The sequence below is a fragment of the Rhinolophus ferrumequinum genome, chromosome 2 (genome assembly GCF_004115265.2).
Source record: "Rhinolophus ferrumequinum isolate MPI-CBG mRhiFer1 chromosome 2, mRhiFer1_v1.p, whole genome shotgun sequence".
Lineage (NCBI taxonomy): Eukaryota > Metazoa > Chordata > Mammalia > Chiroptera > Rhinolophidae > Rhinolophus > Rhinolophus ferrumequinum.
Genome location: NC_046285.1, coordinates 21,902,370 through 22,046,548, shown reverse-complemented (window position 1 = coordinate 22,046,548; position 144,179 = coordinate 21,902,370). Strand labels below are relative to the sequence as shown.

Below are 144,179 nucleotides of genomic sequence, written 5' to 3'. Positions count from 1 at the left end.
CAGGCTTGAAAGGCCACAATCTAGAAACTAGTAATAAAGGAAAAGAACTAAAAGTGCTTACTGTAATCATGGTAAGAACTGAATCTGTGCAGAGCAAAGTACATTGCAAATTATGGAAAATATTTCTCATAATTGCAAAATAGGAAAATATTTTTCCCATTTTATATCTGTAATGATACTTAAAATTAATATTGATCCTGGTGAATGGTGTTTGTGTGTGTGTGTGTGTGTGCGTGCACAAGTAAGTGTATGTAAAGAATAATTAGATATCCTTATCACTTGATCTCATATTTGCTCCTGATCTCTGCTCAAATGTCAACTTAGCTTGGAGAACTTTCCTGGCTCTCTATCTAAAATAGTTTCTCCATTGCTCTCTTTCCCCTGACTTTGCTTTACTTTTCTTCATATCCTTTAGCACTACCTGGAGTATAAATATATTTGTTTTAATACCTTTATATTAGCACTTTTTGTTAATAATTATTGAAGCCATATAACTTCATAAAATTAAGTCAGAAAACAATTAGTTCATTTATTTTAAAACTGAATCAACTAGCAGTTATTTCTAGATTTGAAGTGGATTAACAGACCAAGCATGAGTATACAATATTTTGAAATGATTTTGTTATTTGACACAATAATTAAGAGCTGTCAGCCATAGACGCTTGTCTTGAGCATTTTAGTAATGTTTATTTCAGTTTTCTTAATTTTATAGATTCATTCTTTCAGTCACTGAAAAAATTACATACTGTGTATTTATTATGTACTAGGTTCTGCTCTAGAGCTGAAAAGAAGACCGTCGTGAGCAGATTTATGCCACTGAGTTTCCCAGTGTCTTAGTTATCAGTCTTTCCAGGTCCCATGGAAGCAGGGACAAAAGAGGAGGCATTAAATTAAGGTGAATGAGCTGTAAGCTGTTTATGGTTAGATCCCATATGCCCTCCCATAAGAGCAGTAGGATAAAAGTTTATAGTTTCTGGAGAAGTAAACACAAAATCTCCGTATAGGAAGATACCATGTATAATTCCAAATACGGGATGAAGGTGGTAAGAGTCTGCACCAAAAAGAAACTAGTAAAATTAACAAAAAACACCCTGGAGGTTCAAACCTTCAGTTCTTTTCTTTACCTTGGATTCAAGAATTCTGTTAGCCAGGCTGCTACTTGCTCAGTGCTAATCATGGGAAAATGTCCTTGGACAATCTGACAAGGCCCAGAGGAAAAGGTTAAGAATAATGCCGGAGGGGCTTGATGCAGGCTGATCTCTCTACTGAACCCACACTGGCAAAGTCCCACCCACACTCTCAGAAATATCATTCAGTTCTAATCTCCTACTATTAAATATGAGCAGTCAGCTAAGGGTTACCAGACATCTGAGGAAAATAAGTTTACTTATAAAATAAAGACCAAAATAGCAGGAAACAAAATCAATATACCAAAATCTATTGTGTTCCTATATACTAGCAATGAGATATCAGAAAAAGAAATGAAGAAAACAATTCCACTTGCAATTTCAACAAAAAGGATAAAATACTTAGGAATAAATGTAATGAAAGTGAAAGACCTACTGTGTTTCCCCGAAAATAAGACTTAGCCAGACTATTAGCTCTAATGCTTCTTTTGGATAAAAAAATTAATATAAGGTTCAGTCTTATATTATATTATATTATATTAATTATATTATATTATAAAGACCCGGTCTTATATTATAGTAAAATAAGACTAGGTCTTATATTAATTTATTAATTTTTTCTCCAAAAGATGTATTAGACCTGATGGTCCAGGTGATTTTTATTTTTGGGGAAATGCAGTATATAAACTGAAAACTACAAGACATTATTAAAAGAAATTGAAGAAGACACAAAGAAATAGAAAGATATTCCACGTTCATGGATTGGAAGAAGCAATATAGTTAAAATGGCCATATTATCAACAACAGTATACAGAATTAATGCAATCTCCATCAAAATCCCAATGACATTTTTCAAAGAAATAGAAAAAAAAAATCATTAAATTTGTACAGAGCCACAAAAAACCCTGAATTGCCAAAGCAATCCTAAGCAAAAAGAAGAAAGCTGGAGGCATCACACCCCTGACTTCAAATTGTATGACAAAGCTACAATAATCAAAACAGAATGGCATTGGCAGTAAAATAGACACACAGACCAATGGAACAGAATTGAGAGCCCGGAAATAAACTCTCATGTATATGGGAAACTAAATTTCAACAAAGGAGGCAAAATCATACAAAGGAGAAAGGAAAGCCTCTAGTCAATAATGTTGCAACAACTATGTATAGTGCCAGGTGGGTACTAGAGGGGATCACTGCATAAATTATATAAATGTCTAACCACTATGCTATACAGCTGAATGTCAAATGTAACTGAAAAAAATAAATAAATAAATTTAAATGAAAGTGGGGTAAAGGAAAGCCTCTTCAATAAATGGTGTTGGTAAAACTGGAAAGCCAAATGCAAATGAATGAAACTGCACTGCTGTTTGACACTATACACAAAAATTAACTCAAAATGGATTGAAGACTTAAATATAAGAAATGGAATGTAAAATAATAGAAGAAAGCATAGGTACTAAACTTACAGACCTTGGTCTCAGAAAGGCTTTTGTGAACTTGACCCCGAAGGCAAGGGAAATAAAAGCAAAATAAATGAACAGGACTACATCAAACTAAAAAGCTTCTGCACAGCAAAAACTTTTTAGTTATGGGACTCCTGTTTGGCTATACTTCAGATGGTTCTGCAGGTTGATTGTTCTATAATATAGTGGTAATTTTAACGTGTTCAGGGATAGACACAGGTACAGTGTTTATTTACTCCATCATCTTGGATCTCTTGTACTTCTCTGCCCAATTTTTAATTGGAGTTTTTTGTTGTTGAAATGTATGAGTTCTTTATATATTTTGGATATTAGTCCCTTATCTGAAGTATTATTTGCAAATATCTTCTTCCATTCATCTGACTCGCGTACCACATTAGGTATTATCAGTGGCTGAACCTTAAGGGAGCTGGCAGGTGGCAGCAGGCCTCTCGGTGTCCTGGCTTTTTGTAGAGCTACCTCAGGCCTGGTAAAGGTGGCAGCCACCCTCAGTTCACAATGTAGCCTCTCCTACATGCCTACAGGTCCAGCACAGGCAGTGAACTTCCATGGATAACTTCGTAGTTACTACCAGGTATCCCCCAGCCCGTCACTGGCAGTAGCCGACCTGAGCTTGCACCAGAGCCCCTCCCAAGAAGTCCCAGAACCCACATACTTGAAAGTTGGCTTCAGAATATAGCAGAGCACCACCCAATTAGCCCATAAGTGGAACACAAGAAGGGCAGTCTCAACAGGCACAAGAACCTACTAGGGTAAATTCCACTCAGTGGGGTAAGCCCCCTGCACAGCAGCCCATAATCTGTAGAAGTGGCAAACTCCACAGCCAGTATGCCTGAGGGTCAATCCCATCTACTGACATGCCAATAGCAATCAAGGCTCAACTATATAACAGGAGGGCACACGCAAACCACACAAAGGACACACCTGAAGCTACCAGAGCAGGTGACTAGGGAGACTGTGCAACTGGGCCCCACAGGATACCTACTACATAGCCATCCAGCCAAGACTGGGAGACATAGCAGATCTACCTAATACATAGAAACAAACACAGAGAGGCAGCCAAAATGAGGAAACAAAGAAATATGTCCCAAATGAAAGAACAGGAGAAAAATCCAGAAAAAGAAAAAATGAAATAGAGGTAAACATCCTACCAGACATATAGTTCTAAACAATGGTTATAAGGATGCTCCAGGAACTTAGTCAGAACTTCAACAAAGAGATTAAAAGCATAAAAAAAGACATAGAGGGGCTGGCCCGGTGGCTCAGGCGGTTGGAGCGCCGTGCTCCTAAAGTCGAAGGCTGCTGGTTCGATTCCCACATTCCTATGTGGGCTCTCAACCACAAGGTTGCTGGTTGGACTCCTTGACTCCTGCAAGGGATGGTGGGCTTTGCCCTCTGCAACTAACAACGGCAACTGGACCTGGAGCTGAACTGCGCCCTCCACAATGTTGAAAGGACAACAACTTGACTTGGAAAAAATCCTGGAAGTACACACTGCTCCCCAATAAAAGTCCTGTTCCCCTTTCCCAATAAAAAAAAAAATATTTAAAAAAAAGGACATAGAAGCTATAAAAAAGAACCAGTCAGAAGTGAAGAATACGATAACTGAAATGAAGAATGCACTAGAAGGAATTACCAGCAGACTAGATGAAGGAGAGGATCAAATCAACGATTTGGATAACAAGGTAGTATAAAACACCCAATTAAAACAGTACAAAGAAAAAAGAGTCCAAAAAAATGAGGATACTTTAAGAGACTTCTGGGACAACACCAAGGTGGTTACCAGAGGTTAAGGGAGGTGTGGGGAGGATGAAGAGGGTAAAGAAGGTCAAACATATGGTGAAAGAAGGAGACTAGACTTTGGGTGGTGAGCACACAATACAATATCCTGATTATGCATTATAGAACTGTACACTTGAAACTTATATAATGTTATTAACTAATGTCACCCCAATAATTTAATAAAAAATTAGAGTCCAAAAAACAAACACATTTTTTAAAATGGGAGAGAAAACTATGCGGAGAAAGTAAACTTAATAAAAGCTATGATTAATAATTTGAAAGATGAAAGCATATGCAAGCATGAAACAAGAATGAGATGCTATTAAAGAATCACCTGAATATTCAGAATACAAAAAAAAGACTTTGTGATATTAAAAATTATAGTAGAAATGAAAAACTCAACAGTGGGCTTGGAGATATGCCTGAGAGTAAAGCAAAAATATAAAGTGGGAATATGTTCTAGATTGTAAAAGCAAATTATAAAAATAAGACACAACATAAGGAAATTAGAAGATCAGCCATGAAGGCTGATACCCAAATAATACGCACTCCAGATAGAGATAAACGTGAAAATAGAAGAATGAAATCATCAGAGAATTAAACAGCTACCAAAGACAGGGGAACATAAATTTCAAGACTGCAAATTTCCTCCAGCTGCCCCCAAAGTACTCTATCATGAAGTTTCTAAGAAAAAAATTCAGAATCTACAAACTTCCGCAGAGAAATAGAAAGCAATAACTAAACGAACAAACAAAAAAACAACACAATAAAAATGATGGAATGCTACAATCTGGAATCAAAATAGATAACTTTCTTAACAACTCTGGAAGCAAAGAAGACAATGGCACAGTGCCTTCCAATTCTAAAGGACAACAATTTTCAATCTACAGTACTGTAGTTCAGCACTATCGATTAAATAATTGCTAGAGTAGAACAAAACATATTGAGTCATGAAAGGTGTAAAATCTCACCTCCTAGTCATGCTTTCTCAGGAGTCTACTGCAGGAGGTGCTCTACTAAAACAAGGGAATGAACCAAGAAACAGAAAGCTATGGGATACAGGAAACAGGAAAAACAGGAGAAAATAAATGGAGGATTTTGAACAGAGATGAAAGAAAACCAGGCGTAGAAGCCAATAATTCTCCAAGAAGCAGAAACTGAAAGAATATGATACATTGAACAACAGTAGATATAGACAACAACTGGTAAGGAGTTTGGGATAAATGGAAAAGTAAACAATAAAAATATGTAGACAATTTTAAACTCCAGGGAATATAAAATGTTCTGCAAGAAATTAATGCTTCACACTGAATCAAGAAGTAACAATATATATTAATTTTGTAGAGGTCTGGAGGTAAATGCCAAAAAAAAAAAGTTAGATAATAAAACTGAAAATGGTTGGATATGGGAAATGTAGAAGAAGATGCCAAGATACCACGTGTTTGTGTGAGTGTGTGTGTGCATGTGTGTGTGTGTGTCTGTCTGAGTTGCAAGCTTTGTACGTAGAACTAGTTGACTATTTAATCTATGTAGAATTTATATATACATATACAATTAATAGAAAAATATAAATAAAATAACAAAACAATAGATGGCTACTGAAATCATCCAGGTAAGAGATCTTGGACTAGGGTAGTGATAGCATAGATTGTAGAGAAGGAGTAGATGTAATATGAAAGATAAAGAATATTGAATTGTCAAGGATAACTTTTCGGTTTCTTCATGAGGAACAGGGTGATAAACATCATTTCAATAAAAAGAGTAAGAGAAGAGACACACAAGTTCTCTTTCATAAATATTTAACCAGAGGTGATATGGATGTATTGAGTAATAACTCAGTATAAGGGTCTGAAACTCAAAGGAAAATCTAGGCTGGAGATAAAAACCAGGAGCCTTCGTCTGATGTAACTCATTAATTATGCCTTCAGCAGCTGGAGTGATACACATGTAGAGCCAATTACCAGAAAAATCAGCAAATAAAGAACCGTCTTTCCATTAGCTGTTCATTAACACAGATGGATTCCCTCCATTTTCTCCTCTCCCCTCATTTTTCACCTGGTCTTTCTAAACCTTTGGCCTCTTCTCCAGGGTACAGTTGTTTGTGGTTCTCAGAGTCACAAAAATGGTGAATCTTGGCAACATCATAATGGTATAATATTACTGTTTTCTCTGTAAGAGTACATTTAGGTCTTTAAGTTTCTTCAGCCCGATGCATTATGGATTTAATAAAAGCTCTGTCTCTTTTATTCAGTTTTATTACACTCTCTTCCCATCAAATGCTTGCTGCATGGGGTGGTGGGCACTACCCTTCCATGTTAAAATGACACTGATAAGAATTTACAGTGAGAACAGAAGAGGGTATAAAAGTGAGTCTAGAGGGACTCCAAGATTTAAAAGATTGGTAGAAGAGAAGCAAAAAAAAAAAAAAAAAAAAAAAAAAAAAAAAAAAAAAAAGTGACATAGTGTCCGAAGAAAGAAAAGAGGAAAGAAGCAAGGAAAATTTTGTGTCACTGGAGCCAAGCAAGGGAGAATTTCTAGAAAGGATAAACAAATTATGTGAAAAGTTGATGGGAAGTAGTGATATATATTTTAAAATAACTTAATAAAAGTATTAACTTAGTAAATTACCAAAATCTTTAAAATATGACTTGATAGATTTTAAATATGTATTCTAGGTCAAGATCTAGATCAGTCTGGTAGACCAGAAGGCTCCCTCATGCCCCCATTTGAGTCATACTCCAACCCCAAGGTAACTACCATTGACTTTTATTACAACAAATTAGTTTTGCTCCCTTAAAAAATTCATGTCAGTGGAATCATACAATAGGTTTTTGTGTGTATATGACCTTTTAACTCAATGTTTGTGATATTCATTCAGTATATGGCACTTATAAGTAGCTCATTGTGCTTTATTGCTATGTAGTATTTTATTCTATGTCTATACATCTAAATTCATTTACCCTTTTTACTGTTAATGGATATTTGGGTCATTTGCAGTAGGTTTTAGATATTATGACTGTATATCTAAACTGTTATGGACATTTTTGTATATATCTTTTGGTTGACACAAAAACTCATTTCCGTTGCTATATAACCTCGAGTGAAATTACTGGGTCATAGAGCAATAGTTGGTACAGTTGACCTTAACACAATGCTGGGGTTAGGAGTGCAAATCCCCGAGCAGTTGAAAATCTGCGGATAACTTTTGACTCCACAGGAAGTTGTTTTTAAAGTGAGTCACTGAAAAGATCCATTAGATTTGACAAAATTGTGGTTAACTGGTGATTTTCCAGTGTAAATTCAGTGGAGTGATACAAACATTGGTGAGATTGAAGAGTTGTTTAGATAGAAACTCTGCCTTGTCGATCTGTCTTTAGATGTTTTCAAGTCCGGAATAATAATTAGCAAAAGCTTAGCCCATCCAGGGTCATGGTAAAGATTTGGTTTAAAATAAGAAGCAATAACCCTTTCATTTGAGTTTCTTTTTCCCCCTTTTGAAATTGAAGATACATAGCTTATACTGTGCCTTCATTTTAAATATACAACACATTCACATCTGGAAGCATGATGGCCAGTAACTGAATGAAATGTTTACAAAAAAGAGACAAAAAGCTGCATTTTCCTATATTTAATCAACTAAGTTTGCTTTGTTTACATTTTGCTAGTGAAACGTTCGCTTTGCTGTGTGGCACCAAATATAACAGAGTAAATACAAATTTAAGAATTATATGGCAATATATTTTGGCATACTAAAAAATAGAATATTACTTTAATTGTGGTAGCTTGCTATTTATTAAGCCTCTAATTTATGCAAATCCTTTACCTTCAATTGTGTAACTTTATTTGTATAATAATCTTATAAACACAAAATAAAACTTGATGAGGAACAGAATTAGAGGAAAATTATGTGGACTTGTTTTTAAATTTGGAAATGCCATTGCAGAACCCTTTGATTTGTAAGCCAACAATGTCAGGACCCACTCCTGTTAGGGTCTGGAAGTATTCAGGTCACGTTACTTTCAGGATCATTTGAGATCCTTCTATTTGAATAGTCTTGGCTAGTGTTAAAAGTCTTTAGTCTTCCTCTGTGTACATTAGAGGGATGCTTAGCAACCCTGTAGTTGTAATATTTCTGAAACTCTTGGGTCACTTTCGGTGACCATCAATTCAAACAACATTGGTCTTGAAAAGGTTGATTTATAGCTTTGCATTTAGAATAAGACCAACACATGCCTTCCTGGGTTCAGGGAAGTCACCTTAATTCCTTCTTTCTCTCTACCACATTTCCTTCTGCTCTATCTATCTAGAATCCTGGAGCTAAGGTAAGCAGCCTCTGAGTCATCCTTGAACACTGTACCTTCTTCAGTGGTGTGAAAGCACCTGGCATCCTATTCCATTTAGAGAATCTTACCCAGTCCTTTCAGCTGATTCGGCCAGATCAAAGAGTCAATCTTTTATTTAGGATTCAGTTTGATCACTGCCAACTCAAGCTTTACCACTACAGCATATAAAAAGACAAAAGACTTTGGATAAAGGAGAGAGACACTGCCAAAATTTTGTCTGACTCTAAACAATTGAAGAGTTGGTATATATATATTCTTTTTACTTAAAGCACAGTTGGAAAAAGAAAAATTATAACAGGGTGAGACCCCCTAAAACTACTGCAGAGAAGACTGTAGATTTTTATTAAAACCTGCTAAGGGGAAGGAATGTGATAATGAAAGGTCAGATTAGGCATGACCTTTGTGTGACTTTGGACAAATCACCTGTCTGGTCCGAGTTTTCATAATCGATATAATGAGAAGGTTCTACTAAATGACTCTAGAGGATCCATTCAGCTCTTATGTTCAAATATTCTTGCCTACCCTCTGGACAAGCCTTAGAGGCGAGAGCTCTGAATATCTATTGGGTGAGAATATTACTCATAATAATTTCAATGACTCATTGATGTTGGCCCAAAGAATAGATTTTCAAAAATAGCTTTCCATCATGTTTTAACACAACACATACTCTTGACCTCAATATTTTTTTATTGAATGTTTGCTTAGATATGCAACAAGATAGGAAAATGTGTTTTACTTTCTGGAATATAACAGTTTCGATTACATGCCTAATATGTTTCAAAGGTAAAGAATATTTACTTTCCTGTCTCAGTGTCACTTACTTTTCTGTCAAATGTCTTTACCTTTGAAACGTAGAAAGCAAAAAAAGGTATTTCTTTTTAAAATATTAAAGTTTTAGGATGAAGGGGAGTGATGCCACCAGGGTCTTAGAATTAAACAGCACATAGACGATTCTGTAAAAAAAAAACACACAAAAAACTGTTTTTAAAAATTGTATTAAGTTTCTATGTGAGGCAAAGGAAAAAAAAATTATGACACAAAATGGGTGGATTTCTCATTTGCGACATGCTAATGCTATGCAGGATATCGTGGCTTACATAACAAATCTTTTCAAATAGTGCTGTCATTAAAATTTGTACAATGCAACTTAAAAAAACAAACAAAAACACAAAGTCTACATTAACAAGATGCATGGAATTAATGTATGAAATAATTCGGATACATATGTGTTCAGCTACATATTAGCGCAACATTCTTTCTTTGGGTACTTTGAAAGAAGCTGGGCTGGAGCTATTGAAACACCTTACGGTTGCTCCTTAACATTCTCTGCTGAACCGGTGTTGTCTTGAGAGTTCTGCTGTGTTAATAACAGTAGGGTGCTAAACGGAACTATTACCTGCACTCTATATATCACAATTATTTTTAATCAGAGAACATTAAAAGGCTACTTGCCCCTGAGGGCTTCTTCAAGTTAAAAGGGACAACTTTATGCAGTCAGATTTAGGGTAGCTAAGCATTGCTTTTCTTGGGGTAAAGATTTGGTTGGAGAATCATGTTGGGAAAAAGGAATTCCATCAGCAAAGGTATACAGAATGATTCTATGTGTACTAGAGGAGGAGAATACACAATCTTGAGCAAAACGTAGGTCCCATCCCAGCATTTCTACCATGGGCAAGTGCTCCAGGAAGTTCAATTGTGCTGCCCAGAATCCTGGGAACCTGTAAAAAGAAGAGTTCTAGGGAGGGAGATATCACCTATTTCCCAAGTCTAGCTGTGAAGACTCCCAGTAATTGTCAACAACCTGACATTACTTTTTTTTATCTCAAAATATTTCACACCCTTATGTGATAGTAATTGTATAATTAGTGTCCATTAATTATAAAAACATGGAAGGCCAAATATCTATCATGAATTCAGAGCCACTTAAAAAGTTATTCAAAAAAATCCCGAGCATTTACATAGTAAAATACTGTGTGTGTGTTAAGATATATGTGTAAGACAAAATTTATTCCATCTTGAGGCAATTTCTGGTTCATGTATGGATTTGCAGATATCAGGGATGCATGGTGTTCAGATTCCGGAAGCCACTGGTTCTCAAACTTTCTTCACTATGATGGACACAATGGATGAAATTCCTGTTTGGTATATGCTATGAAGTATTAGATGCATCAAAGAGTGCCATAGTTGTTTTAGGTGAGTCATTCTAAAAGCTGTTAATGATTATGTCAATACTGAAAGCAGCTATTTAAAGATGTCACCAATATTGTGGGTGATGCACAATTTTCTGGTTCAGTAGCTATAGTATCATTCCTTTTCTTTGGCTAAAGAAAACATCTAATTGCGCAGCATATAAAACTGAAGCATTTTGTAGCTGCTCTTGAATCTGCTCTAATTTTAAGGATCAGTTACACATTTTGTTCTTTTCTATCTTTCAAAAGTGACTCAAAACCTACCTCACAATAACTATATTCCGTTTGAAAACGACTATAGATAATAGGCTTCCCTTTGATGCTATAGATATCCACACATCTTAGATGCTTGCGTGGGGCCTGGGACAAGCCACACCCAAAATCCTTACGAACTCTCTGAGTCTGATGAAATTCTGCTAAGCACGACATAGATATGACTCTTCCTAACTACACAGATAAAATTCTAATATTCAGCGAAGACTTAAGTGTTTCAGTTACATATGATTGACCTACGTCAAAAATGCTGGCACGAGCTGCACAGATATGCCCATTGATCAGCTTTTGCTCAGAGGGCATTTAGGAAAAGACATATGCTCATGTAGCAGCAGTTCAATTCTCAGCATGCGGCCATAATTACATGCTTCGGTGTGTGTGCTTAATGACAAGTGGAATGAAAGCCAGAACCGCCTCCGAGAACACACGGCTACTGGTTCAAAGAGTCACACTTGCCTAGGTCCTGAAGCTTTGTTCATTTTTAGATGCTACCTTTCCAAAAAGATGTCCTCATGAACTGAATCTCTGTTTCCTATCTGAAGAGAATCTTTACTTGCTGAAAATCCATATTTACTTATTTTCAAGATATATTTCATTGGGTTATTTGGTTTTATTTGCCTGTTTAATTGTTAGGGCTAGGGAAGCTATCCTGACAGGGGACTGGATCACATTGTTTTCTCCATGGCACCAATAATGGAGAGGCCCGGAAAGGAAAGAGATATACATAAAACTGTGAGACAAATGCATTTTGTTACTGGAAGCACTGCCCAGTTCCCAATGTTTACAGCTCAACATGTTATACTGAAAATCTCAATAGTCACAGACACTCAGTTTTTCTGAGCCTTGGGGCCTTCCTTCCTTCCTTTGTTTAAAAAATACCATTAATAAAAAATCTGAGACTTAACAATTTTTGATTTCTGAGGTAAATTTACTGTCAAGCTCATAAAGCTTAAGCTTCAGTTCCCTTCTGTTGCACAGCCTCCCGGCTCAAATTGTGTACCCACTTTTTATTCATAATTGTGTATTATTTTTTTTAAGGAGAGTTTCAGGTCTCACAAAACCTGAATTGGCTTCCACTCATACAATTTAGTCTGGATGCCCTTCCAAATATCTGGCATTCACACAGAAGCCAAAGACTTAAAATAAAGAGATGAAGTTGTCACAGCTGAACTGCAGATATATAGCAATGAAGAGCAAAATCCTTTCCAGAGTTTGGAACCAAATATTTCCTTCAGCCTCTTAATGTGGACCTCTCAGTGGACTTAATTTACATGGGGGTCCTTTGAATAGTTCCCTCTTGTTCTCTGTGGTATGGCTCAATGTATTCTTATATTTGTGCAAAATTGGCAAATAATAACAATAGTGACAAGAATATTTAGCTCTTATTGAACACTTAATAATGCCAGGGCCTTTGCTAAACTGTGGCTTCCACTAAAAAATGAAAATAAACCAACTAAAGCAGTTGCCTTTGCCTCTGAGATGAATCAGAAGGTAAGAAAAATTCCAGTTTGGAGGAAGCTTTGGGGTTCAGAATATGCAAGAGTACAGGTATATATTTTTTTAATATATGGGAAAAGATAATATTTTGAGCCAAAATTTTAAAAAATATTATATTTAAATAAGTGGCAAAATCTCTTTTTATGCCTTAAATTCCCACAGTTTAGGAAACAAGACCAAGGAATCACATAACCTTTTAGTTGGAAGTAATTTTGGATTACCAGTTTCAGTTTCTCGTCTATTTTGTGAATATCCTACCATCTTAAAACAGAGACCATCTAGCATAAATTCTATTGTTGTAAACATTTTCTTTGTGTTTAGCCATATCTGTCTCACTATAGCAGAGAGTCAGCAAACTACAATCCTTGTGCCAAATTCTGCCCTGCTGCCTGTTTTCACATAACTTGCAACCTAAAAATGGATATTACAACCTAAAAATGTAAAATCCAGTTTTAAATGGTTGAGAAAAACCAAAGGAAAAATAATAAATAGTGACACATGATAATTATACAAAATTCAGATTTAAATGGCTATAAATAAAGTTTTATTGGGACACAGCCATGCTCATCATTTATTTATTTATTGCAGCTGCTTTCATGCTACAATGGCAGAGATGAGCAGTTGTAACACAGACCTAGTGGGCCTAATATATTTGCTACCTGGACCTTTATATAAAAAGTGTGCTCATTCAAGAACCACACAAAAAAATTTATTGTCCTTCCCTCTGATATAACAACAAATATTTCAAAGTCCTGTCCGTTTCTTTTACAATTGGAGAATATCTTTATTGTACCTTAACTTTTTGTTCTTAATTGAGATACTTAGAGATTTGCATGGAATTGTATGAAATAATATGAGACATCCCTCACGTACTTTTCCCAGTTTTCCTCAAAGGTAACATTTTGCAAAACTATAGTATAATATGAAAACCAAAATATTGACAGTAATACCATCCATTGATCTTATTTAGATTTCTTCAGTTTTATTTGTACTCATTTGTGTGTGTATGTTTCACACAGTTTTTGTTACCTGTATATATCCATGTATGCAGCACCACAATCAATACACTGATTCTTTTCTTTTATTCTTAAATCTTTTCCTACTTTTATTCATTCTCATGTGGCATAGTTTGAAACTTCCCTCCATCTTAGCTAGCTCTGATAGCTTTGAAGTTACTCTATAGTCCTTTTAAAGTATCTATTTCTACCCCAAGTTGTATAGTTGTAATTCTCAAAAGAATTTAGAAAATATTACTGATGAAGATTAAAATAACTCTGGCAACCTCAGATAGTATAGTCTTCTTTAGCGCCAACTGTAAGGCACCTATACAAAGTTGAAAAGTAATATAATAGTTAAAAGGCAATAGCTAAAATAAAATCTACATCTACTGTAGTAAAATAACCTAAAATATCCAAATCAGTAATAGAGAAAAAAAATAAAATAATGTAGAACTTAGAAAGAAGACTATTGACAGAGAGAGAGAGAGCAGAAGAAGAAGGAGAAGGAGAAGGAGAAGGAGAAAAGAGAAGGGACGGAGATAGGAGAGGAAGAAAAGGAAAAAGGTAGGAAGGGTCATGTATTACTAGATGTGAAGGATAGAGACTATGGATCCAGCATATAAATGATTGTTTCCAAAGAATAAAAAATAAGCAGAATAAAAAAAAGAGCAGATAAAAAATAAGCAACCAAATTATTATATGGAATGACACTCCCCTTCACTGAATAAAAGCATGTATCTGGAGATTAAAACTGCCCATTATTAATACTATGTCCCAAATAATAATAATAATAATAATAATAATAATAATAATAACAACAACAACAACAACAACAACAATAATGATAATAGTAATAAAATATCTATACCTAGATATATTCTAGTAACATTTTTAATCTCCATGACAAAGATAGAACTCTAAAAGTTTCTTAGGCAGGAAAAATAAAATAGGTAACTAAAAAAGAATCTCAGAAATTTGAGGAGAATATCTTGTGAACTAATAATTATAAATTGATTCAGTCATTTACTTACAAATGCAAGAATAATTTTCAGGTAATCACAAGTTCAGAAAACATATTATTCATGTATATTTTCCGGAAAAAAACAGATGTCTGTACTAATTGACTAAGAAATAATTCAAAGTAAAAAGAAAAATTTCAAAGTTAGAAAATTACATAATACAAAATCTGTGTGATGCATACCCAAATTACTTACTTTTATCAATTAATTACTTTTTTTGGTGGACTAAACCAACAGTTTTGATCTTTACTAGGGCTAACCCTTAAATTAATAGAAAAACATAACATGTCCTTCAGGAGTTAAAAATGCATACTCTAAACAATTTTAGCATCTCATAGTTAATTTATTGAGCTTTTTCTGTTTCATTAAGCCCAGTTTTAGTACTCACAATATTTTTTTTTCTAATTTATCATTCACGTCAACTTTATAACATTGATTTTTAAAGCCTATTTATTTTTAAGTAGTTTTAGGCATAAAAAAACTTGCAAATATTGTAGAGTTTCTTCATATTCCTTACCCTGTTTCCATTAATAATAACACCTTACATAACTATGGCACAATTATCAAAATTAGGAAATTAGTATCAATATAATACTATTAACTAAAATACAGACATTCAAATTTCACCAATTCTTCCAGTGTCTTTATTTCTATTCCAGGATTGGATCCAGGCTCCCACATTGCATTTAATTTACCCTTAGTTACAGTCAGAATAGTTAAAACAGTTACTCAGTCTTTTTTTTTTTTTTTTTTTGTAATTTGTGACCTCAGTATTTTTGGAGAGTACTTACTGGTTAGGTTTTTTTTTTTTTTAACTCCAATAGGTGTCTCTGTGAGGTCAGCCAGAATGAATACAGAAAAAATAGTTGTCTTTCTTTTAAAAATATGAAAGTGAGAGCCCACTAGTGGTCTAGTGCACAAAATATTGTATCACACAATAACCAAATGCTACTCTATTTTTCTGAATGTATATATAAGTATATAGGTACATACACACATAATTTAAAATATAAATCAATCAAAGATTTTCTTCTTAAATTTTCTCCTGAAACAAAAATTATAACAACCAATTTTATAATCAAATATTAACTATCTTATAAAACCAAGCACACAGCTGGAGATTGTTTTGAAAATACTAATCTCAACTCAGGCAAATTAAGATCCAGCATTTACTTATCTATGTTTGTTCTCAGCGTCTTCCAAGTAATAGACTTCCACAATTTTATAAATTACACTGAGTAAGGGCCCTGGCATTTTACATACATTTTAATAATTTGGCATCATTCTGTAGCAAATATAATTTCTCTGTTTGCTGGCTAGTGTCAAATAATGAAGTAAAGTTACCAGAAACAAATTAAGCTGTTTTTATTCCAGATAACTAATCTTCTGAATAAAATGGAAACTACTCAAAATGTATTTGGATTCCTCTGTTAAATTTAGCAAGTAGAGCAAGCTAACACTTTTCTTAAGTGTGGAAGCTATATGAGAGCAAGGATATGTGTCCTTCTTTTGAATTGAGTTCCTTTTAGTAGACAAGTGATGGACCAAAGGAAAAGAATATATATTCCCAAAACACAGGCTTCTGAAACTTTTCAGTAGACACACAACCTTAATCATAGGCTAAAAGAAGGAAACCATGAAGCCTAGACAAAGTAGAAAAATGGAACTGGAAGCCAGTCAAGTCAAAATCAGATGAGAAAAACGAATTTTGTGAATAGATAATGTTTCTCCTTCAGCTAAACACTGAAGTGCCACTTGTGGTTTCATTTATGTTGATATTTACCAAAAATAGTTTTCTGTCATAAAAAACTATTTGTTCCCCTTTCAGTGATATCCGTAAAATGTAAACTGTGAGATATCTGTAGGTTCTTCTAAAATGTACAGCTGGAAAAACAAGGATTTGAAAACCCTCAGATGGTTTGGGTCTATTTCAAGGTTTTGTTCTTGGCCTTACACATGAATGAAAAGTTGCCCTTGGCCTCTATATTTGGGAATGACAATTTAAAACTTTCAAATACATACGTATTTCATTGGTATATTATATGCAGACTTTGTCCATTTAAAAATATTTAATATTTAGCAACTTTAATAAAGGATGAGAAATATATATATTTACTGAATATTAATAATATTTGGTTTCTTTTCTATGACTAATATGTTTTCCTAAGCCTGGACATTATCTACAGTCATATCTTTTGGCACATTATTTTATCTAAAAATTTATCATTTTCACTTCTATATTCTCCATGTAGCTAAACATTGTTTTGATATATTTAACATTTATCATTACACCAAGATAGTATAAAAAATAATATTTTTGCATAAACATTCATATGGTAATAATAAAAAAAATTATATTATCCTTTGCAACTATGTAAATCAAACCTGGCAGCTGGTTGTTGGCAGTTAGAAAAGACCCACACAATTATTATTGCAAATTATGATGAGTAACTGAACCCAAAGCAACCCCTGGCACAACTGGATAAGTTAGTCAAAGAAAGAATTGCTAGCAATTATGTTTTCTGATTGCCTACAAGCAGACAACAAAATTTGTGGTTGGTGTAGTCTCATGTATGTCTGATTTCTTAGCTAACTTCTTGGTCTGGCCCTTTGAAGCACCATGGGCAAAAGAAAACTGTTTTATTTTTTTCCTTTAGAATCAGAATGTATGCTTATCCTTAAATATCTCCTGCTTCTGCCCCAATTAGCCTCTGACTATAACTTTCTGTAGTGCGTATGAGATTAATGTGCAAAAATCAACTGTTGTGAAATTACTACTAAAAATTTTACTATTTACTAAATAGCAAAATTTATAAAATTGACTATTAACAATTTTACATTTAATGGTAAATAACTGCTAAGTGAGCCTTTCCTGAAAGCATATTTGAATGGATTCAAGAGGAAATGGGCAAACTGAAAATAAGAGAAGAGTTGATGAGGTGATAGAAGAGATCCAGTTCTTCCACTTCATAATTTGGCCTACAGCAGCCTTGGGAGAGATTAGTAGCTTTGGACCCTGCCACTGTCTCTGCCTCATCTGTTAGTTGTGATATGGGTCAGAATAATATTGTAAAGATATTAATGATATTTCCTTTTCCCACCTGGATGCATTCTTTCCCTTCCTCCTGACTCCAGCAGATAGACTTCACTGTTTTCATCATTTCCAGGAGGGAAGTGTCAAAACAGAAACGCAGTGACCACAGCAACAACCAAAACAATATCAGTATCAAAGAGGGAGAATGTTTGAGTTTCTCCATGGCTTTGGTTTTCAGATGCTTAATGCCTTGAGGAAACAAAGAGGATTTGAGATATAGATAAAGATACATAAAGGGAAAATGACTTCTTTTCCCACCAAGTTTCTCAACTGGAGGGAAGAGAAAGGGAGAAGACAGTTTAAGAACAGAGGGTGGGAGGGATGTGAGGATTGGAGAGAGCGATTGGTTATGTACTTCGTCTCCGGTTAGAGTCCTGGGAGGTTGACCGCGAGGCCCAGAAACCCTGGAAATCATTGTAGTGATTCCTGTGATCCTAGCATGTCATGGAAGCATCATGATAATAACAGAGAACGTACACTTGAAGGGGCCACAGGAGTAGAAACTTCAGTGCTGAGCTGAGTGGCCTGGAGACGAAGGTCCACATGCAGCAATGCATGGATGCATGATTTAAAGATGTGGTGCCCCACCCTATAAGCACTTGGAATTATTTAACATAACCCAAGCTTAAACCCAACCCCAGAGGAAGAAGCAGAAAGCCTAAACTGACTTCAAACAATTTTCTGTTACACTGACAAGACGAGTGCTCAGCATACAATTAATTTGATACCAAGAAAAATAAAGTATGTTTCTTACACACTGAGTTCTTGCACACTTACTGAAATTCACACCGGCTATTACACATGCAGAAGCAAACATGTTACAGTCAAGGAAGCCTTCTCACTGCCAGCAAAGGTGGCGACATTTGAGCAAAGTTTCAAAGATGAATGCACCTGATGAATTATGGATGAGGAACATTTAGAGAAAGAGAGAGTAAATGCAAGACTATGAAAGGATGAGAGGAAGTTGTGTGTCTGAGTAAGATCAAGAGACAACTTATAGAGTACATTCACTTATGACTTGTCTGACAGAGATGGAGGGTAGAAAAGTAGACCGAGATGGAACACTAAAGTCCTTGGTTTAGTAGCATAGTTGGTACAGATCTATTAAAATATTTTAACCAGAGGAGTGGCATGAACAAATACAATTTTTATAAGGATAACACCAGCAGAATGTGTAGGATTCTTTGAAAGTTGATGAGAATAGAGGCAGACAGACCTTTGGGAAGCTGATGAGAAATTATTACAGTTTAAACCATGGGAGTAGAGATAGAAGAAGGAGTTGAGATTTACTTGGCATGTAGAATTGACAGGACTTGGCAAATTAGACATTAGTTATGAGGGAGAGGTTGATGATGGCTCCCAGTTTCTGAATGGAATGTTAGTACAATTAATCAAGCAAGATAAGGAATATGGGGAGGAGATACGTAGAGGTGACCAGTTGACTATTGGAAAGAAATTCTTGGATCTCTGGAAGATTTCTGCACTAAAAGCAGATTAGGGGAATTCCGTGACCACAAAACATGGCTTGGGGAAATTTGTACAGACTTTCCAATATTTGCAATTTTACCATGTCTTCCTTACTTGTCTGTCACTTTCTTTCTTCAACCTTGAATCAGGCAACAAAATCTGAAATTTTCAATGTTACTCAAATTTGACATCACCTGTGACTTTGTATTTGATCCCAATTTGCCTTTATTGCACTTTCCCCGTACTGATTTAATTTTGGAATCTTGAACATAATAGTCCTCTTGCCACAGGATGATTTAAAATGACTTTGTCCTGCTTTGTGGCAGGAAATAGGCTATGAACCATTCCAGCCAAACAGGAAAATAATAGACTAGAAAGAAACATATTTCCATACACTGTAGACAGAAAATCACCTTGCCAATAGACCAAGGTAGCATTCATTTACCAATGAGCAGGTGGCAGTTATATAGAATCAATAAACTGCCAGATATACCAATGCTCCAATACTTACAACAATGGAAAACACATATGCAGTGATTTCTTTATTCCAGACTCATATTTTAAGTGCTTTATATATATATATATATACACACACACACATATATATATATATGTGTGTGTGTGTATATATATATATATTAATTTATTTAGTCCCTTGCCTCAATCCTATGAAGTACTATTATTAACCTCATTTTACAGATGAAGAAACTGAGATACAGAAAAATTAAATTTTAATTTTACATAATAATGTGGATTCAAACCCAAGAAGTTTAGCTCCACAGACTTCATTCTCATTCAATATACTATACATTTGCAATTAGTTTCCTATTGCTGCTGTGACAAATTATGTATGACAAACTTAATAGCTTAAAACAATATACATTTATTATCTTCCAATTGTGGAGGTCAGAGGTATTAAAACCAAGTACTGCGTTCCTTTTGAAGGTTCTAGGGAAGAATCTGTCCCCTACCTTTTCCAGTTTCTAGAGGCAACCTGCATTCCTTGGCTTGTAGCCCCCTTTACTTCAAGTTTGAAATCCTTTTCTAACTCTGCTTCCATCGTCACATTTCCTGACTCTGATCCTTCAGAATCCCTCAAATAAGGGCACTTGTGATTAAATTGAGCCCACTGAGGTAATCCAGGACCATCTCTACCTGGAAATCCTTAATTTAATCATACCTACAATGTCCCTTTGCCACATAAGGCAACATGTTCACGGGTTTCAGGGATTAGGATGTGGACACATTTGGGGTAACACTATTCTGTCTGTCACACCAGACACGAGGGTATCTTCTCCCTGGGAGACCTCAATATTAGCCTTCTACTTTTACAGAGTTATTTAACCTAAAAGTAATATTTCCCTCCCACATAGACACACACAAATATACTTTCCCACTCATACAACAACTCTCCAAAGTGGAAAAGGAAGTTTGCATTAAACACATGAAACAACATCATGATTGAGAACTGGTACTTCATAATGGCCAAAATCTATAGTCCTGCCTAGATACCAAAAGGGCACCAGAAAATTCAGCCAGAAGCCAGTTTGGTAGACCAACTTCTGTAATTGTTAAATTGAGCCCTGGCAGATACTTTGGTTTACTTATTTATTTCATACTACTCTGTTTTCCAAAGGATTTGAAGTGATAAATTCCTATTGAAGCTAGGTAAGGATTGTAATTTTCAATTCTTGTGGTGCTAATATTAACATATTGTCACAGAACACGTAGGAAGATACCAAATACATAATGCTTCAGAGTTGCCTTTGTTTCTTTCCAGAGTCCCTACACTTGAGTCAAAGGTTAAAAAAAACAAAAACAGAGAAACAAAAAAATGTATGTCAGGAATCATCCCATAATCCCTTTAGGTTTCATGAAGTTATAGTCTCTAGTGGGAAAATTGCTGACAGGAGAATGAGGTCCGGGTTCCTTGTCCTTTTGTTTTATACTAAATTAAGCACTTAGCTGCCATTCGCTTTAATAAATCCTTCACATTATGTTCCCAGATGAACCACAACATAGTAGTATACATTTTGCTTCTATTTTGGGTATATTTACAGAAGATTTAAGTGCTAATACTTTTGAACTTTTTTCACAAAAAGAGGGTGAATCTACCTTTGAGTCATTGTTCTGGTTCGAAATAGTCCTAGGTTATGGCTGGCTTTAAATGGTCCTTAGTCCTCAGCTTTCCATTTATGAATTTGTAGGCTATTCATTCCTCCCACATACATATTATTTTGTAGCCTCCAGAAACAAGTAGAGGCAATCTCTTTTCTTCCTTTTTTGTTCTTCATGCTGTTAGAGTAAAAATAAGGAGTTTTTGTAAATGAGCTGTATCTTGTTCACACACACTATTAAACTGGGAAATTGGTACAATTCCATGTTATTTTTAAATCATCTCCCTAGAATCTACTTATCTATTCTCAAATATTCAGAAAGTTATTATTTTTTATGCATTGACAATTCTTGTACATATTCATTTCCTAAATACTTGAAAAAACAAAATGTCAAATTTGAAATTTTTATATTGTATTTGTGGTACAGCCAGTTTTCCATATTCATGAGTAAAACAGGTAGTGCTTATTAACTGAAAGAAGACCAAATTTCTAAATTTCCATTTGATATAAAGCTCTTGGGAAAAAGGCAGAACATCTTATTTCTGTTTCCCAAACTGCTTTGATTTAAAGGTACATCTTAAATCCAGGTTAAAAAAAAAAAAAAAAAGTCTTTTAAATTACTTTGTTTTTAGAAGAAGAATGTACTAGGGAACGTAACGTATTAACTGTTTAAAGTCTGCATTTAGAGAGTATGGCAAATGGACTGCTAAGATTGGGAGAAATAACACAAGTTCTGACTCTTCTCCCAAGAGGTAACAAAGCCTAATTCTAGGAATACAGCACATTTGTTTTAGCTGAAAGGATAGCCTCAGGCTTCTGGCCTTTTATAAACTTCCCCACCCAACTTGCCCAAACTCAGATATGTGAACAAGAAAGATTATGCAAATTAGTGCACATGTGACTAGATTCTCATTAAATGCTTGTTTGACTGAGTTGCTAGCTGGAGTAAGAACTGGCACTGAAAATGTGGTTTGGGAAAGGACTGGAGAGGGTGGTTAGGGAGGAAACACAGAGAGCCATTGGAAAGTATGCTGTTAAGAGCAGAACAAACCTCAGACTGATTCTGGATTTATGGAGTGGGAAGAAGAGCAGGAGAGAATTGTGATATGTACACACACACACACACACACACACACACACACATATTTTCCCTTACAACAGGAACTTTTCATTGCAACACTGGACCACAGTTGGCCCTAAAAGAACTGGACTTGAGCATCAAGAGAATTGGATTTTAACAAATCTGATACTTGTCGTGATATAACCTGGAGTAAAATTGTTCACCAGTGCTGTGTCTAGCTCTTACTTTTTACAATTCTGCATGCACGTCAATCTCTCTGGAAGAAAATCCTTGAGCCGTCAGGACCAGTTGAAGGTCTGTCTCTTTGGGAGTAAGTGGCTGGCCCTGCAAATCTCTGGGCATTAAATTCCCCATCATTTAAACAAAAAGGTTGAAACCGGTATGTCTACAGTTATTCACAGACTGTTGGGAAAAATGAAGAAATATAAATGAATCCTAAAATACTATTAATCAATTTACCAGAGAATATGTCATTCACTACACAAGTATTCACAAAGCAACTATTATGCACCAAACATTTCAGTGAGCAATGGGGAAATACTAATGGGCAAAAATAAAGTGCTCCTCTCAGAAAGTGTAAAAATCAAGGTCTTATATTAACATGTTTTTGTGGGGCTCCTGAGAGGAGGACTTCAGCAGACACGTGGTGTGTAACATCCCTGCTGTCCTGATTCAGGCAGCCAGACTCCAGACACTGTCCTTATTCTAAAGAGCTACTTTATTGCTTTTGGGCCAGGTAACTGAGAACAATAAACTATGTAATAATTTAGAAGTATAGGCCTGTTCAAACAAATTACATACTTTCCCTAAAGAAAACCTGGGCTAGAATGAACTCAGATACTTCATTCTTCTGACCTGTATTTCTCCAATATGTTGCTGTGGATTTTTGCTAGTTTATTTACAGGAAAAAGAAAATGACTTGGAAAAGTCCCTTTTATAGAACTAGTTTCAACGTTCCTGGTGTATCCCAGCTGGCACTTACCTCTATTTTAAAAGGAAACGAGAGTTTGCTCTGTTTAGTAGTGAAACAAAGATACCTGGACACTACCACACCGACCAATGCTCCTGGAATAGCATAAAATGATCAAATAATAGCATACAAGCATAAACTATTTGAGGAGATTTGCGTGGTGACAACAAATGCACATGCTGTCTGATTCTTTTGCCCCTTCTTTCAAGATTTGTAGGCAGAGTTTTACTGATCATTGTGGTGTGAGGAGGGGTTTTACTACTCATATAGCCACAGGCTTCTGGATTTGTCTGCATCCCAAAGAGCTGCCTTTGCTCTGCTATCCTCATTTAGCATGACCCAGGAGGGATTTCAAAGCCCTGCTCATTTCTTTTTTGGCTCCTCGTAGAACTTCATAGGGAATAGAAAAATGCCTGAGCCAAGAAGGCGAGCCTACAGAAGAGGTCAACTCCAGGAAGGGTGTGGTGTTCAGTGTTTCTGTCTTTATGGTCCACAAGTGAAATGGCCAATGCCGTGAGGCAAAGAAGTGTGATTAATATACTGATGCCTTTTCCATAGAGTAATCTTGTCCAACTCTTCCCTCGTCTCTAGAAAGACTTTTAAGAGGAGAGAAAGAAAGAGACTATCTATGTGCTCGTGTGGTGAGTGCGTGGGGAGAGTTTGATAAAGTGTGACAGAAGGGGAAAAGAAAGACAGCTGAAGAGTATGTGTCTAAACATCTTAAACAAAATAAATTCTAATTATCAGTCTTTACATTTTCATTAGAATCAATTGAATGAACATATCTCAAGTGAATTAAATCCTGAAAGCAAAGATTACAATTTTTGTGGACTGATGTAGAATACTGAAAATAATAAATGGCTTTTCATGAAAGTCACATAAGGATTTTCTTTACATTAATACAGAATCTTAGGCCGTATCATTTTGATTGGTCAAAATTATGAAAATTGATCAAAATATTTTCTTAAAAGAATCAAACCATACAATATTGGGTGACTTTAGGGGTAAAAGTAAATAGTATATCATGAAATAGTAATAATAGAAATAATGATAACTGTCATTTGTAAAACTTATCGAACATATTGTATAGTACGTAAAGGTCTTTATTCAATTGTTGATCCATTTTATTTATTAAATGTTTATTCAAGTATTGACTCAACAAACATTATGCAAGTCTCCTCTGAATGAGCAAAACAAAATGCCTTTATGGAACTTGTAGTTATGGAATTAAATGTCATATCCCATTTATCTTTCATAACAAATGTATAAGACAAAATACCCACATTTGTAAACATGGAGCCGGAGGCTCAAGAAGGTAATCCTCCAAGGATACTCAGCTGGTTGGCTGACTGCCAGGAGTGTGAATTCAGTTTGCTAAATCTCAAGTCTATTCCGAAGGTCTCAGGCTCCCTAAATTGTAGTGTACGAAGAAGCAGTGTGATTCAGATTTCAGTATGAGACTAGGACTGCTTTACTACTAGTCAGCATAAAGAAAAGTGGAGATCTGAAGTGTTTTAGATAACTATTGACAGTCAAGAACTAATAGTAACTTCATTCGCTGGCTATACAGAGTAGTCAGAAAAAGCAAAAGTTTTACGACTAATGGCCAGCAAGGATGCCATTGATAGGCCAATTCATTGATAGGCCACCAAAGGCTTATCTTTTTTCCTCCTTAGAAAAATGCATTTTTTTCAAATAAAATTTAAAATAAATTGCAAACAATTTGGTATTATAAAATTTTCAGCATAAAGTTGAAAAATATCAGGCGTCTTTTGATTGTTCAGTCAATTCAATGACCAATCTTGAAAATTAGAAACATATGGATGCCCAAATTTTAAAAATACTTATTTGGATTGTTTTAACATCAGTCCAACTTTCTGGTGATAACTTTAAAGTTGGAGAAAATATAGTTTTAAAATTTGAGTATTGTTGAAAAACATTACCACATAACTCATGAAATTGTGAAAATGTATCATAGCAAAAAAGGGAAAAATAGTCATATTTCATGGAGAAAGGAATGACTTGGAAAATAATATACACAAACAGTGCATTTTTAGTAAAATTGAGTCCATGTGGAACACTGTTTTCCAAAATATAGAAACTAAACCATCTTTTCTGAATATAAATTAAATGCAGAAGAGGAAAATAGTTCCCATTCTACCCCATTTCTCTTCATGGTTTTTATAAAACTAATTTTGAAGTATTTTTATTTTATTGTAATCGCTTACTGACATTAAATAGAAGCACATTCTAATACTTCAAGTGTTACTGATAGTTTTAAAATAGCCCTTAGATAGTACATATTAACATAATAGATTTTTGGAAACCACAGCTTTTATGGCCTGACATTAGACTTATAATTGAAGTGTGTATCTTTGCTTAAATAAAACAGGATCATGAAATGTAAGTTGAAGTTAGGAAGGCCTATGTTTTACTGTGGTAACAACTCCCAAATCTGAGAAACAACTAAAGTTTTGCACTCATGATATTTGCTGGAAACAGGCCGTCATTCCAATGCCTGCTTCCAGTCATTACACGGGAAGGTAGAAAGAGGGTGATGTAGGCACCGCAGTGTCTTACATTGACAAAGAGACTGTGTCACTTCCACTAAAGTCACTTAACCATGCCATACTTTAGCCTAACATGGACTTGATAAGTGGAGAAAGAGAATATTTATGAACAGCCCTAATGAATATAGTGACTACCATAGAATGCATCTTTAAGATCATCTAGTTTGTACCCATTTTACAGATTTGAAAATGAGCAAAAGAAAGAAGTTTGCTCAAAATCATTAATTAAAAACAATTGGTATAACCAAGGGTTTTTTTTTAATCATTCTAAAGTTATATATTATATAGCTTCTGTGTGCCAGCTCTGATCTAGGATCTTGGCTTTAAAAGAGAATAAGTATGAGTTATTAAAGCAATTTTCTAATAAGAGGTGACTTCAGAATGATATCTTGGAGGAAAAGTGAAGATTTTGAAAGAAAAATGGGAGAGAAAAAGAACATTTAGGTGGACAGAAGAGAATCAGAAGAGAGGCATGAAATAAGAGTGGGTTTTTATTGAGCCACAAAAAAATTAGTACGGATGGGTCATAAAGTACAAATGAGGGTCTGGTCTACCAGAAAATAAGAAGGAGCTTGATATGAGGGAAATACTAAGGAGTTTGAATGTGTGCAGTGATTGACTAGGGGAGAGGAGGGTCTTCTGATTTCCAGTCCAACATTATTTCAAAACTCCATTTTAATACCAAATGCAGCATGTAAGTTAATGACCCAATTCTTCCCGAGGGAGAAGGCTGTTTCTGGGACTGTGTTTGAGCTCATTTGCATGTGTTTGAGACAAAAGAGTTGGGGCTGAATCACCATCTTCCATGACTAGTTTTCTGGTGTTTCACAGCCTGGAAGAATTAATAAGTGATTCAGAAGGACGACAGGGATAGGTCCAGATTCACAGTCTTCAAATATGATTCAGCAGAGAGGGAATGGCAATCCCTGAGATTATTCTGTAGCTTTGCAGGCTCTACTGTATTCCAGAGCCAGAGGAAAGCCATGCATGCACTTCATATGTGTTTAGGAGGTTTCTTCTCTCAAGTGCAGGCAGTGCTGGGTGACAAAAGGGGAGCAGGGCCTGATTTCCTTCAGCGGAGTCTGAACCCAGCTGGGTTAAAGAATTTAAAAGCACACGACAAAAAGACCCTACTCATGGCACCTTCTATTCCACCCAACTCTCATGCCTGAGAAGAACATATCACTGATTTTCTTTTAAAAGACAGAGAAGCAGGAAAATTGGTTCAAAGGATAGTCTTAGGGAATCTGACTCTCTATACAAATCAATATGCACAAAAGCACTGCTCATGTCTTTTTCTTTCAGACATGTAACTCCTCTTATGGTAGACAATTTTATGCATTTGATGGAACACTACAATAAGCATGGTTGAAATTTAAAAAAAAAAAAATCAAAAAGAAAGCTTTTGCAGCAGCTGAAACACCCAGGACTACAACAAACTCTAACTCTGACCACATGCAGAACATGTTGCTTAGAAACCTCAGGCAGAGAGTTTGTGCAGACACTTTAGATCTCACCAGCTGCCCCTGTGAAGAAACTGACATTGGGGACCACAGCATTAAGAAATGTAGACATGCAAGTCGTATGTAAAGGACAAAAAAAGGTATATATATACACACTTATATATATATAGGTCTAAACATCTTAGCTTTTGTTTTATATTTAGCCAATTATATAAAACCTGAAATCCTGACTTCCATTTTTTGGGTCTAGGATCAAAATTCATGCTGCTTATGAGTTATTCCCCATGTGCTCTGTGGCTTTCTAGCCTCTCTGATTAGAAACTGTTCACCCACAATGTTAACTTTTAGGAGTCAAGTTGGTGCATGTTTAAATATGTTTTATTGGTCTGAAACACAATCTCACACTCCTGTCTGCATTAAATTTCCCTATGATTTCATATTAAGAATAGCTGCATCACAGATATAGTAACTCCAGATCATGGATTACACAGAGTGAGTTTATCTCTTAGACAGATTATTGCTGTAGCCATCCGTTTGTTTCACTGTGGTGTGCCCAATCCTCAGATTACACACTAACACCAGAGAAAACTTTTTAAAAAGCAAATCTGATCCTGTCTTTCTGTTACTTGGAAGTCACTGCCGGTTCACCACTAAAAACAATAAAATCTAAACTGTTTAGTATGGCACACAAAATATCACTTTTGCTGCCCAATAGTCCATTCTGTCACTGTCCTCTGAACATGCAATGCCCTTTGAGACCTCGATGTGTTTGTTCCAGCTTTTCCATAACTGGAAGGTTCATCCCCTTCTCTCAATCCGATGAGCATCCACTCACATTTAAAAACCCAGCAAAAATATCATTCTTTTGGGGAAAGCCTTTCTGATTTCCCTCAGAAAAAGATGGGTACTGTACTAGACAGTCAAACTCTGAATCTGGCCCAATCAAGGAGCTTAATAAATGTTGTTAACATGATTTAGAGTCTTTTTCCATGACATATTTGACTTTCTGATATAAGTAATTTTCTAGTCATAGTTGTAACTTCATTACATGTGAGTTACAGTCTTACAGCAGTTGTAGTCAAAAACCTTAACATGGTATCACTAGGTAAAATTGTTTCTGTTCATTAACTTATATTAAAGTTTTGGAGCCTTGATTCTTCTAAAGAAATTATATCTTATCTCCAAAGTGATGAAAACACCAGATTTCAGAACACAACATTTTCCTTCAAGGAACATTCTGACTGAATCCAAGTATAATATAGATAATTCCAAGTTTCCATTATATATATATATATATATATATATATATATATACACACACACACACACACACACACACACACATATATACACACACATATATGTATGAGAAAATATTATTAATATTTGAGGCAATGGCCCTGTTACTGCTAAATTATACCTTTTTATTAAAATATATGTATATATATATATACATATATATATTTAGCAGTATATATAGATAGATAGATAGATAGATAGATAGATAGATAGATAGATGTGTGTGTGTGTGTGTGTGTGTGTGTGTGTGTGTGTATATATACACACACACACACATACACTAGGGGTGCCAAAAATGTATACACATTTTAAGAAAGGAAAAAAGTATTAAAACTGTAATACTCAATATACACTGATAACAAAAGATGAATACAAGTGACATTTGACTTCTGCAATTACAAGAGGTACTCAAAGTGGTTACCATAAGCGTCCAGACACTTCTGATTATGGCAAACTACTGCTTGAGAAATGTTGACCAAAGTGTCTACTTGTACACATTTTTTTGGCAGCCCTGGTATGTGTGTGTGTGTGTGCGTGTGTGTGTGTGTGTGTATTTGGTTAGCTTACTAAACACACATGAGAAACCCAGTTTTTATTTAAAAATAATAGACTATATGATTATCTCGTAATTCTTATTTTATTTGAAATGTGAATTCTAGGTCTTCAGATTTCACTGATTCACCACCATTTCCCATCAGGTCCATTAGACACTTTTATAAAACTAATTAAGACTATTTTATATAGTTGTACAAATGAAAATACTAGGTATTCACTTGATGTATTCACCACCATTTCCCATCAGGTCCATTAGACACTCTTATAAAACTAATTAAGACTATTTTATATAGCTGTACAAATGAAAATACTAGGTATTCACTTGATATGTCTTCTTTAGAACGCAAACTTTTTGAAAATAAGGACTTGGATATGGTATCTTGCTCAATATTCTCACTGCTTTGCTCAAAATTTGAAACATAGTAGTCTTTTAACAAATAATTATTGAAGGGATGAATATACAAATTGAATGCTTAATACATATATTAATTTTCCCATTTTTTTTCAAATATTAAACACAGAGCTTTAGCATAAAGGGGCTTGAGAATATTTATTTCAATAAAAAGTTATAATTTAACAGTAGCAGTGACACTCTCTCAAATAGTATTTTCTCACAAAAAAAGGTTTTCAAGTACTTATATTATTTGTTAAGAGCAACATTTATAGTACAGACAGGACCAAATGGAGATACTGTTGCAATCACCACCAGCAGCTACTTGTGGATCTATAATTGGTTCTGTAGGCCATGAGATTTTCAAAGATTATTTTGCAGCAAAATATTTGTTACTCAAAGCACTGACATAGTTTTTAAGATACAAACCCATGAAATTCTACCTAAGTATGCAAATATGGACTTTATGATTCTCTTTGGTGTGAGGACACGTAGATGTCTAAGTATGAAGAGAAAAAAAACACAATAATACTAGCAAGGAAAGATTAGGGTTTTGTATGAAACCAGAGAAAGAGAGCAAGGGAGTGGGAGGAGAGAGAGAGCGAGAGAGAGAGAGAGAGAGAGAGAGAGAGAGAGAGAGAGAGAGAGAGACTTGATCTGAGTGATAATATCCCAGACTGATGGAATTTCTGTTGAGGTAGGGGTGAATTTATTTTCATCAGGTTGAAAATAATATAGCAGGGTCATGGAGTGACATTCGACATGAAAGAAAGATCATTAATATAATGTCTTATTGGGGAGGACTGAAGTTTGACATGTTAGGCAAAACCCAATGACAATCTTTTAACAGAGTAAGAAATCCTCCAAGTCTCTCTTCAAATCAGGGAAGAATTTTATTCTAGAAGAATATACTTTTGATAATTTATGCAAATGAATACCTTTGGAGGCTGTGGTCAAGTGCAAATCCAGTGTCGTGTTCAAGTAGCACATGGGGAATGGGTCAAAATGAACAAGGTCAGCAACATATGCTGCTCGGTGTTTTTCACTGATACTATCACATTTAATAGCTTTCCTGTGGTGCATTTTGAAATCTAAAAAAATAAAAAAAATAAAAATAAAGTACTTACATTAGAGGCAGCTTATTAATAGGAAAATTGAGAGCAGAGTTGTTGTCTAACAGGAAAATAAAACTGGGACATTTTTATCTTTTCATTTTTACAAAGTCATGTTTTCCACATTTTTCTGACGAGAAATGATAATAATGATTGGTTAACATTTTGACTGCTTACTCTCTATCTGTAATTCTTATGCATTATCCATTTAGTATTCATAACAACCCTAAGTAAGAAGCTGGTGCTATATTATTATTATTGTGATTTTTCAAGTGAATAAATTGAGGGAGAGAATGGTTAAATATTCAGCCCTAGGTCACAGAGCTGATAAATAGACCTGGCATTTCAACTCAAGTCTGTCTGACTCAGGAGCCTGCACTGCTGACTTTTGTATTTTTGCACACATTAGAGAATGGGGACAGCTTATCCCTGTGTATGCTGAGTGACAAGATCTCAGGGGAGTGGTGTGAAGAGGGTAAGAACGGGTGAGGGAGCTAAGTTAAATGAGCTAGGGAGAGAACTGTATGGATTCAGTCTGGGATGATCATTTGTAAATCTATGTCTAAGATCCACTGCTTGTAGAAGTTATCTAATGATGAAGGAGCAGAGGTTTACTTTGCGTGAAACCCGAGGAGTCTCATTTTCCTTGAGAAAAGTTATAAAGGAATGACTGAATGAACAACACCTCGAAGGCCCAACATTCTTGACATGTGATATACCTTCAAATTTCTTCCTTACCATCTTTGAAGCTGATATTTAATCTCTGCATAAGAATCACTTAATCCATCACTGTGCCCAAGCTGCCTTTTGGATAGAATTCAGGAAACATTTTAAGTCACTTAACAATTCAATTTAAAGAGAGGGAAATTAGAATTAATACTTGCAAAAGAGATTCAAAAATAATAACATTTAAAAAAAAATGGGCCCCTTCACATAGTATTTTCATGCTTACAGTGGAAAGCATGGGTGGTCTGTTAATATTGAGAGCTGCCACTGAAATAAAATGGTGAATATAGTGCAAATCTTTATAAATCCTCAAAGAAAAGTTGATCTTGGAGATGTTTTTGTCACCAGGGGAGGTATCCGTTACATTGATCTAAGAACATCAAAAATATAAATAATAGACCCAATGTTGTAAATTACACTGATGAAGATACCGTAGCACATCCATGTGAATTCAGAATCCATACAGGTGCTAAAACCTCTGAAATTCTTTAGGGAGTATCAGAAATTTATTTGCTGTGTCACAAATCCATTGCTGGGTTTTACAATGGGATCTCTGGATTACCATAGTTAAAAGATATTCGGCGCACTTGAGGACAAAAGTCTCTCCGTTGTCCCTATAATCGCCTGGTGTGTGCCCAACAGCTTAGATACTGTTAGATGAAGTGATATATTCTCGTGGTAAAGAATACAGGCTCTGAGTTCTTATATATCTTGAGACATGTATTAGATTTGCCACTAGATAGTCACGTGACTCTGATCAAATTATTTGTTCTATGCCTTAGTTTTCCCATGTATTCAAAGTGAATGTTGTAAGACCTACTCATTTGGTTGTAAGGATGAATGAAATAAAATAATCAATAGACAGAACTTGGTGCCATCTTTGACTAACAGTCGGCACTCAATGGAGAGCAACCATTATCATTTCAAAAAGAATCTTAGTTAGGGATGGATGCCAGACTAAGCAAATAAAAATAAGGGATTCTCATTTAAACTTGAATTTCAGAAAAGCCACAAATAAATTTTAATGTAAGTCTGCCCTATGCAATATTGGGAACATACATTAAAAAATTATTCATGTCTGAAATTTTATCTGGCAACCCTAATCATTGTGCTGATGATAGTAAGCATTCAATGGTTTTGTTTAATCAGTTTTGTTTGAATATGTAAATAAAACTATGGATTGAGATTTTTTTGAAGTGGCTACATATTGATGCATTTAAATAAGTTAATTTTGCTACTTTGAGGAAACTTTGATCTAAGAGTATTCACAGAGTATTCTAAGAGAATAACTAGATATCACTCTCTTATTTAGCTAATAGCATAGAACCTACTAGGTGCCTGTGTTTGTTAATAATGAGACATACAAACAAGAAGAAATGCCAATACAGAGTGACAGAGGTCTACATTACAAAGAAATACAAGATTACAAATCAGTATGGTACAGATCTAGAGAGAAGGGTCCAGGAACCATGGGCTGCAGGTCTATTGAAAAACATCCAGCAAATAATGTGCCAGATGTTGTTCCATGAGTGGAATGGGTCTACAATGCCAAAGCCCAAACAGGTAGATGATGTAATTATCACATAAATAAATGTAAAATGACAACTGTGGTAAGTACACTGAAGGAGGGGTAAGTAAATGGTGCTATAAAGGCATGTATTAAGAAATTTGTACCTGCTCAGGGAAGTCAGGGAAGGGTTCTCTGAGGACATAGGAGAGTCAAGATCTGAAGGATAAGCAGGAGTTAACTAGGAAAAGAGAGCTAAAGGGATAGCATTCCAGGCAGAGACAATAGCCAGTTAGAGGCAGTGGCTGACCTGGTCCTGCACTGGGACCCCTCCCAAAAGGCCCCAGAACCGGCATACTTGGAGGTTGGCTTCAAACCACAGCAGAGCACCCCCCAATTAGCCTCACAAGTGCACACACAAAGGCTGGTCTCAACAGGCACCAGAGCCCACTGAGGTGAATCCCACTCAGTGGGGTAAGTTCCCTGCACAGCAGCCTGTAAGCTGTGGATGTGGCAAGACCTCACAGTCAATCGGCCTGAAGGTCAGTCCCACCCACTGACATGCCAATAGTAACCTAGGCTCAATTATAACAGGAGGACACACGCAACCAACACAAGGGACAGTCCTGGAGCACCCAGTGCAGGTGAATAGGGAGAGTGTACCACTGGGCCCCACAGGACACCTACTACACAAGGCCACCTAGTCAAGCCTGGGAGACATAGCAGATCTACCTCATACATAGAAACAAACAGAGAGGCAGCAAAATGAGGAAACAAAGAAATACTTCCCAAACGAAAGAACAGGAGAAAACTCCAGAAAAAGAACTAAACAAAATGGAGGCAAGCAACCTACCAGAGACAGAGTTCAATACAACGATTATAAGGATGCTCAAGGAACTTAGTGAGAGCTTCAACAAAGAGATAGCACGCATAAAAAAGGACATAGAAACCATAAAAAAGAACTAGTCCGAAGTGAAGAATACAATAACTGAAACGAAGAATGCACTAGAAGGAATCACCAGCACACCTGTTGAAGCAAAGGATCAAATCAACGATTTGGCAGCCAAGGTTGCAGAAAACACGCAATTGGAACAGGAAAAAAAAAAAATCTAAAAAATGAGGGTAGTTTCAGAGACTTCTGGTACAATATCAAGAGCATAACAATATTCTCATCATAGGGGCACCAGAACGACAAGAGAAAAAGGAACAGATTGAGAACCTATTTGAAGAAATAATGACAGAAAACTTTCCTAACCTAGTGAAGGAAATAGACATACATACAAGTCCAGGAAGAGCAGAGAGTCCCAAACAAGATGACCCCAAACTGGCCCACACCGAGACACACTATAATTAGAATGGCAAAGTTTAAAGACAAGGAAAAAAAAAATCCTAAGAGCAGCAAGAGAAAGGCGAATACCATGTTTCCCCCAAAATAAGACCTACTCCGAAAATAAGCCCCAGTTACGATCTTCAGCCAGATGGCTGCATTTAGTATGTTATGACGATGTTCCAGAAGAAGCTGAGATGACTGTATTTGAATAAATGTAGATTGTTATAAATGAAAAAAATAAGACATCCCCTGAAAATATGCCCTAATGTGTTTTTTGGAGCAAAAATTAACATAAGACTGAGTCTTATTTTCGGGGAAACACGGTAGTAAATTGTAAGAAAGTTCCCATAAGACTGTCAGCTGATTTCTCAACAGAAACTTTTCAGGCCACAAGGGATTGACACAAAATATTCAACGTGATGAAAAGCAAGGACCTACAACCAAGATTACTCTATCCAGCAAGGCTATCACTTAAAATCTGAAGAACAGGTAAAGAGCTTCCCAGACAAGAAAAAAGTAAGGTGTTCATCATCACCAAGCCAGTATACAAAGAATGTTACAGGGACTTCTTTAAGATGGGACTTCTTTTGATTTAAAAAAAAAAAATCAAAATTATGAATAGTAAATTGGTAATAACTACATATCTATCAACAATTACTTTCAATGTAAATAAATTATATGCTCCACTCAAAAGACATAGAAGGGCTGAATGGATAAGAAAACAAGACCCTTACACATACTACCTACAAGAGACTAACTTCAGATTGAAAGACACACACAGACAGCAAGTAAAGGGATGAAAAAAGATATTTCATGAAAATGGAAATGAAAAAAACAAACAAAGCTGGGGTACCAACACTTATACCAGACAAACTAGACTTTAAAAGAAAGGCTATAACAAGAGACAAAGAAGGACCCAGTAATCCCCCTTTAGGGTATTTATCGGAAGAAACCCAAATGTTAACTTCGAGGGGATGTGTGCATCCATATGTTCACTGCAATATTGTTTACAATGGCCAAGATGTGGAGGCAGCCTGGGTGTCCATCGATAGAAGAATGGATAAAGAGGAGGTGGTACATATATACAATGGAATATTGCTCGGCCATGGAAGGGAATGGGTTCTTGCCATCTGTGGCGGCCTGGATGGTCCTGGGGGAAATTGTGCTGAGTGGAGTATGTCAGACAGAGAAAGACCGATGCTATGTGATTTTGCATATATGTGGAATCTAAAGAACAAAATAAGCAAACAAAACAGAAAGAGATTCATAGATATGAGAACATTTTGATAGTTGCCAGATGGGTGGGGGGTTTGGGGATAAGTGAAAAAGGTGAAGGGATCAAGAAGTACAAATTAGTTGTGACACAGTAATCATGGGTATGTAGGGTATAGCATAAGGAATATAGTCGGTAATATTGTAATAATTATGTATAGTGTCACATGGGTACTAGATTTGTTGGAGTGACAGATGGGACGGTGTAGGGGGACTGAGTGTAAAAGGTAAAGTGAATAAGAAGTACAAACTGATAGTTACAAAACAGTCATGGAGATGTAAAGTAAAGCACAGGGAATATAGTCACTAATATGGTAATAACTATGTATAGTGACAGGTGAGTAATAGACTAGTCAGGGAGATCATTTCCTAAATTATACAAATGTCTGACCACTATTCTGTACCTCTGAAATTAATATAAAATAATATTGAATGTCATCTGTAATTGAAAAATAAAAAAAGGGGAAAAAGGTGAAAAGGAACAAGAGGTTCGCATTTCCGGGTATAAAACAAATAAGTCATGGGGATGTAACATACAGCATAGGGAATATAGTCAATAATACTGCGATAGTGTGGTACGGTGTCAGGTGGTTGCTGGACTTATCATGGTGATCACTTCTTTAGGTAGATAAATGTTGAATAACTATGGTGTACACCTGAAACTAATATAATGTGATATGTTAGCTATATTAATAAAAGTATTAAAAAATAAAATAAAGTGGAAAAAAAACAAGTGGGACCAAAAGAATTTTGGAGGGATGGGAATATTCTATATTGTAACTGTGGTGGTGGTTACACAACTGTATATATTTGTCAAAACTGATAAAACTATACCCCTAAAAGCAGAAATTTTATTGTATGGAAATTATGCCTCAAAATATGAAATAATAGGGAATCATATTTATTTCCATAAGTTATTACTTAACACTTGAATTACTTAATACACACTTAAAAAACTAATAGATACCTAAAAATATGTAGCCAAACTAATAAAGCCAAAGCAAAACATTCATTTATGTACAGTTTTGTGGTATTTTTTTTGGGGGGGAGTAATTCAGAAATTTAGTTTCCTGTAACTCCAACTTAAATATTAAACTTCACAACTAAGAAATTGAATTTTTATTTTCCTTTTAAGGAAATAACCCTCAGCATGTAACGCATATCATGGATTTTATGGCCCTTGTGTTTTACAAGAGAAGTGGGCCTCAGTAAATTATTGTAAAATGCTTCAGAGTCATTCACATTGCCTAAGAAATATTGCATAATCTAAATAAGAAATGCTACATTTCAATGAGCATAATATTTTAATTTGGTAGTTGCACAAAACTGTTCTGGCAGTTATAAATTACATGAACATGTGCAAATTCATTTGACATGCATTATTCAAGAACAAATAATTGTCCAAAAAGATGAATGGAAAAAAAGAATGAACTATAATCTCTCCTCTCTCTCTTTCTCTCTCTCTCTCTCTTTCTCATTTCAAGATAACATACCTAGTAAATACAAAAAGAGAGAAAGGATCACTTTATTTCCACTAATAATTTATTAAAGCAGTAAAACGTAAGCTATGATAGTATAGGAAAAATATAATTCAAATCTTTGTTTCTGTCCCAAATATCCTAACAATTTAAGTAATTCTGTTGAAAAAGCAGTGAATTCAAATAAATATCCTGATTAATTTTTAGCTAAGTATTTTAATACAGAACAAAAATCACATAGATTGCTTCTTTTGGTCTTTTTTGAGAGGGTGAGGGGGGATTAAATTTGTCAAGAACTATTATGCGTTAGATACTTGGACTATGATGTATTAGACACTCTCATGTAATCTGTTCTACTCTGGGCTTTCTACATAAAGAGCTTATTGCTAATCGCAATTCTTCGTCTCTCAAGTGAAACCTAAGATACCAGAATAATACTACGCTCTGCATCTCTTGATTGCTAAGAACTGTAGACAGAGAGGATGCATTTTAGGCTCTGTCTTCCCTATCTTGATTCTGTGATTTTGTGTAAGATTTTGGTGAGAAGAATATCGCTGTGTTTGAAATCAGAATCTAAAGTAGATTTCCTGTTGGTGCAGTACCATTACCCTTCCTGTCTAGCCCTTAAACACTCCCTAGGCAACTACAATAAGGAGCATTGCCAACCACTTCCTACCTAACAGTGTGGCATTACAAAGGCACTGTAGCCTCTTATTTTTCTAGTTTGCTTCTTAAATCACAAACACTTGGAAGACCAGTGGAATTGATAAGAAAGGTACTTAGAGTCATCAGAAATCTACTTTTCATCCCAGTATTCATCTGTACTCTGAGAAAAATCAATAGCAAAAAACAAAAAACAAACAAACAAAAAAACTCTAACAAAAAGTGAAGTAATGAGATATATTTAAGTGCCTCCAGTACTGTTTTATATGTTTCATTCTGCCCCCAAAATACGAAGTCAGACTTCTCAGTAATAAGTGACTAACAATCCATCGGCATACAGATATCCTGGGAATTTGTGAGCAGTCAACCTCACGGAAAAACCAAATAATGTTACCTGGGAAGATTGGAATGATGTGTGCAGGTCGTTGCTCTCACCACCCAGAGCTCAAGTCAACAGGAGGCAAGCGAGCTATTTCTATCATGTAATGGTTGCACCATTGGCTGAAATTGGGTTTCCCATCCAGCACAGATCCTGAGCATTAGAGTCATGTTTCTTATAATGTCTTTGCCCCAACTTCTTGCCCCAGGAACTTCTGAACTAGAGGACCAAGCACAGAGGCATTGCACCTTGGGTTTCTATACACCTCCAACAGTCCTCCCAGCTTCCCAGTCTCCCGCCAGATGTTCACTCACACTCTTTTACTTCCTAATAAGGAAATGCACGGATGGTTTTTCTGTGTTTATTTTTTTCCTCTCTCATAATAGGACTATCAGACTGTTGGAGAGTATAATCATCTGTTAGAACAGAGACTAAATCCATTAACAATGTAAAAAAAAAATTGATTCTGCCTTCCTTAAGAATAGAGACACTTTGTCTTAAAGAAACCCAATGTTCATGCCTGGCTCAATTCCCAGCAGGGGAAAAGAGATGTGTTCATTTTGTGTGGTGAAGCAAGCCCCAAAGAAAGATCTAATGGCTCCTTGTAATGTAATGCAGAGGAAATTTGAATTTTCATATCAAAACCACAAGTTGAAGCTTTCTATATTGTTACGCATTCAAGAAGAAAGTCCTAACTCTCTCAAGTTCTTTTTAAATTGTTCATCCTATCTTCTTTATTTTTTTTCCCTTATTTTCTCTTCTTGTTTCATATTTACATTAAGTATCTTCGCAACGTACTTCAGAAACATTGTTAGGATCCAAGGTCCAAAGGAAAAATAAAATTAAATAAAAGTATCTACTGATTTTCCCTTCCCGCCCTCCCCCCCACACAAAAAAAGGAAGGTTTTAGAGTTTTTCAAAGACTGCCATAAAATGTCTAAATGCTCACCCAGGCATGAAGGCGGAAAGCTATATCTGAAGGAATACTAGAAGAGAAATATTATACTACTTTTATGACTTGGTGGTTTCCCAGTTTCTTTAGTCCTCAGCTCCTTTATCTTAAAATGAAATAACTATACTAGATCTTACAGTTATAACAATCTATGAACCTTCCCCTCCCCCAGGTTTTTCTTATCCTTAAGCATTATAACAGTCTGACAATATATAAAAATCACTCCTATTTATTGAATCCAGACAGTTCAAATGTTGCACTAATGAGATTCACACCTGCTCCCTTTCCTATACACATGCTTCCACTTGGACAGAATTCCTTAATGTCAGATAATCCCATACTAGGTATTTCACAGTAATGATGAAGCAAAAAATAACCCTCATAAAACTATACAAAAATCTACTTGCCTGCTCTTTATGTATAGGGTACAATGGACACCATCGGCCTTCTGCTTTCTTCTTATACAATATCAAGCCCACTCTCTTCTTATTTGTTCTTACAAAGGTGTGGATGATTATAGATATACAAGATATTGGTAGTGCCGTGGTACATGCATTTTAAAGAGAACAGAGATGGAGCTCTAACCTTGAAATATCAGCGATGATATTTGAGATTTCAGGAGCATCTCTCCTAAACACCTATGAAATAATCCAGTGATGGTTCTGCTGGCAGAAAATTCAATGTGTTAAATGTGACGCTTGCACAAAACAAGAGCAGCAGTGTCCAAAGCAGCATGCACAAGTTCAGGGGAAATATGACTTGGAAGGGTATACACACATAAAATATGGAAGAAAAAAAATCAATCTGTCAAGATGTTCATTAAGGGGTTATTTGCTAAAAATAAATAAATAAACAAACAAGCAAACAAACAGATAAATAAATGAATATTTTTTAAAAATAGCAACCACAGAACAGTAGTTTAAATCATTAGTTATTCAGGTAAGAGAATTTAATCCATACCTTAAAAATGATGGGTATAAAAACCAAAGAGTAACATGGGAAATGTTTATACCATGTTTAAAAAAGTAGTTTCTAAAATTTGATATATACAATCTAAAAAGCCATCTCTGGAGTATACAGCAGGAATATTTGTCTGTTTCATTTTGTACACCCCTATAGTCCCAGCATGTTAAACCTTATCTGGCACATAGAAGGTACTCAGTAAATATGTGTTGTGTGAACTTAATGATGAATGATTTCAAGTGAATATTGAAAGAAAATATACAAGTTAATGTGACAATGATTCTATGTTGGAGTGTGGAATTACTGATTTTACTTTTTCCCTGATTTTCTGAAATGTATTTCCCTTTTTCTACCTTATATATTCTATTGATAATGCAGAAATATGTCATTCTCAGTCTCCTTCTACCGCAGTACGTGCTTATTTATGTTTACAAACTGGGGAAATGAGGTAATTCTATGAGGAAGGAGATTAAAAACAAATAAACAGATTGCATTTTTTTTAAAAAAAAATACAAAAATGAAGACAGTGTGGTATGTACTTTTGTACTCCTGTCTACTTCTAGGGACAGCTACATAGCACAGAAATGACTTTTCTCTGTTTCAGTCATGAGCTAATTTTTCCATTGTACATTTATCCCACAGCTAATAAAACAGAGCAATTCTACTTGTTTTTAATGTTCTGCCAATGAACATACTGCTAAGAACAATAAGTATGAAATAATTTCTCATATTCTTATTCAGAGAGAATTAATCTTTTACCATGAAGTTTGGCCAAGTCAAGCAAATTAAGCCTAGGCAGCAAAGCTTCAATTAGACATGTTATAGCACAGACTTACATGTAGACTCCCTGAGCAGATGGCAGTTACAGAAATAAATTGGTAATATAACAATCTGTGTTAACCTCTGATATTACTCTGGTTTTAGTAATATGTGACGACTGGGACAGAACTGCCCTGTGTCAAAGTCAAAATTGCAACCTGGTACATAGCTTGATGCATATAATTGCAGATACTTCTTTTCTGTTTCAAAGTTATTCATTGATCCATTCACTCAATTCACTTCTTCAAGAAATGCATACTCAAGGTCCATTACTTATTAGTTGTATGATCTTGGATGATTGCTAAACTCTTTTGGCTTCGGTTTCCTCATATGTAAAGGACAAGTAATGTTTGTAACTTTTTCTCACAGTACTTGCTAGGATAAAGTGAGTTAAGATATGACGTGTTTGAAAAGTCCTGGCATATGATAAGACCTCAATAAGTGTGAGATACTTTTACTGTGCCCTAGGTATGTGCTAGGAATTGAAGGTATGGTGATGAAAACTACAGGCTTAGTTCTGGGTCATGGCAGCTTGTGATCTAGTGGGTATGTACAGACAATTCTCTGTGGATCTCTAGTGTTTCAGTGTGTCCTGTGAGCAGAAGCACTGACAGCCTTTGTTCTGATTATTTTTTCAGGGATGTTCATAGAGAACGACATTGGAAGATAGAGATAGTGATAGCATCCTCCTCTAGAGAAGAGAGCAGGTTTATTGTCCATTATTTTAAAAAGTTAAGGCTTCGCTCTGGGACAAAGCAGGGACAGGCTTGTTTGCAGCCAATTCTGAAAGACTGACACTTCCCTAAACTGGGGATTCCTTTTCTGTAATGCGACACATTACATGTGCACATGTCATCTGGACGTTGTCTTCCTCCTTGGAATGACCTGAAACAGGGTCTCAGACAATTAGTACAAATGCTAATGTTTTGGCTTCAACTACTGCTGTGAATAATAAACTGCTGTTTTTCTGATCCAGGAGTCTTTTGCCTTCTACTAGCATCAAAGCTAACTTTTTTACTTCCAACTTGAATAAAATCTCAGATTTCTCATAATGCCTGACAAACATTTTGTGAATTATCAGAAATTGAAAACATGTCTGTATTAATACAAATATATGTATACACATATACACAGATATTCTCATGTGTATAAAAAAATGAGGATGTCTAAATGTTATAGGAACATTGTCCAGTAGGATGTGGTGGTAGCAATTTTCTATTACAGTAGTACCTCGGTTTTCGAACATCTCCATTGACGAACATTTTGGTTTATGAACACCGTAAACCCAGAAGTAAATGCTTCGGTTTTCAAACATAACTCAGAAGTTGAACATGTCATGTGGCTTCTGTTGCATGCAAGATCCTGAGGCCTACCTGTTGACTGTTTACAAATGTTTCAGAACTCGAACAGTCTTCCGGAATGGATTACGTTCAAAAACCGAGGCACCACTGTAATTTATTGAATGGAAACTAAAAACTTTAGAATTGGAAGCAAACATGAGAATCACCTATCAAAACTACTAGCACGTGCTGAGAGGTAAGGCTGATCTTGCCTACCACTTTTTCTCCAGTGCATCGTAGAATAACTGGCACATAGTATGTGCTCATTGAATACATAGTTTAATAAATGTACACATAATTTATGAATACATTTTACTGCTTGATAAGTTCCACAACAGGGTAGTGTGAACGCAAAAAGAAAAAGGGGTTCTACGGAAATTAGCCTAATAGAGTGATCTGATCATAAGTTCGTAACAGCCTGGTCATGGTGGGTAGTCATGCCCTAGGCCTCTAATTTATTTAGTGAAATGTTTAAGACAGCCCTACCCATGGTTCTTGTGCACCTAGCTTAACACACCTTTGAAATATCAGAAGTAATACCACTCAACATGGCTATTAACTCTCAAGGGAACATATAATCTTGTTAATGATCCTGTAATCCAACCCTGCCTTACTTTCTATAATACTTCTTATGTTCTCTCCTTAATTTCAAATACATAAAACAAGCTGCAAAACTGTTATTTTCCAGAGCATTTGAGATCTTTCTCCCTGGTATATCTTTTTCCCTGGTACAGTTTGGTTCAAATAAACTCTTACATAAATTCGCTACAGAGAGATCCAAAATGGTGGAATAGATAAATACTGTGCCTGCGTTCTTCTGTGAACACATTAAAATTACAACTACATTACAGACCAATCAACCTGGAGAACTATCTGAAGTCTAGCCAACCAGAAGTCCTACAACTAAAAATATAAAGAAGAAGTCATGTTAAGACTGGTAGGAGGGCAGAGATGCAGAAAAGGCCCCACATTTGTATATGGCAGTTGAGAATCAGAAGGGATATCTTGGCTGCCTTGGTTCCCTCCAGAGTGGGGAAGGACCCCTGCTCTCCACATCAGACTCCCCAGACCAGAGTACTGGTGCTGAGATGAGGAGCCCCCACAACATTTGGCTGTGAAAAACAGTGGGGATTTTGGCAATCCTGGTGGGATGGAAGGCTGCAGGATGCCCAAACATCCTCTTAAATGGCGCGTGCACAGACTAACTCACTCACAGACACTCACCTTGGGCTCCAGCCGTGGGACAGTGACTCAGGGAGCCTCAGAGAAACACAGGGGGACAGACTGAGGTGTGTGGTTTCAGCAGGAGGACTGGAGGACAATCAGCATTTTCCTGGTGAAGGATCCACGTTTCTGCAGCCAGTAGGCTGGCGTGCCATCTTTCCTGTGTTGAGCCCACACCCCTCTGGCCAAACCTGAATCTGATTGGCCTGTTGAGCTCTGCTGCTGTGTGCTGCTCACTCACTGGGAACCCACACCACCCAACTTGAGCACTGCTGAAGGCATTTTCTCCGAGAGCAGCCAGCACTATCCACATTGTATTCATTCTTGGAAAAATATTGGACAGGTCCCAGGTGGGTGGGTACTGGCCTCACTGTGCTCTGAGACTTTTCCTCAGTCACTTGGAGTTCAACACTGGCACCAAACCAGAGTCTACATTAACCTGGTGACCGCAACTCTTCCTACTCTAGTGACTCCCTGTGACCCTGCCTCACCCAACTCGAGTACCATACAAGGTGTTATCAGTAGCTGAACCTTGAGGGAGCTGGCAGGTGGCAGCAGGCCACAGGGTGTCCTGGTTCTTTGTGGAGCTACCACAGACCTGGTACTGGTGGCAGCCATTCTCAGTTTGCAGTGTGGCCTCTCTAACATGCCTCCAGATCCAGCAAAGGCAGTGAACAACTGTGCATTACTTTGGAGTTTCTACCAAGTAGCCCCCAGCCAGTCACAGGCAATGGCTGAGCTGAGCCTGCACTGGAGCCCCTCTCAAGAGACCCCAGAAAAAACATACTTGGAGATTGGCTTCAGACCATGGCAGAGAGCTGCCCAACTAGTCCCACAAGTGGCACACATAAAGGTGGTCTCAACAGGCACCTCAGCCAGCAGGGTGCATCTCACTCAGTTGGGTAAGCCTCCTGCACAACAATCCATAAGCTGTGTACATGACCACACCCCAAAGCCAGTCCGACTAAGTAAGGGTCAATCACATCCATTGATGTTCCAATAGTAATCAAAGCTCAACTATAACAGGAAGGAGGGCACTCACTTTCCACACAAAGGACACTTCTAGAGCATCTGACTCAGGTGACCAGTGAGACTGAGCCACTGGGTCCCACAGGACACTTACTACATAAGGCCACATGGCCAAGAGTGGGAGACATAGCAGATCTACCTAATACATTGAAACAAACAGAGAGGCAGCCAAAATGAGGAAACAAAGAAATGTACTCTAAATGAAAGAATGAAAGAAAACTCCGGAAACAGAATTAAATGAAATGGAGGCAAGCAACCTACCAGATAAAGAGTTCAAAACAATGGTAATAAGGATGTTCAATGAACTTAATGAGAACTTCAACAAAAAGATTGCAACCATAAAAAAAGGGCATACAAACCATAAAATGAACCAGTTGGAAGTGAAGAATACAACTGAAATGAAGATGGCACGGGAAGGAATAACCAGCAGACTAGATGAAGCAAATATTTGAATCAGCTATTTGGAAGACAAGATAGCAGAAAACACCCAATTGAAACAGCAAAAAGAAAACAGAATCCAAAAAAATAAGGATAGTTTAAGGGGGCTTTGAAGACAACATCAAGCATAACAACATTAGCATCATAAGGGTACCAGCACGAGAAGAAATATAGCAAGAGATTGAGAACCTATGTGAAAAAATAATGACTGAAAACTTTCCTAACCTAGTGAAGTTAATAGACATTCAAGCTCAGGAAGAGCAGAGTCCCAAACAGGAGGAACCCAAACAGACCTATACCATGACATATAAGTAAAATGGTAAGAATGAAAGGAAAAGAGAAAATCTTAAAAGCAGCAACAGAAAGGTAACTAGTAGCTCATAAGGGAACGCCAATAAAACTGTCAGCTGATTTCTTAACAGAAACTTTGCAGGCCAGAAGGGATTGGCACAAAATATTCAATGTGATGAACAGGAAGGACCTACCACCAAGACCACCAAGGCAATTATTTAAAATTGAAAGAAAGATAAAGAACTTCCCAGAAAAGAAAAGGCTAAAGCAGTTCGTCACCACCAAACCAGTATAACAAGGAATATTAAAGAGACTACATTAAGACAGAAAAACAAAATCAAAATTATGAATAATCAAATGGCAATAACTCCATATCTATCAACAATTACTTTCAATGTTAATGGATTAAATGCTCCAATCAAAAGACATTGGCGGGATGAACAGATAAGAAAACAAAACCCTTACGTATGCTACCTAAAAGAGACTCACTTCAAATTGAAAGACACACACAGACAAAAAGTAAAGGGATGGAAAAAAAATATTTTATACAAATGGACAAAAAGAAGGAAAAAAGCTGGGGTAGCAATATTTATACCAGAAACAATAGACTTTAAAACAAAGGCTATAAGAAGTGACAATGAAGGACCCAGTAATCCCACTTCAAGGAACCCAAAATGCTACTTTGAGGAGACATGTGTATCCATATGTTCATTGCAGCATTGTTTACAATGGCCAAGATGTGGAGGCAGTCTGGGTGTCTGTTGATGAATTAATGGATAAAGAGTCGGTGATACATACATACAATGGAATATTGCATGGCCATGGCAGAGAATGGGTTCTTGTCATCTGTGGCAGCATGAATGGACCTGGAGGGTATTGTGTTGAGTGGAGTATTTTAGACAGAGAAAGACAGATGCAATGTGATTTTGCTTATGTGTGGAATCTAAGAACAAAATTAACAAACAAAACAGAAACAAACTCATAGATACAGAAAACATTTTGGTAGTTGCCATATGGAAGGGGGTGGGAGGTGTGGGTGAAAAAAAGTAGAAGGAATTAAGAAGTACAAATTGGTTATTACAAAGTAGTCATGGGGATGTAAAGTAAAGCCTAGGAAATATAGTTAATGATATGGTAGTAACTATGTATAGTGCCAGGTGGGTACTAGACTAGTCAAGGGGATCACTTCTTAAATTATATAAATGTCTCACCACTATGCTGTAAACCTGAAATTAATATAAAATAATATAGAATGTCAAAAAAAATTCTCTACAGGTTTGGATGTTTCTTATGTTGACAGTAGGTACTTGTGCCTGGTAAGTTTAATCCATTGCTGAACTGCTGTCATTGGAAGTTCTTCCTTACTATATTAGTGGAGGGAGGAGAAAATATGCTATGGTAACATAAAAATCACAAAATATTAGTGAATGGCACTACATAACAAAAATGTTTATTTAGCTCTCACATCACCATTCAGTAGGTTTGAGGAAGCTCACCTTCCTCGTCGCTTTCTCAGGAATTGGGGCTCCTCTATAATGTTGCTCTTTCCAGGATGGGGAAAAAAAAAAAGGCAGTGTTATCTCTGCTATACTTAATTTGAATTAATATTTGATTTCTTAAACTTAATTCATTGATTCTAAATCTTCCTGTGGAGCCAAATACAATAACAACAGCAAGAAAAGTTTAGTCTTTTCCACATAACATGATAGACATTCCAATATTTATTTCCCCTTAGTCTTGTTGATGTAAGAACGTCCAAACCCACAGAGAATTTTTATAAAAATTTATTTGAATCAAACAGAGGATACACCTGCAAGAAAGATCTCAACAGACTCAGAAAAATGCTTCCAAGAAATTACATTGTACCATTTCTTTTGTGTATTTGGAATTAAGGAAGATTACAGGAAGGTGGGAGAAAGCAAGGCCAGGATCAGATTATAGAATCCTTAACAAGATTAAGTGCTAGCTTGAGGGTAGTTCCTTTGAAAAAGAAGCATTTCAAACGTGTGTTAACCTGGACGCACAGAAACAATGGACAGGGCTTGCTTAAGGCAATGATAAGCCTTTTACTAAAGAATTTCTTTGCCTGGGGGCGGGGGTCACTACCCAGTATAATCTCCCCAGTTAGGAATTTATGATCAGATCACCCTGTGAGGTTACTTTCCACAGAACCCTTTTTTTTTTTTTGGTCCACGGTCTCAAGTTTTTCTAGGCTAACTCAGTATAATTACTCTAGTTAGGCCTCCCATGAAGTCATCCTCAGGTACCTTATGATTTTGATTGTTTTCCTATGAATATGCCTTAGGTTGTCAATACTGTTGAAAGAGTATCACTGAGAACTGAATGTAGCCCTTGATATATTGTCAGACAAACAGATGAGGGTGAGGCTTATTTCCCATGATTTAAACTCTAGAAAGTCCAATGCCTCTAGTCTGTCATAGTACCTCACGAGAAGTATAGGACACCAGGAAGGACCATATTTTAAGTATTAACTGATTCTTGCCATATCTCACTCCGTCTCACCCTGTTACCTCTCCTCCACTTAGGCCACTAGACTTCAGGCAGGCGTTGACTCAAGGAGGAGTGGCAACTAGGGAAACTGGAGAACAGAGATATCAAATTCTTGACTTTTAAGCTTTCAAAAAAGCCACACAAGAATACTTGAAGATCGAGTTTTTCCTGTCTTTTAAGAGATAAGAACTCTCTGGGTTAGAAGAAATAGGAAGAGCTGTAGAAGAAGCTAGAGTGTTAGACACCGGACAAGGCATGTATGTGGAGCAGGTTGTCTGTGCAGTGTCCACGCCCCTCTCACACTCACTTCTGCAATCAGTTCCTCAAAAAGGAGAAGAAACAACAGAAGTCAGTCATGAGCAGTGTCATGCAGGGACTCCGATCCTGCTCCCGGCACAAGAACGCAGGATGTGGCTAGGCCAAAAAGGAACACCCACGGAGCCATAGATAGGGGAGTCATACCACTATATTCTCAATGGCAGCGGGTCGAGACACCAAAGCAAACATCCGCCAGTACCCCAACGAGGGGTCTTCCTGCACCCCAGTCTCACTGGCGGCTAGTTGAGACATAGGAAGTAGGACCCACACGATGCGCAATCCGCCATCCGTGCTTGCTAACCCCATTTGCTGGCCACAATCCGCCGACCACTTCTCTGCCAACCAACCAACCCCCTAGCTATATTATATTAGTGGCTAATGGCTAACCGGTAACAGCTGATGGCCACCCAGCCACAGTGGATTTAATAACCGAGCCAGCACCTTTCCATGAGAGGCCGAGAGCCTGGAAACTGCTCTCTGGGACTCTGTCCCCACCAGCAGAATTTGAAAGGATAGAGTGCCTGTACGTCCGCCCTCTGGCATGCTGAAAGCAGCAGCCTCCCAAGAATGTCACCATAACACGGGGAATGTTATGTAGAGATGGCTACATGGGGTGTCAGGACTGAGAGCCTGAGGTAACCTTGCCATAGTGCCACTCATGCACTGTCCTCCCTTCCCGCCAATAACCTAATATCATTCCAAGCAAGAGAAAAAGGGAAAACTTGCAAATGGCCAGTTTAAACTGAAATCATTGAGTGTATCCCAGAAAAAGTTGAGAAAATCCTGAAGTGACTGAGGTTACCTGAACTTGACTAAGATTGCCTTTTCACTTTCAGGAGGACCAAGTGCGATATAATGGAGAGTAAACTGTGTTTTAGAAAAGTACTGTGAACTCTTTTCATTTCCAATGACACAGTGTAAAAGTATTCTCACAACTGCTTATGATTTGCTTGTGAATGAAAGAGGTACCGGGTTTGGATTTAGAAGATTAAGGTTTAAATTACCTCCTCTATGTATTTGGGCCCATGATTACCTCTTCTCTTAGCAAAAGTTTTATCATGAAAAACATATTAACTTTCTCTTAAGCAGAGTGAGAATATTAAATGAGGCGAATGCCTGGGACATGGTTTTGCAATATTTAAATTAACATAAATATATTATATGACTATTGGTCTATTTCTATCAGGTAACTGTGGTCTTAGATTTAGGCTAGATTTAAGGTAAGTGATTTGATGTTCCATTTTGATATTGGGTATAGAGAGACACTAGCTCAGTGCTTCTCAAATTTTAATGTGTATATGAATCACTTGGAAAATCTCATCAAAGTGCCGACTCAGATTCAGCAGGTTTGGAGTGGGGCCTGACATGTTCCACTTCTAGTAAGTTCCCAGATGATAATAATCCTGCTGAACCATACACCACACTTTGAGGAGCAATGCTCTAGTTAATGACTAAATTTTTGCACATTTCCTGAGCTTGACATCACAATTAATTGATACCCAATATTGCATCTCACGTTGCCCAAGAAGAGCTTCCACACTTCTTTATTCTGATCATCTGTTCATATCAAGTCCCTCATATTCTCAACACATCTGATGTTGATGATATGACCTAATTATCAAACGCTCTTGCTTTTAACTTTTTTGAAAATATTTGTTATTATCCATAACGAACATGGTGTGTTTTCTGGGAAAGTATAAACAAACAGTTCAGTCCTTGAGAATCTATGAGATGTAACCCCACAAAGTTGGCAGCAGACATGCCATTATTTCAGTTATACACTTATAAAAAGAACAAAATTTATATTTGGATATTATAAATAAGAAAACTGAGCAAGTATTAAGGCAGTAAAGACACTGTTTTATTTCAGTCAGTCAGTTGCTTTTACTGTTCCTATCTCCTTGAGATCCCAGGAAGGTGGTGTATGTAGAGGACAGGTTGTTACTCGAATCTCGCATGCTTTTGTCCTTCCAGTGAAGACCGCTGCCGTCTAAAGTACAGAATATCACTGTAGACATTAGAGATGATGTTGTCTGTTCTGCTGCTAAGAAAAAGTTGTAAACAAGAGTCTGTGGCTTCCCATGATAGAATAGGTAAAATTATCCAGTACGGCCAAAATGACACATCAACTTTCTTTAATACCACATCTGAGACATAGTATGCACTCCGATTAGACACTGGACTGTGGAAACATTGCCTGGGTGAATAATACTGAGCAAAGCCCTTCACCACTTGATGAGCTGATTTCCTAATCTGTACAATGAGACAATTATCGTGTTTACCTCATGATGCTTTTGTGAGGATTAAATGGGTTAGTATAGGTAAAGTGTTTAAGACGAGCCAGACACAAAGCAGGCACTATGTAACATTTAGCTACGACTATTAACTACGACTATACTATTATCACTGTTACTTCGTTTCCTTATCCTGATCAAGTTTCTGTTATGGTTAGATAATTTGAGAAAGTCTATCCCTAACTATATCGCCAGGATAGACTTGATTTTGCAATCTCTTTAGACACTAACATGTGAAAGATGAGCTGCTATAATTTATAGTTACTGGAGATGATATGTATCTTCTGAAATCTCAAAGGATTTTGTATTTTTCCATTGTACTGTGGTTGTATTATACTAAAGAGATGGCTCACGTTAAAATCCTTAGAAAATAAAAAAACAGTATTTTCAAAAGTATTACTAATCACAGCCAACTTTATGACATTATCCCATATAGATAACATGAAAAGACACATGTATTTGAAGACATCTAATTTACTCATCAAAGAAGAGATTTAAAATTAAGGTAAAAAAATAATGAAGGTGCGTATTCTGTGTAAAGGTCACATAAAAAATCCTTAGCATCCTTGTTCTTCCTATTTGGTGTTGAAAGAGACCAAAACAAGAACATTTATAGATGAACAATCCCACAACATTCACTGATCACAGATAGAATCGTTGAATTCAAATTAACTTCAGCAGATTTACACTGTACCTACTTTGGCTGTTGAGAGAGTCACAAAAGAAATATCAAACTCTACCTTCTTTCTCATAGGATTTATGTATTTATTTATTTTTTTTATAAGGAAGGCTGTTAAAGTAATTGAAATAATCAGGGCAAAATGCAGAGCAATAATAATTATACAGATGGTCCTCGATTTATGATTGTTTGACTTAATGATTTTTAGACTTTGTAATGGTGTGAAAGCAATATGCATTCCGTAGAAATCATACCTCAAATTTTGATCTTTTCCTGGGCTAATGATATGCGGTGCAGAGCTCTCTTGTGATATTGGGCAGCAGCAGGAAAATTATTGTGCCCAACTGTAGAATAATGTAAGTGCCCTGAGCACGTTTAAGGTGGGCGAGGCTAAGCTATAATGTTTGGCAGGTGAGGTGTATTAAATGCATTTTCGACTTACAATATTTTCCATTTATGATGGGTTTATCCAGACGTAACCCCACTGCAAGTAAAGAAGCCTGTGTGATTACACACAAACAAGTCAGCAAATAGAAGGTGCAGGCAATGCAAATAATAATGGCAGAAAATAAGCCAATTTTCAAATGTAAAGATATGTTTCTTAGAAGAGGTGCTACTTATAATGGACCTTGAAAGTACGTGGAATTTTGAATATATTTCAGGTATCTAAAGCCACAGGGAAAATAATGTTAAGAAATTCTATCCAGTGACCTATTTATACAATAAAAATGAAGTGGGCAGCTGGGATGCAACTAAATTACTTTTAGGATTTAAAGATATATGCATACCTCATTTTTGGATAAAACACAACACATGGAAATCTGGCAAAAATCAACAGCAAAAAAGTAGAAAAAATTTTTTTGTTTGTTTTATAGATGTTATTAGCCTTTCAATTGGTCCAAAAAGATTTCCTTAAATACAAAGAGTCTTTTTGTGCTTATTAAATATAAATTACTTGTAAACATTGTGATTTACTCCGTTCTTCCAGGTTCGACACCTTTTCTAAAAGGTAAGAGCATGACCCATAGTGCGACTTTGTGCCTAGTGATTGTGGGAAGTTGTGTGGGACAGCTTTGCTTCTCTGCTTTCTCTCTTCTGAATGATAGCAACATGGGCCTTTGGCTTCATTTATCCTAAAATATTTAAATAAAATTATAAAACTAATATATGAAAAATGAGAAATAAATTCAAACCAGATTGCTCTGGCTGCTGTGATGTATTAGTCCAATTGGTCTTTGTCTGTGGCTAGTTAGCCTGGTGGGTTAGAACACAGTGCTAACATTGCCAAGATCAAGGGTTTAATCCCCCCTGGCCTACTTAGCTTTGTTCCATTCCATGGTCAGAACTATACACATACCCAGGCCAGACCTCACGTGAATGTACTCCACTTGTCAAAGCTGACAGAGACAATACAGTTAAATTAGCCTGGATCTGCCATTACTACCAGGAAAATGAGCAAAGAAACAAACAGCAAACTCAAGGTACACGTTGAACTAATGGTCTGTCATTATCTTCCATGAGGACAAACGATTCTCTTTCACGGTTAAGTACCTAGTCTTTGCTGATTTTTAAATACCGGCTAAGAAGTATCTTGACATCTCTTGATCTCATCTTTCCCAATTAGGATTCCTCTATTACTAAATTTCTATAAAATAAGTAGATGAGGAGTACTATGAAATCCTATAATTTGAACCAAGATTACTAAAGGAAAAATAAAAAAGACAAAAAAACTACAGAGAGAGCATGCTGTTTCAGGAATACATTTGAGTGGCAAACAGAGGTACTAAGAGAAAGTTGGGGCAAACCTCCCCCAGTGAGAAACTTGTAACCCTGCTGCTGCTTTTTGCTGTGTCTCCACTGTGTCAACGGGAGATATTTACAATCTTACTTTTTTATTGAACAAACCAAACTATGAGGATTAAAATAGCCTTATTACTTATTGTAAATAGATGAAACCTCACCCTCAGAGTATTTAAATAAGGTCTTCACCTTGTAACTAGCACTGTGTGCTCTATCCTAAAATCGTTATAAGAGGAGTACATATGTGGAAGGGGCCACTTCACTAAATGTTGAAAAAAAATATCACTTTGAATCACAGTAGAAATAATATCTCTATAAGAAGCACTGCCCAAGAACTTCTTGCATGGATGTTTTTAAAACACTCTGCAGAGAGAACATGCCGATTGTTACAAGCTTAAATCTTACCAGGCTGAAGAGAATAGGATAATGCAAAACATAATAAGCATATTCCATGCGTAACTCGCACATGTCCTGCGCCCTAGTTGTCCTCGAATTCACAGGACTGGATGGTTGGCTTGTGCATTTAAAAAGACTCCTCCCGCCAACACCTCTTAAAAGTTTTCAGTTGTTCTATAATAGGTCTTGTTTCACATTTTTGTCTATTCCACAACTTAACCTAGGGAGGTTTGTGACAGACAAATACACTAACATTTTAAAGTTCAGCATGGGTCAGTTTCTCTCCTACGCGCTTACTGCATTATTTATTAATCCTCACAGAAGCCTTATGCATATGATTATCTCCACTTAGATATGAGGAATTGAAGATCAGAATTTTGTGTGAGGCCCATGTTTGTGCTCTTTTCATTCTTGTGAATATCCGAATGTGAGTATCTGAGGGCTCAATCGTGACCCTGATTTTACTAGTCACCCCACAGCGCTGCCAGCCCCTGCTGTCCTGGTAAGGAGGTTGGCCACTGGTGACTTCTCTGATCATTCTCACCTACACGGCTTGCCGCCCTGTCCACCTGCCTACTCTGGCCACCCCTTGTTCCATTCAGTCTCTGTTTCCTGAAACTAAGGCTCTATTTTTGGTAACATAAAGTGCTTTTTATGTTTTAATAGATTATGAGAGAAACCCAAAAGAATAGAAAAAAAATAAGTAGAAAAGTACTTTTGATACAAAAGTTCTCAGTTCTACGCAAAGAGAAAATGTGGAAGCTGCTTTTATAATCCTTCGCAATTAATTTTTCCACTGAATGTGGAAATGTTCAGGAGATCCCTATTCACTTTTCTTCAAAGCAGTTCTTAAAGCTAGAAACTCAGGCTCAGTGGGAATTTTAATTAAATTGACCCATTAGACGATTGAAAGTAGGAAGTTTTCTCTAAAACTTGTCAATTATTTGGTGAGTCTATCTTCTTACCTCCTTCGCACAAATACTTGAAATTAAATATATACATAGACAATTTCATTAGGCTTAGTGCCCATTTACTATTAGATAATATAGTATCATAAATTTTTTTTTTTAGAAACACAAGTGTTTGGAATCAAACCTGGGGTCAAATCCTGGTTCAGCCACTCACCTATCCCAATATTTAATTTCTCTGACCTTCAGCTTTTTCATATCCAAAATGGCAGTAACAACTACTTCATAGGATTTTTGTGAGAACTAAATGAATGAGAAAATGCCTGGTCCATTGTAGAGCCTCATAAAATGTGAGTTCCCTTTATCATCATCTTTCCTGTGATAGCACAAAAAATCATAAACACCTGATCGATATGAATCCCTTTCATTATTCTTCATCCTCTCATAAAAGCACATGCTTTAAATTATCTAACAAGTCTATGACGCATATTTTGGGTAGGAAAAAATCTACTTTTAAACAAAACCTATCCCTACAACTGTGACTATTTTGACTCCCAAAGGAAATTATCCCTTAATAAAGCATAAAATAATTGCCTCATTTAATGAATACCTATTAGGTGCTATGATATAGTAGTAAATAAAACATACATGTTTTATGCCTTTATGGATTATAATGAGGAGACAGGAAAAAAAGTGTTGAAGAAAAATGCCTGTATTTCAAAATATGGTAAACACTAAGCAGGCTGGGGGATGAGCAGGCTGTTAATTGGAGAGAACAGTGGGTGTGGGACAGGGTGTATTTTGAATTGGGAAACGTCTTTGAGGAAGCACGTTTCAGCTAAGACCTAGATGGTAACTAGGCCAAGGGGGTGGGGGGAAGAGTTATACTAGTAAATGTTGCTTGCAAAGACTGAGGAAGAGAGGTCATTGCAGTGAATCAAATGAGTGAATAAATGGCATTTTCTAGAACAAAATTGCAGAGTTGACAGGAGGAAATGGGTAGTTTATGGAGGTAAGCTGACAGAGGCAGAGAGAGAGAGGGAGAGAGAGAGAGAGAGAAAGAGAGAGAGAGAGAGAGAGAGAGAGAGAGAGAGAGAGAGAGAGAGAGAGAGAGAGAAGAGAGACAATTTATCGTATTTTTCTTAACCTAACCCTTCCCTCATTCAACTCAATGGACATTAAGCTAGACCAGAGTAAGTGTAAGATGGAAGACAAGACTCTACTATTCTTTGAGTTGGTCTAAATTCCCATATGCCTCTCTCATGTCACATGTATATCTTGCCAATTTGAGTATGATTTTAGCATAAAAAGGTTAGCATTTTTTGAAAAGACATGGCTCTGAAACATGAACCAACATTTCATTTGATTGTCAACCCCTAAAAAGGTAGCCTTTTCAATGCTGCAGACCACATTACCTGTGTCGAACTTACTGAGACACAGTATGCGTGTATGTATATATCCAGTTCATTGTGGGGCATTGAAGAAATGTTCAATAATAATTTGGGCTGCATATGATTTATTTGCTTTATTTATTGACTTCAGAATTCCAGATAAGATATATCTCCACTCTAGAAATCTTGGGCCAATTTTTTACAGTTATTTGCATATTGAGGTGATTTGAAGATGGATGAACTTTCTTAGGGTGAGAGGATAGAGTAAGATGAGAAAAAGGCTCAGGACTAAGCAACTAAGAACTCATATTTAGAGATTAAGTAGAGCAGGATGTGGCAAAGGAAACTGAGACAGAATAGTTGAAGTGTAAGGAAACAGATTAAGACAGGGGCAATATCATGGAAGGATGTCAAGACAAGAGACAATTTTAAGGAGAGATAAATAGATTTCAAAATGTCAAAATTTATGAAGCTTAATTACTATGAAATTAAAAAAAAATGAACTTCGAACTTGTTAACATGTTCATTACTGGTAACCTTAATAAATGTTGGTGGTGTGCTGGGGCAGAAATCTAATTGCAAGTTGCCCGAATTGTGAACAAAAAGGAAGAACTGGATAAAGTTAATTTGAGGGATTCGAGAATGGTGAAGAAGACATGAGGCAAAAGTTGCAAAAGGTCATGGTAAGCATCTAGAGAAATATAATAAAGCTGCTGGACATTGAGTAGGGCCCATTTAAGGCAGGTGATTTTGCAGGACAACTGAATAAGACGTTTTAGTGCTTTACATGTTGTTTCGACCTTCTGTGTTCACATCTATTCCATTGGTGTTATTGGCACCACCCTTAGATCCGAGCAACCAGTTTGTTCCTGGCCTCTGAGCTTTAGAGTATTCCTCACTAGCCCTGTCCTATTGTTCCTCTCCTCATAGGAATCTGGGCAAGGGGACATGCTCACCCAAATCCCTCCCTTCTAGCACCTCCTCTCCTACTAAATTATTGCTTTAGTTTCTTATTGCTGCTATGACAAATTATCACAACTCAGCGATTCAAAACAATGCAGATTTAGTATCTTACAGTTCTGCAGGTCAGAAGTCTGAAATGGCATTGGCAGTGCTCCCACTTTCTTGCCTTTTCCACTTACTAGAGGTGGCTGCATTCCTTGGCTCATTCATGTCTGCCTTCCATTTTCAAAGTCATCAGTGGACTATAGTCTTTCTCATTTTATATCAATATGACGCTGACTCTTCTGCCTCCTGCCTCCCTCTTAAAAACACCGTTGTGATTACACTGGGCCCACCCAGATAATTCAGGATAATTTTCGTATCTTAAAATCATTAGTGGCCTTAATTCCATCTTCAATCTTAACTCCCTTTTGCGATGTAAGATAAACATATTCATAGGTTCCAGAGATTAGAGTGGGACATCCTTTCTTTTTGGGGGGGTACTATTCTGTCTAGAATAATCTGTATCGTGTAAATCTGTATCTGTATCTGTACTTAAGACCTAGGAATTTCCTGTGCAGGTGATGGAAGCCTACTTTCTCAGAGCCATGGAGTAGGCTGCATTCTCGATGGGTTCAGCTTAGGGCCAGAGGGCTGGCCAGGAATCGTGTTTGGTGGCTTGGGAAGAGGGTTTGGATACATAGGTTCATAGATCCACACCTGTGCATTGCAGGTCCCATATGTTCTCTTACACTGAGGTCCCAAGTTAAAGACAACAAACAAACAAACAAAAAACCTGCCCTCTTTTTTACCCTATCTTATCTCAAGAGGTATTGGGAAAACCCACTTCCAGTTACCTCTCTAAATAAAACTGGTTTGGGGGAGTTCACCTCACTAAATTCCAGCTGAGAAATTCAGGAACTTCTGGGAAATTTGGTGCATGAGACCAAAAAATGTAGTGACTGTAAACCCCTGACTCAGAAGAGTTGGAAACATTTAAGGTAATTTTGGTATGTTATTGCAATTCAGTGTCTAGAATAGAAAAGAGGAGGAGGATGAACACTGATGGGTAGGATCAGGTTCCACATCAGGACTGGAGCAGTGTCAGAGGAGGAGGAGAAAAGATAAAAGGGCAAACTTTGAGGAACTGTAGCTCAAAAGTGCAAATAATCAGATTTCATCCCATTACTAGTTTATCCTGAGTGATTGTGACACCTCTACATAATGGGCATGACAATGAGTACACCAGTGGTCACACTGCATTCTCGGATCTGAGTGACTCACTTGTGTTAAACGCAATTGGCCTACATTCCGCTCCACCACACCCACTCCTTTTCCGTAACTCCAAATTGGCCAAAGAATGATCTAATCTAAAACCTCTTTTTTTTTCAGGTATGTATATATGTATTTGCTTAAATGAATATGTATGAATAGGTACATGCATGCATACATACACACATATATGTGTACATGTAAATATACATGTGTGTTTATTTATGTATCCTTATCATGGGATGATAGAAAAAGAACTGAACCAAGAGTCAAGAGACCTGAGGCTATGGTTTTAGTTCTGCCTCCAGGTCCCTAGACTTTAGTCAGAACACATGTTTGCTTATCTTTAAAAGGAGATGTTTTAGACCAGATGATTTTTTTGATTCTTTTCCATTCTAAAACCCTAAACATCTACCGGGAAGAAGTCAGGTATATCTGCTCACCTCCCAGGAGTCCAACTTAGCTGTCCTTAGCAGGAATTATCCCATATTTTATTAATAAGCCAACACAGACTTCAGCCTTTGACAGGTTATTGTCTCCCTCTACTCTGGCTATCCTTCTTCTAGATTCTAATTCTGGGCAGAATTTATCTTTCTCTCATTTTTTTCCATATGTACAATATAGAAATGAAGGGAGGTATTGAAACAAAGATATTGCATTATAGAAAGATTTTGCCAAATACCTCCAGACTTTTGAGTCCATGACTTATTAGTATCCAAGAACTACATCTTTGTCATGCAATAAATATTTGCATCATACTGGAGGCCGTGTAGGGTATAAAGAAGATGCAGAAATTGGGGGGTATGGACACTCTGGATCTAGTTCTGTCTTTATTTTCCAACTCAACAAATATATACTGAATATCTTCTAAATGTTAGCTACACAAGATATAAATGATCTCCACAATAGTCTAGTGGAGGAGAGAGATATCGAACACAAAATTGTACCAAAAAATAATCAACTACCGCCATATTAAGTTCTTTGAAGATAAAGTGGAAAGCGTTAAGTACTTAAAATAAGAGGTCTGGTTTTTGAGGACGGGCTGCCCTCCCAAACTAGCTGTGTGGCCTAATTTTACACTCTAGGTCCCAAAGTTTCTCGTAACACAAGGCCCTTTTCATTCTAACAGTCAGTAGAAAGCCTAAAAGAGAGTTTTCAGTGATTTCATATACGCTTGGATCCTCCATGAGCTTGTAAGCTCCTCTATGAGTTTTTCTCCCATTTTTATGCTTTATTTATCAATGAATGTTTATTAAGCCAGGTATTATATGATTGAAATTCAGAGATAAAAGTCACAATCCCTGCTTTCAAGCAACCATGGTCATATTGAAGAAACAAGCAAATAACCAATATCAAATCATGTAGTGGGTTATTAATACGCATATGGTGAAAGCAATACTCGTGGGGTGCTGGAGTTGCCAAAAGTAGAGGCATCAAAGCTGGTCATCAAAATGTTTTAGAAGATGACCCCTGAAGAACAAGGAGTTAGCAAGTGAAAAAGCTGGGGGGTGGGGAATTAGTGCAGATGTTCTGGTCATATGTAAGGCCTGGCAGTAGCAGATACCATGCTCTTCCTTAGAAGGAGAGTTCTCAATTCAGATGGCTGAATGGGCAGCTGAAGGAGATGGTGACGTAGGCAGGGAACAGAATTTGAAGGTTGGGACTACAGCCTGTGGGGAACTACTGTGAACATTTTTAGAAGAGTCATGAAACATCATGAGTCTGTTGGATTTGCAGTGGCTAGGACAGAAAAGAGTGGGAAGATAAATTGTCAAGAATGAATCAAAGGAGGGTTTAACTTGGGGCCTGGAAATTGGGTAGCAGCCTCCTGTAAGAGTCTGAGTGAGAGATGCTGAATGAACTGAGGATTATAGAAGCAGAGATCAAGAGATGAGGGGAGAGGATCAGTAGAAATGTAAAAACTGGACTCTAAGATGTGAAGTGGGGACTGTGAGAAGAAGGAAGGGATGTTGGTTAATTCCCAGAATTCTAGCTCCGCAACTGGTGGGTGGGAGTTTCAATACCTGAGATGCAGATTGAAAAAAAAAAGGATGAGGTTGGGGCTATGGGGGAAAATATTAGTGCCATTATAACTATCCGATGGGACATCTATGTGGAGACATCAGAGAGAAGCTGAATAGACGAATCTGGAATACCGGAAAGGAGTGTGACCAGGGAATGTCAATTTGGGAAAAGGCAGTAATAGACATTTTAAATAAATTCGTATATATCTTATTGATAGGACTATTGCTTCAGTACAGAGAACACATTTAAAGTCCAAACTGTGTATGCCCTTAATAAATATTCTTAATATTCGATGGATGAAAGAATGAGTGACTGAATAAGAGCTGTTATGAGTAGCAGAGTTCCTATCCAATTATTATAGTTGTGTGTTTTAGTGTATGAATGTGTGTATGCATGAGTGTAGATGTATTTCTGTATGTGTCTATACATACACACTCATATAAAAATTTGACAATATATTAGTACTGTACATCTGCATTAGTCTGATAGGGCTGCCGTAACAAAATATCACAGACTGGGAGACTCAAACAACAGAAATGTATTTTCTCACAGTTTTGGAGACTCCAAGTCCAAGATTGAGGTGGCCTCAGGATTACTTCCTGGTGAGACCTCTCCTCCTTGCTTGTAGACTCTGCCTTCTCACTGGTTCCTCGCAAGACTCTCCCTCTGTTCCAACACAGAGAGAGATCACTGCTGTCTTTTTCTTATAAGGACACCAGTCCTAGATGAGGACCCCACCCTATGATCTCATTTAATCTTAATTTTCTCCTTACAGGCCCTGTTTCCAAAGAGTCACATGGGGTGGCGTTCAGGGCTTCAACCTACAGATATGGGGGTCGGGGTGGGGGATGCTAGTCAGTCCACAACAAAATCAGGACACTGGACATCCAGATTGACTTTTCTTCTGACAAAGGATAGTCTCTGTGAAAATAAAAGAGATTGTTCTGTCATAAAAGAGGATATCTATCTATGTATAAGGGGAGAAATACATCTCTTAAAGGACAGAGCTTAGAGTTTTCTTGTTTACAAAATATGTATAATTCTTTTTTACTTTATCTGATTATACAGCAATTTCTACCACAAATTTTCTCTTTCATTTTGGAGAGGGTTATGTCACTTGCTAATAGATAAACCTTTAAGTAATTTCATGAATTGTTAGTGGCTATTGCTCTATGGAAACCAGGCTGGAAAAGCCAGAAAATGTTGACATCCCACAAGAATGTCATATCATGCAGGTGTACACTTAAAGCAGAGACTGCTTGTAGAAAACCGTGTTGCATTCCTGGCATGTGCGCGCTTGCAATAAAGTTAACTTTCATTTATGGTTACAGTTCATGTAGGGAATATTCCAGTTTATTTTGCGCCTGCTCTGTTTTACATCTTGGTACACTGGGCTTTCCTTTGGCCCTGGCTTCTGCGTTGGTGTTCCCCGTGCAAGCTCCTTGGGGTGGGGAAGCCCTCGCCCAGGCGGCCAGGTGACAGAGACTGGGTGGGAACCCGCGGAGCTCTAAGGGCGCGGAGCCTCTCGCATACCATTCCCCTCCCACCACCATCCCAAGGCTGGGAGGCGGAGAGGGCTTCAAACTTCGCTCCAATCCGCAGCCGGCCCTTCCCGGGGTCCCCCTGCTGGGCGACCGGCCCGCTGCGGACCGAGTTGGAGGAACTTTGCTGCGCTCCGCGTCAAAGCCTGGGGAGGCGAAGCGCTCCCCTCCTCGCCAGTCGACCCCTCCCTCTGCCACTGCCTCCCGATCCTCGCCCAACCGGGAGCACTGGTGATAGGACGAGGCCGGGGCGTGCATTGTGTGTATGCAAACCAGAGCTCCGCTCCCCAGGGCTGCCCGACCTGGGCCAGGGCTGCAGCTGCAGCTGGCGCTGCCCTCACCGGAGCCGGGCACTGTCATGCCTCCGCCGCGAGGCGGGCCGCCGCGTCCCCAAGCCGCTATATAAGCGCGGGCAAGGGGACACCCGGAAGGGCTGAAGATGAAGGTGCCCGCGCACGGGCCCCCGCTGATTGCCAACCCTTCCCGAGCCCGCGCCGGGAGCGAAGCCCGCGGACGCCGAGGACCCGCCTTCGCCGCAGTAGCAGCTGGAGCAGCGAAAGAGGCGGCAGCTGCGGCGGCCGCTGCGGCGCCCATCGCGCGAGCGCGTAGAGAGGCGGCGGCAGCTCCGGGGCCGCCGCTGCCCCGGCTGCCATGAGTTGTGCGGAGGTGATGTATCACCCCCAGCCGTATGGAGCGCCCCAGTATCTGCCCAACCCTGTGGCAGCTGCAACGTGCCCCACAGCCTACTACCACCCGGCGCCCCAACCTGGCCAGCAGGTGAGTCACCGACTCGGCAGCCTACCGGGGGCGGAGGCGTGGGCGAGGGGTACAGGGAGTATCGGTGTGGGGCTTCGGCGACGTCCCGCCGGGACCTGTGGCACAGAGGATGCTCGGGGACCTGCGGAAGCGCCCTTCAGCAGAAAGCTATCAGAAGAGAGGAGGAGAGGCTTCGGGAAGGGACGAGCCGCCGGGTGGAAGGGTGGGGATTCGAAGTGAGGCACTACCTGGCTGGGGGCTTCTCTGAGCTGTTGTCACCGGAGCTCAGAGGCTACCTTCATAGCCACCCTAGCTCTTAGGGTTCAGTTCTCTGAAGCTCACCAAGGGCATCTGTCTTAGGAGTATGTGAGTAAACTTCCTTTAAACCGAATATTTTGTTTCCTTTGGAAAGGTAGAGTGTTTCAGGGTTTTCTTGATTAAGGGAATGAAATGTGTCGCTGACATGGGGAGGCTACCAGGACAGTAATCTCATGGAATGACCTTTCTGGGATTTTTATGGCAGAACTTGGGTCTAGTGTACCGTCTCTAAAAAATTACTAGAACTTCTGTGCAGAGTGTGTCTTCTTAAGCCTGTGACTTAGAGGACAGGGATTGATCCCCAAGTTCCTCACTCCGTTTTTTTTTGTTTTGTTTTTTGTTTTTATTAAATTTGTCGAGGGAGGGGGCATTGGTTAATAACAGTATATAAGTTTCAGGTGTAAAATTCTGTAATACATCTTCTGCATATTACATTGTGTGCTCACCACCCAAAGTTTAATCTCCTTTCCTCACCATACATTTGACCCCCTTCTTCATCTTTGCCCCACCCTCATTCACTTTTAATTCTATCAAAGCACATTTCAGTCTGTTGAAAGTGTGGTGTGGTGTGTGTGTGTGTTCCTGTCCCTTTCTGGCCAAGAGGTAACCTTGGATCACTGGAGACTGGGTCTCCAAGAGCAACTGAGAATGCTGTTGATAAAAGGGGTTTGGGAACCAAATAGATAGTACAGTTCCTTTAGAAGGAAGAGTAGGGTTCTGGAGAATTTGGCATTAGGTACTCCTGGGCATTCCTCTCTGGACACCAATAGAGTGTGTGTCAAAACTTACTTAGCTCTACATAAAACACATATGAGTATGTGGCACTGGGTTATAACAAAAAAGAGTCCTCAGACTCTGGTAATTAGTGTGGGTTCATTTGATGAGACTAAAAAATATACTTATAGAAAAAACATACTTATCAGGGAGCGAGGTATGATTAGGAAACTACCAACCACGAATTTATTGATTGACTTTGTTTAGTTTGTTAGGAACCATGTGCTTTATGGTGGTCTTAAGGGTTTGGCTCCTTAATCTGGCCTTTAATTTCTGCATTTTCTTTACCTCTGTCTCTTTGCTAGATGTATAGTGCTGCTGTTTGGAAAGAAATTATAACTTCTGTTTAAAATTTAGGGACTGTGAAATTCATCTGATTCTGAAAGGGTACCTGCTTCTGGTTTATCTGCCAAACAGTATAACTTAGCATCAAACAGGGCATAGGGTGAAGGAACCCTACTTTCTTGCCATTATTATTATTATTATTATTTAATATTCAGCAGCTTCAGCATTTCAAAGATTACTTTTGGGGAGGGGGATGGGAAAAGTTTTTTGTAGTTTGTGGTCCAGGGTGACAGATGAAAACATTTGGTTATATTGTTTGCTTTTCTTTGGCTTTAAATATAAAATACATACGTAATGGAGAAAACCACATAGGTACAAGTTAGGCAAGTGAGGCGAAGAGACGCTGGAAATCAGTTTATGTGTTTTATAAACACTGTATCCCAGATGAACCACCCTTTCTTCTTTTCCTTTCTTCTATCTCAAAGACTGTAAAGGCCTTCAATTGCCAATTGGAATGTGGACAAGCAACAGACTCAAACTTTACTCAGAAAGGTATTTTTCCCCTTTAAAAAATACCTTGAACTAGTAGAAGTTGTGGATGAGGTTTTATTTTCTAGAGTTGTGAAAATAATTCCATTAAAATATGAATCTGTGCTGGGGATTAGAATCTTGGTAATATTTTTGAGCTGTAAAATAAAATGCGGTAGCAGAAAAATTATAAATCACTAATCATAAGACCTAGATTTTAATAAGAAAGAACTCCAGTCTTTTATCTAACATGTGCAGTTGCCCCGAGACTCAGTTCCCAAAGTTCATTCTTTTGCTAAGACCATCGACAAACTGAAGGATGAGCTTTCCCTTTTATCGGATCGGTTCACAGGGATGAGTGGCACCTATTAGTAAATAACGATCAACTCCTATACTTCAGACTTCTGTAGATATGGTTTGAGTAGATATTAGGTTGAGTTGACCTTACTAACTTAGTTGAGAGGCGTGCTTGGAAATGTTCATGCTGCTTTTACCAAAATGGCCTGTTCAAAATTATTTGGTTAAAATTAAAAAAAAAAACAAAACAAAAAAACAGTAAAGAAACTATTTGACTATACCTGACTAGTAAATTATAAAGAGACTTGATACGGTAACTACTGTTCTGTTACTTTCAGGAGTTTATTTTGATGACCTATATTTTCTATTGGAAAAAAAGAGTACATGAGGAAATTCTTATCAGGCTGACAGCATTTTTAGACTGTGCGGTGCGTGGGTGAAATGGGACTAATATTGACTTGGCCCTCATGCAGTCATCTGAGAATACATATTTTGGTTGTTTTTGCATTCCAGAAGGTTTTATCATTATTATCCATGAAGATTGTTTTCTCCGTACATGGGAAGTGACCCCTCATAGCATCTTGCCTGGGAGATAAAAATAAGGGCTACAACTTCCACTGCATTTGAAACATTGATTTGTTGAGGAGGAAAAAGGAAAAGAAGCGGGGGAAAAAAATGATAGAGTTATAGAGAAAGTTTAATGGTCATTTATAAAATGTTAGAAAAGAGAATATTAAAGTTTTGTATTACTTGTGTATTCAACTGTAGTAGTGTATCTTTGAACTGATTTTTTCCCTCAATTCTGTGTAGCTTTGAAGTCTTTGTAAATTAGCATATTAAAATGGTTTATTATGGTGGATTTTAACATAGGTATATTTTTTCCTTGTAATGTAGGATCATATAGCTGACAATTCTTTTTGAAATAATAGAATTGACACTCCAGGCATGTGTACTCTCAGCCTTTCCTGTACAAGCACAAATGATCACTTGCAATTTTAAGTTTAGTTGTTTTTATTGAACGTATGATGCATTGCAGGTGGGCATTAGGTTAATGTCTTAAAAACATAGTTAACTGCATATAAATCAGGCTGAACTGTAATGTGTTACTTAGGCATGCAGTAGGCTAAATGAATCAAAGTAAGATGTAAATATGTCTGCAGAATAGATGTTATAGTCCCTGATGTGAGTTCCTAGAAATTGTGTGGCGGTGCATAAATCTTACAGTGTGCTCTACAGAGCTCAGCTCCCTCCTCCTTGTGCTCACGATCGCTTCATAGTCTGTACCTCAGTCCCCAACATCTCCTCTGGAGAACTCTTGACTCAGTCTCTCAGCACATGCTCTGAAGGCATGATGACACAGTAGAGCGTGTGCAGAAAGACAGTCTAACAGTGAGCGTAGGAACCAAGAAAAGACTTTCAAATTTTGTGTCAGTAAAAACTGAGGGAAATTATATGAAATCATAGATTTCCTTCATACCCAGTGGATTTCTGAAATGTAGACTGTCTCTTGTTGTCTAATCCTCCCCACCTCCATATATTCATAATGTTAACATTTGGAAGATACTTAAAGTAAACCTTTCAGAATTGTGTAGTTTATAGATGAGATAGTAGAAGTAGAAAACAATCACTAGTTTTCTAACTGTGTGTAGGAGTTTTTAGCAATCAAATTGTGGTTTTCATATAAGTTAGAGCCTAGTATTTACTCTGTCCTCCTCAGTGGTGGGTGACCACTGGGTGAATCTGCATGCATGCTTTCACTTAAAAGATTGAAATGCCCTTGGGAGGCAGAACTCCAGTTTTAAGTTTGTTGGGAGTTTTTTCAAACTCTGTTTTGGACTCTGCCACCTTGTTTAGGTCATAAAACCTCTCTGAGATTCTGTTTGTCAGGGGTGAAAAAACAAACAAACTGGAAAAACATGCCTCAAGCCCTTCTTTTACAAGTGGGAAAATGGATATTCATAGAGCTGAAATGCCTGGCTAAAGATCTCAAAGCTAATTGGTGACAAAATTAGAACCATCAGAATCCCCTACTCCCCAATGTAGCATCTTTCCACAATGTCATGCAGTCTCCTAAGCTTTTTTTTTTTTTCACTATTGCACAATAAGCTTATTTTTGTCTTTCGTGTTCCAAATCAACTTTTTTGATAAAGAAGATTAATATGCAGTAGATTCTTTGGCCTTGGAGCTTGAAATTCTTTCCAAGTCCTTGGTAGTGTACATTTTTAGTTTAGGCATTCCAAAGTCCTTTTGCAAGCATTTGTATTATGCTAATGACTTTTGCTATCCATGCTGTATCCTTCGTTGATGAGGCAGAATATCCACTTAGCAAATGAACATTTATTTATTTAAAATAATATGCAGGAAGTGGTATTAATAGTCAGCGTTAAGTGCCTCATATATCATTGCTATTCCAACATAAGTTTATATTTGTTAAGAGCAAAAAATACAATTATGTCTCAGACTAGTTTCAAGACATAGTCAACTTATTTAAGGTGGAGGATCTAATTTTCTTGCAACCGTAAGCAAAGACTTAAGTGGATTTATAAGAGTTCATACAGGACTTCTTTGAGAAAGAACAGCCCCTATAATTCCACACTACACAAATTAACTTGACTACAGAGACTTAGAAGCTTAAAACGACTCCCAGTTTTATGTTCTCAGTAACGTTCCAGCCAGAAGACTCAAAGCTAGAGAAAAAAAATTAAACTTTAAAATAACTAAACTGAACTGTTGTCTCTGGCAGTCAACCAGAATGGAGATTACAATAATGATAGAAAGGGCAGGCTTGAAATCTATAAAATCATGCGTAGTGAGGATATGTTCACCAGGAAACCAAATGCTAGGACAAGGTAATAGTTGTTGGAAATTTAAGTGTTTTAGATAAATGCAAGGAAGGCTTCCTTCACCTAGCACTTATTAAGTCTCACATCTCACGAAGTTGGGATGGCAGGGTCATGGCCCATATAAAGGAAGTGAGGGTGTTCAGAGGGTAGGACCATCCTATGCAGTGACTCTTTGGGCCATTGCAGAAGTGATGCTGAGCTGACCTGGTTGAGTAGTGTGTATATCTGTCTTATATCTTTCTGTGCAAAGGAAATTTTCAGTGAGACTGAAAATATGCTCAGGATACTTAGGGGCAGATCCTAAAGCAAATTTGTGAGTGAGGTGACTGTCATTTTAAAACCTGGGTGCTAAACTTAGATCCAATTCCCATAGACCCTGTTTCCAGTTAGCTTTTAAAAAAATTCAAAACTAATACATTTGGCAATAGATAATAACTTAAGGTATTATTTCCAGAAAAAACATTTTCATTCAAGAATCAGGGGTTCTTTAATACTTGAACACCAATCTCTGGCAGAGACAAGTGAAAGAAATAATTTTGGGCAAAACTGTGCCCTGAATCGTTCAAAAAACTAATCTTTAAGCAGCTGGTTTTCTGCTTTAGCTATTCATTTTGGAAGACCTACGGGTACCTTGAACTATGAGACTCAAACATCGGCTTCTAGAAATAAGTCACAAATGCCGTATTTATAGGTATTTCAGTGGATACCAGATTTATGCCAGTAATTTACAAGTGTGGTCTGAAGTGGGGTAACTGAACTAGTTTTCATTTATCTCATACTTTAGTAGAAGAAAAGAAAGAATGACCTAAAGTAAACAGGTGTCCTTTTCCTCTTCACAAAATATTGTTTTAGTATGCCAAAACACTTGTCCATGTGGAATTTAGTGGGAGGACCCAAACGATGCATCCTTTCTTGTTATTGTGAACATAAAGGAAGCACCAAAACTAATTCCTAAGATTTGGGCTAGATGACCCATGTCTGGAAATGAATTAGTCTTCAATGGTCTGTAGGGTTTTTTTGGCTAGTGTCCTGCAAAATTAGAAGAGGCAGCCAATGGAAGGAAGAAAATTAAGTGTGAATTTTTCTAGAGCTCCAACATGTTGCTTATTAGGATATAGAATTGGACAAGACCTTTGAGATAATCAAGTCACAATTCCTTATTTTCAAAAGAGGAAGCTGAGGGCCAAAGGGTTAGTCAGACTCATGGACTAGCTTTGGTTAAATCCTCTCTCTTATTGCAGTTCTTTCTATCGCGTTCCCTTCCCATCTGGGCTGCCTTAGAAACAAGAAAACAATTAGTTATTTACCAAACGTTACCTTCTTACTTTTCTTATTTAAAAATTTTTGAATATTAACTACTTAGAGAAATAACACGATTAGCTGTATGGATAAACCATGAGGTTCTGTTTATTTTCCATGGCCCTTACAATGCTTTCCCAACAAAGTATGAGTAGTTTGAGTTTTGGGGACAGGCTATGGCTTTCATCTTTGTGGCTCCAAGTCTTTGCACAATTACTAACACAAAATATGAGTTAATTGACAGTTCAGTGAATAACAGAGAAATTAAAACAAATGAAATCATACCGTAAGCTAGTAATAGAATTATACAAACATACCAGAAATTTGTACATCGGAAACCATTGTTCCATTCAAAGTAGTCAGTTTGGGAGAGAACATGTACCCTTATTTTGTGATCATTGCTTAAAACATTTTGGGAATGAAAATTTTGAAGTTCTCTCTAAGCCTCTGGCACATTTTTTGGAAAATATTGAAAACTGGAAAAATTTCATTCACGGAGGGGGATGGGTTTGATTTTTTATAATGACCAGAATTATTGAGAGGCAAGTGTGCTCAAAAATAGCTGATCATGTTAAGTAATATTATTTTTAGTTTATTCCTTCCTACTGTAAAAAAAATAAAAACAAACAAACAAACAAACAAACAGAATCTCAAGGTGTGACTGTATCTCACAAATTGGCTCTGTTCGCATTTCCAAAATAGGATTTTCAGAAAAATGGCAAGTAATTGTATTATGTATCTGAATTGCCAAGGGGACAATACATTTTTTAAATTTCAATTAATTAATTTTTATTGTTAGTTTCAGGTGTACAAAGCAACGTAGTGATTATATACTTATATACTTCACAAAGTAATAACCCCAACAAGTCTATTACCCATCGGACGCCATACCCAGCTATTACAATACCACTGATTATATTACCTAAGCTGTACTTTATATCTCATGCCTATAATTTTTTAAAAATTATAATTGACATTCAATATTATTTTATATTAGTTTCAGTTTCAGGTATATTGCATAGTGGTTAGGCATTTATATAACGTATGAAGTGATCTTCCCAATAAGTCTACCCCCATCTGACATTATAGTTTTTACAATATTACTGACTATATTTCCCATATTGTATTTCACAACCCTGTGACTAATTTGTGACTACCAATTTGTACTTCCTAATCCCTTCACCTTTCTTACCCATCCTCCCAAACCCCTCCCTTCTAGCAACCATCAGTTTGTTCTCTATATCTGTAAATCTATTTCTGTTTTGTTCATTTGTTGATTCTGTTCTTTAGATTCCATATATAAGTGAGATCATATGGTATTTGTCTCTCTCAGTCTGACTTACTTCACTTAGCATAATACCCTGGGACGATACATTCTTAGATAGAAAAGTTCAGTTTCATCTAGATATACATATATTTTGAAGAGTACTGCATTACTTAATAGCCATCCTCTGATATGGTTTTTTTTTTAATTATTTTTTTCAGTTCCAGTTGACATTCAATATTACTTTATATTAGTTTCAGGTGTACAGCCTAGTGGTTAGACGTTTATATAATTTATTCAGTGTTCCCCTCTGATATGTTTACATATCTAATTTTTTAAATGCATTAACTTTAGATTCTCCTTAGTTAGCATGCGCTGCCATGCTGACTCTGCGCTTCTGTTTGTGTGTTCAGTTAAAATAAATATCATATAGAGACTCATTTTCTTCAGTCTGTTCTCTTGGCACATGCTTTGTAGTCAGACTGAAATATGTTCTAATCCCCTCTCTGCCATTTACTATTTAGATGGTCCTAGCCAAGTAAGTCAGTACTTGCGTATGTAAATTGGGAATAATTACTTAGACAAAATATTTGTGAGTGTGAAAGAGTTCATGAAATACACACACACACACACACACACACACACACACAGAGGGTGCCAAAAAAATGCATACACATTTTAAGAAAGGGAAACAACTATTAAAATTGTAATACTCAATATATACCAACAACAAAAGATTAATACAAGTCACGTTTGACTTCTGCAATTAGAAGTGCTCAAAGTGCTCAAGAGGTGCTCAAAGTGGTTACTATCAGCGTCCAGACACTTCTGATTATGGCATACTACTGCTTGAGCAAGGTTGACCAGTGTCCACTTGTGTACATTTGTTTTGGCACCCTCGATATATATACTGGGGGTGCCAAAAAAATATATACACGTTTGAGAGATGTTATCTATGCTCAAGCAGTAGTTCGCTGTAATCCAGAAGTGTCTGGACACTGATGGTAACCACTTTGAGCACCTCTTGTAACTGCAGAAGTCAAATGTGATTTGCATTTATCTTTTGTTATCTGTATATATTAATACAGATATATATGTATATCTGTGGCTCATCTTCCTTATTCTGACCTACCCTCCCATAACCTGATTCCTTCTTTTCCAGGTAGGCTAAGGATCAAAATTTCAAGTCTCTCTGAAATTACAGAAAAAAAAATCTGTTATCCAAGTGAATTCAGAAAAATACGATCAAAGAGCAATGCACCACTTTTATGGACTTCACAGTTTTGAAACCATTACTCCTGGTTAGTGGTCCGTCTTTACTGTGTTTCCCCGAAAATAAGACCTAACCGGAAAATAAACTCTAGCATGAATTTTCTGGATGCTCGTAATATAAAATAAGCCCTAATTTGTCTTTTGGAGCAAAAATTAATATAAGACCTGGTCTTATTTTTGGGGAAATACGATGAGACCAGGTCTTGTATTAATTTTTGCTCCAAAAGATGCATTAGTGCTTATTTTATATTACGAGCATCCTGAAAATTCATGCTAGGGTTTATTTTCGGGGAAACATGTTATAGGCTCTAAGCATGTTTCAAACATAAAAAAAAAAAAAAAAAAAGCAAAAAGCTGTTTCCAAATATCCAATGATTCATTAAAATACTTTTGTTTCCTTAGGAAAAAAGTTTCCACATACGCACAGTAATCATTTGGCATTTGGTAGGCTTAAGCCTTAGGGAGTTAGTGGTATTTGGCTCCTGACATGGAAGTCTTTCTCTTGTCAGACAAACCCTTTCCCCTGCACATTCCTGTGTGAGTTTGTTTCTGTTGAGCCTGACTGCAGGCTGCGAGGTGGCTGGGTATGGTTTGCGCTGCCTGGGCCGCCTTCTTCCCTGCTCCTTTGACCTCTTCCTGAGTTAGTTCTAACTTTGTGGCTATCAAATCCCTCATTGTTTCATTTAACTTGGGTGTCATTTTACCTGGGCAGCAAGTGTCATTCCTCTGAGATGAGAATGAGTAATGTGCATTACATAAACCAACTTGTAGTTTTTCAAGTCCCTTTTGATGGCTTCTTTATGTTTGTTAACAATTCTTCAGGGTCTCCTAAGAAAAGCATAAACATTTCTGAGTGATTTGGATCTGTTTAGAAAGTGATTGTGCATTTTGAGAAAAACATGAACAAGATTGCTTCTTAAACTTGATTCAGGAAACCTAGGTTTTGATGATTTGAGATTTATTCTCAACATTTTGAATTTTCTATGTTATTCTCAACAAAGAAGATAACACCAGGGAAGTTTCTTTCCAAAGAACAAACACCAAGGCAATACAGAAAAGCACACAAGTAACATACTTAGATTTTTTTTTCCCAAAAAGCAAAGAATTGATTTATTGTCACTGGAGCACAGATAACAAAAAGGCTTAAGAGTCTATGGAGATGAGTGTCAGGACGCTGTGACTGTCAACATATGAATCAACGGCTGTCAAAATTCCGTGTTCTGTTTTCTTCATGCTCACACTTAGTGTTAGAAAAATGTATGCAAATTAAGTGTTAGCCTTTTAGGTAGCAGCCAGGCCATTCGGGTACTTTAGAATTCTCCCTTTAAAGTTGATATTGACAGTGAGGATATAAATTGTGTGTGTGAGTGTGTGTGTGTGTAATATAAATATTTAAATTGATTCACTATAATTTCTGAAAATTGGCCCAACTTTATCTGAAAAAGTACAAGAGGGAATGAATGATAGGTATGTGCTTTGCAAACCCTTCCTATTGGTAGGTATATCCTAGGCTCCTTTCCATTTTATTTGTTTGATAGTCTCCAAGCAAATTTATTTAATTAGTAGAAGACGTGCTTTAAAGAGTTGGGAGAGAGAGAAAAAAAGTATATTTAATCATTCCAAAAATTTTTACTTAAATAGAGGAGTCAATATAGATATTTTATAGAACCACAGGTGGTTGTATATCAAAATAAATAACGTCAGTATATTTTTATAAAAATGCATATGTGTATATACAGACATATTACATATATATGAAATATAAAGAATATGGAGAATCAATGCATCCATTGACAAAAGAATGGATTTTAGAAGATAGATTAATACAAGGTCTTTTGATACAATAGCAAATTTTGCTCATTTTCCCTATTTCATATGGAAAAAGTATGTAATTTTTAGATTAATTTATTTGTAGCCAGCCATTCAACAATGGTTGAAAAAGAATAACATGACATTATTTTGCATTTAGAAAATTGTGTAATCTTAAATAGATTGAAAATCTATAGATTAAATTCAATTTCTATCAATTAAAAAAATTAAGATATTTTATTATTGCTATTGGTCATGATACTATGCCACATTTATATCCAATTTTGCAGTTTACATATTTTTACATATATGAAACTTTAATTTTATTTCCTCTAATAATTAGTTGCTAATTGGGTTAACATAAAACATTGCCTTTCTTTGCATAATTAACATACCCAGGGCTTTTTCATTTAAAGAATAAATGTTAAAATTAAACAAATGAAGCAATAGCTGCAAAACTCAGTTCTTACAAACTAATATTGAGCTGGACGTTAACAGGAAAATGAAGTCAGTTTCATAGAAAATAATGAACTCCGTGGACAGCGAAGCCACTCTGTAGATCAGTTTTAATTTCCTTCTCATATAAAAACTGCTTCTTTCTAATATGCCGGAGTGTTCAGCAGAGAGTGTGTGTCTATTGCTTAAAATGGTATGACTTCAAGTCACATGTGCACAAATAGTACTGTGATTTGACTAATAAATCATAATATGCATTTAATTATATAATGGAATTTAAAGCTAGGAGTAACTTTAGAGGTCATTCAGATCAATCTCCTCATTTTATACATAACCTATGTTATTGTGCTGCTTTTACTGTTAAAGTAAAATATACCCTTGTTTAAATCTGTGCAAAACAGATTGTAAGAAATATAACCACTCAGTTATTACAATCGCCTATTCTTTCTTCAGTGAGGCATATTCACTCACAAGGAATGAATTATCTATTTATCAACAAGAGGTAATCGTATTGACACAAATTATAAATAAAAAGCAATACATATATTTATAAGTAGCAGCCCCTAAATAATAACCAGGAGCTCATAATATACCTGAACATTTCAGGATCTACCTCACACAAGAACAACATATTCATTGCTAGTGGGAAAGGGTTTAATTTACTGAATGATGCATTTATAATTTGGAGCTGTAGCTTTCCAAGCTAGTAATTACATTAGAAACATAAGAGTCTGGGTTATGTGTTTTGATAACATTTGCAAAACTAGAACAATTTATTTTTTTCAACTCACATTCATTTTCTAGCATGCATTTTTTTCTGGAATTGGAAAAAAATGGCATGACAAAGAATCAGGTTTTGCAGGTATACAATGACAGAAAGCTCATTGTGTCATCACAATAATGAATTTTATAATCTTTAGCATTATCTTCTTATACCTACTTCACATTGAAGTTGTTGGTTATAGAAGTAATATGTGTGCAGTGAAAAATGTTTGGAAATATTGAAAAGCAGGAATAAGAAAATAACAACCAGAAATTTACCACCCAGAAATATAATACAAAACATAACATTTTGGTGATTTTTCTTCCCATAGTAGATACCCGTCCCCTGCTTTCCTCCAACATATATATGTACACACATGTGTACACCTGCATAGTTTTATTATACATTCTGGCTCCACCACTTCGTGCTTTGTGAGCTTTGGCAAGTTACTTCACATCTCTGTGACCCAGTTTCTTCATCTTTAAAATATGGATAGTATCAATAACCATGTTACAGAATTGTAAAGATTAAATGGGATAATAAATATAAAGTCTCGTAAGAGTGACTGGAATAACATACATTAATTGTTATCGCTAGATCATATGTTTAAAAAAGATTTATAAACTATCCATACTTGCTCATTTTTATTTGAAAGGCACACTAGCCATTGCTAGTATCTTGTATTATTTTCTGTAAGGCATGCTGATACCTTTTTTCACTGCTCTATGATAATGGTGGTAAGTGGAACATCTGAAAAATATGTTCCATGCAAAATGGATCTTCACACAGACTTATTTTGTCATTTTAGTTCGATTTTGGAGAAATGAATTCAGCATATCTGCCAAATCTTTTTATAAGATGCTACATTCCTGTTTTCGTTTTAGTTTATCTCATTTATAAAAAGCTTTTTTTCTTCTTCACCCCACCCGTAGACAATTAGGCCTTCTATCCCCTATTTCTCCCTGTCCTAAAGTATAATGTTGCTGCACATTAAATCTTTAAAATAAAAAAACAACAACATGGGATGGAATTTGTCATTGTTTTTTTTTTTTTAAGTCACTCTCCTTTTGGTCTATCTAGATTTAAAAATAAAATAAAAAACAAAAACGAAACCTTTTACATTCTGAAAATAAACCATGTAATAACGGACTTTTTTGTTGTTGCTACATTTGAATTAACAAACTTCCCCACCCCCAGGGTGGGAAGGAGAAGGCTGGTTTGGGGAGGGAGATGGAGATGGAGTAGCGCAGATGAAGGAGACTTCGTCTGCGAACATATGTTACCATGTAGATGTTTTTAAGTGACAAGTGAACGAGTTGATGCGCTTTGACAGACTGTCTTTGATACCGTGTTTTGTTTATTCCATCCCAGAGGAAGTTAGCGGTATACAGCAAGATGCAGGACTCTCTGGAAGTCACCCTTCCCAGCAAACAAGAGGAGGAGGAGGAGGATGAGGAGGAGGAGGAGGAGGAGCAGGAGCAGGAGAAAGACCAGCCTGCCGAGATGGAGTACCTTAACTCTCGCTGTGTCCTTTTCACTTATTTCCAGGGAGACATTGGGTCAGTAGTGGATGAACACTTCTCAAGAGCTTTGGGCCAAGCCAGCACCCTCCATCCAGAATCTGCCATTTCCAAAAGCAAGATGGGGCTAACCCCCCTCTGGCGAGGTAAGAATTCAAAAGCAGAGGCTCTCCAGGGCCCTGTGTCTGTTTCGCAACCGCCTGTACCAGGTTCCAGCTGGAGACTTGCGCCCCGTAGGACGGATATCCACTTGCTTTTTAATTTTTAAGGACAGCAAGGAATTTCTTTCAGACAAACAGCTGGATCGGTTTTGTCACATGTGGAATGCAGGGTTGGAAAGGATGCAGTCACACCCCTTAAATTCCTCATGGAAAGTAGTGATGCAACCAGCCGGCGTTTATAGTGGCAGGATCCAGCTGCGAGGCACCATTCCTTAAGCCCCGATGGCCCAATTTGGATCTCTAAATAATAGGCGTGCCTGGATCAGCTTGTAAAAATTAGCTCTTGCTCATTCCACTAGGTGCTACGTGGTGGCATAGCAGAGATCTGAGTCTGACCCAGGAATACAAACTTTGAAAGCCTTCTGTGTTCTCTTGATAGCTCTCTCTGTCCTGCTTTGTTGTGGTATTAACTCTTTGTAGTGTACAATCCAGACATTATTGGCTGACTATACCTACGTGGTTTAGACGATTGTTTTTACCTTGGTAAAGTAAAAACAGTAGATCGGGCATCCTCTTCTTTATTTCTCTCTCTAGAGGTCACAGAGGTGTATTTGAATCTGAGTACTACCTCACTGAAAGTTTTTGGGTGACATCTTAATTGGGGTGAGTATAAGGTTAGAGAAAAAAATAGTACTTCATTCCAATGATAGTTTTAAGAAATGTGTTATGAATGTTTTTTTTCCTGAACTTGCCAGGTTATAGGCAGTATCTAGTAAAGCGGTTCTCAAGTGTGGTTTCCAGGTCTGGAACCATGGACACCATGTAGGAGCTTATTAGAAATACAGATTCTTGGGCCACTCCCCAGACCTACTGAATCAGAAACTCAGGGGCAGAGTAATCTGTGTTTTAACTAGTCCTCCCAGTGGGATTCAGAGGCAGGCTCAAGTTTGACAATCATCGATCTAGTGCTGTGAAAACCGCAGACTGCAGGCTCCTTAACTCACACCTACTGAATCAGAGTCTCTAAAGGGATGCGCTGGGGATCATACTTTAGCAAGTGCCCAGATGGTCCTATGTTGAGGGAAGGCTGCTCACCTGTGGTGGGGCAGGTGAGAGGCGATGGGTGGCCGGGCCCCTCTCAGCATCAGAGCAATGGTTCCACTCCATTGTGCGAGAGGTCTTGGCCGTATGAAATTGCTGGGCCTAATCTGTAGGTAGGATGCTTTCTTTCTCCCCTCCCGCCCTCCCTTCCTTCTTTCCCTCTTTGTAGTAAATATGAAGAACACTAAGATACGGAGTGGCTATAGAGGGGAAGGTGGAGTACAAACTCCGCGGACTGAGACCTTGATAGAGGTGCCTTGGGACTCATCACCACTGATTGGATTAGCACATATTACAGACTTCCCGCAAGAATGAGAACCAAGTCCTTGGAAACCTAAGATGTTATGGAATCAACTGATTCCCTGTTTGATAGCGATAGTGAATATGTTTAATAACTTGTAGAGGGTGAAAATGTGAAAATTTCAGTTAATTACCTGGCTTTAATGAATAGTTTGGTCTATCAATAATAAATCCTATCAAGATAATCCGTCCTAGGAGAACAATTAATACAATGCCTATTTCTTTTAGTATACTGGCATAGGCAACCTAGCAATCATGTAACATGAAAAGTAGGAATGAGAGCCCCAAATTATAACTAGAGGTGAGAGTGATTTGTCTATGGTATCAAAACTAGCATAGTTTTAAGTGACGTGTTGTGTATATGTAAAAACTACAATTCAGTGTTTTTCCCATAATCTGCATGACTGAATAGAGAACACCTTTGGACAGGTGTCAAATTGCAATATAGAAAGGCTGGATAATGGTAATGATTTAGTAACTCTTATTACAATTTTCTTGGCATTATCTTAAATTTGGCCTTTAAGTCTATCTCTTGTTTCATTCATTGAATTGCACAGCAAATATTTATTAAAGTCTTACTATGCTCTAGGTGGTGGGAAAATATCAGTGAACAGGAAAGTCTAAGACTCTACACTCATGGAGCTTTCCAGTGAAAGTCAGATAATAAATATATGATGAAACGCAAGGTACTATTTTACTTAGGGTGATAATAGGCGCTCTCTCCGATTCCATCCCAGTTGAGCACAGACATGAGGAGAAATAAGAAGCACATGAATATCTAGGGGAAGTTATTCAAGGCAGAGGCAGCAGCCCAGAGAAAGGCATAAGTAATGGCTGAGCTTACAGTATTTAATGAGAAGCGAAAATGCTGGCAACGAGAAGTTTTTCAGCTTTCTATGTCTATTTAATTTATCAGAGTAGCCCTTAGTAGTCCTACTTAGACTACATACATCTAGTTATTGCACATCATTTTCCCGAACACTCGGGATAACGCATTTCTATATAGAAGATCTGGAATAAATCTGAATTGAATGAGGAAGTGACTGAATTAAATGAACCAAGTGCATACCATGTACCCTGGATTAGCAAACAAAAAAGTCCTTAATAGAAAATTATTAGCAATAAGTTGTATGAAATCATTAATTACAGTTTTCTTATTTATAAAACAAGGAGGTTGAATTGAGTGATTGTTGAAATATTTTCTCTGTAAAGTTCTGTGATTTCAAATGTGTTATTTACTTTCCATTTGTGAATAGAACTGGACCATAGTTGTTTCTAGTTGTAAATCAGTCAGTTTTAGATAAACATATACAACTTGGATACAATTCATAGATTCACAAAATAAAGATTTAGTTAATAATATCTTAAAGACAGGTATAATAAATTGAGATTCCCATGTCTAGTAAAGAGAGTTATTGGCGATTTTGTATTAATTGCCAAAGCAATACAGGTTTAAAGCAATAATGTAATCTTTGGATTCTCTTCATTTTGGGTTCAGGTTTGGCCCTTATTACTGTCTGGTTGCAATGTGATTTTGCATTAATTACTTAAAATATCTCTGGGATCAACTTTATATAATATGTGTTTGCCGTTACCCATTTTCTAGGGTTATTGTTAAGACTCTTTAAATAATGTACATAAATACTTTGGCATAGGGCTCGAAGCAAAGTGCTAAATCAAGGTCAGATGCATTTTCTCTCTTCCCTAAGTGAGTTTCCACTCATTTTGTACATACGAGTAAAAAGCCAACCTTGGGTTTCTATGCAGAAACGTTGTTATTTTGGAAATTTGTGTTTCTGGCAAAAACACAGTGTCTTGGACATATAGGTCCTCAAAGCTATTGGCAATGTTGATGGTCATGACAACAGTACTTTATGCGGTAGCTGCTGGACAGCTGTATTAAATTAAAGGGTCTAATTTACGGCACAAAATTTTTACAGTGCTGCACAAGTACTACAGTGCTACAAAGGAATTTAAAACTGAATCATGATTGATGGCAGAATATATTTACACAGTAAATCTTTAGACAAGAGTAGATGTTAGCTAATAATGGAAAATGGTCATACCTTAAATGTATAACTTGATGACGTGAGGAAAATCCTCTTTAGGTGTTTTGCAACTGTTAGGCAAACAATTGACAAGGAATATTTGTTCTTTGGCACAATATAACATCAATTCCTTCTTATTCCACTATATATTCTAGCAGGAATTGAATAGGGCTTCTCAGTTAAGAAAACCTAATGAGTTAGATTACCCCACCACCCACTAAATAGAAGCATCAGCTTCAAATATGAAATATGTCCACGCATGGATCTCAGAGCTCAAGTACTATTACAGAAAGTGTGTGTGTGTGTGTGTGTGTGTGTGTGTGTGTGTGTGTGTATTGGAAAGGGGTGTAGTTAAGTAGAGTCATAGCAAAATATATCGCTGATTTAAAAACCATGCTGAAGAGTAAACTTACTGACATTTTTTCTTATGTAGTAGCAAAGTAATTATTGCTTGATTGATCAACATAATAGCTGCTTGGAACAACTCATTCTCATAAGAAAGACCACTCAAAATGAGCACTAACCTAAAACAACAAAGAGGGGAAAGGAAAGGAGGGCTGGTCTCCTAAGCTGCTGAGACCAGGAGAGAGTTGAGCTGCATCTGCAGGAGGCACTGTTGGAGTAATTGCTTTTGGGAAGTTTAGAAAAGACACGTGGAAGGGAAGTGAGGGCTGACTGACCTCATGGTCCTGCCTCCAAGGAGTGTGGGCATCTGATACAGCCTTTGAAACTCATTTTAGAGTCACGAGGCCCATTTAAACAACTCTAGAACAAAGTAACTAGCCGGCAATCTTTGGATATAATGGTAATGCTAATTCCTGAGTGACAGAAAACGTTGGAACGCATATCCTTTCACCTCTGACCCAACAATTTCTTTTCATGGGAAGCAAACAAGAGGATGGGAATTAAATTGTAATGTAGATCTTTTAGGTTAAGAATGCAGTAGCATTTTTTTTCACCGAGGCTAATAAAAAGGTAAATGTTATCTTGTAACATTAGTGTTTTAAATCAATATTTATTCTAAGAATGTTTTTTGGAGATTTCTAAGATAAGATAGAAGTTCTACGACATTTTATTGTCCCATTTTTCTTTTTAACATAATTTCCTTTTTTTTCAAAATTAGGTAGTACAGTGTTTATTTTTTAAAATCACACGTTGAATTTCCTCTTGCTAAACTGTTTGCCCTTAGATTTTTTTCAGAGACCTTTAGAATTAATATAAAAAGTATCCCAACTACTATGAATTGAAAGAACCACTTGACGCTCCATGTTAAACTCTTCTATATCTCTTAGGTATATTTCTGGTATAAATCGCACAGTGAGAGTATTGGGTATGTTTTGGGTAGATCGTAGTGGGTATGCATCAATTTGTCATTTTTGTTGTTGTTTAGGAATAATATTGTGTGTACAATATTTTTTAATCCCAGATGCAAACTGAATCAAAATATTCAGATTTTTTGGTAGATGTCAGATTGTCAGTGTTAACATCATCCAACTATCAAGTAACGTTGAGCCCAAAGTCACCATGGAGTGTTAACAGTATACAGTTCTGAATTTCCCCCAATAACCTGAAAAGCAATATTTCACAGAAATAGCTGGTGCACAGTTTTCCATATGCTTTTTCATCCAAAAAATGTGGCTGTGATTAAGTACTCGTAAGCAAAGAGTCATGTAATGAAAAAATTTACATACATATGAAATAAGTACACTGATTCCCAGGCATGAAGAAAAAGCGTATCATCTGTTTCTTTGTATCAAGATTATTTTTTAACAATCAAGATACCAAATAATGGTTTTGAAGTTTAGATTTGCCCATAAACATATTTTCTATCCGATATCATTTCATTTACTTTGTAAAATGCAACATTGTTTTTGAAATGGCTGCATAGATCTCTGCAAAGTCTGTATTAATCTCAGGAGACATACTAACTGGGAAATAGTAAGTTGCTTTTAATTTTATTTTTCTCTGGGGCATTTCAAAGCTTTGTTCAGACTTTATGAAGTATATATTTAAAAACAGATTTCCACTTTCAATGATAATGTCTTCACTAATCACAATACTTCATAAGTGGACAAGATTTTTGGTAATGAATTCGTTCATTATTCACATTTGTGTCTGCATATCCAAAATGCTTAAGCATCTATAAAATAAAATTGGGTCTATTTACATATATATGAAAAAAATAAAGGAAAGCATCCAAAGAAGTGATGTATATTCTCTGTACTTTTGACATTTAAATGGGAGATTTTAATAAGGGGAACTCTGTATTTCTGGCATACACCTGAGAGGTGGGGTAGCCATTTTTATAGTGGGATTCTGGCCCCACCAGGAGAGCAAACTTATGAGTAGAATGAAGGGTTTGGTACCAAAGATTGGATCCATGCAAAGTGGCAGATTTGTGGTGGCAAAGCTACACTATCTGATATAAGGAGCTTCTATAAACTCCTCGTATGGGTTTTAAACTTGAATCATTGACAGCGTTCATTTGGGTGTGACAGAAATATACTACAATGGCCACCACTTAAGGCAAATTGAATTTTCTTGTCACAGCTTACACAATGTTCTTTCTTGTCATTGGCAGGCTTTTCTCATGTCAAAGGAAGACAATTCTTAAATAAAGCATATTTGCCTCAATGCCACTAAGTTTGATTTTAAGTGCTATTTTCTGATGGATTGTGATTGTGGCAAAACAAAATCATTCAATGAAAAGTTTGCCAGGACTGTTTTGAGGACCTGAGGACAATATACCCCTCCATCTTTTGCCTCTTGAAGACCATAATCTCGATTCCCCCAAGGGTTTTGAGATCCACGGAAATTCTGCAGGGGAGAGACTTGAATGTGAAACACTGACTAGCCGTCTCTCTATAGAATGAATGAATGGGGTGAATGGTGTAGCTCTGGTGTGTAGGGCTGACAGGGGTGGAATGGTAGAAGTTGCAGTGCTAGCACTACAGCCCTTAAGGAAGCTAGAGAAAGGGCATGTTTGAACATCACAGTGATATCCTAATTGTGTTAGTCAAATTACACTTGTGGTGGTTGATTCAATTTATATAAGCTTCCCTGAGGTTAAAAACACAAACCAACAAAATATGTCCTAGAAATTTATGAAGTGAAAACATGAATATGTCAGACTTCTGAATATATTCATTTCCGAGTACTTCTAGGATAGCCTTTATTCAATGGAAAAATCTAGCAAGGTTCTTTTGTGTGGCACCCAGCATAAACATAAAAATAGCATCTTACTGTAGACACGTGACTAATATGCTAAGCAACCTTATCTTTAGCTACAGATAGAAATCATAGGTCAGTTAACAGAATGATAGAACTATGGAGCCAAAAGATATTTGCAATTTAATTCAAATGCCTCATTTTTAATGGAAGAAACTAAGCTGCAGAGAGGTCAACAGATTTATTTGGGGGCCATAAAATGACGTAGGGTAAGAGCTGTGTGCTGGTTCTCTGGCTGGGACCCTAGACTCCCAGTCCAGTGCTCTTTCAGCTACACCACACCATGGCCACAGGCTAGCGCAGGAGGTATTGATCTTTCTAAACAGATATCTGACTACGTCACCCCCTAAATTAAAATCCTTTAAAGCTCACTGGGACCTTCTCAGGACAGGGCCCACATCCAGTATGGCCTTAGCAAGGCCTTACCCATCTGAGTCCTTCTTGGACCTTAGTTTACATTTTTGCCACCTTTTGCACACTGAACTTTTTTCAATCTCTCAAACGCGACTTTGTGTGTGTGTGTATGTGTGTATGTGTGTGTGTGAGAGAGAGAGAGAGACAGACAGAGAAAGAGAGAGAGAGAGAGAGAGAGAGAGAGAGAGAGAGAGAGAGAGAGAGATTTGGGGCCTTTTTTTACATACTTTTTTATTTGCCTAAAACACTCTTCCCTACCTCTTAATAAGGCTAGTCCTACTCACTCTTTCAATTTAGCAATCCCTTTCTTAGGGCCCTCCTGTGCTCCCCCTTATGAGAGCGCTTACCATGTCGCATTGCACATATCTATTTACTTATCCTCCCCCATTGGATTGTGATGAAAAGTGATGTTTGTTTGGTCATCCCTGGCCTCCATATGTTTGGTACATAGTAGGTCATGTATAAATATGTTATGGAGGAGTAAGAGGTGGAGCAATTGAAGCAGAGTTGGGAAGGAATCTCTCTTTCTTCTTTATCTCTAAGTGCTCTTTTTTGATATTATCCGCTTTTCCAAACACCTCTTCAAACGCATGACCCTTCCTTGAATCTCTTCCACTCACGATTTCCAGACTCTTCATCAAATTCTGCTGTTCAAGTTCTAGTTACAATTATGCCCTCTTGTGGCACAGTCATGAAGAATGCCAGCCATCGAGGCCGGCTCCCTGTCTTCTTCAAAGCTCAGTTGCCTACTCGCCAGCTGTGAAGTCTTGGGCTTCTCCCCTGCCTCAGTTTCCACATTGATGAAATGGAGATCATAACAAGAACTACGTCCTAGAACTGGAGTGAGGATCCATGGAGATCATCCATGAAATGCCCCTGGACCAGTGTTCAGCTTTTAGTCACTATTATTAAGTATTATCTATTATTAGTCTCAGTCTAGAGACTGTAGACCTCTATAGAAAACATAAACTTGGAATAGACTCTTCCTGATGGAAAGTGATTGTTGATGATCATAATTACATGCAGCCTTTCTTCTATTTGTGACTTTCAGCATTAAAATGTTTAGTTCAAATGCAAGTTGTATTTGTGTTTAAAGGAAGTTAGTAAACATCATTATTTCCAACCCACCTGAATCACATCTATGGTATAAGCTTTCATTACATAGGGAGCTCAGATGTGATGGCAGCAAGACACCCAGGAAGACATGAAGCTTTTAAATCCAGATTTGCAAACTTTAGCACAGACTGTGACTGCATAAGCTAAACAAACAAGGGTTGGAGTGGACTCCTTCAGCACCTCGAACCTTGTGCATTGACTTGGCACAAGAGCACAGAGGCTTGCTTAGTTTCAGTTCACCTCTGTGTAGGGAGAAAAAGAATGCATACTGGTTAGCCTGCTTGTAAAAGTTGGACAAGTAGAGGCAAGTCCATCCTAGATCTGAATCTTATGTAAATAATTTATTTTTCTGTCTTCTCAGACAGCTCAACTCTCTCAAGTCAAAGGAGTAGTTTCTCGACTTCTTTTTGGACCAGCTCTTACCAGCCTCCACCTGCACCCTGTTTGGGGGGAGTTCATCCTGACTTCCAGGCCCCCCCTGGCACCTTTACCACGGCCGACCCCAGCCCCTGGCCAGGACATGGCCTGCACCAGACTGGTCCAGCCCCTCCCCCTCCCGTGTCTGAGTCCTGGCACTATCCTTTGGCATCTCAGGTGAGCCCATCCTACAGCCACATGCATGATGTGTACATGCGGCACCACCACCCCCACGCCCACATGCACCACCGGCACCACCACCACCACCACCACCACCCTTCTGCTGGCCCTGCCCTGGATCCATCCTACGGGCCCCTGCTGATGCCATCAGTGCGTGCAGCCAGGATTCCTGCTCCCCAGTGTGACATCACAAAGACAGATCCAACGACAGTCACCACTGCTACCTCAGCGTGGGCCGGAGCCTTTCACGGAACTGTGGACATAGTACCAAGTGTGGGATTTGATACAGGTGAGCCGGGGGATTTCTTCCTTTCCATAAAAAGAAGAAAAAGTTAAGAAATGAATATTTTTAAATTGGGGATGTTTTAAATACCTTGAAATATTTTTTTTTCTCTTCTATGTTACATAAAGTTAAGCTTTGCCAGTATGTTTATATTTTGCAATAATTCTGCATTCCTGGAGAAACTGGTATGATTAGCTCATAGAGTACAACCTGAGAAGGTCTTGGAACTTTTCTCCCACCTCTTCAGTTAGCAATCTGTTCCTTTGGACTGGAATCTCTGGTACCTCATGTTTATATAGAGTTGAGCATATTCTTTAAATTCCCTCTGTGCTTTATATCATGTGTAATGCCTAACAGAAGTCATAAATAGTATGTTTCAGTTAATTTTTACTTCTCTCCTTCTGTTAGGGCTTATGACTTATAAAACACACTGCTTTCTGAAGTGCAGTTCACGATCTACTCTTTGAGAAGAATTAGGGAATGTATTTTAAAAAAACTGGATTTCCCTTCCCGTCTCTTTCCTTCCTTTGCCTTCTCTTTTTTTCCCTCCCTTTCTCCTCCTCCCTCTCTTCCTCATCCTCTTTCTTTTTCCTCTCTTTTTCTCTCCCTCTCTGTCTGCTTTAAATAACACCAAACTTAAAAAAAAAAAGTACTGTAAAGTTTATATTCAACAGATTTATTTAAAATAAAATAAAAATGGTAAGGGCCATATTTATTCACAGAGCATTCAGCTCCTCTCTGGAATTCACTAGTTTTGAAGGTCATGGTGTTAGAGCTTCATTTTTGGACCAGGCTAGTCATATTTATAGTATTAATAGTTCTGAGTTCATGAAATCACAGGCATCAGAAGCTAAAAAGACAAATGAAGTCAGTGATTGATTAATTACGTCCCCAGAGTCTACATTCCAAGGTCACCCACCTTCACCTCCAATCCCAGGTTTTTCTCCCGGAACACTTTGTGACATATGAGAATTTTCTTTCCAGAACTTTAAAGAAACTGTCTTTCCTTAGTTTTTCTATGGTGTGCAGGATCTTTAATATGAATGCTGGTTCATAGCAGAGAACTTCCCAGAGTAGTAAATGCTCATCATTCATGTAAGTTGAACCTTCTTATCTTGGTTACTGGTTCTGCACTGGGCTTTCCAATGTGGTCATTCATTGGCTAGCCTCACCCATTTCAGATTTCTATTGAATCTCTAGGTTTAAGCTGCTTTTCTAGGCAAACCATCAGGAGACTTGGTTCTCCCTCTCTAGGAGAAGAGAATATGATGAGGCTAACTACCACAAGCTTCTCTTCTTCCTTTGCTACGTGCTATCAGAATGAAGGCAACTCTTGAGTTGTTTGATGCCTCCGGCCAGATAAGAGTGACAATGTGGTAACCGCCATCATGGGTATCCAGTTTCTGGAGACTCTGCCCTATCCCCACCCTCCCTGCCCCCCACCACTCAGAGTTAACAGTGCTCAGAGTTAACAGTGTACTTAGCAGGCAAAGGGAACGTTCTCATTTCTCGTAGTCACTTTGGGCTGCTATAGCAGAATGCCATCCACTTGGTGGCTTAAACAACAAACATTTAGTTCTCACAGTTCTGGAGGCTGGGAAGTTCAAGATCACGGTGCTGGCACCTTCAGTGTCTGGTGAGGGCCTACTTCCTCGTGCACAGACATTGTCTTCTTGTTGTTTCCCCAACTGGCATAAGGGATGAAGGAGCTCTCTGGGATCTCTTTTCTAAGGGCACTAATTCCATTCATGTGGGTTCTGTCCTCATGACCTAATCACCTACCAAAGGCCACACCTCTTAATTCTGTCACATTGGGCATTAAGATTTAACATCTGAATTTTAGGGGGACAAAGCCATTCAATCCAAAGCATCCCGTCTGTGTATGCTAGAACATAAAGGGGGAAAATGAATGTGCTTGTGGTTCTCTGTTTCTAAATCTCTGTCACCTGTTACCTACTTTTGTACTTGTCAACTTTGGTGTGAGCCTGATACACCAACTTGTATAAATAGTCTTTAAATAGTCTCTTTTGGGTGAAAATCATCCTACTTTTTTTGGAGGTAGAGGAGTGAGGAGTTTTGTTTTCTCTGAAAAATCTAGACAGAACCCATTTGTGTGTGTTATATAATAGTTGTTGTTCCTTACTGAGCTATGAATTAACATTTATTGAGTACCCACTTTATAAGGTATTGCCAGAGATGGTTTATATATATTATTGCTTTTAATTCTTAACTAAATCTGAAATGGGTCTTCTTAGTTTCATTTACAAATAAAGAAACAGGCTCAGTTTTCCTATTTGAAAACCGCTTGCTTGAAGCGCAAGTTCTCAAGCTATATTTGAACTAAGACTTGCCCCTCTCTAAGGGGTTGCTGGGGTAGCATCTCCCTGCATATAAACGTAAATTGGACTTGATTTGGACTGTTAAATTAGACTATGGATAGTTAACGATGAGGAGTGAAGAGTTATTTATCTGCTGAACATACGTAACGCTGCTCTTTGCCATTGTGGGTTTAGGATTATGATCACGATTCATCCATGCCCCATAGTTTTCATCCAACTGAGAAAACAAAGACAATGGAATAAAGCCAACAGAGATCAAATTATTAATAATTTGGTCCGACCAAATTGGAGATCCTAGATTAAGCTTACTGCTACAACTAGACTTCCTAGTATCTTGGGCTAAATTTAGACTTTGGGAGAAATCTAAACTTCTAGGGAAAATCTAGAGTTCAACGAAGACTCCCATAGACATCTTCTTTGTCACACAGTTTAGAGACTCATCACTGTGAAAAGAGATTGAGGGTTGTTGCTCAGACTTGCTTCTGAGAAGCATCATCTGAAGCCTGACCCTGTTGGGCTTACCCTACAAAAGGCAGCAGCAGGTGAAGCGTGCACCTGCCTACATGGGGGCTGGCCCAGAAACAGAGAGGAAGGGGCTGCGCCGTAGGTGCTCATTTTCCTGTCCCGAACTCAGGCATCATATCAAATATCACATCTCTCTTCCTCTGGGAAGAGTTAGAGAGGAGTGTTTTAGGTCAGTTTCCAGAAGAAACAGACTCCAAGATCCAGATTTGATTGTAGATAGTTTATGGGGTGTTCTTCTCAGGGCAACAACTTTGTGGGATGAGAGAAGAACTGGGCAGCAGAAGTCTCACTATGATTAAGTTTAACTGAGCCTTAGTAGATTCTACAGGGAGCTCTGGAGCTCAGACGGCCCTTTGTAATTGTCTTGCCTTAAGTTGAAGTGGCTGGGCTTTTATATCCCTGCACTGACCAGTTATTGGATGGATTTGCCCATGGCATTAGGCAAGTGACAACGCTGAAGGCAATTTCCAACGCAAGAAACAACTGAAAGGCATGAGCTGCCAACAGCAGGGGAAGGAATGTCTAAACACGGAAGGGGGAGGGATCAATGACCCATCACAATATCCACTACATGAGGCCAACAAAAGAGTAGCTCCTTGTCTATTTTTATGACTGCTTATAAAGCAACAGACATTTCTGCGAAAGCAAAGAAGGTAGGATAGTTGAGAAAAATGAGAGATGCGTTCGTTCCTCTCTACAGTCTATCTGACATTGACCTGTGCACGCAGCCCAAAACGGTAGCTCAGCTCAGGACTCTGCATCAATGGTGGCTACTGAGCAGCCATGGGAAGAGCCTGCTGCATTCAGGTGAGACAAGCATGAAGGTACTAGGCCACCAAAATGAAGGTCACTTTCACATTCTATTAGGAAACAGATAAATTAATGAAAGCGTTTTGAGAGCAACTTGATAAAGGATGTGACATTCTCAGTAGGGGGAAGGTTTAATAATTTTAGGTACATTTTTATTTTGCAGACATCTATAAGGAAATCTGGGAGGTTGAACATGACACAAAGTTTAATGACCAAAGAAAGTTTTAGAGTATCATGTATGGTGTAATCTCTGTAAAGGGACTGATAAAAATATTTAATGTTTTGCCGATTTATGCCATCTCCGTCACCACTACTCCATTCTGCATTTGTAGCGTAGAAACAGCCACAGAGGGAAAAAAAGAAAAAAATAAATAAATTAAATTGAGGATGGCTGTGTCCCAATAAAATTTTATTGATAGACACTGAAATTTGAATTTTGTATATTTTTCATGTGTCATGACTACTGCTCTTTTTTGTTTCCTTCTTTCTCAGTCATTTAAAAATATAAAACCCATGTTTCCATTCTTAGCTCATGGGCTATACATACACAGACAATGGGCCTGATTTGGCTAATGGACTATAGTTTTCTGACCCCTAGTATAGTCCCATGTGTATGGTTTTTATTTATCTACACACACACACGCATATGTGCACCCGCACTTCCTCAGTGAAAATCACTGGGAAATATATACCCCCCAAGTTTTAATGAGTAATAATTATTACTCCTGATAATTAGTGGGCATCCTGAGCTTTGAAGACACACTGTCTTATTTTATAAGCCCACTTCTGTCACTAGCAGCAGGGCTTTGAGCAAATTACTTAACCCCCTGGGCTACCTCAACTTACCTTTAAAAGATGTCTCTGGGTTGTTTTGAGAATTAAATGAGTTAATGAGTAAAGCATTTACAAATGTGCCTTGCGCATAATAGGTATTCTATAAATTTTAGTTAATCAAAGGGAAGGTGGACAGACCCTCACTCTTTTTCACTTTTAAATTATTATTATTGAGCTATATTTCCTATGTCATATACTACACCATTTTAAGATGTACAATTCAGTGGTTTTTAGTATGTTGATAATATTGTGCAACTATCCCCACTGTCTAATTCCAGAACATTTCTATCACGTCAACAATAAACTCTGTATCTCTTAGGAATCACAGCCAAATCCTCCCACCCCCACCCCCTGTGACCTGGCAACCACTAATCTACTTTCTGCCTGTATGAATTTGGCTGCTTTGGACAGTTCATGTAAATAGAGTCATATACGTTTCCTTTTGTGTCTGCCTGCCTTTACTTAGCCAGTGTTTTCAAGATTCATCCATACAGCATGTATCAGAATTTCATTATTTTTTAAGGGTGGATATATGCCATTGTATGGATATACATACTACATTCTACGTTTTGTTTATTCATTTGTGTCTGTTTTTTTGGCTAATAAGAATAATGCTACAATGAACACTCATGCACAAGTTTTATGTAAACGTATGTTTTCAATTCTCTTGGGTATATACACCTTTATACCCAGGAGTAGAACTGTGGGGGTGAGAGAACCTCACTTTTTATTTTATATATTTCTGTATTTCTTGAAAGTTTTTCAAAGAACATTTACTGTATCTGTAATTAATTTAAAAATTGTCACAGACTCTAGTAACAGGGTAGAGATCTGGGGATTTGTAGGCAAAATTCTTCCATAAGAATGAAGTGAGTGAGAGGGTCCATCTTCTCTGAAGGGCACAAGCTGGGGTGAGGACAGTGGGGTGCCTCAGGCACAAAATCTAAAGAGACACTCCTTCTCAGACTAGTGCATGCTAATGCCTCCTTGAAATTTGCCCCCAGGGTGCCTCGCCCCCCTCACCCTTGTTCTGGCCCTACTTTGCTGTCGTGCCTAGTTGGCTTTCACTTTTTGCTCCTTGTGTTGCATAGATACTATATGCACCACCCAGATTCAGGTCCCTTAGGATGGTCAGCGTGTTGATGCGATTGTAGGGCACCTGTGTCTGCCCCGTCCTGAAAATACACATCTTGACAAAAACGCTGTTTTCCCAAATCCCACATTAGGCTTTCCCCTTTTCCTTTAGGGGTCTCAAAAAGGGTTCCATGGAACAATAGTTTCAGCATGTGATAATAAGAGCTTAACTGAGGAAAGGAAAGGTCTATGGTGAAATGTATTTGTTAACGTTGCCTACCAGATACTTCTTTTTGAGATCACACTTTAGCATGTAAATTCTTTAGTAAAGAAACATGTTAAATTTGAATAGGAGATTTTTCCACTCGGATTTTCTTTTGGGCATATTTTTGTTTTTAGCCTACTTATTAACTTCTCATGAAATGTTCTTTGGGAAATGCTATTTATCTTGATTTCCCCTCCCATAATAAAAGCCACAGTTTTCAGTTTTTATCAGTAACTTTCACTGACATAAAGCTGCTGCAGAGAAGTGTAGGTTAGGAAGGGTAAGTGAGGCTGAAGATAAATACCTGGAAGGGTAAGATGAAGACAGAAGGTTATCGAAGGATATGGAGAACTAACTTCAGGAAGTTCAGAGCGTTGTACTGGGACCCTTCATGTTCAGGGAGAAGAGAGTTAAATGGAGGTGTATTTGTGATTATGGTACAACATATTATTAGATATGCATATATGAATGTAAGAAATTGTCTCTGTATCATAATCAGGTTTTTTCGAGGTGCTGTTAAGTGAATTCTGAACTACTACTCATCTTTCAGTGGCTATAACCATACAATGCATATCACTGAAACCCTGTCATTCTTCTTTCCTATTATTGGCAATAATTTACCCCAAATAAGACACACAATGTTGTATACCCAACCAATTTGAATTAATTTTTTATTAAAATTTATTGGGGTGACAATTGTTAGTAAAGTTACAGAGGTTTTAGGTGTACAATTCTGTAGTACATCATCTATATATCACATTGTGTGTTCGCCACCCAGAGTCAGTTCTCTTTCCATCACCATATATTTGACCCTGTTTACCCTCATCTATCACCGTCTTCCCCCCATACTCTCTGGTAACCACTAAACTATTGTCTGTGCCTATGAGTTTTTGTTTCTTCATCTGTTTGTCTTGTTCCTTTGTCATTTTCAGTTTTATATACCACATATCAGTGAAACCATATGGTTCTCGACTCTTTCAGTCTGATTTATTTCTCTCAGCATAATAATCTCAAGATCCATCCATGTTGTCGCAAATGGTGTTATTTCATCTTTTCTTATAGCAGAATAGTATTCCGTTGTGTATATACTGTGTTTCCCCCAAAATAAGACCTCACCGGACCATCAGCTCTAATGCATCTTTTGGAGCAAAAATTAATATAAGAACTGGTCTTATATAAGACCCGGTCTTATGTTATATAAGACCTAGTATTATATTACATTATACCCAGTCTTATATTATATTAAAATAAGACTGGGTCTTGTATTAATTTTTGCTCCAAAAGACGAATTAGAGCTGATGGTCTGGCTAAGTCTTATTTTCGGGGAAACATGGTATACCACATCTTTATCTAACCATCTATCGAAGGACACTTTGGTTGTTTCCTTGTCTTGGCCATTAATTATCAGAGTAATACAAATAATAACCACAATGATATATTACCTCACACCGGTTAGAATGGCTATCATCAACAAGTCAAATAATAACAAGTTTTGGAGAGGCTGTGGAGAAAAAGGAACCCTCATACACTGTTGGTGGGAATGCAGACTGGTGCAGCCGCTATGGAAGGCAGTGTGGAGGTTCCTCAAAAATTGAGAATAGAATTACCATATGACCCAGCAATCCCTCTCCTGGGTATCTACCCAAAAAATCTGAAAATATTTATTTGTAAAGAATTAATTTTTAAGCAAAGATGTGTTAATGAGGTCTTTTTACTGAAATACAGAGTTGACTTTATTTATAACTTCTACTTCATCTACTGTATTTGAATTTACCAAAGGAAAAGGAGTCATGCTTTGTGGTATGACTTCTTTTTTATAAACACAAGCTGCTCATGGTTTGAGATTGTTTTCATCTCTAGATCCACAGATTTATTTTTTTTAGGGTCCCTCATTTTATTTTAGCTACAATTTTTTACAATTTTTTTTTACCTTGAATAATGTCACAATTACTCAATATAAAATGTACATTAAAAGTTTAGAGTTGAGGTACACATGCTTTTTATGCTATGATACATTTAGGTAGGTTAAAATTAAAAACCAAAACAGAAGAGTATTTTGTAATATATCACAGGTTAAGGAAATCTGGAGCTTAAAGGGGATTAACATATTGAGATACCTTGTGGCTTGTCAAAAAAATTGTCATGTGAACATTAGTTACACATTTGCATAAAAAGATTTGATGAGTGAGTGAATCATTATATGATTCTACCCCAAACAATGATTATAGCCAGGTATTAAACATTAGCTTGTTTATCTCTCCCCAGGGACCATGCCTTCAGATATCAAGTGAAATCAAGATTATGTATCATAGAATGGGACATTGATTCTTGCTAGACAGAGAAAAACAAAACTACAATAGAGACTAGATCTACAAATTACTCACTAAACGTAGGTTGCGAAAATTTCCATAAGCACAGGAAGCTGTTTCTAGTATTCTCTCAGGTGTTGAAGCATAAACTGAATTATTTCTGAAGGGACTTTCATACTGATGGGCTTGATTAACCTGTGAATAGAATTATTCTGTTAAGAAATATGGAGAAAAATTTTTGAGGACTTAAAGTTTGATAATAGATATTGAGCACTGGGCACCAATGGGGAAGTTGGGAGTACACAAGTGTCCTTCTTACCTATTCTTTTTTCTTCATAGACACTTATGTTTGATAATATCATAAATGTAGATTCATCTTGAATGGTTTTTTGAATGGTTATGGTATAAAGCTTGTAAACTACATTTAAAAAAATTCTGTCTTAATCTGAATCTTTTAATCTGAATAGTTTTTGAAAGTGCCTTCATTTGCAAGCTATGAAAATTATATTTTAATGAGATTTAAGTTGAGATTATTATTGCTTAAAATTGTTACATAGTGTTCACTTTGCAATAGATATATTAAACTAGTTCAATTGTTAAGATCCTGGTGGTCAGTCTTGCTCAAAACTATACAGATTTTTACATTACGGATAGCTTTTATATTGCTATCCTTTAGTAGAAACATATACTCATATATCTTTGTTTTATCAAATGCAGGGAATAAAAAAGCAAGGTGAAAAACAGCTATGCATTAGAGCAGCAAATGGACAGGCAGTAGCTCTCCATGATAGAGGGATGAACATCAAGCTACCACACACTTTTTCTATCCCACCTGTAAATTTGCCATCTTGCTAGATCACATCTCAAGACTCATGCCTTCTTGTAGGTGCTCTGGTGCTGACAAGCCTGGACAAAAAAGACTGAGCTTGCACGAAAGTTCTCAGAATAACCATGTTAAACTATTATAACATCCCCTTTTAGAATGTTACTAATTATTGAATTTCACTAAGGATAAATAAGAGGATTAAAATAATGTATACTTATACCCACTAACATCTTGGAAATTATTTGCAAAAAGAGACTAAAAGAAACCAAGAGCAACCAACCTAAGATATTTGAATATTTACTTCATATTATAATGCTCCCACTCGAGGCTTTGCAATGAGAGAGAGATAAGGTAAATTTGGAGAGAAATCATTGGAGAGTCACAGTAATAATTAACAGGATAGCATGATTTATAGAAAATATGAAAGCACTAAGGTACTTTTCACCCTAGAGAAGAGAGGACATCAAAGTAACGTATGTTAAAGATGGTCATCTAAAGACACTCTCAATCCTTTCTACTTCCACCCATCTGATGGAGCATATATTTCAGTTGTTAGAATTCTGAAGGTTATTGGGTCAGTCAGGATAGATTCATTGAAGTCTATCCTGACATTACTAATAACTTTTATAAATGATGAAAAAGTTAGGAAATGTTCTTTGCTGGGGTGTTATACGATAGAATAGGTATAGAAGTTTACTTCTAATGATTTGATTTCAGCAGATAGACAAATTAAATAGTATTTTTAGATAAAGCCAGCCATAAGACTCCATTTTTTTAGTGGCAGTTACGCTGTTTCATAAAGTTTTGTAGGTTTCTGGATATTTACCTTCAGGACATTATCTCACTTAGGATAGTTAAAATGTCACAAGGCAATAGTTGCAGATTTTAAAAAAAAGTACTAAGCAGAATGTTTAAAAACTAATACTTTCTTTGGACTTTTTAAAAAGTGTGTTATGATTTGGTAGCAATAAAGACTTTAGCAGTTAACAACCAGTTGTTTCACACTTTCTGCAAAACTTTTTCTTATGTCATAAGCCTATTTTTTCACTGAGAGAAAAAAAAAAGAACACCAAAGGTGTGTTAAAATATTTATGCACTCCTGAATGACATTAGTTGTATAGGGCACGTGTCCAGAATGACAATTTTGTGACCAGAAGGGTAATGGAAACCATCTTTGAGATGCATGCAATATGCCAGAGAGTGAGATCTGCATGAAAAGGACCTGGATGGTGAATCACAGAGAGAAATGCATTCCAGAGCACTGCTGTCAGTGTTGAGTATCCCTGGCTGGATTCTGCAGGACCTTAATGAAATTCCAGTGCTACCCCAGAGCTCTGTCGATCTTGTCCAGGCTCTCTTCTGGGCCTTCATCCATAGAATGGTGCCATATGTCACAATGCCCAAAGCATGGGGAATTTCTCTTACAGATCCTCCTCGTATCTTACAGGACAAGTTCAGGAACCTTCTGAGAGGAATCAACATGTTTTAGGATGCACTTGCTTAATAATATAAATAATCACGTGTACGTGTGTGTGTGTGTGTGTGCACATCAATTTGAATCCGTGTAAAATATAAAATACATCTTGGTTCAGGGAAAAAGCTATTTCTCATACATTGCTGGTGGAAAATTAAGAAGTTGTAAGCTTTTTAAATAAGTAAACTAGAAAATGTATGACAGTTTTAAATACTCATAAACTTTGGCCCAGAATTCTTACTCCTATGAATCTGTGCCACATAAATATAAGCAGAAGCATATGAGAATATATGTACAAAAATGTTTATTGTGACAATTTTCGCAGTAGCAAAAAACTGGAATCAGGTGACATCAAAGGGGATGTATGAATTATGTAAGAATTATGTTCTGTGTGGTATTGCTGACTGAAAAAAAAAGATGCAAAAGAGCATTTATATGCACTTCTTATAAAAATGAATGACAAGAAGTGCTGTATGTGTGTGTGTGTGTGTGCAGTGTGTGCGTGCACATATTATTCAACGAAAGCAGAGAAAACTCATTTGCCAACATGTGTTTCCTTTTAGGGCTGCAGGTATTGGTCACTAATTGGAATTTAAGGAGGAGAGAGGGAGGAAAGTTTAGAAGACAAAACATATTTTTTATGTATGTATGTGCATATGTATATGTGTGAAACAGAAAGAGGGAAAAAGGTAGGAGAGAGAGATTGATTTTATTAATAATTTATTCCCACCTCCAAATCACTTGGGGGCCCATAAGAATGATGGTCAATATAGGGAAGTTTAATCTTTGCAGAGATGTAGAAATGTGTGTCCAGAGATGTTTCTGGGAAAAGCAGAGGACCAAAATGTAGATTCTGCGACCCATATCACCACTTAGCTGTATTATGTTGACCAAGTCTCATAACCTCTCAGCTCCTCCTCTTTCTTAGATGCAAAATGAAAATAATATATCGTTCCCTAACAAAACTGGGAGATTCCAATGAACTAATGTCCATACATGTGTTTTCTAGATGGTGATACATGGTGCAGAACTAAAGCTCTCATTATCCTCAACAAGTATGGTGCATTTCAAACAGAAAAAGAAATTCACACTAGAGATGCAAGGCAGCGTGAATAATTGAGATGCTGGCTTTAAATGCCTCTGCCACTTCCTGACTGTATCTAACTTAATTCATTTCTGTTCTCGAAGAACAGAAACTCTTGTATTGGCCATACAATGAAAACTGGGTGCTTTTTATTGGGTGGGCAGACAATGGGATAGGTGGAATAAAGAATAAAGGAAAGGATTTGAAGACGTATCAGGATGTACAACTTCAAGGAATTTTAAAACATAGTTTTCTCTGTATAGAACACTCTGCCATGTGGAATGAGAGGGTACTAAATATATATATATATATATATATATATATATATATATATATATATATATGAAATTTTCATATATATATATATATATATAATTTTATATGCAGAACAAGGAAGTTAGACTATGCATGTAATTAAACTCACCCAAACTCCATTAATACATGCTAATTTTTAAAAGTTGTGAACTAAAAAACTAATCCATTTTCCATTCTAGTATTATTTTTATAAACACATTTTTACAGATAGCTATATACATTGGGTAGCACCTCTTGCTTTCTGAAATGTTTTCTTCAAATTTGCAAGCAAAATTAGGCAATGCCATCATCTTTTGATTGTTTCTTAAAGGAGTTGTCATCAACCAGCTGTGGTTAAGATTGGGGACTTTTTTTAAAGTAGAAAAGTATGTGCTTGCCTGAGAGGGAAACTATAGAGGTTGAAAAAAGCTCATGGGTAATTCTAGCATGGCTCTAAAAAAGAATCACTCAAAGCATTAAAGCCTGTTTCAGAGGTCATTGTCTTTTTTATCAGCAAATTATCTTTTTAGTAATGCCTTGCTATTTCTTGCATCACATGTAAGGGCACGGCTAAAAGAAACAGCTCAAAAGAAGAAGTCTGTTTTAGAACGTGTCCCCAGACAATTGTACTTTAGCTTTCTAACAGGCTACAGAGATCGTATACAAAAATTCTATATGGCCTGCGGAATTTACAGATTCTCTTTATTCTCTTTCAGGCTGCCTAACTCTTCTCTTATTGTTCTATTTATCAACAATATAAGGTTTCACAAACAGTTGTCTGTGGCCAGCATGTTCTGAATTCCTTGGCAAAAAGACGACCAAAAAAAGTCTTGAGAGAGACCGATGCGTTTTCATTTGGACACAGCCTAATACACTGGAAATTTATCTTCACAATTTTTGTCAACCACAGGCATGTGTTATAATACTTATTTTTGTGGCTGCTTTGTTTGAGCAGTATCCGATGAGACTCAGCATCCTCATAATCATTGAAGTTCTGTTTATGTTTCCTTGGATTCGACAGACTTTTCTGGAAGATGTCAGAGAGCAAGCTTATGCTCACGTCACATATAAGTGAGATGAAAAATTACTTATGTCAGTGTAGAATTGATGTATACGCAACATATCTCATTCTTACTGAATATTTTCCACTATGTTTTGATTTAATGGAGAGGTTGATTACTTAAACCAAATGGGCATAAAAATAGATTTGTGTTTCTGCAGTTCTAAAGTAATTTATAAAATGTTTGTGTCTTTGAATAACCTGTACTCCCAGGTACAGTGTTGCCTGTGTCAGTGTTGTGTCCCTAATTATTTTTTCGTGGGTAAGCAGTGGATCCAGATTAGCTCTTCTTCTGGTTGGATTATCTATTTTCTGGATCATAAAGCTGTCACTGCATAACCTAGAAACCTCTTTAAAGATGCATGTTTGGCTGCATTTGTTATCCAACAGATGTCTGGATAGTCAGAATCTCTCGAGAGTACTATAACTTGTGGTTTCAGTTACAATAAGTGATCCAAGCATTTTTTTGGATTTGCTCCTCTCCAGTTCGGGGAGAAAAATCTGTAGAAGAAATTACAGAGGGTGTTCCATTTCACTCTACACCACTCCCTTTTCCCTTTATTCTTTGTCTCTGTCTTCAAAGTTTCTTTATATCTGCTTTTGAAATCGAGGTCACTGAGTTGGTGAGCAGTGTCTGCATTCCATATTGCACCTCCTGGTCCCCAGCTTCTCTCACCCAAGAGCTTATCACGTTGACATTCAAATTTTGAGTACAGTAAATTGCTGTCTTGATCAAAAACTACCTAAATCTGTGATTTATATTTTGCATTTGTCCACAAGGTCAGTTTAAAACTGACTGGTTCAGATTTGTAACTCCATACCCTGGAGCTTAAAGTACTTGCCAGTTTCCCTTCCAGCGGGGCATTTTAACATGCACAAGTCTGAGGAAATGGATGTCGCTAAAAGCAAAGGCTGAAGATTCTGTGCCTGGGCGGGTCTGTGGTTTGAGAGGGAGGAAGGTTCTGAGACGGCAGACAGAGGACGGTGTCTTGCCGTCTGGGTCTGGAAAAACAGCAGCCGCAGGAAACACCTGGGCACTAAATGGCTTGTCACCTGCAGTGTTTGCCTCAGGTGTGCAGGTGCTGTGCTTCTCACAGTAACTTAGTAAATTGCGGTCTACTAGTAACGTCAGGTTCAGTGGATTTTACATTTCTAGTCCTCTTTTGAATCTGAATGTAAAGATATTTTGACAAGTTCAGACAGTTTTCACCTCATTGTTTCTGACAGTACTACTACAAGGAGATTTTAAGTCAATTCTAAATGTGCCTCAAGGAAACATCTTTATATACAGAAAAAAAAAAACCACATACAAAAAAACCTCTCTCTGCTAATAAATCATTATGCTGTCAGAGTTAGGAATGTCTTACCATTGTTTTAGTGTGTAAGAGTTGTAATGATGTAGGATCATTGTAAAGCAGGTGTCACAATAAATTTAATCTTTGTTCTGGTTCAAGAATACATCTTATTTAGGATGATTTTAAATAGAATTATTGTCCAACATTTAAATACTAAGCATGGAGGTACTTACTACTCATCAAACTGGCAAAAATATTTGTAATACATGAGGAAAAAATGCTAATATACTTAATATACAAAAAGCAGTTAGAAATCAATGAACAAATTCCTTTCTTATAACCATAGAAAATTGGCCAAACACAGAGGAAGAAATGCCATAATCGCATTATGTTCAGCCTCACTAATACTGAAAGAAATGCAAATTGAAACAAGTAGATACTTTTACTCTGCATAATAATAATAAATAGTAAACAGATATGAATACATTGGTACAAACTTCCTGAAACATTTAGCACCCACAATGAAATATGTCAATGTAAATGTACATGAACGCTTGTAATCAGCAATTATACAAACATGTCAGGAATCTGTCTTATCTACCGAAATATTCACAATGTGAGTGTGTGTATCCAAATGATGTACATCTAGAGAGAACTGGGTAAATTACGGTGTAGGGTAAAACAAGGGTTGATCTACATACTGATGCAGAATAGTTTTCCGAGATAATATTGCTGGGGAAATAAGCATGTTGCAGCACAGTATAAATAATGGTATGAGTACATATGTATATCCAAGTGTGCTCAGCAGCTTGTGTGATGACAGGGGATATTACGTAGAACTTGTAGAACTTTTACTTTCTAAATGCTCCATAACTTGATTTTTAAACAAGAAATCTATGATGTTTTGAAATTTTGAAAAATGTTTTAAAAAAGAATAAAGGGAGGTCTCTATGGTGGTCAAATACGATCTATCTTGATATGGGCCTGATATGAAATCATAGTTCCCAAACTGGATGTCTCTAGCTCCCCCCCCCCCACACACACACAGTGTTAAAGTGCTACCACCACGTAGATCTCATTTAGAAATTCTTAACTGGCATTTAAACTGATTGCCCCAGGGCGCAGACAAACAAATGCAGTTGTATGATCATTACCAGTGATAATTTTATAAAGTAGGAGAAGATAACAAGACTGTCTCTAGCAGCACTTTGTGATCATTTCTCAATGTGACAGTCAAGTTGTTAGAGGTCAAGTTGTTGGTGAAGGTTGGATATTCTGATATAACATCCCCCACAGTGTTGAATATATTTATATTTGTAATGAATATGACTTATCTTTATTAAAGTAGGGATGAAGCAGATGATTCTTTTTTTTTTTAATGTAGGAATAAGCTACCAACTTTTTAGTCTGATAGTCAGCATTCTAGTTCAAAAGGGTTTCTAGACACTTCATTCTGTGAAGTAAAAAAGTTTATATTTATTCATTTAAGTGCTTTCTTTACTTTTAGGTCATAAAATATTCTACCCACTTTCAGGTTTTATGTTCCTCTCTTTTTATCAGTAGGATGTTCTCCAGTGTACGGTTACCACATTACCGTACTTTTTATCTCCAGCAATAAAAGTAATTGGAAGCATATTCAACTTACTTAAGAACTATAGCCAATGGTGATTCAAGTGATTAAGCTTTCTTAGAAGGAGGATGTGCTTTTCTGGTGGACATGACTGTTGACAATGAAACAGTCCCCAAAACTCAGGTGTGCCGGAGTGCAACGTTTTCAGTAACCCAATTTTTTATTTATTTCTTCCCATTGTCAGAAAACATAACCTCATTGATTATAAGTTTTCTTAGCTCAATCCCATGATATCTCCATTGTGTTCAGTTGAAAACATTTTCCCATTTTGAGATAAAACCTCTTCTCAGATTCTCCCCTCAGTTTCTCTCCGGGATTGTCTCAGTGCTACTGGAGTTAGTTACATCACAAAAATTGTGAATTAAGTTGTTGCCGTCTGATTGTTGGCCTTGTCATTTCCATCCTATCCTGGCCTTTGTTTCCAAGCATATACCGTCCCCCCAACTGTGCCTCTCCTGCATTCTCTGCACAGTGCTCCCCCTATAATGACCTGTTTAATGTGAGTTCAGCTTCCTAGAGTTGGCGATCCCTCCAAGGTCCTTGAGAGGTATGCCCCACGCCGTTTCTTCTGCCTGGGGTACCTACATCGTAGCTATTCAGGACATACTGGCAGGCCCACCAGAATTCTCTCTGAGCTAACTGTGTACTCTTCGTGGTGGGCTCATGGGAACTTTAAGATCTTTTCATAAGACACCTAGGAGTTGAGAGAAATTAGAGCGGGGGGAATCTGCAGCCTTTTCATGTGTGGACACACTCTGCTACAATCTCTACTTCCTCATGCCCAGAGCCTTTTGCAAAAGGTGAATCTGTGACTCTGTTGCCTCCCAGAAATCGCAACTAGAAAATGAGAAAATGAGTTATGATGCCTTGTTATACAGACAGATTCTTCAAATTTTATAGGGAAATCAAATTATGATTTTTTCCTTGACCGAGACTTCTAATTATCCTAAATTTATTTTTTATGTTCATACTTCCTTTGTACTCTTCTTGGGTCTGTTGTTTTTATGTTTTCGGGTTTTTTTGTTTGTTTTTTTCCTTTTCTTTTGGTGGTCAGGTGGTAGTGGTGGTGAAATTGAAGGGAGGAACTGGGTCTGTGGGCTGACATTTCCATTTAGGTTTTCCTCTTAAATAAATCCCAGACTCTCAAACTCCGAAGCCAATGATGTGATGTCTTTGTTTTTGGTCCATTTATGACAACCTCCTCATAAGCCAAATGGCTACCCTATGTCTTCAGTATTCACACGGGGGAAGTTTGGGGGACAGGGGATGGTTTTGTATCAAAAACCCTATCAGGGGCATATGGCATATCCTATTACATGATCAAAGTACATAGTTCTCATCCAAAGTATAACAAGCTACTGTATAATCATTTACTACGTCTTAGGAAAAACATTGAGGATGTATAGTTAAAAAAAAAAATCACGAAGAAAACTATTTTGTTAATTTTTACTGTCAGTTCTGTTAAATCAAGATGTTTCTACACAGTGCAAAATAATATTAAAAATGCATTAACGTTTCCTTGAATTGATTTTATGAAAGAATTTTGATTTGGGGAGTTAGGGAAGTATGGGCTAGTGACACAGCCTACAGCCTACATCGTCCATGTAGGGAGAGGCGTAGACCTTGTGGTTAGGACCACTGACACTTTTATCAGACCACCTTGTTTTCCTAGCTCTGCTACTTGATAGTTGCATTAACTTCTCTTAGTCTCACTTGTAACATGGATATGATCATAGCATGATTGGAGACATTGCGATAATTCATGTAAAGCACTTAGCACAGTGCCTGGCATATTCAGCACTTCAGATGATGTTCACTAACATCATTTTTATGATTTTTATTTTCCTTTCTACTGCCAACCTCATGGACTAAACAATAAAACCAAAACTGAGTTTCTAATATCAAGAAGATAAATATGGGTGATTTCAGACAGCCAGTAGGGAGATTTCAGGATATGTTACAAACTTATTTCACATGGGTTTGAGTTAGGAAAATGAAAAGGCCAAAAAAGCCTGAATAGGAACAAAATTATAGTAGTGGATTTTGTGTTCTGGTAAGAAAATTTAGGGAAATCTCAAATATATGCAGACTACATAAGGCTCATGGATTAATGATTTTGTCCCCTTTAACCCTTGTTGGGAAAACTAAATATACTGGGTGAGTCTTAAATATTATAATCTACCCTCATCAATTGTCAAACAAGAAAAATCATAGCCCTACTTCTCTGTTGCAACTTACCACTAGTAGGATCTTTTGAGTGAGGTTGTTCATTTTTCTTGTGCTTTACTGAGGCCTATTTTGAAATTTACAGGTACGAATACCTGGTAATTAAAGCACAAAGAAGCTAAACCACAAGGACCGCATTAGATATTTAATACATGTCAGGCCCTAGATGAATTGATTTTTTAAAGGGTTGCATCAGAGTAATGCAAAGACTTGGGGGGAAAATATTGAAGAGATGAAGTTGTAATGAGAGAATGCCTTCTGTTTCCTTGGTTGGAAAATGTGGGGCTATGTTAAGTAATCCAATTCTTGTCCACAGAAAAAGGCTAACATGATTTTGAAGGAATCATATGTCTTTGCAAAACAAAGTAGGGATTGCCTTTATTTAAGGGGGAAAAAGACATTCAGACCACTTGATGATTCCAACACTATTCATGAGTGCCGTGCTGACATTCTATAGATTGATGGAGCCTTCAAGTGTGGAAATACTGAGTCATACAGAAGATGAGACGTTGTAATAATGAAAAAAATATTTATGCAGTAAGCAGATTGTCATTTAAGGTGGTTTCGATTATAAGAGTCACCCAACAGAGACAATGTTAGGCTGTAAATTATTCTAACCACACAGTCGTTTGAAGGCAAACTTAAAGTAGACCGGTGTGCCCCAAATCCTTTTATTTATTCTTCCTTCCCCCTTCTCTTTATCCTTCTCCACTTTTTTGAAAGGGGAAAAGAAAACTATTGACTCTGTGTCTAAACATGATACTAGTACACATGAGGAAAAAAATGAAGGCAGACCTAATCTTCCTTTAGGAAAGTGTTGCTTTTTCCCAGTACACAAATGCTATAGGACATAGATAGTGACTTGTGGTTCTGTGAGTTGCTTCTTTGCCTTCTATTTGTGTTCTCTCCCTTTATGTAGTTTGTAGATTGTCTTAATGTCTCCCGTCAACGGCTGACTAATTGTGTCTGTTTGTGATGTTACTCATTGTTTTATAAAATTATTTGACAAGTTGAAGGGACAAGAAATGAAATCAGTACAGCTGTTTTAGTAACAATTACAGTTTAAAACCACATTGGCTCATTTAACCATTCTATTTCTGACATCCAGCCCAGACTTAACAACAGTTTTAGATCAAGGATCGAGAAGACAGCCTGTGATCCGAGCACCCCCACAAAGCAATCAGGCTGTGTTTCTCCCCACTTATTGAATAGACTTACCTTCATGTTTTGGTATTTGGTGTCAAACCAACTAAAGAGCAGCCATTATCCTGAGTCTTTACTCTTACAAACAATTAGGCCTCAGAACAAAAATAAAGGAAACTGAAGAAAGTGACTTCAAGTGGGTGTAGGCTGAAGGAGTTATGCTAACTGCCCAGATCAGCAATTAGTTGATTGACTGACTATCTTAGAAAGAAATCAGAGTCACATTTTTTTATGTTTCCTCTTTGATAAACTTTTCCCTAATCATTTTATCTTTGAGTTGGAATTTATACATGTTCACACATTTTCCTTTTTTCACTATTCCTTTAAATGTATCTATAATTTTTATCGCTATGAAGTATGGATTTTTTTATAAGCCATCTTAAATATTTTCTGGACGAAAATGTGATAAAAATAAATAAATTTATAAATAGACTATAGGTTTGCACTATTAGCTATGAACCAACTATGTCTGTTTTACTAACAATACTAGAGTCAGTTTTTAACCATGATTTATAGCAATTCCACTATGGAATACATTTGAAAGTAACACCAGAATTTATTCACTACTTTAGGCCCAAAAGTATAATTTTTGTTGCTGAAAAGTATTAACTGAAGTGCTGCATGAATGCCCCAAAGATTGGTTACAAGGTTTTCCCACAGTATCCACTCCCTTTGAAATTAAAAATAAAAGTTAGTTAAATTTTTATTTTATTTTACTTTTATTTTATTTCATTCACTCATACTCCAAGGAAATAAAGCCCACGTGGAGTAACGATATTGTACTGTACAAATAACACTGCTCTAGTCTAGAGTTTTTGTAACCTACTGTGTTGGTTGGCATTTAGAAAATTGTGACCTCAAGCACAGAATTTCCTTAGAGCTCCAGTGGTCCTTAGGCCATACCGCATAGTTGCCTATCTGGTCCTTTTGGTTTCTGTACCCAGTGCATTGTAGATTATGCCCATTTTTTAAAGGTTACGTGTATTAATGCTTTTCATTTTCCTCATTGTCACCTTTTCCAGGTCTACAGCATCAAGACAAGAGTAAGGAATCACCATGGTACTGAAACACAGTATTATCAAGTCAGGTTGGAGTGTGAATCCACAGGCCCATTGGGAAAAGATGCTGCCAGGATTTTCCATTCTGCAGTGGGACACGGTAGACATGGAAGTACAAGAGGAAGTGTCAGCCAGCTGACTTGGGTTTGGAGCCTTTTCTTGAGAAAGCAGAGTGGGTCTTAGACATTGAAGAAAAGCATTTTTGTTTGTTTGCTTTTTTTCCCCTCATCTGAGCCTTTGCCAACTGTGCAACTCTCTTTTTATTTTTGTGTTGCTTTTATCAATACATGGTTTAATTTTTGTTTCATTTTGATTTTTTTGAACCAACCACCTTGTCAGGAAAAGATGAACCACAGATGAAAATGCTCATTCTTTCAGGAATACAGTGTGTAGCTCTACGTGCATCTATTTTTGTAGACATACAGAAAGTTTGATTTAGTATTGATGGGCTATTTTTGAGGGATGTATGTTTTTTAATATTGTAAACATTGTTAAGTTCTGTTTAAAGAACTTGCTCTCAGAGAAGCACTGGCAAAAATGTTTAAAATGCTTGTTTTTAAGATGTCTGTGATATGCTCTATGCTTTCTAGGTTACCTCAAGTGTTTGATAGTTTCTCCTTTTTACGAAAATAGCACCATAGCTAAGCCAATATAGTATTGTGTCACATTATCTCAGAGAAGATTTAATTCCATGCTAGTTTACTTAGCTTTGAGTTATATGTATAGCTTCAAAAGGAAGTTTTTAATGGCCACACTAAAGAAAGGATATTTCATTACTTTGATTTCTCCCAAAGAGGTTAAGAAAGTTTTGCATAAACTTTCAATCAGATGGAGAGTTTGCCTAGCACATATAATTCTTTTTCTAGTCCATCCGACTTTGATAAATAGAACCAGAGTTTTATCAAACTCCTGAAAAAAAATGCATTTAACCATGCTACCTTTGAGTTCCAGTGATTTATTTTCCTTGTTCCTAATTATTCGTTTATGGCCATTTTTAAGGTCATATTTCAGTGGACTTTTTTTTTTTTTTTCCTGGAGATAGTTTGAAGGGATAATATTTGGGCAAGTACTAGACACATCACAAAGACTTTAACTGAGTGGCTGTTTCTGATAATGTTACCTATCATTGTGAATTGAACCTAATATACTGTATATATAATATTTTAAACACAGGTTTTTGCAAGTCTTTTTTTTTTTGGTTTAAATCTGGTTTTAGTTGATTTAATTTTAAGAAAAAAATAGGGAAATTGAAGTTTAAATTTGGATTTATTGCCACACTTACTGAAATTGGTTTAATAAATTGACAATTTATTATTTGAAATTTATTATTGAAAACCCTGGATTCAACTTAACATGGCCCTCAGAATCTAAATCAGGTGAAGATGTAATTATCGTTAAGACCCTACTAGGAAAAGATTAGGATTATGAAAGTAGCAGTTAAAGACATTTTAAGGGCTTTTAATGCAAAGTCTGTTCTTTCTTTCAGCTGCTTCCAGAGATGGGTCATGTTAAAAAGTTAATGTTCTATAGAAATTTTTATTTGGTAAAAACATTTCTACAATTTTCCCCATCCCTGTCCTCAGCCACATGAAATACAATGTTTAATGAAATACCACTTTCAATCTTAAATTGTATAAATCACGTATGTGAATGTTACAGATATAAGAAAGATACAACCTCTGCTTAGCTAGGCAGAGTTCTCACAGATAAACTTCAAATATTTCCCTTAGCTCTATTTTACATACTAGTTTTCTTTCCTGATGCATCTCATGCGTTATACATCTATAACACTGTCGTACTGTGTTCTCATCACTTCTTACAGTGCTTCTTAACCAGACTCTCCTTAGCATAATATACACATTTTTACCTAATGTGAGATCCAAACTTAAAATGTCGTCCACTCACTAATGATATCAACTTGGATTTCTAGGGACTGGCTTGGTTAAATTATCTATATTTTGATTTACAATTTGATTTGGTACAATTATTTGTAATTTGCCCAAATCTGTGGAGCACAAAGCTGAATGAGTCTGTAAAATTGGTTTCATCTTGTGTCCTCCTGAGTTTTCAAAGACAAGTATTTGATAGTTCACATAGGATGACTCACTGAGGATTATTTATTTTTCTCCTGTAACCTATTAACTTCCTTTGCATTTTCTCTTAGAACAGTGGTGTACTCCATCCCATTCAGATCATTCAAATTGGACTTTCCCAATTTAGAGAAGAAAAGTACTCACTCTCTGCTCCTTTCCTTATTCTCTACTGAATTGAATTGAAAGAGAGCAGATGATTCGACAGCTTCACCCTGAAATGAGACTGTGCCCTGTGTGACTCTTGGCAACTATAAGATGAAATATTCCTTTGCTCTGGAGGCCCCCCCAAAAGTTGGGGACCTGAATTCTGCTTTCCACAGGAAAGATTTGTAAGTGAGCTGTTCTGCTGAGAACAGGCCCAGGTGTTGTTGGCGTATGGCAAGGATTAGATCCTTGATATGCAAAGAGTGCATCGAAATCTCAGTACAAAGTGAATGAGTACATGTTTTCTCTGTAATGATCTGGCATCCCCTTGTTATGATCATATTAATGTTACCAACAGAAGTTATAAAAGAGGATGAATTGTAATTTAGCATGATATTCTGAATTTACTTTAAATTTAAAATGCTAACACTCTCTGGGTCTGGTTTCCTCACATCAAAATGATGCTGTAGAACTTTGTTGGCTTTACAGTGGTACCTCAGTTTTCAAACATAATCGATTCTGGAAGTCTGTTCGAGTTCTGAAACGTTTGAAAACCTAGGCACAGTTTCCCCATAGAAAATAATGCAAAATGGATTAATCCATTCCAGACCTTTAAAATCAACCCCTTAAACTTCAAATTTAGCATGAGTTTTACTATCTAATCATACCATAGATCTATAAAATTTACAGCATTCATAAACCGAAATGTTCGTCAACAGACGTTTGAAAACTGAGATACTACTGTATTGAGAACTCCCACTTCCCTCCCTAATTTCACTTGGAACCACTACACCTTTGACTAATTTACAAATGAGACGTTATCCAAGCTTTCTAAAAATCTGTGAGTTAAATCCTAGAAAATCATCTCATTTATTTGACATCTAATCTATGCTTCCTTCCATCACTAAACTACAATGAGCTAAGGAACAAGACAGATCTCAGCAGGTTATTGGTCCCTCATTGTTTATTTGAAAAAGAGTCTCTAAACTTTTTAAAAAACGATGTTTCTTCTTAAGAAGGTTAACCATCCCTTCTAAATTCCTCCTGTAATTTTTCACCTTTCCCTTTCCTCTGAAAATTACTTACATAATTATTTTAAGCAAAAATGGCCAGGATTGCTCTCAATTTTGTAAATGACAATTAGTGGATTGCAAATAATTGGGGGATTATTTTTTTTAACTTTATAACAAACTTAAAAAAACATTCTAGACTGGCATAAAACATGCCGTGGAGGAGTTTGTTATTCATTATGCAAATAGTATTTGCCCATTCCTACTTTAAGACCTGTAGAACATGTGACAGAATCTATATAGCTTTTACATTTGCTATCTGGTTTTATGTTACATTTGTACTTTAAACTGGCAATCAGAAACTATTTTTCAAGAAACTGCATTTTATTCCTTACTGAGTGTCCCTTTGTTAGATAATATTTGCCAAATTAAGTCAATGAGGCAATGGCATTAAGTGATGGAAAAGAAAGTATGTATGTGTAGAGTTGTGACTGGGGGTTGAATAGAGAAGCAGAATGAATTAATGGAAAAAAGCATTGGCTTGGGCATTAAGGCATTCTCCAAATTCTAGCTCAGCCACAATAAGATGTGTGTGATTTGGGGTTTCGTTTATTTATCTCCTGAATAAGTGGGATAATAATACCTAACTGGCTGGCTGTGAAGGTTGGAAATTATACATATGATCAATCGTCTGTCTCATAGTAGATGTTTAATAAATGCTAGCTATCACACGTGTCTATCAGTTGAGTAAGTAGATCATAAAATTGAGCTCCCAAAATGTCTCTTCTCTTTACTCTCCATACCCATTTCTGTAGCAATCAAATAGATACATGACTGTGCTTTTCCGTAACAAATTATTGCAAGATAATTTTTGCCTTCTACTAGGTGTTGAAGATAAAATGTAAATTTATTAATTATCTCTAATATTTTAGTGTGCCATTAATGAAGGAAAATAAGTTAACCTCTTAGTGGTATGTAGGTCCAACTCTGAATTTTCTTACATATTCTAAAATTCTATTCATTCAGGACTGTATGGATTATTTTCTCCAATACTAAGGCAACAGTTTCATTAAATTACCAAAGTTTATATTATTCAGTTATATTTTGGGCTTTCTTAGCACCTGGAATAAAAACATCTTTTGAAGTTATCCAGTTTTTTTTTTTTTTTTTTTTTTTACTTGCCTTGGAGGAAAAATTGCAAAATATGGTGGAAAAAAATCATCCGCATGAAAAGGGGAGGAAAAAAAACACACAACCCTTTACGATCTCAGTCAGCAGATTTACTCTACTTCAGAAAAAAAGAAACAACTCTATTGGAAGCAGATGTTGACACTGTGTCAGTTATTGAAGATGGAAAGAGTTTATTTGAACCGTTGCAGTTACAAAGAGGTATTGATGGCAGTTAGAATTCCTGTGATTGATCACCTTCGCAACAGACAGAAGGGCAGCAGAAAGCAGAAACTGTTTGAGACCAAGATTGAAATCAGCCTGCCAGTTTTAATATGCAGGACCTTAAGGACACAGTTTTTGTTGTTGTTGTTGTTGTTGTTTTTGTTTTGTTTTCTTTCATTCAGGATAAAAGAAACATCTTTCAGAAAATGTAAGGCTTGTTTGAGAAAGAAATTAAAATTTATTTCCTAAAGTCATGGCTCAAGAGCCCTTTAAATCTAGTATTAAAACTATTATTAAAATTGTTTTAGAAAAATGAGGTTAAAGATTCAGTTCAATGATGTATGCTGAAGACGAATATGGAAACTACACAAAAGTGGATGACTCTGGTGATGGGGTATGGGTGGGGCCTGCAAGGAAACGTCAGTCTCAATAGCTTCAAAATGTTAATTACCTTCCTAACTTGGTCATGGAGGTTTGTCACAGAACAGACTTCCAGAATTTTTCTGTAGGTTTTTTTTTTTCCTTTTAGTGCTTTCTGGGAATTTTGCCTTATACACTTTTCCAAATTATTCATTATTATTATTAAAATATCTTAATTTTCTCATTTCTTTTATTGTCCATTGTGCTTTTTGTTTAGTTGAAAAATATATAGTTTTGCATAACTGATCAAACTAGTTCTCTTGAAATTGCAAATTAATTGGATCCAATAAATTTATCACAATCCTCCTTTAAAATTCAGAGAAATAATAAGAGTAATATGACAATTCTGTTGTCTAAGTAAACAATGACACCTTTTAGAAAAGGGTTGGTCACTATCAATTAACTTCCTTTTTAACAGTGTCTGGACTACTAAATTTTGGCCTAAAAATAACTTTTAGAATACGAGATTCTTTAATTAGCTTTTTTCATTTATGCATAAGATGTGAACTTTTCTAGTAATATCTCTTTATACTAATAAAGATGTACATTTTTCCATGCTGTGGCTAAGACAAAAATTAATAATGATTATTTACGTACTTGATTTAATTCCTTAGGATATTTACAATCTTAGATATAATATCTGATTTAAAAATACTATTCCATAAATTTTTCTGGATATACAATATAGGGAAACGTTTCCATGTGAATTCATTGAGTCATTTTAAAGTGCATATATTGAAAGGAAAACATGGATTTAACTTGTTTTCATCTTATAAATCTAGATAGGATCATATACTTTCATTAAAAAAAAATACACAGTATGGTGAACTTAAAATTTGTCACTTGATTAGGTAAACTGAAACCTAATGATAGAAATATTATCTTGCAATATTGAAATTCCAGATCTGTTAGTTTTATGAGTAATTTCATGCTATCTTAATTTTATATTTCCAGGAAGACAAATTAATTAATCTTAATGTCATTCTCGATTTATTAAAAAATATATATATAATTCATGAAACGTTTAGCTTTACAAGCTAATTATAAAATCATATGTTTTTTCTGTTTGTCTTGGGGATGGGAAAAAGATGTTTTCATATTTCTATTCACTTTTCAAATGCAGGTCTTATACCTATGTGTCGATGATATAAGATAATCAAGGATTTTGTAATAACAGATGTCATCTTCAATTTGTTCAATAAATAATTTAATGTGAAGTTAATGTTTATATTTAATGTAGCTTTTTGGTTTTGTCTGAATTTCTTGACAGTTAACTAAAGCTCTCTGGTTTTTTCTTATTTAATTAAGCAACTTATAAATATCTTTGGAAATTAAAACATCATAGTATTTTTTCTTTGTTTTGTTTAATGAGGTTAATTTTGAGAGCCAAAGAATGGATATGTTACAGTGAATAATGCATTATAAAACAAGCGTTTATAATGGAAGAGCAAGTGAAATGAGCTATATTAATTACATAACGACAGGAAGCTTATGAACTTTTTTAATACAATGCTTTAAAGTTATCAGTTCATTCTTTGGGAGAAGTGTATTTTGTTTTGTTTTTACATTTGTTGGTACAGAACTTGGTATAAGTAGTATGGAAAAACAAACAAAACTTTCCTAACAATTCATTGACATTGAAGAAGTACACCTAGAAAGAAGTCCATGACCTTATATTTTTAAAGGAAGCTGGAGTTTCCCTACATGAGTCTAATGTTTTATTAAATAAAATCTTCATTGTGAAAGCGCAAAGCCTGGAAGTCAGTATTTAAATCAGTAAACCCTCCAGCATTACAGGTAAAATAATTTGGCACAGACTTCTGAACAGGCTGCCATATTTAGACTAGACTACTGTTACGGGTTTTCTATGGATGCTGTAAACACTGACCACAAATTCGGTGGCTTAAAACAACATAAATTTATCTTAGGGCTCTGTAGGTCAAACATTCGGCCCTGGTCTCGGTGGGCTAAAATCAAAGTGCCAGCTGCATTCATTCTGGATACTCTAAGGGAGACTTTGTTTCCTTGCTGTTTTCAGGGTCTAGAGTTCTTGGCTAATGTCCATTTTTCTGTCTTCAAAGCCTGTAACCGCTGGTCAAGTCTTTCTCACATGGCATCACTCTGACCCTCTTTTGCCTTCCTTTTACATGTTTGAGGACCTTTGTAATTACATTAGCTCTACCTGGATAATCCAAGATAATCTCCCCATCTCAAGGTCCTTAAATGATTGCATCTGTAAAATCCTTAAATGTTAGGTAACATATTCACAAATTCTGAGGATTAAGATGTGAACATTTAGTGGGGGAGCCATTCTACCTACCACAATTACTATTAGATTTCAATTATTTATTTTTTTTATCAGTCTTGTAATCTAGGAGGATTTACTATGTCACTGGAACTAGCAAAGCTTGTTCCATGTTTGCCGTGCTCATTTGTGTAGGATTCATTTTCATTCACTTAAATAACTGCATATGAAGGAGATTCTTGTTGCTATTTCAAACATTTCACGTGGTTATTGTAGTGCCTTGGGATCCAAAGGGTTATGTGGTATTTATTTCAGACAGGCACTCAGGGGGGTGGAGAGCAGGACATCTGGTGCAGATTCTTCCTAGCTGAAGTGTGTTTTCTTTGGGGACAATCACTACCATTTAATTGTTTTGCTTCCTTTTTTGGGAACAGATGCCCATCCTGTGATGTTCTAAGTCTCCAAGCATCTCATTTGACCTGCTTATCCACATTTAACTAAATATCTATATATGACCACAGTGACGTGGTAAAGCTTTTACATTTCTGTCTACGTTGAATCATTACATCTGTTATCAGTTAAGCAGTGGAAAAACTGTTACGGAATGCAAACATGTTTTGATACATTCATTTAATGTGTAAAGTAGGTACCGATACTCTAAAATGCGGTTGATCAATAAATGAGCAAGACTTGATTAAAAACAACACGCGAGCACAACTGTTTTACTTTTCATACCAAGTTTGGCTGTGGCTGAATGAAAAACACCGGCGCTGATCTTCACTTTGCACTTGTACAAGAGACTATTTGCAGGGAGCCAAATATAGCAGCAGAGGATTTAATATCTTGCCAAAAAATACAAAATCTGTTCCCCTTTAAGCACGACACTCTATCCTTTTCTTGTGGATCTTGCTAAAAGGGAAATATAGTTTTAAACAACCCCATTCTGAGGGAAGTTTCTTAATCTTTAACAAATGGGCTGTGTGTGGTTTTGTGGTGTTTTATGTTTCCAAAGGAAAATGGCTATATGAGAAATCTATCCAGTGTTACCATTTTTTCTTACAAAAAGACTTCTAAATCAAAAATGAGAACCAACAGCAACAAGGAAAATCACACTTTGGTGTCTTCAGGACTAACGAGGATCACTGAGTGATGATTTGTGTTTCATTTTGTATTGAATCAAAAATAATTTTAAAAATTGGCTTCAACCAACAACCAGGTGCTTTCTTTGCCTTAGAACATGGCTGTTTTGCTCTGTGTGTTGTCTGATAGGTAGCTGGAGTAATCCAGATTTCTCCAAAATGTGGGTAATGACAGTGACTCTTCTGGTCGACTTATGATGTATATACAAAAATTTTAAAACAGTTTTGTAAACATCACCAAGAAAATAAGCTTTCCACAGTAACAGCTTTACCAGACATCTCCGTGTGGGATTTTCAAACAAACACAAGGCTGTTTGGAAATACTTGGTATATGTAAATATGCAAAATATGCTGAACAGTGCTAACAGCTGTAGGGTGTACACTCTCATCCTTGAGCAGAATATTTTGGTGGCAGTGGTGGTGATTTTTTCCATCTTTGCTTGTCACCGCCCCCCCCTTGTCTCCACCCACTCCCCCATCCACAATCTTCTCCAAAAGCACATACTTCACACCCTTCCCCCCTATTTCCACACGGCCTCAAAGAGAATCATTTCAGTAGATTCCCACTGGAAAAGGTGGGTGGTGCCTTCAAGGAATGTGTGAGTTACACAATGTTGTAAAGCCTGAGCTCTGGGAAACTTGCTTGCACTTGCTCTGACACCAGCCTCGCACACAGCCCAGACACTCCACAGGCCAGATTCCATTAAGGCTTGTCATTGCAGGGGAGCGAGAGTCTAGTTGAAAGTGGCCTCCTGCCATGATGATCCCAGAGATCACAAAGTAATCATTTTAAGTGTGTGCTATCAGGTTCTGTAACATCAAGACACTCATTCATTTATGAAAATAAGCATACGCCTTTCTGCCTGGAGCCAAAAAGGAAGGGAGGACCCAAGAGAAAAAGGAAAGTCTCTTCTCACAGGATTTTGACAGATTGAAGGTTTGGAGACGAGAAGGTAGCAAATGTGGAGAGAGAATCCTTGGGTCCTCAGACCAGTTTCTCTGGTTATTTGTTGATACCATTTGGCCCCATATTTCCTCAGTTTCCTTATCTGTCAGGTGAAGATGAAATAAGAAATGTAAACTCTTGAGAAAACTAAAAATACTGCATAGATACAAAGAGATAGGAACTGGTATTTATTAAGTCTTCTATATTCTATGAACATTAAGAGAACTTATCTCAAAGAATTCTCACCAATAGCAATATGTAGATAACACAGCATTATTTGGGAGGCTGTTAGCAATATATTTAAAAAAAAATGGAGATCTGAATTTTAATGATGCTATTTAGAAGCTGTACATCTTTGGACAATTTCCTTAACTTCTTTAAATGTCACTGTGTTCATCTATAAAATGAAGTTAACTATTTCATTTAGTAACTATTCCAATATTTAAAAGTAACTAATTCATAGAATTGTTATGGAGATTAAAGTATGTCAATCATTTAGCACTAAATACTATGGATTTTTCCTTTAATCTTATTTTTTAGTAATTTTAGGGAATTGAGGAAATCATCAGTTAAACACTTGCCCGAGGATATTCGGCTTACAAGTGACAGAGTTAGGATTCAAACTCAGATTTAACCAAAAAAAGAATCTTAGAGCACCACACTGGCCTCTCCTCCCCTGTAAGTTTTTGCTATTGTCCATCTGAACTTCTCTGCTGTGAGCATATTTTAATAATCTCTTAGCCAACTGGGATAAAAGAGACAGTAGGAGGAACTGACAATGACCAGAAAGAGGAGGGTGCTTTAGAAGGATGAGCAACAGTAATGTAGCTTATATGAGCCAAAAGGGTTATGACAGATTTTGCAATTGCAGAATAATTTTTGTAACTTGGGGATACAAAATAAATTCATTCAACATATTCTTCTGGTCTGAAGGGTCATGGTTATTTTTCCACTCAGGTCAACCTCAAATCTCATTAAAATAATGAATAATGGGTTGGAAGAATTATAACTTTTTGTGTTGACATCTTGTTTTTTATCTGAAAATGTCAACATCCTAATATCTTTAGGGATGAGTTCGTGTTTTGTCTGCTAAAAAACAAACAAACAAACAAAAATCAAAATGACACTTTAATCCTTTTTTTAAAATTAAGGTAATATGTATGAAGAATCCTCATTTCTCATACCCTGAGTGTGTGTTGGGGGAGGAGTAAAAGTGATAGAATAAATCATTTAGAAACACACAATATCTTAACTTTCAGCTTCTCTGTCGGAAAGCTAAAACATTACAGAATTTGGTTTTAATCTTCTTACCTTTATTTGTCAGTTGTTTAATGTGGGAAAAATTACTCTTCCCTACTACTACCACCATATATATATGTATACACACACACACACACACACACACACACACACACATATGAGTGTGTGTGTGTGTGTGTGTGTGTGTAGTAATACCTACATTATAAAGTAGATATGTGGGTTACGTGATATAATGTATAAATGCCTGTTAAATGCTAGACTTCCTAGGATGCTTAGAATTTCATATCTCAATTACTAATGACCCCAGTTTATTAGGCACCCGCCACAAGAAACTTCACAAAAGTTGCCTCATTAAATCCCCAGCACAACTTTCCAAGGTGGGTGTTTTTCTATTCCCACATTCAGATGAGAAAAGTGAGTTGTAGAGATTTTAATTAATGTGCCCAAAGCAGAATCAAGAATGAATGCTCAGTCTGTGTAAGTTCAAAGCTAATTTTTTTCCCTCTATGCTAAGTTGCCTCTCAATCTACTACACAATTAATATTGAGTAACTACTGTTCGCTCACATTTACATATAAAACATATGTAGGCAAGAGTATAAAGTCCTCCTCTGGGTGATTGGATGCTTGGCATCTAAACTTCTTATAACACAAATGAGCTGTGCTCCCTGAACTAAATTACTGGTCAGCTAATTTCATGACTGAGATATCATGATGAGTAATTGGAAAATCTAGTCCAATGTCTGCATCACAAATCAGATTATGATAAATTTGTGGAAGAGAGAGATAAACCCCATTTTCTTCTTCCTCCAAATTCCATGAAAATAAAGCAGAAGAAATCTCTCTGTTCCCAGAACCCCAGAACTAAATGTGTGTGTGTATAACATATTTTTTTCTTTCCCCATTTAGTTTTCCCGATAGGTCAACTATATAGCCTAACAGTACTAATACAAGTAAAATAAAGTCGTGATTTTAATCCCTAGGGGCTGTGGTCTTGAATTCATATGGACGTTAAATCCTTTCCCTTGACAGTTGACAGTGGTTATAGTGTCTGTACTGATTATTTGAAATAAGCCAAAACTGCTCTCTTATTAGGCAGTGCACATCATAAAAACAAGTCTTAGAAATGTCAGCTTTTTCAAAGAAATATTCTTAAATGCAATGGAGGACATGCTCCGTGTCCTCTGCTGTATGTCTGGGCCTATGAGGCCTCTGGACTTGTCTCTTTCTTGGCCCCACCATGATCCCTTTAGACTTGTCAACAGAAATCAACTTTTCTGATGTTGATCTTTTTATTCCATTTCCCAGAAGAGATTTGTTTTTTTTGTTGTTGTTTGTTTGTTGTTGTTGTTTGTTTGTTTTACCTGTTTTGACTTATTCAGTTGCTCATAATAGGTCTTTTCTGTCCCAGTCCTGCTGAACTCTGGCTCCTGGAATGAACCAGGATCGGGCTGTCCAGAAGCCTGAAAGGATTCACTTGAAAAAGGTAATCACCCAGGGCTTGATCTAGGATTTGTGGGGCCTAAAAGACTTACAAAAGTTGGGGAAAGGAGAACTTAAGAAGAAAAAGAATACAAAATGAATACTAAATTATGCATGAAAGGCAATATTTATTTAGAATGAGAAATCACAACTAACAAATTTGGAAAACCTGATGGACACCATAAACATGAAATCCAAAAAGTCTTATAAATTTGTATTGACCACCTGCCTAAGACACTTATAGGATATAACATACTACTCTTTCAACAACTAGCTTTTATCTTCATATTTCAAACGCGTTTCTTTTTCCTTATCCTCTGTGTTTGGTGGTACAACACTCATAAGACCTGTTCAGAGAGTAATAGGCTCTTAGCCCCTTTTGAATCAGCACAGTGAGGGGTTGAAATATTCCCAGATGCCATTCATACACTAGAACATGATTATTTAATTACACCTAGAAGTGTTTGAGAATGGTATGAATCAAAGTAGACATATCTGCCAACTCAATTTTCCCTTAGCTTGATCCCCACAACTGCACAAGGGGAAAGTGTGATGGAGAGGACATCTGAATGGGAGTGTTCCTAAATGATTGTAGTTCAATAGCTTATTTTTGAAAAAAAATTGCTGGAACATATGTCGACATGAATGCTAGGATCCATCCCTAGGCTTTGGAAAGGGCCTGTGCAACTAAGGGGCCCTGAAGCTTTAGTCCCATTAGCTCAGGGCAACTCTGCCTATTCACTTGCTACTTAAATACGTCCTGCATGGTAAAAATGGAAGCCCTACCTTCAAGAGCCTTGGTGTGTGGCCTTGCATTTTTAATTTCCTAGTTCCTACCTGTTGCAGTACATTAAACTACAAATTCAAAGATGATAAGAGAATTCCATACTGAGTAGCCAAGATTTAAAAAGGCTTAAGGTTGAGAGAGACAGAGAGAGACAGAGAGAGAGAGAAGGCAAAGCCGAGCACATTTAGAAGGAATTCAACATGGACAAACAAGGAAAAAACAGTTTGTAAGATGACTCTGAACTGAAGAATTTATGTTCAAATAACCTGAAGCTGAGAACAGTGAGGAATGAGTTACCCCCTGGACAAAGCAGTCTTGTTTTTCTAATAAAAAAAAAGAAGAAGAAGAAGAAGAAGGAATAGATTTTTGCAGCTATTTATGACCACAAACCAGAACTATATCACATGAATGAAGTCTTACTGTACAAACGAAGCATTCCTGACAGAATACTTTCTTAGATTATCTGGAAAAAAATGGATTCCTGACCTAGTTCTCTCATTAACAACCTACATGCTTCTGGGGGGAAAAACATCACTAAATTTCCTTGGTGTGTTTTCTCATCTATAAAATTGGGACTATAAATCTAGATAATCTTTACGGCTTTTTCTGGTTCTAAATGTTCTGTGATTCTACATGTATTTTCTTTAAATATAATACTATAACCTATTTAGACATCAGAATTCATATTTTCCCGGAGCTACAACACTTTGGAAAGAATAACCTAATTGGAAAAGATTATTTGACAACTTCAGATGTCAGTGGCAGTCTGAGCTATAAAAATTCAATAATGACAATGCTGTACAGAGTGGAACAAAGAAAAATTCCAAAGACTCTCTTTGCAACAAATGCCATTGGTATTTATGTAATCTGAAGAAGAAGAAAAAAAAGACACATGATTCCCACAGGAATTTGAAACCCTGGAATTTGTATTTTTAACATGGCTTATCCCTCACGGAGCCAATATTCAAACCTGTGTATAATTTAGACTTTTTGCTCATCCCATGTGTTCCATGTGCTGGTTTGAATTACTCAGTTGTGGAAAATAGAAATGTAGGGAAAGAAAAAGAAAACTTACAGTGTTTCTATTACTAATTATGTCAAACACTGTAGACAAAGTTAGAGACGTATCATCAAAGACATAAGAGCCTGCCCCCTACTCACTTAACTCTGCATGGTTTTAAAAATAAAATCCTTGTGATTTGTCCAGCTTTATTTTAACAACACATATTGGCTTCTATGACTTCCACTGGGAAACTAATAATTGAATAAATTTCAATGTCAGTGAACATTTGTTGATATTTAATTTCCTTGTGTCCGAATTTCATGTAATTACCCACAGTCATTCGCACTCTCATGAGGAGGAACCATTTACCACAATAATCTGAAAGCATTTACCACCTTCTCATAATGCCATCTCACGTATTGAATAAAATAATTAAATAGATACAGTCCCTGTGCTCTGAAAGCATCATTCTCTATCTCCTGGGTCTGGCTGTACCACGTATTTGGCTTTCTATCATGTTTTGTCAAATTAATCTTATTTCCTTAATTTCTCATAAGTAAATGTCTGTTTCTCCTCAATTTCTTCCTCGTAATAAATGCCCTAATGCATACTTTTCAGTTCTCATGCTCCTAATAGCTTTATTGTAGGTCAATTTTGCACATGGAGCCTGATGCCCTCCTCCTCACTGGGCAGTAATAGTTGTTTAATGAGTCCAGAATAGTCCACCCCAGGTGGAGGGAAGAATAGTTTCTTCTTCTGAGAAGGGCAACCACATTTGTTTCTTTGCAGGCCTGGGGACTGTTTGCTCTCAGATCTCTTCCTGTCACTCCCAATGTTATACTCAGTGTCATAGGAAGATTAACCCTAGGCACTGGCAGGAGATCAGTGTGTGAGACCAGGCAGTAAGGAGAAGCCAAGATATTTCTCCTTCTCTCACTCTGCTTGGATCACATCTCTGGCGGCAGCTGTCTCCAGCGGTGGCTGCAGTGCCTGCCTGCCACACTCCCAGATCCTGCCAGGTACCCTTGGCCTCTGGCTCCCTTAATACAGTTTCTCCTTTTTGCTTTGATGATTGGGAGTGGCTTCCTGATGTTGCTAATGTCTGGTTTGCTTCACCATCTCCTTAGCTCTTCCATCACTCTGTAACCAGTTTCCTGCCCTGAACTTGCTATTTTAGGTACTCAGAGTAGTTTCTGTTTACCTGGTGTGAAAGTGATAGATACACTTTTGCTGATAAGGAACGGTCCCAGGAAACAAATCCTCAAGAAAGGGTTTGTAGAGTTGTTCACATGTTAGAGCATGAGTGTAGGAATGACCACCTTGTAGGCACAAAGGGGAACTTTAGTAATCCATGGTGTGCAGGGCGTCACAACCACCTATAGTATCAGGGCTCTAAGAAACGAAGTGACCTGCTGAACTTGGCCACTGCGGCAGTGACAATGGTTACAAGTATTGTAGAGTTTGAGAAATATGTGAGGCAGCACTGAAGGACTTGAAAACAACAAGCAAAAAAATTGACTCATGATTTTGAACTCTTAGCTCAAAACATAGGTAGGAAAACAGCTTCATGAAAGCTCTAAATAAAATTTTTAAATTCATTATAGAAACAGGGTAGACATGGCTGAAGATAAGAACTAAAGTCTCATGGCATGGTTTGGAGAATCATGGTGCAGATTGGTCAGCCAATTTTGCCAAGTTTCTTAGTGAGAAAGGGATGATTGCCTTAGACTTGAACAAAAATATTTGGGTATTCTCAGAAGAAGCTAGAAACCCTGGGTCCCCATAAATTAAACGAATCCCAAAATTCATTCACCAGTTAAAACAATCCCCTCCCTCTCTCTGAGAAAGCTCGTTCTTTTTCATGCTCTACCCATTTTGCTCCTCATTGCCTCTAGACACAAAAACCAGAGTCAGATTCCAATAAGACCCAAGGGAGAACCACTAGTTATTTTGGGAGAAGATAGCCTACACATCCCTGGGATTGCAAGAACTTGCTCCTATTTACCATTTGGAACTTGAGAATCACGGACATCCTAAGCATGTTAGACTGAGGAGATGGAATAGAAAGCTATGGGTGTATCTGTTGGATACAGGATTTGATGTACTAAGTTGATTGGCTGTGAAAGGCTCTAACAGTTTGCTTGGTGGACTGACTGAAGCGTAGATATCACAAAGGGCTATGTTTAATAAGGTCAGGATGTCAGGATTTCCCTGTCATTGTTTAGAGCAAGGAATTCAACAGACTTACAAATTGGGTAATGTTAGGATAAAATTATTATGTGCAATTTGCTTTTTCTCCCTCTTACAATGCTGCCTGAAAGTCATAGAAACCCTCCCGCCTCTGGGGCTTGAGAAACGCGTTATGAGGGAAGAGGCAGAATCCTCGAAAACTTGGTGTTGGCGGTCTTTCGTAGATTGGGGGATGATGGTTGTGGGAGTTGCCACCCTTCATGTAGTTAGTATATATGACTTCAATGGAAATTGTGGGATCCCAGGATGACAGAGGCCAGATGTCAGCGCTTAACCATCAGTGATAAGGATGTCTCAATTGCCATCACCGCTCTAAAGATGAGCCACCATTTGGAGTGTTTTAATCTAGGGTCTGGGACAGGGCTAATTGGTTACAGGGTCCTAGGAACAATATAAACAATCATAAAATATGACTGAATCTATATTACAGGGAAGAAATTCAGTCTGGGGAGAAGTAATGGTGTCTGAGTCACTGCCATAAGAAGTCATGTCCTCTCATCCAGTTCCTTCACCCAAGCTAGTCCATAAACCTGAACCTCCTGACTGAAGTGGAGACTGGGCCCCCTTGAGGAAGGCCCTACAACACTGTCCTGTCTACAGACTGTAAATCCTCCTCCAAACATGCCCTGGGGGAGAGGGGTGTATGGCCATTTTGCCTGTGACTGTGCACTGAAGAAAGGGAAAATCCAGACATTGGCTCTGAGTTAACCTTAATCTGAAATGCCATTATTGCCCACTAACGCTTATGGAAATTGGCTGGTGAATGGAGTTTGGGCCCAAGTCTATCTCAAAGTGGGTCTAATGGATCCACAGATTCATCCTTTGGTTATTTTCCCAGTTCCTGATTACATATTTGTGTAAAGTAAATTAAGAAACTGACAGAATCCCTGCATTGACCATTATGATAAGAAGGGCCCTATATTAGCCCTTCCTTGGTGTAATGAAATAGTAAACCAGAAGCAAAATCTCCACTCCGGAGGATTAAGGATGAAGGAATAGTGCTTTCTAGGACCTCCACAGTTAACTCACCTACAAAAAACAAGAGAATGCTTATAGACCATTCTAAATTTAATCAGGTGATCACTGCAATTGTAACAACTGTTCCACTTTGTATCCTGAGTACAATAAATCAAAGCAGGCTTTGGAAATGTTTTGCAAAATGTTTTGTTTTGTTTTGTTTTTCTTCTTTTCCTTCTCCATAATAATTTGAAAGCATGATAAGAAACAGCTCATTTTCACTTGTGAGACACAGTGGTATATCGCATGTATATTGTATAAGGTGTGAACGCCACCGTGTCTTAGGGCTATGTCACCTTCCCTACTGTCTTCCCTACACTTCCCTACTGGTAGTGAGCGAGACCTCACTACCTTGATCAGAATGTTTCTAAGAGCATCCCACTGGTCCACGTCATTGTTGCTGATTGAATCTGGTGGGGAGGGGAGTAGCAAGAATATCCTAAATGCCTAAGAAGTCATTTGTGTGTAAGGAGTCAGAGATAAAACAAATAAAAATCCTGGATTCTGCCCTATCCGTGGGGTTTCTTAGGGTGTGTTGGAATATTCTCTCTTGCAACTTGAGCCACGTATATCACAGAAAGAGAAACAACTCCTGGGGAACAAAATGTGTTTTTATAGAAATAGACATATTTCAGAAATGGATTTGCCTTATCTGTTCACCTCGATTCTTCCTTTAGCACTGCTACCTATGCCATCCCAGAATGCCTTACTCACAGACATGGCATCACACACCACATTGCTTCTAACTGAGAAACCCATTTCACAGCCAGAGAGGAGGTCAATGAGTCCATCGAATTTACTGACCTCATGCACCAGCTGATCTGGCGGAAGAGTGGAATGGGTGCAGATTCAGTTTTGAGGCCACCCGGGACATGACGGCCTCCAAGGTTGGTTTAGCAGTCTTACAAATTTTGCTGAACTTGCTTTGAAATAGTGACTAATATGTGGTGCTCCTTTCCGTAGTCAGAATACATTGATCCGAGAACAGCGTCAAGGAAGTGGGAGTAACCCTTCTCATTACTATATCTACGGACCTAATTACAAGTCTAGATGGCCCTACAAGCTCCTTTTTTTTCTCCCCTTTTGGTGTCTTGGAAGGTAGATGGCTCAGTTGTACTAAACTCATACAGAGAAACAAGGTGGCTTTTAACTGACGTCTGCATTCCTGGCGTGAAGACCTCCCAAGGACACTCAGTATGTAGAACTGGGTGATTTTTATGCATCCTCTGTAACATTGTACCTGGGCCCACAGATAACCTTGATATATTTCTGAATTTTTACTGAAACTAGATGTTTCCTATCTCTTCTTAGGTTAAATAATCAATCTGTAATGCAGTGTGGGCTTGAGGCTTAGTTGATGTCTTGGAGAGTTCTCAGTCACGCTTGCAGCCGTCTATCCTAGCATGTTCCCTTTGGTGGAACAGTGGCCAGGCTGCACTGAGATCATCTCTACCTTATCTGACCTGTGAAATAATCAGAGTTCAGGAGGCCGTGTGTGCTGTACTACTTCTCTATTGTCAGTTATTTGCCAATAAACACTACATATGTATATTTTCCTGATCAACCCTCTGTATACACAATAAATACATGTGTTGCTCATGGTATGTGTTTGGGGCTCCTTGCAACAAACCACCCACTGTGCAAGTTTTTGCTTTAACTTTCTGCAAACTTGAGCACAGCTTCACTAGAGATCTTAGTTCCTAATGAAGGAACTAAGGTTTAACCAGGGGATACAATTGTTTTATCAAATTGGGAGTAAATTAGCACATGGTTATTTTGGGCTTCTCTTGCCCTTGAACCATCAGGGATAGAGGGAGGTTACAAAATCAAGGGGAAAATAGATTTTTAATAGATTGTGGCAGAAAGGAATATGTAAGAAATTTCAGGGATTCTTAGTGTGCATCTTATTACTTCCATATTATATAGTGAAGATCAATGGAAGATCATAGAAAACCTATAAAGTCATGGTCTTGGAATTTAGACCTGTCACAAATGTAAGTTTGATCACCCCAGTAGGTAATGAACCAGACCATCTGAGGCACAGGCTGAGGGCAAGAGTAACATAGTTTACAAGGAATAAATACCATACCTCTTGAGTGCCTAAGATACTGTACCCTTAAGGCATGTTATGTGCTGAGTATGTTGGTTCTTTTTTTTAAGTCCTTTTTAAAAGATTTTTATTAAACTATAGCTAACATACAACGTTGTTATTAGTTTCAGGTGTACACCATAGTTATTCAACATTTATACCTAAAGAAGTGATCACCATAATAAGTCCTGCAGCCATCTGACACTGTACTACTCTATCACAATATTATTGACTATATTTCCTATGCTGTACACTGCATCCCCATGACTTATTTAATTTATACCTAGAAATTTGGACCATTTATTCCCCTTTACCTTTTCCTCCCTTATTAAAATTTTCAACTACAATTGACATTCAGTATTATTTTATATTCATTTCAGGTGTATATCATAGTGGTTAAACATTTATATAATTGAAGAAATGATCCCCCTGACAAGTCTAGTACTCACCTGGCACTGTACATATGAGGTATATTCAAAAAATATGGTGAATGTTTAAATAAAAAAATATTACAGTAAAAGACACATTGCCATTAATCCTCCTCAAAGTACTCTCCCTTGCTTCAAACACACTTATCCCATCATTCTTGCCACTTTCTGAAGCAGTTCTGGAAGTCCTCTTTTGTGAGAGTCTTTAGTTGTGCTGTCATGGTTGCCTCAATGTCCTGTATTGATTCAAAACATTTTCCGTTCTCGGTCATTTTAACTTTGGGGAAGAGCCAGAAGTTACATGGTGCCAGATCTGGTGAATAAGGTGGGTGAAGACACAGAAACAAACTCATAGATACAGAGAACATATTGGTTCTGTTTTGTTTGTTTATTTTTTTCTTTAGATTCCACGTATAAGCGAAACTGCATTTCATCTGTCTTTTCTCTATCTGACATACCTCACTCAGTGCAATACCTTTCACCAGGTTAAGATAGTTTTCAGTCATTATTTTTTCAAATAGGTTTTCAATCCTGTGCTTTCTTTCTTCTCCTCTGGTACCCCTACGATGTGGATGTTGTCACTCTTGATGCTGTTCCAAAGGTCTCTTAAACTGTCCTCATTTTTTTGGATGTTCTTTTTTTTTTTTTTTTTTTGCGTGTTTTCTGCTACCTTCTTCTAAATTGATGATTCAATCCTCTGCTTCATCAAGTCTGCTGGTGATTCCTTATAGTGCGTTTCTCACTTCAGTTATTGTGTTCTTCACTTCAGATTGGTTCTATTTTATGGTTTTTATGTCCTTTTTTATGCTTGCTATCTCTTTGTTGAAGTTCTCACTAAGTTCCTTGAGTATTCTTATAAACATTGTTTTGTACTCTGCCTCTGGTAGGTTGCTTCCCTCCATTCCTCCATTTCGTTTAGTTCCCCCCCCTCCCGTGCCCTGCCACCTGGAGTTTTCTCCTATTCTATCTTGGGACATATTTCTTTGTTTACTCACTTTGGCTGCCTCGCTGTTTATTTCTGTTTATGAGGTAGATCTGCTACGTGTCCCAGTATTGGCTGAGTGGCTTTATGTAGTAAGTGCCCTATGGGGCCCTGGCACAGTATCCCTGGTCATGTGCTCTGGGTGTTCTAGGAGTATCCCTTGTGTAGGTTGTGTGTGCCTTTATGTTATAGTTGAGCCTTGATTGTTATTGGCATGTCAGTGGATAGGATTGACCCTCAGACTTATTGGCTGTGGGGTTTGGGAATGTCCACAGCTCATAGGCTGTTGTACGGAGGGTTTACTCCATTAACTGGGATTCACCCCAGTGAGCTCTAGTGCCTGTTGAGACCACCCTTTGGTGTGCCACTTGTGGAGCTAATTGGGTGGTGCTCTGCTGTGGTCTGAAACCAATCTCCATGTATATTGGCTCTAGGGCCTCTTGGGAGGGACTACAGTGCAGGCCCAGGTCAGCCACTGCCAGTGACCAGTTTGCAGCTACCTGGTAGGAGCTACAAAGCGATCCACACTGTTACCTGCCTGTGTTAACCCTGGAGGTGTGTACAAGAGGCCACACTGTGAATTGAGGATGGCTGCCACCAGTACCAGGCCTGGGGTAGCTCTGCAAAAATCCAGAACATGCCAAGGCCTGTTGCCACTTGCTGGCTCCCTTAAGGTTCAGCCCTTGATAAAGCCTCCTGGGTATGCACATTGGGTGAGACAGGTTTCAGGGAGTCACTAGAGTTGGAAGATTTGTGGTCATCAGGTTAATGTGGGCTCTGGTTTGGTGCCAGTGCTGAACCTGGAGCTATTCAGCCAATGTCTCAGAGCACACCGCGGCCAGCTGCTGCCTGCCTGTGTCCTGCAGATTCCGATAGTTTTTCAAGGAAGAGTGCAAGGTGGGCAGGGCTGGCTACTTGTGTGAGAAATTGCCTCTGGAGTTCAGAGAGTTGGGTGGGGCAGCGTCCCAGTGAGTCAGCAGGGCAGAACAGTGGAGCTCGCCAGACCAATCAGATTCAGATTTGGCCGTAAGCGTAGGGGGAGGGCTCAAAGTATTAAAGATGGCGGCTGCCTATTGGTTGCACTGCAGAAGGAACTCTCACAGGGAAAATGTCCTCCAGCCCATACCTTGAAGCCAAATACCTCAGTCTGCCCCCCTTATGCCTCCGACGACACCCTGAGTCACCGTCCTTCCTCTGGAGCACAAGGTGAGTTCCTGTGAGCAAGTAAGTCTATAAACAGGCTCTTTAAGAGGATGCCTGGATTTCCCGCGGCCTTCTTTCCCACCCAGATGGTCAGAATCCCCATGTTTTTCACAATGAGGCGTTGTGGCAGCTCCTCTTCCTGGCACCAGTACTCTGGGCTGGATAGGCTGGTGTGGGGCTGGAGTCTCTCGCTGGGGAAGTTCTGTGGCTGAGATAGTCCTCCTGGTTCTCAACAGTCACATGGAGGTTTGGGGCCAGCCCGTTTTCTGTCTCCATCCCTCCTACCACTCTTGACGTGGCTTCTTTTTGATATCCATAGTTATAAAACTTTTGTTTTATAACTTTTGTTTTATCCACACTTCAGAAGGTTCTCCACGTCGATTGTTCTGTAATTTAGTTGTAATTTTAATGTGTTCATGGAAGGAGGCAGGCACAGCATTTATCTGCCATCTTGGATCTCTGTTTGTTGGTTCTTGAAGTCAGTTCTCAGAAGAGAGAAATAATTCAGACATGGGTTTAGCTAACAGAAGTGCAGGGTCTATAAAATATGAAAGTATATCCGATTTTCTGCTCTTCTTATTTTCAGACCTGGTGTAAGGGTCAGTGTGGTCATATCAGTGTCGTCCCTACAGTAACTGTTTTTACTTTATACTATGTAGGAGATCTCAAGATCTTCGTACCTTTATTAAGAGTATCCCAAATAATCTGACCCTCATAGAAAACTCACTTCTACTCCTGATTTTCTAGATACCGAGTAATTATTTATATACACTTTTATTCTGACCTCATATCATGATTTTAATTTATTACTCATAATTTCCCCCCAATTATAACTTGAATTTTTGTTTTTAAAATTTTTTTTAACTAGGATTTGTCCTCCTCGTTTAGGCAAAACATCCTTTTCTCTAGAGACCACATTCCCCTATCAACACTTGTCTCAAGAGCAGGACTTGAACATAAATGAAATTCTCATTTTATTTCCTCAATAAATTCACATTTCTTTTAAAGCAGCATCCATTTTGAGTTGAAGTTATAAGATCATAGCTCTTTAATATATGCGTACATGGTTTAAAGTAGACATATTCTTATTTTCATATGTTTTATCTTAGTATTTTATTGTTAGCTTGTTAAAGGAAAAATTCTATTTGATCAATTAAAAAATCTGTATGCATTGAACCCTTTGCCATCATGACTTACTGGTTGTGTATCTTAATTTCTCCCAATTAGTAAATAATTCATGTCCCACATTTTGGAAATTCTAAAGTGCTCTGCACATGTAAACTTATTATTTCTTCAGGTAGAATCTTCAAATTGTCACCTAATTAATGAGTGCAACTTACCTGGAACTAACCATATCCATTGCCTACACAAACCATCCTGGGTTTTGATATTTGTCTTTAACATCTAACTTTTTGCTAGTTCTTTCCTAAATTATGGGACCTAACTTATGGTCACAGATATTTTATTTATGAAATCTTTTTATGAAATCTTTTTACGAAATCTTTTTATGAAGTCTTATTTGAAAATAATTTGGTTTTCCTTGTCTCAAAGGATTATTTTTTCACATTTGTCTTTGTTATTTAGCTTTGGAAATTCCATTACTACTGTAGAGAAAGTTGAGAATGTATTTGTATGAAACATTTTATGAAAGGAACACTTCATATTTTAATTTAACATTTCTTGATTATAAATGATATTTTACATCCTCATTTCCATTACTATTATTAATATAGGTAATTTTTGTTGAAAACAACTAGCTGTGACCAGCTGGATATTGCAAACCAAAGTTAATAAATTACTTTGAATACACTATTTTTTTCACTAAAATATAGAATGACTATTATTATAAATATACATCAGCCTTGCAATTTCTAGAAAGTATAAGGAATTAATATATTTTTTGGATTTTTTCCCCTTGTGTCTAATATATTTTCCTCTAAATTAAAAAAAAGTCACTCTTTGGAGTTTAAAAAAATGATTTATGTTTTTGATGAGAAAATATGTGGCTTGTATATTTCAAGAGATTGAACCTATTGACAATGGTCTAACATGCTAATATGTTCTAGTCATAGTTTTGTATATCACTATTATTAGAGTTATGTAAATTGTTTTACAGGTACTTGAACAACTCTTCTAAGTATCATCAGAAATGATTGAAACTATTTTTTTCAAACTCATTTTAGAGACATTTCAATATCTAAATATTCTGATAATTGAGGGATACTAGTCTTCTGATTCTGACAGAATCCCAATTCTGTAATGATGTCTGACTGATAATGGAAATGGTATTTCAAGTTTCAGAACCTAAATTTATGAATTTGTGCTATAAAAGGTTTACCTTAAATATTAAAATGTGTCTTGTAACTAAAAAAACAAATTCATTTAATGCAAAATAGTCTTCTCCTTAAAATTAATGAAACATACTTACTGTAAAAGTTTCAGAATGAATATTATCTGAGGTAAAAAGTATATAAATTTTCTGAACATCAAAATTTAAAATCTAATGTATTAGCAAGCAAAATTTTAAAAAGCATACACTCTTTTTGTCCAAATTGCTTCATTATTTTTTCTTCCATCACAGATTATATAAGTAATTAATTATATTTCACTTAATATAATGATTGGTATCTCTAGGTGTTTTGGGAATCACTATTCTTATTAAATGGTAAGCATATGGTGTATCACTATTTCAGAGAGGATAGGAGGTTGAGGTTACAATCATTGAACCTCAGGGGCTTAATATAAGGCACATTTATTTCACACTCATACTACAGAGATTGACAGGGGCCTTATTCCACTTTATCACTCTATAACCCATAATAAAGAAGGTTTTGTGTCTTGAAGTTGCAACATCTAGAACAATTTGTGTTAACTTTCTACTTTATTATTTTTTTTTTTACACATTCATTTTGGAAAGCAAACGTGTTTTTTTTCTGCACATATTTAATTGGCTCTACCTATTTACATGGTTGTATCCAGCTGCAAGAGCATGGAGAGATGTGGGCAAGAAATGTTTAGTGAACATTTCTCTGCTGCAGCAACCAACAATAACAAATATTTATCGAGTACCTTTACATAGTAAAAAGCTGAACAGAGACTTAGATATTAATTCTTCTTTGTTTTCTGGAAGCCTATAAGCTAACCACAAAAGTATTTCTTCAATAATATAGTCATCCAATTGAAGTGATACAATGACTTCTCCAAAGGATTCCAAAAACTAAATATCCATTCACATTTGGAAGAAAGAAAATATCCAGTAAAATAATTAAAATACTGTAGAATATTTGTCTAATAGATAGAAACACACAAATTATTATTATTATTATTATATGTATACATATAACACATAATTTTAAAATTAATTACAATTTAAAATGATGAGCTTGTGATTCAGAGAGCTTAGGTACTCCAAACATACAGCCAATAAATATGGAGAAAAGGTACAGTTCATCTAAGACTACCCTGCCTTTTACGGTAGTATTTAGCAGTTCTCTACCAGCAAGAGAATATTCCAACCAGCACAGTCCAAGGCAATAGTTAGATGCTCACAGTGATAATTTTCTACTGATCTCCATGTCATTCTTGTGCTTTCTGTCAAAGCATTGAGATGAATCTTTTTTTGAGCAACCCATATTTATGGTACTTCATTAGATTTGTAGGTTGATGGTGTATTGCTCAGTGTTCACCAGAGAAACAGAGACAATAGGATGTGTGTGTTTTATGTATGTACGTATGTATGTATGTATGTATGTATGCATGTATGTGTTCATTCATTCATTAGGTAAGTCCCAAAATGGCAAGGTAGGCTGGCAGGCTGGAGGTCCAGGGAAGAGCTGATGTTGCAGTTCAAATTCGAAGGCAGACTACAAGCAGAATTTCCTCTTCCTTGACAGATAGCAGTCTTTTGTTCTCTTAAGACCTGTTTAAGATAGGATAGAAGAGTTAAGCTGAGATTACAATGACCAAACCTCAGGTGCTTAATGAAAGAAACACTTATTTCAACTGATGGTATGAGGCCCGCCCACGTGATGAAGGTAATCTGCTTTCCTCACAGTCTAGTGATATGAATGTTACTCTGATCTAAAAACACACACACACACACATAAAAAAAAAAAAAAAGTCTTTCACAACAACTAGAGTAATGATTGACTACATTCTTGGGTACCATAGCCTAGCTAAGTTGACATATAAAATTCACCATCACAGATCAGGAAGCTCTAGAAAATTCTTTAAAGGATGAAGTTTTACCTTACATATTAATATAATCTGCACTTCTAATGTAAAGCTCATTAGAATAAATGCACTAATACCCAAATGTCTTTCCAGACTCATTTACATTTAAATATGCTTTAAAAAAGTATCCACAATTAAGTCCAAGTCAGGAGAATTCTAACTGAAAATGAGCAAGTGACGTTGATTTAGCCCCCTCCTAGAAAATACAACTCAATGCAACTCAACAAGTATCCAAAGGGACCTGTAGAAAGACAATGAAAAACTCTATTTGTTCCTATATCTACTGTGTCATTCACTTTCCAGCATGTATACTGCCTTACAGTCTTAATTATATTTTCACGTGGATAAGCCTCGATTCCCCAAAATGATTGCCCTAGAGAATGATATGGTTCTTCACATAATGGAATGTGTCTTTTACTGGCGGGCTCTACAACACTGTGTGCTTTGATATGTTATAAATGATATTCCTTCTATTTCAGAGATTTTTATTCTGAGTGGAATGAAATCATTAGAGAAAAACTGACTAGGTGTCAAAATGACATCTTAGGAAAAGTTTGGTAAGGAGTACTGAATTCAGCATTAGGAGAACTGGCATCTCCTGGTGGCTCAGTGGCAAACAAAAGGTGGACATATCAACTCAGTGGCCTGTCAACACCCCTGGCACCTGAGCTTGCCACCAAGGAAAGGAAAGACTGTAAGGCTCTAAAGATTCTAAGATTCTGTAATTCTTTGAAATATTCTAAGACTCTACTCACATTTTTATCTTTCCTAAATTATCTTGTTCATGTTATTCATAGTGAGATAATATCCTTAAATATAATAAATAATTGAATTCCATTTAAGGCTCTATTAGTTAAGCTGCACTACAAAACCCATGATATAATAAATGGTATTGTTTAAGGCATTTTAAAAAATATATAATGGATATTGAAATAATACCTTTAAATTGTTTTGAAATTCTCAGAAGAAAAATCTTGTAGAAAGAAGAATTATATAATGAATAAAGGGAATCCAGATGGCACATGATAAACAGAAACATTCTGGTATTGTATCATCCTGTTGTAGTTAAAGATATTTTGAAAAATAAAATAAAAGCAATGCTAATAGTTTTGAAAGGACCAACTTCCTTCAGCATTATGGCTGACATTTCTATTTTCTATGTCATTATGATTGACAGTTTGAATAAATCTAAATGAAATATTAGCAATCCAGCCCAAAATAATGTCAAAACTTCCATGTCCAGAATAAGTGTCAAACTCCCAACATAATCCACAATTATAAGACTCTTAGCTATCACAGTCTTGTCATTTTTTATGGGAAATCTACCAACATAGTAATTGCTTTTTGGTAGGATACTTTTTGTTGTTGAGGAGTCAAATTTAAACCATCTGCAGACAGATGGAAGGGAACATGGGATTAAGGCTGTTACCAAACTCTTCTGCAGCTGTCAGGTTCCATTTGAGGTGGTCCTAACAATTGATTAGCAAAAGGCAATAATACATCCTGGGACAAAGAAGCAGGAACTGGGGAGGGAGGGAGGAGTGTCTTTCTCATGGCTGGCTGTTTCGGCAAACATGAGCAAGTGATTACTGGACTCACGGTTGCAGAATACTGCTCCCATGGGCCCAGACTGCAAATTCTATTCAAAGTCTCTGGTGTCCTTTCTGGTCATCAGGTCACATTGTGACTTCCAATCATTCAAGGTAGAACCAACTCAGGCTCCAGGCACTGATGTCCCACACCTCCCACATTCTTCCTCTTATGATCATCACCCAATCACTCCTGTTTGCTTTAACCTTTGAAGAGAAGGAGAAAAAGAACAAAGAGTTCTGTACACCACAGGGCGGGTCATTTCATGAAATACAACAAAACCAGCTGTGCAGTAGAAGCAGGGGCTTTCAGGAGACACTGGCATCCATTTCATATCGGGTACACCACTCAGGCTCTTTTCAGGGTTTAGGTTCTTCAGGTGACAATCATTCTAGATTTTTGTTTGTTTTTTATTTTCTATTTTTTCTTTCATGTAAGCAAATTAAAGACGTCCTTGACTGGTGTGTCATATAGCTTGCCAAAGTCAATGGATTCCTAGAAAGGACATTAGCTCCCCTTAGAAAGAAGGCGAAAGGAGAAAAGATATATAAAAGAAATACTTGTTTACAGCGAGAAGACTATTTAACTAACGGCCATCATGAATGTTGTGCTTCTGTTCATGTGTTGTTTTTTTTTTCACTCTTCTCATTAACTCTTTGTAGCTTTTACTAGATAGGAAAATAAAAAAGTGATTCCATGTTAAAATTCCTCATAGTAGACAAACTGTCCTATTATTTCTCAGACATGTCACATGTCTTCCAGACTCCACAATGTTAGCTCGCTACAAACCTCCTGTTGATGTTCTATTATACTCACTTTCCTTGCCCCAATCTTATTCATCTTTTAAAGCCTTTAAAACCATTTTCTACTCTGTATGTAGCTTTATACCTGCTGCAATTATAAGCCACACAGTAAATCTTGCCTGGGGACATAATCTTTCAGTGCTAGTACAATTTCCCCAAAATAGACTCTTACCCTCTGTGGACAAGATTCTGTGATATACTTCTCAGTGTTTACAATATCTTTAAAGCTCTTTACACAGAGTAGGCATTTCTGGATGATGGTGATGGTAATAACTTGAGGTCCCATTTGCAATGGTACATTTGGAATGGAAAAACAGTTTTAAAAATACTTGTGGAGATAATTGCATCATACAATATTTTTAAGATGTCAGGGTAATAATATGTTCTAAGATAAAATCCTGTGGGCTTAAGTTTCACCATTTATCATGACTCAGTACTATTCAAATTCACCTCTCATTTAAGGGCAGAGCCCATTTCCAACAAGAGTATGGAATATAGTGCAGTTCTTGGAGCAAGAACGAGAAAGTAGTTTAACCTTTACAACTATAAAAAAGAAAAAAAACCAACAAAGAGCATTACTGGAAATGTAAGCAGAAAGAAGATGGAAACTCAAACATGAAAGAAAGAGCTTGTGAATAGAAAACATGTGGTTGGATTCATATATGCTTTTGGGACATGGGGTCCAGATTTACTTCTGTACTAAAAAAGATATAGCAGAAGGGGATAAATGAGGTCTGTCTTTCTCCATGGAGTCATCGGAGTTGGAAATGAGTTGCAATATTGTAGGATGTGCAAGAACATCCCAGAAGTACTTCAAATGTCAGTCATCTTCATGACTACTAAAACAAAAATCAAAATAATTATGAATGTGAGAGGTATTTATCAATAAATTGATACACTGATTTGTTAACTCTTCATTTATCCCTGGAAAGAAGGGGGATAAGAAACTTTAGGTAGCAACACATATCCTTTTAGTGCTTAATTATCTTGCCAGTCTTCTGATGGCTTTACATATATTGACCCTCCTAATTCTCACAAAAACCTTAATAGATATGCGCTGTTATTTTCCTGTCCGTCCAGAAGAAAAACAGAGGCATTGAGAAGTTAAATAACATGTTCAAGCTCACACATGGCTAACGAATGGAAGAAATGGAATTCAAATGAAAACAGCCTGGATCCAAGGGGAAAGCCCATAATCACCACTCTAAACCACCTCACATGTCATTGGATAGTTCAAATAGTTGTTTGGCAAGGACTGGACAAGGATGAAACAGAGTAAGTTTACAGTTAATAACTTGAATAAAATGACTGGACTTTGAGAGCAGTTGATAAAGAGAGGCAACGGGTACATTTGTAACCCAATGGTTTCTCTGTGGTCCTGAATGAGGGTGCCTGTCTGTGGATCAATTTTGAAACATCTCTAGAGTCTTGCTTGGTAATATGTCAGGTTCTTGAACATCAGTGGACTGGATGCTGTCAGTTATGCTTGTCCAAGAACAATCCAGGAAGCCACAGTTTCCTCTACATCTCTTGTTTTAGCACGGTTGCAGTTCTGATGCTGATATGAGGTCCTGTTCTGCATTGGTTCCCTCTTCAAGTTGCTATGTGTTGTCAGTAAAGATGCCCTAGAGTTTATTTGCAGTTAATGTCACTTGATTGACGCTTATAGAGTGGAATAGAGCACTGAGTGAAGTCACACCCCCAGTCTAACAAATTCCATATCTACAATGTAGAAACACCACACTACTTATTCTTATTAGATAGCAAAAATACCCATTATATTCATGCATCACATCTTGGTATTTAGTTGAATTTTAACACAGAACACGAACTATTACATAATTTAAACCAATTAATTTGGATTAAAATCCAAATCCTTAAATATTTTCAACTCTTTTAAATATTAAAAACCTAAATATTGACCATTGCAGTTTCCATATAGCTCATGCTCTAAATTTATTTCCTCACTTGACAGTTAGGTTAAGAGGGTCCCTATTCCTTAACGTGCTGCCTTGAATTTATTTCTCTTATCGTCCTTGTATAAATAGGTCAGTTTATCTTTATATCAAATGTAATTTTTGTTTCAAATATTTAAGATATCTGTTCACTCACATCTAGGATGACTCTCTTACCGTATTTCTTTTTTGTTTTTTTAATTTTGTTGCCCGTTACTGCTACTCATCTGCCTTTCTAATTGCCCCTATTTTCTTCCTAGAGATGATTTTCTGTAGGTTTTCTTATCATTTCCTCTATGCATCACAGAAGGTCTATTACTATTTATAAAGCAATGTTAAAGTAAAATTCAGGCTTACAAAGCTTTCAGTTCAAGTTGTAACACAGACCACATATATTTATTTCACGTCCTTTCTATCAATTCAGTACAACATCAATACAGAATCACAAATGACAAAAAAAAAGTGCTGACTGAAGTGAGGCTATTACCAGAACAAATATTTAGCTATTTTCTGAATAATGAAATTCAGATGAATTTGAAAGATAAATCAGATGACTGACACCCAAGTTTATAGCCAATACGAAAAAAGCTTCATAAAATAAAAATAAGCTGCTATGTATTAAAACAAAAATCACCAATGTGAAATATTAAAAAAGGACTTAAAGAAAAAGTCTAGAAAATTACCAGGACATAACAAAAAGAGAACAAGGTAAAAGTGTAAGGAGTAGAATTAGGAGTATGAGTATAGATGATTGTTTTGGGAAGGTCCACATCTATGAAATAGGAATTCCAGAAAGGCAGAATGAAACAAACAAACATGGCAGGTGTGTTAGAAAGAAGAATGGCTACCAAAGATGTCTATGTCTTAATTGCTAGAACTTGCGAGTATGTTACCTTACATGGCTAAAGAAGATTTGCAGCTGTGATTAAATTAAGTATTTTAAGATGAAGAAATTACCCTGAATTATCCAGGTGGGCCGAATGTCAACCCAAGGTTCTTTATATGAGGAAGGTAGAAAGGTCAGAATCTGAGAATGATGACAGAAACAGAAGTCTGATTGATTTGAGGAAGGAGCCAGGAGCCAAGGAAGGCAGGCAGCCTTATAAGCTGGAAAAGACAAGGAAATGGATTCTTCTTGACAGCTTCAGAAGAAATGTAATATTGCGGACATGTTGATTTTAGAACTGCTGATCTCCATAGCTGTAAGATAATAACTTTGTGTTGTTTTAAGTCACAGCAGTGGGAAATTAAAAAAGTGAAAATGAATAATCAAGGGGAAAATAGAGTGAATTTCCTAAAGGCAAAAAATACTGATTTTAAGATGGCATGAATCTCTTAAGTACAAAAAAATATTCAATGAGAAGAAGAGGAAAAAGAAAAAACAAACAAACAAACAAACAAAAACACAACTAGGAACATCACAAGATTTAGAACATCACAAGATTTTAAAAATTGTTAGCAGAAGATTCAAAACAAAAGTTAAAGCTAAATTGAACAGCTACCTACAAAGGATCAATTTTAAGTAATGGATCATATTTCTCATTAGCATCATTGGATGTTACAAAGTGATGGAACATGCCTGTTGAGGATAAACAGTTTTAAAAATTGATATCTATCCTCAGACAAACTATTAATCAAGGTGAGAAATAAAGGCATTTTGGAAAGATAAACGCTCAGATAGTTTACGCCCTGCAAATCCTTCCTTAAATACATAAAAGTGTACTCTGGCAAATAAAGCATGAATCTGAGTAAAAGGAAAATAGGGCATCCATGAACCAATATACTAGATTCAGGGAACTAAAGAGTAGACATTTCTGTATCACACATACGCGTATGTAGCAGCGTAGAAAACAAGCAAGTCATATTAAAATAGGAAGTCAATGAGTTTTTGAGAAGAATTTGTTCAAGAAGTAAAAACACCCTGAAGCCGATGATATAATGAGAAAGCTGAGTGGTCTTGGCTAAAGGTAAATGCATGTTAAAACATGAAATCTTGTAAAAAGTACGCTCTATCCTCACAATTATACCTATCTTTAATATTTCTTTTTAATTTGAACTTTTCTCCTCTTGTATATTTGAAGAATTCATTAAAAAATACTGGTTTGTTCACATCAGGAAGCATGGATTAGTTGGGAGTAGAGTTTTAGTAGGAGTTAGAGTAGAAGTTAGAGTAGTTTATTTTCTTCTGCAAGGCAGAAGTGTAAGTGTATTTCAATCCAAGCCCTGATTTTTAGAGAATATTGAATCTGATGCTTACTGAGTTCTGTTTTTATCATCTCTAAGCTGGACAACACATTCCAATTAATTCATAGATTAAAGAATTACTTTAAATGAGGTACCATGTAAAAGCCCCTATCATCTATGTAGGCATTTATTTATGTTTTTTTTTTTTTTTTTTTGCCTTCCTGTTCTTACCCTTAGAAGCATACGTTGAGCCTTTTTACTGGTCATTATTCTCAAGAAGATCTTGGGATCCCACAATTTATAAGGTCATACTCACTTTAATTCAGGGTTAAGATTCTCTTTAGAGTCGCGCTTAGAAGTAGTTCCTTTTCTAGGAGTCTACTTACAGCCAAAGTCTAAATTTCAAAAGCAACTGATGAGAAGATTCCTCACATTTTCAAGTAAGTGTTTCCCCCCCCTTCTGGCAGTTAACTGAATGCTTGCTTAGGGAACAGGAAGGACAATCTTAAATTCTTTCACAAGCTTGTTCCTTTTTACACCTACTCCTACTAATTGCCCAGGGAGTTTGAAAGAACATCCTGGGATGCATGACAGCATAGTTGCAAAATCTGTAGCAGTTGAAATGGTCCAACCATTATTAAACTTTTGGCTTTCAGTTTTAAAGACTTTTAAAGTTTCAACATTATTTGCAGTTCCTGGAAATATTTTTTTTTTTTCAGAACAAAATGAAGGAACCTGAATTTCCACTACCCACAGCCTACTCTTGTTTAGCTATCTGTAGCCTCCCATTATCTCACCGCTTAAGAAATATACATATTCTTTTGGCACTTTCTCCATCTTAACTGCCCAGTACAGATTTTTACATGTTTCTTCCATTGAAGGCATATCTAACGTGATGTCTCGAGTCATAACCACATCAAAGAGATTTTTGTGTTCATATTTCTATCAGATTTTATGCGTATATGAACTTCACATAGACATATCTCTCCAAACAAACCCTGGGATATTTTATTTTTTCTCTACTGTCAGCACTTCGATTCAGCACTGAGTCTGTGAGAGCTTATGAATAGATAGTGAGAGAGCGCAAGTCTACTGCTGTTCTCTGGGGGTAATATCCCAGGTGCCTTCCTCTTCACACTCATAGGTTGCCAGAGATCTACTGCAGCAGGGGAGGGAGTGTCATCTCTGGCTCCCCACCACCACCACCACCACCACCCCCGCCCCGACCCTCTTACCCCGCCAATTCCCAGCAAGAGGGGTCTTTCGAATGCTATAATATTTTCAAATGATCTTCCAATTTTGAAAAGACTGAAGAATGCTTTTCTGTTGTGATGTGTTTTTCTCTCATCCGTAAGTATGCAATCACAAATATATAGTGACCCCTCTCTGAGGCTTGCTGGCACACTGAAAAAGAGCACAAATGGATTTCTTGTTTTTGGTTTTGTGCATAAGGAGAGTGGAAATTGCCACACCATCCTAACCACAAGTAAGAAGCCAAACAGACTGAAAAATCAACAGCTTCTCTTGCATCCCTAAGAGAAGGAAAGACACAGGGCAAACCACTGTGACATACAAGGTAATACAGGGAGTCTTAGTTTACAGGAGCAGAAACTCACAAGTGGAAACTGCTGCAGAACCATGCTGGGGTAGGGAAACCTGAACTGTAATTGATAAATTTCTGGAGGGTCTGTGTGGACAAACCTGAGAATTATAAACTCCAGGGGGATTCTGTCATGGGGGAGGAGGTGGCAGATATTGTGATATTTATCACCAGGAGCTTGACCAGATTCCCACAGTAATATCTGAGAAAAATCTCTACAGACTTTCCACAGGGGGATGAGAAATGCAACCCTTTGGAAATACCCCAGAGCACTCTGTTTTTCTTAACAAGGGTTGCCCTCAGAGGAAACTTGTCAACTAGAACCTAACCTGAGGGGTTTTCACAGAGCCTAAGTGACATGAGGAAAGGAAATACCCAAATCTAGCCCACTCTAGCCAATCTGTTCCAGCTAAGGAGAGAGAGAGAAAAAGAAATACTGAGAAATTGTGAAACTGTGTGAAATGTGCAGTGCAGTGGCACGGGCTCACAAATAGGACCACAAAACGTTTCCCATTCCCCATCCTTCACCACCACAACACTAAAGGCGTATTTCCAGCAATTCCTTTTACTCAGCGTGTCATGTCCAGCTCTCAAGAAAAATACACAAGTCATATGAAAGTAAAAAAAAAAAAACAAAAAAACCCCACATACTTTGAAGAGACACAGCAAGCATCAGAACCAGAGATGGCAGGGATGTTGAAACGATCAGACTGGGAATTTAAAACAACTATGATTAATATGCGAAGGGCTCTAATGGATAAAGTATGTCAGAATGAATGGGCACCGTGAGCAGAGATGGAAATCCTAAGGACAAAACAACAACAAAATAGCTAGAGATGAAAAATATTGTAACAGGAACGAAAAAACTCTTTGATGAGCTTATTAGTAGACTGGATACGTCTGAAGAAAGAATCTCTGACCTAGAGGATGTATCAGTAGAATCCCTAAAACTGAAAAGGAAAAAGAACAAAGATTGATTAAAAAAAAGCAGAACAGAATATCCAAGTGATACAGGTTAGCTAGCATGTCCCTAGGTAGACAGGGAGGTCCTTGGTGGAATAAACAAAGATAGTCATATCCTAAAACTTCAGGTTTTGAAATCACTCCCTCGCTCTAGGACATAATGTAACAAGGCCTTGAGGTTAATCATAAAATTCATTTTGGCCTGACAAATGGAGCAGATCTGATAGATAAGAGTGGGTTACTTTGCTAATTCCTTTAGGATGGGCAAGCAGAACAAACCTGGTAGACCAATTTCATTAGAAGGCGCCAGTTCCCTTCTTCAAACAAGTTCCCTTCTTCAAACAGCTCCCCTTCCCCAAGCAGGCAAGGGAAGGTATAAAAGTAAGAGCTTTTGCCTCAGTCACAGGGCCAGCCTCATTCGGGACCCCCTCCCGCTGGGGAGCTGCAACCTCTTCTCCTGCCTCTAATAAATAAACTATCCTCTTTTTAAAACTTTTTGCCTCTCTCTGGTCCATGTTTCCATCCTTCAGCTTCACGAGACACGATCCTGGCCCACACTCAGAAACTGCTAGCAGATCCAACATCACCCACATCACAAGGACTGTGGAAAACTAAAACAAAACAAACAACAAAAAGGTGTAACATACATGTATTGGGAATACCAGAAGGAGAAAAACGCCAAAGGAACGAAGAAATATTTCAAGTAATGAGAATTTTCCCAAATTAATATCAGACACTAAACCACAAATCCAGGAAGCTCAGAAAATACCAAGCAGGGTACATGCCAAAATAAACCCCACGACATATCAGCATATCATTTTCAAATTACAGAAAATAAAAGATAAAGAAAAAATCCCGAGAGCAGCCCGAAGAATAAAAACACCTTACCTATATGGAAACAAAGAAAAAGAATTACATCCAATTTCTCCTCAGATACCGTGTAAGCAAGAAGGGCATGGGATGAAATATTTAAAGTATTGAGAGAAAGCAAACAAAACAAAATACTAACCTAGAACTAAATACCCTGTGAAATTATCCTTCAAAAGTGAAGGAGAAGTGAAATCTTTCCCAGAGAAACAAAAATTAAGAACATTTGTTGCCAGTAAACCTGCACAAGATGTGTTAGAAACAAGCAAGCAAACAAACAAACAAACAAAAAGCTTCTTTTGAGAAAAGGAAAATAATACAGGTCAGAAACTCAGATCGATATAAAGAAAGGAAGACTACTGACGAAAGAATAAGTGAAGGTAAAATATATACTTTTATTTTTCTTATTCTTCATTGATCTAATAGATTTTTTTTTGCAAATGAATAGCAACAGTGTTTCAATTATATGCTTATGTGTGCATCATATGTATTTGCTATGCTTGCTTATATATAAGTGAAATGAATGACAGTAATAATGCAAGGGATGAGAGGAAGGAATTAGGATTCTTTTGTATAGTGTTATTTGAACACGGACTTGGATTATTTGTAAATGCATACTGCAAACTCTAGGGCAACTTTTTTTTTTTTAATTAAGTTTATTGGGGTGACAATTGTTAGTAAAGTTACATAGGCAACTTTTTTGAAAAGTGAAAAAAAAAGTCAGAAAGTATAACCCATATGCTAAGAAAGGAAAGAAAATGGAATCATAAAATGCTCCATTAAAACCACAAAAGGCAGAAAAAGAATGAAAGACAAAAACAGGAGCAGAGAATAAGGACAACACATAGAAACTAGGTTCAGCTCTTCTCCTCCTCCTCCTGCTTCACTTGTTAAGAAGTTGAGTTGGGGGTAGAGAAAGGGGATGTATTTCACATACCTTAACAGTGACTCTTCGTTTTGTTTTCATTTGGGTTGTCTCCTCAGGGCTTCCTCCGTTTCTTGCATATGTACTAGCTGATATCTTTTCTGTCAGTCTTGTTTCCTCTGTAGGTAAGCCTCCTACATATCTCTGAAACTTAAGTTTTAGATTTTGAACTTCTGGCTGTGACCATCCTTCCAGGAGCATACTGTCTCCCACCTGGTTGATTCAGCTTACCCCCAGTTTCAGCTGGCTAAAACATACAGTTCTTGGCCTTGACAAAAGTTCACCTCGTGCCACTACAGCAGGACTTCTCAGACATGGTAATTTCCAACGTCCTCTCCCCGCTATAGAGCGATGGCAGGACCAAGAGAGTGTCATTCGTATTTCTCTTACCATGTCGCTCCACCTTCTTCACTAGATTGAGCTACCTCGTGTTGACACAGTTTGCAGAGCGCATACGGTACTAGTTTGGCCCAAATGGTCTCAATTGCAGGAGTCAGTCAGGATCCCTGAAATTGATACTCTCTTCAAAGTACCTAATAGAGCTTCCTCTCTCCCAGCTCAAATTCAGAGAGGAAATACTGAGACATGAGTCAGTCTTCCTCTCCCCGCCTTCCATGCTCTGACTGACCTTTAGGAAAAGGGCGAAGTGTTAACTTCAGTTATCCCACTGCCACCTTCCTGCTATACTAACGTCAGGGGAGCAGGTGTGCTTTCTCTAACTATTGGAAAGCACCTCGTTTAGTCCTTCATATATTCAATAAAAACTAAAGAAATCACACCAATCTTATTTTTTTTAATAATGTTGGAATTTAAGATTTCTATCTTGTAAAATATTACTAACATGCTATTTTCATATTCTTTCTTTTTACATTTCCTCGGAAACGCCCTTTAATCTTATGTCCCAGTGATGCCTATAGCCCTGGACCTCAGGTCAATTAATGTCATGGCTATACACACAGAAAAGAAAAAGAGTAAAGTTCATTAGTACTTTCAAATCATAATTGGCATTGCCATTCTTATCTTCTGAATTCAGATGCCTATTTTAAGTGCCCATCTAAAAAATTCTACCAGAAGTCCAATGATCAGTGCAATGTCTTAATGCAAAACCTGAATTCCTTACATTCTCCTCTACCCCGAAACCTCACCTTTAAATCTCATTTATTGTTATCATTTCTTATTCGGTGCCCCACTGTAGAAACTACAGTCACACTTGACTTTATCATTTCCTTTCTCTTGCCCTCTTTTCTCATTAAGATATGCCTCAATGCACCAAATCCAGAGTAATCTTTCCAAAATCCTTAGGAAAATGATTGACCTCTCTAAATGTGAGCTAAGCTTCCTTTTCTGTACCAACAATGATACTATGATGTAGATCACAGGTTGTTGGGAGAATTAAATGAGATAATGATGGATGGATCTAAATCCCTTGTTAAATGGTAGCAATTACTCTCATTTCTCACTTCATAAACTTCCACAGGCTTCTGCTTTCCTTCTGGGTCCTTGTATATTACTTTCAAGCTTTTAGCCAAATATTCAAGATTCTTCACCATCTACTATTATATTTAACACCTTGAGCATTCTGTGATCAAGCCACTCTGAAATTTTCTCATTCAGTGTCATGCCTTGCTTTTCCCAATTGTGTGTGCTCTCCACGTTTGTCTCATTGCTTAAAATGAACTGTGCTCACTATACAGCTCTACAATTTAGTCTCCTAGTCAACTTAGGAAAATGTCATAATCTCTCTTGGCTTTTGTTTCCTAAGTTCAATCCTAGAGATCAAAATAAAATTGAACTCTTGGGCTGTTTCTGAGGATTAAACAAAAAAATACATACTGATATTACAAATTGTCTAGCCGATTGTTAGGGTCCAGTACACGTTAGCCACTAACTAAAGATTGTATCATTAATTACTATTTCTTATCATCATTAGCATGATCCTCATTAGCAGCAGCAACTTTGCAGAGAGTACTTACTTCACCTTCAAGAAGAGCTGGTTAAAATACGTCGCATGTGTAAAGACTGCTCGGGGAAATCTGTTCATTTGCACTGTTTGTTGTGGTGTCTTATGCAATCTTGTGTTCCTCTCCTCCTCATTTCTCAGCATCTTGAAGGCAGG

At 37.0% G+C, this 144,179-nt stretch overlaps 1 protein-coding gene across 2 annotated transcripts; it reads left to right on the top strand.

The window, feature by feature from the left end:
* The first annotated feature begins 61,939 nt into the window (after nucleotides 1-61,939).
* Nucleotides 61,940-111,250, top strand: VGLL3 (vestigial like family member 3). Of its 2 annotated transcripts, none has more exons than XM_033091863.1 (4): nucleotides 61,940-62,093; nucleotides 75,529-75,646; nucleotides 84,230-84,754; nucleotides 105,019-111,250. In XM_033091863.1, the coding sequence occupies exons 1-4, from the start codon at nucleotides 61,968-61,970 to the stop codon at nucleotides 105,060-105,062; spliced, it is 813 nt and encodes a 270-aa protein (XP_032947754.1). In that variant the 5' UTR covers nucleotides 61,940-61,967; the 3' UTR covers nucleotides 105,063-111,250. The 2 variants fall into 2 exon arrangements, with proteins under 2 accessions (XP_032947754.1, XP_032947745.1); XM_033091854.1 differs by having other exon boundaries at nucleotides 75,352-75,646.
* The last annotated feature ends 32,929 nt before the right edge of the window (nucleotides 111,251-144,179 follow it).

What these genes read in the sequence shown, in the direction of transcription:
- VGLL3 (XM_033091854.1), top strand. Translation starts at nt 61,968, where the DNA reads ATGAGTTGTGCGGAGGTGATGTATCACCCCCAGCCGTATGGAGCGCCC. An exon ending in CGCCCCAACCTGGCCAGCAG is followed by an intron (nt 62,094 to 75,351) that starts GTGAGTCACCGA and finishes ATTCCATCCCAG; the next exon opens with AGGAAGTTAGCGGTATACAG. An exon ending in GCTAACCCCCCTCTGGCGAG is followed by an intron (nt 75,647 to 84,229) that starts GTAAGAATTCAA and finishes CTGTCTTCTCAG; the next exon opens with ACAGCTCAACTCTCTCAAGT.